The sequence below is a fragment of the Camelus dromedarius genome, chromosome 33 (genome assembly GCF_036321535.1).
Source record: "Camelus dromedarius isolate mCamDro1 chromosome 33, mCamDro1.pat, whole genome shotgun sequence".
In the NCBI taxonomy this organism is placed as follows: domain Eukaryota; kingdom Metazoa; phylum Chordata; class Mammalia; order Artiodactyla; family Camelidae; genus Camelus; species Camelus dromedarius.
Genome location: NC_087468.1, coordinates 13,925,367 through 14,069,545, shown reverse-complemented (window position 1 = coordinate 14,069,545; position 144,179 = coordinate 13,925,367). Strand labels below are relative to the sequence as shown.

At 42.5% G+C, this 144,179-nt stretch overlaps 3 protein-coding genes and 2 non-coding genes across 5 annotated transcripts in view; 3 read left to right on the top strand and 2 right to left on the bottom strand.

Moving 5' to 3' along the window:
• FOXI3 (forkhead box I3) overlaps positions 1 to 1,420 on the bottom strand; it is a 3,704-nt gene extending 2,284 nt beyond the window's left edge. Inside the window, exon 1 of the mRNA XM_010997878.3 lies at positions 787 to 1,420. Within this exon, the coding sequence (XP_010996180.3) occupies positions 787 to 1,420 (634 nt within the window). The remainder of the gene's footprint in view (positions 1 to 786) is intronic.
• A 44,193-nt stretch (positions 1,421 to 45,613) lies between these two features.
• SPMIP9 (sperm microtubule inner protein 9) lies at positions 45,614 to 48,866 on the top strand. The gene is given in 3 exon segments (XM_010997863.1): positions 45,614 to 45,643; positions 46,375 to 46,467; positions 48,444 to 48,866. Coding segments are annotated over 3 exon segments (546 nt in total).
• Positions 48,867 to 66,506: 17,640 nt separating this feature from the next.
• EIF2AK3 (eukaryotic translation initiation factor 2 alpha kinase 3) lies at positions 66,507 to 127,892 on the bottom strand. The gene is made up of 17 exons (XM_010997866.3): positions 127,399 to 127,892; positions 113,972 to 114,101; positions 97,906 to 98,100; positions 96,299 to 96,432; positions 94,426 to 94,660; positions 93,473 to 93,635; positions 92,365 to 92,505; positions 91,499 to 91,621; positions 89,424 to 89,644; positions 88,943 to 89,055; positions 85,358 to 85,480; positions 82,191 to 82,340; positions 80,061 to 80,841; positions 77,393 to 77,560; positions 74,428 to 74,529; positions 69,250 to 69,312; positions 66,507 to 67,726 (listed from the first exon to the last, which is right to left on the bottom strand). Exons 1-17 carry the CDS (start codon positions 127,701 to 127,703, stop codon positions 67,526 to 67,528), a joined length of 3,348 nt encoding a protein of 1,115 aa, XP_010996168.3. The 5' UTR covers positions 127,704 to 127,892; the 3' UTR covers positions 66,507 to 67,525.
• Positions 97,662 to 97,733, top strand: TRNAT-GGU (transfer RNA threonine (anticodon GGU)). The gene has a single exon. It is a non-coding gene; the product is annotated as a tRNA-Thr (tRNA).
• Positions 102,008 to 102,082, top strand: TRNAD-AUC (transfer RNA aspartic acid (anticodon AUC)). The gene has a single exon. It is a non-coding gene; the product is annotated as a tRNA-Asp (tRNA).
• Positions 127,893 to 144,179: the final 16,287 nt, after the last annotated feature.

Genomic DNA, 144,179 nt, shown 5'->3' with positions numbered 1-144,179 from the left:
CTCCAAGTACAAATACTTCAGAGTATTTCCACAATTTACACAAAATCCTGGATCTCTGTAGTTTGCGACTGCAACATTTCTCTTCTCTTTTTCCTATCACGACTCTGCCAGCATTTCCCCTGTCCTGGGACCCTTCTGAAACTCTTAAGTAGGATTCTGTTTCTCTCGTTTTTGAGCTTTTCTCCACCTCACTCCTCGAGAAGAACGGAAACCACTAACGCTCCACTCCAACCCAGCCCTCCTCACCCCTGGGCTTAGATCCGAACGATGCAAATTTAGGCTTTTCATTTTCACATTTCTAAATAGTTATGGTTCCCAAACCGCGCGGTCTGCAGGACCCCGCTCAAGCTCTCCCATCCCTCGGCCCCTGCCTCAAGATGCCTGTGTCACCATCCTCTATAATCACCCCTCTCAAAGCAGGCACAGTGGGTCTCCCGCGACCCCGAGGCAGGAGGAAGAGCATCTGTGGCAGCCTGCACAGCCGGCTGCTCCAGCCCTAGGCCTCTCACCACCCCTCTCCTGAAATGTGATGGGATTCTCAGCTCATCGGAATCTCTTCATAGCCTTCCCTCATCTAAGTGCTCATCCGTGTTTTTAGTCCTAATCTCCCTCCCTGTACCTGGACCCTCCCTTCCAGCGGCCTGGTGAACACCATCCAGGGGCGGCGCCCAGTTTGAGGATTCAGGCTTTTCCCTTTTTCTCTAACTGGTCGTCCTCTCCGAGTGTGGGGGGTGGGGGTGCACGTGGGTATAAGGGACCGGCCAGGAAGCACCTGTCCGTCCTCACCTGGGTCGTCCTCGTCGCGGGGCACCTTCTTGAAGCAGTCGTTGAGCGACAGGTTGTGGCGGATGGAGTTCTGCCAGCCCGCCTTGCTGCGCTGGTAGAAGGGGAAGCTGTCGGCCACGAACTGGTAGATGTGGCTGAGCGTGAGCTTGCGCTCGGGCGCGCTCTGGATGGCCATGGCGATGAGCGCCGAGTACGAGTAGGGCGGTCGCACCATCTTCATCAGGTCCTCGCGGCTGGCCATGGACAGCCAGCCCAGCTCCCCCGGCGCCGCGGGCCCGGCGGGCGAGGCGGGCGCGGCGGGCGCGGGCTGCGCGAAGGGCCGCTGCGCGCAGCCGAAGGTGCTGGCCGCGGTCGGCGGCTGCAGGAAGGGCCCGGGCGCGCCCCCGGGGGGCGGCGGAGGCGGCGGCGGCGGGGGGGCCCCCAGGTACGCGGCGGCGGCGGCCGGGGGACCGCCCACGGCCGGCCCGTTGAGCCACAGGTAGGGGTTGGCGGCGGCGGCCGGCGGCGCGGGGTAGTCGGCCAGCCCGTAGGGCGCCCTGGCCGGCGGAGGGGCGCCCGGGGCGGCGGCGGCGGCGGCCGGGGGCAGGCCGGGCTGCGAGTACACGCCGAAGTTGTCGCCGCAGTAGAGAGCCATGTCGGCGGCCGTCGGCGGGTGCGGCGCGGCGGCGGCGGCGAGCGGCGAGCGGGGCTGGTCTCGCCGCTCGGGCGAGAGCATCCCTTTGGGGGCCAACCCTGCGGCCCCGCCTCGGCCCTCGAGCGGCGATCGGCGTCCCGGGCGGGGAGGGGGGTCGGGTGCGCGCGGAGCGCCGGCGAGCCGGCTTCTTATAACCGTCGGCGGCGCGGCTCCTCCCGGGCCGGTCCCGGGGCTGGGCGGCGGCCCGCGGGCCCCGGCTCTCCACGCCCCCGCCACGCCCCACCTGCCCGCGCGTCCTGGCCCAGCGCGCGGAAACCTCGCGCCGCCCGCCGCGCCCGCCGCGCCCCGCCCCGCGCCTGCAGCCCCTCCTCGCCTGCCCGGGGGAGCCGGGGCGGACGGGGGAGGCTGGCGCCTCCAGGTTTCGGGCGAACGGCTCCCCATTCCTAACCACCGTGTTCTCAGCACAATCATGAAATAAAATAACGAATATCGGAACAAAGAGCAGATCACCAAAGGCGGGCCACTGTTTTATGAAAAGTCCGTAAGTTAACTTTGGGTGGCCTAGCCCCCTGTGGTATTTAGACTTCGAGCCTCTACACCTGTGCGGATCGAGTTGCAGGATTCACGTCCGGTCTCGACTGATGCGCTCGCAGTCAGAAATAATAGACGCGATTTACAAATCTTTGGGGGTAAACGGTAGACGATATTAAGGTGCATCCTTGGTGTGTCCCCTTCTCCTAGGGGATTCTTTGAAGGAAGGGACTGAAATCGGTTTTTAATTTATCTAACCACGTCTCTAAACATAACTATACGTTCGTTCACATTCGAGCAGTATTCGTTCATTTCAGGTTCGGTTTGCGCAGTCTTTTGGTGTGATTTGTTTTCTTCTAAATCAGAAGGGCGAACGTTTTCAAAAACATTTAAATAAGTGGGTTCGGAATTAGCATTTTAAAACCAACTGTAATTTAAACTCTGCTAGAAGCGCTCATTTACAAAAACGGTCTCAACGAATTCTGGCATACGACTTGCCCTCCACTCTTGTAAGTTTCCAAATGCGGCTTCTGCCTGGAAAAACAAAACCAGCAAAATGTTGCGGCGACCCCACATGCCACGCAATAATTATTTATTGGCTCCGAACAACAGTAAGAAAAGTGTCTCTTTTACAATTCAAAACGACTCCTAAGTATGCTCTTAATAAGTGACAGGTCTGAGATTCTCGTTTAAGGAAGAGGGGAGGGGAAAAGATCTTTTTCCCGACTGCTTGCCAATTGCAGACTGACGGTCCAGAACATCTAATAATTTGGAAATCTCCCTCTCCCCCACCACGTCACGTTTATCTTCATGATGAAGTTAGTTATACACTTTCAGGAAAATGATCGTCTTCTGTTATCCCACTTCTTAAAAAATGAAATTCAGAGATACTTAACTAGCAAATTTTGGTACCTAGAAGGCAAACCGCATTTCAGATATAGTATTTTTCTCGTCTTTTCTGGAACCAGAAAGGAATTCTTGGCACACGATTTCTTTCCTGCAGATGATACAGAATGGGGTAATGTTTGCCTTCCTCGGATTTTGAGTTGTTTCCTATTTTAGATGAGCAGAGTGATTTTGTTTTCCTTCTCGAATAGCCCAAACGAAGTTGTTTTGTTTCTCTTGGGATGTTAATAAGGATGACAGCTATAAGCCAGGAAATTGGAAATCAATATTTAATAAATTATAATGCCCAAATTGAGTATTTTTTCCTTAAATTTAAATTCTAAACTAGAAAGAGAAAGTCCAAAAGAAAAACTGGGAAAATTAGGAAAAAATTGGAACCATCTTCCCCTTCGTAATTGATGTCCTTAAGACTATAATACAATGCCATCCCTGATTTTTTAGCAAATTTCTTACCCATACATACTTTGTGGTTTTGCGGATTTCTTTTTTAGTTTAATTCTTAACCCTGTAACTCCAAATTATTTTGAGTGAGTGGCCGTGATTTCAGACTATTGTTTCTGGCTTTGATTAAACGTTCTGCCAAATAGAGGGTTTTTTTTTTTTCCGTAACTATACATTATTTTTTGTGGACTTTAATTTTATTTAAAAATGATGGAGCCACCTAGCGGCTCTTTGCCCCTGTTACAGCACATCTCCAGGTAGGGATCCATGAGGTGGACACCCCCTCTAGGGGTTTGGAAGTTACACTTTTCTACCTATTTTTTAATCACATCTTAATTAGATAAACTTAAAACTATCATTGGTCATAGCCTGGGGTTTTTAACATCAAAATTCAGTAATATCTGAAGTCCCTTTTTAAAAACATTAAATTTTAAAAAGCAATTGGTACACTTAAAAAAAATAAACAGAACAAAAACTGTGCTTAAAATTCAAATTCCTCATAACAACAGTTTGTCAAATTGCATTTTCACAAAAGAATATACTCGAGACAATTGACTAATGTATCTATGCCTCGCGTAAAATAAGGTAGACTGTTAACATGTTTTCATCACTGGAAAATAAAACATTTGGGGAAATTATTCAATCTAAAGAAAATGTCTTATTTTCCACTGACATGTGATAACATTCTTACTGATTCTTTGAGCCACAATGATTTATAATGGAATGTGGTCATTTTTAACAAATACTATAACAGAATGTAAAGCTTACACTCATTAATTCATAGCATCATAGACACACTGGCACGTTAGTGTTTGCTAGTATTTTTGCACAGTTACAGAGGAAGGAAAAGGTCATATAAATTGGAAAGAGCCTCAGTGCTCTTAACTCCTAATGGTTGCAACTTAGAACAACACTGAGCGAGGCACAGTCAGTCCTTCCCATCTCGGAATCCTGGTTTACTTTGTAGCATCCATGAAAAAGGCCACAGGCAGAAATCATGAACTCTATCCATGTCCCCCTCCTGGCTTTCTACTGTGCACTATCATTATTATACCTTTCTTGACTCTGCTCGTAAATCAGAGACTCTTTGAAGACGAATCCTTATATGTAATTCAGTTTTTGAAACACCTTGCCCACCAGAAGATGAGCAAATATCAATTTCTGAAAAATTCGTATCTGCCGAGTTAATGAATGACTACTTACAAATGCCATGTTGGGATATAAATAAACCCATTCCGGGATGAATTAAACGTACACACGTACACACACACACACACACAAACCTAACGCCCAAAATGGGACCTTGGGACCAGAGAAAAATTTCTATAGCAAAAAAGAATAGGAGCATTACTCAGATGTGGAGGGAAAAAAAAAACCAACTTTACTAGAGTAATGGGAAGGACATTTTAGAAAATGTTGGCTTTTTTGTTTTCAGTAAGATGTATGGCAGCCTGGCCTGAAACAAGAAGTCAGAGTACCACAAAAAGGAGACAAACTCAGGTGCAAGAGGAGATGAAAAAGGAACCAGAGGAGGTGTGGGGGGGAAAAATGCCGGATACCTCGACTTATCTTTGGAGAATACAGTTTTTGGACTAATGAGGTGAGAAGGCCAAAATAAGGAAGATTAATTAGTGCGTTTGTTATTTTGGTGAAAAGAGGGTGGATTATTGAAGGGAAGATGTGGAGACCACAGGGGCTGGGCCTGCTGCCTCACTCCTGACTTTTGCCAGCTTCCAACCGCTGAATTGGTTCTCGTTCGAGAGGTGGCGGGGTCATCAGCGAGAGGCAAACTGAAGAGCCTCTGTCCCCTCCCAGTCTGTACGTCAAAAGCTGCGACTTGCAGACTGAAGCAGAACTCAGAGGCACCCTGCGCCAGGACCTCGTGCATCCTAAGCCCGCACTCTCCACTGAGCTGCCCCCTGCCCTCGTCCGGCCTTCATGTTGACATTGGCCACACTACCCCCATCAGTGCCCCCCCCCCCGCCCCCCGCCCCAGCCGCCTGGGAATCAGAGAAGACTGGAAAGAGTTGCAAATACAGAGTGAAGGGCAAAAATCAAGTCCTGGAAGGCTCAGAAACAGGAGTGTGGCCCAGGGACACCCAGCCACAGGCCAGAGGACTCTTAAGGCTCACGGCCCTCTTCCCACTGCAAACATTAGGCACAGAACAGGTAGCAGAAAGGATGGATCCTGAGGATTCTTGCAGACTGAGGCATCTGAGGATATCACAAAAGTTCCATGTACTCAATCCAGAAAAATAAGAAAAATGATTAGCCCAAACCATGGTGCTCCAGCAATTCCTTTGAACAACTTATTAACATGTCCCGCCCCTGTTTGAACGGGAAGCCTCTTCTGGTTGCCGCCCTGTCCCCGCCCGAGGCCTCTGGAATGCTTCCTGGCCTCTGGCTCTAGCTGACTAGCCCCATTCTTGGCCTTCCTCAGCTAACTTCTCAGACCCTTCCTCTCCGGACCCTCATTTCCAAGAACCAACTTCTCTCCAGTTCAGCCACCCACTGTACTGGGTGTTTTAAGAGGATGGAAATGCTATCTCTTGTTGCTCTTTTTTTTTTTTTCTTTTAACACCTGCAGTTAAGGAATGTGTGCTAAGTGCCTGGCACTGTGCTAGGCTGCGTACAGGCATCACCTCGCTTACTTCTCTCGGCAGTTCTGTGAGATAAGAACTGCTAGCAACCGAAAGAGAGGTTAAGTAATTTAACCGCGGTCTCCCAACTTCTAAGTGTGCAGCCAGGATCCAAATCCAGGCAGCCCAGCTGTGAAGCCCGTTCTGGGAACCCTCTGCTCTCATTGCCTCCTCCCAGTGTTTCCCCAGCGCCCAGGCCAGTGCCCGACGGCAGCGCATGCGCAACGATCTTTTGTTGCTTGAATAAAAAAAAAAAAGTTAAAAAGCATTAAGTCATGTAAAGCAGAAATTGAAAGTCTCACCCCTACAACCCCCTACCCCGTCTCTTCATGGTCCCTCTCACCAATGGTAACCACTTGTTATCAGTTTCTTATGCTTCCCTCCAGAATTTTTTTTTTTAATTCAAATGTAGTTGATTTACAATGTTAGTTTCAGGTGTACCGCAAAGCGATTCAGTTATATATATATACTCAGTTTCTTTTCCATTACAGCTCCCTACAAGAAATTGAATTAAGTTCCCTGTGCTATAGACTCGCTCCTTGTTGTTTATCTATTTATATATAGTAATGTGAATCCAGAAAATGTTTTCAGGCACTTACCTGCACAGCTATATGCATTTAAAAGTGGAATCCACATTACCTGCCCCCACCAAAAAAAAAAAAAAAAAAAAAAAGTGGAATCTATGCTGTTCACATGGCTCTGCACCTTCTACTTTCATTCATATGTTTTAGGAATTTTCCAAAGCAGTGCATGTGTCCATATGTCCACCTCATTTTGTCCTCCTGGTGGTCCCCTTCATGGGGTGGTCAGGGCTGGCCCCAACTTTATGGCTGGGTGCAGGTGGCTTACAGCCAGTGTCTGTTCTAATTTTTTGGTGTCCCTCCGTACCCATGAGGCAATATTTTGAATTTAACCTATTTTAGTTCGATCTTTAGATTATTTCCTTTAAAAGAAATGGCTTAATGTGCTGATGATAGTAAACGCCTAGCTGGGACTTGCTGGGTCAAAGAGAACGCACCCTTTAATGTTTGATTCTGACCAACTGCTCTGCCGGAAGGTGCCCCAGTGTCTACCACCTACCACCCTGGATGCCTTTGCTAACACTGGATTTGTTCAAGTCTTTCTATTTTGTCAATCTTAAAAGCACAAGAGGATGTCTCAAAAGTGTTTCCATTTGTTTTCCTTGATGAAGGACTATCTAGTCATATGTCATTTTAAAATCTTTTTCGGGAACTAACTGTTCTGACCTTTTGCCCATTTTTCTATCTGTGTATCTTTAAAAAAAAATTTATGTGAGCAACTTGTGATTAAAGATATTAACTTTTTTTTCTCCTAGGTATTGCAAGTCATGATTTCTTTGTTAAAACTGTCTCTTCTCTTGGCATCTCTGACAACACACTGTCCTGGCTCTCTTCCTTTCTCTTCTGCATCTTCTGAAAGGACATCTGTTTCTCATCTCATCCACTGAATATCATTTTCCCCCCTCAGGTTCCTAACCTCAGCCCTCTTCCTCTCCCCTACACGGTCTTCATGGGCTGCCCCATCTACTCCGTGGCTTTCATCATTGTAGTGGACACGGTTTGTTACAGTTGTTACTGCCTGTTTAACAACTCCACAGAGAAACACTCTGCCATTATTTCCAAAGCGTGAGGTTTACGTGGGTTTGGCCATTGGGCAGGGACAGGCTGGAGACTCAGACCTGACCCTTGCCAGTGTTACTTTCTCCTACAACAATGATTTGTTTGAAGTGGGTGAGCGATTTAAGGTAGATCACTTAAGATCTTCTTCAGGACTTCTGCTGGGATTACCAGAAAAAGTTCTTTTCTTCACAGGGCTTGGTTTCTACACAGAGTTTGTGGTCCTGAAATGGCCATCATTAGGACCACCAGAGAGGATGCAGGTGACACCACATAAAGCTGAGTGACAGAAATGAAGACACATCCTGGATCCAAGATTTGAATCCCTTTATGCAGGATCCTCCTTCATCCTCTTGAACTTCCTGTTTTCATTAGCTGACAAATATCCTTTTTCAAGTAATAAGTTAGCCTATGGTGTTAAAGGCTGCATTGTGTCCCCTATAAATTACAATGTTGACTTCCTAACTCCTCATACCTCAGAACGTGACTATGTGGAGATAAAGTCATGAAAGAGGTAATTAAGGTCTTAGGGTGGACCCTAATCCAAAATGGCTGAGGTCTTTATCAGAAGAGGAGATTAAGACACAGACACAGACCCGCAGAGGGAAGACCCTGTGAAGACACGGGGAGAAGATGGCCGTCAACAAGCCCAGGAGAGAAGCCCTTGAGGAGACCAACCCGGCTGAGACCTTGATCTTGGACTTCTCCCCTCCAGAACTATGAGGAAGTAAGTTTCTGTTGGTGTTTTGTTTTGGCTACCCGGCCTGAATGAAGGGAGTCCATTCTCTTGTTAGCCAGCCATGGTTCTAGCACTCTCCATGCTTTTCCCAGTGCATTGCTCCCAAGCCTTGTCACGGTTTGCCATGAATTAGATACAACCATGGTCTTAATTCAGCCTGTTATCTGACGAACGCGCAAAGATTAGCTGATTTTACAATCTTGTGGCTTCCTCGGTTTATTTGACTCCATTATACATCAAATCTTTGTTTAAGCATCAGATATATTTTACAGACTTACTGTACCTCTTTCTTAACCAACCTCCAGCTGAACCCAGATTCATTCTTCTAACCCCAGTTCCTACAGCCTTTCTATCCTAGGCCCCTTTGCTTAGTGTCTACTTTCTGAGGTAGGTCACTGCCTTTTGTATAATAGACCCTCTATAGATGGTTTTTGAAGATGATGATGGTGGTGACAATGTTCATGACAGCCAGGCTGCTTCTTGACTGTAGATCCACCCAGCCAGGGCTGCAACTGGAGAAGCTGGATTGACCTTGTTCTTCAACCCGTGCTTCCCAGTCCTTGGCAGAATCATCTAGGGAGCCTGTTAAAGTACTGATTCCTTGGCTCCACCCTATGGAGTCTAAATCTCTAAGGTGGGATGCCTGCAGGCTCTATACTTCTTAACCTTCACCCATGATGATGCTGACACTTGATTTTGGGAGCATAATCACTTTTTCAGAACCTTAAAGAGGAGGAACAATGTTCCTTTATAGATACACATAAAGCGATGGTTCTCAAGTTGGGGAGATCAGAGAGGTGCGTCTGAATCCATCAGAGTTTCTTTCGAATTGTAGGAGCCCTGCCCTTATCTCAGGAGAGGACGTGGAGAGCCGTGATCAGCAGGCACGTGCCTGTAGCATCCCTCAGAAGTGGTGGGGCAGAGGCAGAAAGTTGAGATATAAGATGTGGAAATAATCAGGAGTGCTTTATATGAATGGGTTAATATATACAGAGAGAGAGAGAAGGAAAAAAGATGGTTTGTGGGAGAAAGAAAATCTTATCCCAAATAGAGAGTTGGGAGGTGAAAATGGGGTGAACTTGAATGCAGAGGGCACAGGTCATTGTGGGATGCTGGTTGGACCTGCCCTTCTGAAGCAGAGCATCCTGCCAACCTCTGGCAAAGTATTTCTGGCAGTAGAGCAACACATTTCAGCTCTCTGGTCTCTGTAGTGAAAGACCTGGGCTCTGGTCTCAGCTTTGCTGCTTATTAAGCGTAGGGAGTGGTGGCACCAGCTCAGGAACTGCCCGAGTCTCTGAACCTTGATGGTCTCGTGTACAAAGTGTTGGTGGCAGTACCTAAAACTGTTTCAGGGATTAAATATGATCATATGTGTGAAGCACTAAGCCGTCAATAAATGATAGTTTTATCATGGCCTGTTTTTTATTTCCTGAATTGATAAGCCCGGGAGTGAAGTGTACTGCCTTTGATCATGGACAAGGCACAGATCAGAAACACAAGGTAAAGATAACTTTACTTTGAATATTCCCTGCTGGAAAGATTAAAATATGAGGTTCCCCTTACAGAGCATAATTTGGACCAATCTTATTAGGAGAGATTATCCAGCTAATTGGTTGCAAATGCAACCTAGAACACATGGGACTTCTTAATTTGGCAAAAAACTAACAGGGTGACAAAGACATGCCAGACCCTGGACAAAGCACAGGAAATAAAAGGTTTTTGCCTTCAAGGTGCGTCCAGCTCAGGAAGGACAAAAAATGGAAGTAATTAGGCTGGAAGTTGGTTCTGTGGGAATAGTAATAATACTTTCTTTAAGGTATTAATAATATATTAATACATAATTAATAAATAATACACAAATATATTAATAATAAGAAGAATATTAATTTCTGAGAGCTCCATATGTTTTGGGGAGATTAAACCCTTTGTCTGCAACAGGAGTTACAATGTTTCCCCCCAGTGTTCTCTTTTGACTTTGTTTCCATGGGGTTAGCAGACCTAGTTACTGCCTCAGTTGTTTGCCCTTACGCAGTGCACAACCTGCCCAACTGTTCAATGCTGTCTCATCTGGTTTTCATAAACAACCCTAGGAAGAAGGTACTATTATCCCCATTTTACATCACCTCCCCAAAGCCACACAGTGAATCAGTGGCAAATTTGGAGCCCAGGATTAATCTCTGTGCTGAACTGCACCTGCCACACAGGGTTATAGTCAGTCTTAAGCAGGACAGCCTTATACAGTAGTCAACACAGTGCCTGATAGGTAGTAAATACTGAATAAAATGTATGTGATGTTAGCTTTTCATCAGTCATATGTGGAAAACATCATTTGTGGCCAATATCTTTTTCCAGGTTTGTCATTTGGCATTTGATTTGGCTTGTGGTGTTTGCTAACCTGTCATATTTTTACATAATTGGGTTTCTGTATCTTTTCCATTATGACTTTGGTGATGACTTCTGCTTTGGTTGGCATTATAAAGACAGAATAGTTGAGTAAGATGACCACTCCTGTGTTAATTAGGGGACAGGCTAATTTAGAGAAACCCCAAAATGCAAGACTACAGTGGACTTTCCTCTCATGGACCAGTCCTGATGTGGGATGTGGTTCTGCACCACAGGATTCCCAGTGACCCAGGGACTTTCCCTGTTAAAAGAGAACATAGGAAGGGGAAGGGAAAACATGCAATCTCCTTTAAAGGAAGCAACACTTATTTCTACTTAAATCCCATTGGGACTTAGTCAGGTGGACATCCCATGGCTGCAAAGGAAGCTGGGAAATGTGGTCTCAAGCTGGGTGGCCTGTGCTTTGCCAAAACAAGGGGTCCAGCGGCAGGGGCGTGGTTCCTGTGCTAAAGGAAAAAAGGAAAGGGTACCAGGGTATAGTTGGCACCTCCACCCCTCCCCAAATCCCACATCCTCCTATGTGAAATCCACCCTCATCCTGAACTTACTTCTGGACACTTTTTCCTCTGCTGCAAAAATTTCATTTCTTGTGGATGCAGTTTTTTTCCCCCAGTTCTTTTGTTGGGGATAATTATAAGAGGTAACTCAGAGTTAGGAAAAGAAATGAGAAATAATACTCCTTGCCTCCTGAGGGTCTTGGCAAATTCCCCTTCCTGGGCCTGGACCACCTTCCAGTCTTGCAGCCAGTTAATTGCTACCTGTTGTTCAGATGCGAAGCTCCAAGCTCCATCCTCAGAGAAACAGCCGTAGTTCCTTCACTCCTCTCCCTCCCAAAGCAGACGAGGGCTCCTGTATACTCGTCCCATTTTACTTTTGTTCATAACTAGGTAGGTGTCTGTACTAGACACTTGGTGACGAGGATGTATCTGTGTGGCTCTGTGGTGGCTGTCCCTGCTGTGCTGCGCTCTGCACTTCCAGGGCCAGGAGCTTTGTGTGTTTTGCTCACCTCCAGGGATGGAGCCTTGTGCTGTGATCAGTTTTGACTTTTGACAGGTGCCTCCTTCGTTCTGGAATCCAGGATGAAGCAGCGGCTCTATCTGGGACGTGCTGGGACACCTGCTGGTCTGGGAGAGCCCGCGGAGAGGTGGGAAGTGGCCTGGGGACACGGACACTGGTGGCAGCCATATTCGGGAAGCTTGCACGGCATGAACACTGCTGCTTGTGGCTCTCTTTTGCTTTTTTTAAATTTCTCGTTTGACCTCACGTGCCAGTTCATGGGGAAATGACAGCTGCCCAGAGGTACGGAGTGGAGAAGCCTCCCGGGGAATCAGAGGCTGTGTGGCTACACTCTGGCGACTTCTTGACCCTTTCACTCTCATCTCTCACTGCCACCAAGGAGGGTGCGGAGCCCATGGCAGCCGCTCTGGGACATGCCTCCCAGCTGGACGGAGCTGGAGCTGCATTCACCCAGCGATCTATTATTGACCAACGAGGAATTTTCACAATTGTTCAACTGGGAACATGAAAGCACTTTATAATAGACCATCCTCCTGCCCACGGTTCAGTCTCCTATTAGGTGATCTCAGCCTCAAGGGGGTGAGAGAAAAAGGCAGCACCATGAGTCAGCAACTCCTCCAGCCCTCAGTCTGTTCCGTCACACCCGCTGCCGCGATGGCTTCTGCAAAAACTATTAGAACAGGAAAATGTGATTCTGACTTTCCCACATGAACACATCTGCTAGGTCTTTAAAAAATATTTTTGAAGGGAAGGTAATTCGGTTTATTTATTTTTATTCGTTTATTTATTTTTAATGGAGGTACTGGGGATTGAACCCAGGACCTCGTGCATGCTAAGCACGCACTCTACCACTGATCTATACCTTTCCCCCAGTCCATTTTTATTGTTGACATTATTTACGGAGAACACTTGGAGGAAAGACATTTGAAAATAAGACTTTAGCATTTCTGATAGCCGATGACGCTTTGGCACTGTTTGTTGAGTAATCTTTGGCAGAACATTTGAATTGCAGCCGCTTCAAAATAGGCCGTGTCCCTCCTACCAAGCATGTGAAAACGCATCTCGGTGTCACTGTGTTTCAGATCTCATCTGGCAGAAGAGTTAGATCTGAAAAGAGACATAATTTCAAGTTGAAAGAAAGTGTGGCGGCAAAGGCTGGGAGGACCAGGGCCGGAAGCACCAGCCTCAGATGATGACAGCAGAAAGCCGTCTCTCCATTGGCACCGCTCTGCATTTCCAAGAGAAACTGAAATCGGGGCTTGGCTGGATGCATGCCTGCTGGCTTGAAGGAAGGGTGGAGACAAAGCTTCACAAAGCAAAGAGGCACCGGGCGCCAGCCCAACATCTTTGTCAGGTGCTCTTCTTTTCTTGTTCCCCAAATGGTGAGGGATTAAGATGAGGGGGTCAGAGTGGCAATTTTTGTATGATTCTTCCTAAGCCAGAAGAGACACTTTTCTTCGAGAGCTGTGGAAAGGAATGCAGGCCGCTAAGTGTGCTGGGAAAGTTGTCTTGAAACACCTGGAGTGTGTGTCTAATCCATCCTTGAAAACAGCTGACTGCTGCCTCCCCCAGGCCGGCTCCCCTCCCGGACCCAACCCCTTCCCTTTCACACGGCTCTTCCGCCGGCCTCCAAAGCCTTGTCCTTTTAATTCTCGGAAGAAAAGGGGTCTCTTGCCACAGCTACAAGTGGGCTGCATCACCTCGATTCTGGAGAACAGAGAAGCCCTGCCACCCCCCTTCTCTTGAGGTTCCAGTCAAGAGAGAGACTGATTTCCAGAATGATCTGTGTCTATAACCTCTCAAACTGACGGGGTCTGCAATTGCGACTGCTTATGCAAATGTGGGCCTCCGGCCCCCCTTGGGGGACCGTGTCCTGTGAGTGATGTTACTCCCAGCACCTCTCAGCTGAGCTCAGAGGAAGGCCCTAGAGAAATACAGAACATGGAAGCCGGCTCCTCCTCCAACGGCCACCTTTACTGGTCAGCTTACTCCCTCAGAAGTCCTGCGAGCCAGAACAGAGATCGCTCTATGACACAGAGCATCATTTAAATTTTTCAAAATGGATGGTATTTTATAATACCTGTACAAGGAGCATAACCTTTAAAAATTGTGAATCACTATATTGTACACTTGAAGCTTTTATAATACTGCATCAACTATACTTCAATTAAATTTTTTTTAAAAGGATTCTGTTTCTCTGAAAGCTAAGGGGTGTTTATTTTCCATCTCCATCTTGTCCTTGAATCAGCCTCTAACTGATGATGCACTGAAGATTGCAGTTTGCTTTTATTCAGCTGTTTTCACCTACAAAATAAGCATCATGCTTATCAAATGATAGCCCCATCGGTGGCAGAGCGTGGACTTTCTGGAGGAAATAGGCGTGTTCAGATGTGTGAGAAAATTGCATATTGTCCACCATTTCTCCACTCTTGACTCTCACATATAAGTGCTACATCTTTTTGCCATAAAGATTTTACATAAAATGAGGAGTATTGAAACCTTTTTCCTGCTCAGGTCATCCTGGGGTTTCAATTCTAAAATATATTTCTAAGTGAGTGCTTTCAACAAGATGACCAAGCAGTACTCAGGGACTCAGTTCTTTATAATATATTCCAGTGCAAAAATAAGATTAATCCCAGATAATGAATTTTAAAATGCATAGGAAGAAACTCCGTAAGTCTGAATAATGCAGCACTTTGTCATGGTTTAGATCTGGAGCCCTGAAATCCTAGGAGCTGGATGCTTTTGGGTTGCAGAATTCAACTCTAACTTTTTAAAAACATTTATTTTCCTTATTCTTTTATTTATTTTTAATGGCGGTACAGGGGGTTGAGCCCAGGGTCTCGTGTATGCTGATCATGTGCTCCATCACTGAGCTATTTCCCTCCCCCAAACCTAATTATCAGTTGAGTTGGAGGAGCGACTACTTTAATCTCCTTTGTAGAAAAAGAGAAAATATCATTGCTAGAAAAAAATAACATGTAGAAACTATGAAAATGCAATCCCCTGGTTCTCTCTTACCAAGCGGATACATTGAGAGTATTTCTCAAGTGAGCCAGTATCTGCAGACTCCAGAGAAATTACAGATAATAAGTTGCTTATTATTCAACCAAAGCCTAGGCACTAGCTTTAACTTGGTCCTGCAGCCTCTGTCTGGGCAGATTTAACTGCACAGAAGGAGACAGGGGGAGAAAGAAAGCTGGCTTTCTTTATTAAGGGCAAGAACATTTCTTTAGACACTGAAGGAACAACCAACTTCGTGATACACTGACACTAAATCACAAAAAGAAAAAAAAAGCAAACTGAGAAAATTAAGATTGTTTGACTGGCTAAGATGTGATGTCCTCTAAAAGGCCTCCTCCGCAGGAAAAAGCAAAACATTTTTTTAAATAACGCAGAAACAGTTGTAGGATCTGTTATCCTTCCGTAGAAATGTTACTCTCTTAAAAATGCTGATGGGAAAAAAAATGCTGATGAGAAGTCCCTTATTGTGACAAGGCATCCTCCAACATTTTTTGCCCTAGGCTCTGAGAATTATACGTGGCCAATATTTGAGCTGAGGATCTTCATGGGCTGTGTTCCTAGACTGGGAGCAGACTGGGGCTTGATGTAGGGTATGTCTTGTATTCTGAGAATGCATTGCTAACAAAAATAATCACAAAAAGTTAATCAAGCTAACAGTCCTAAAGGCAAATTCGAAACATGGAAAAACAAAATTGGCAATTCTAGTCTATCTCAGGAATGAGCCATATAGAACACTAAAACATACTTTATTTGTTTCTTTTTTTTTCTTCCTTCCCCTGTGGGGGTTTGTGGGAAAGGCGCCACGGAGTCCCCTGCAATGGTAGTAATGTGTGCCCATCAGAGGTCAAAACTACTGCCGTGAGGTGTTGGCTAAAACACAGCCTGACCATTCTGGCAGCAGCCCAGGCAGGGCACTTGCCCAACTGAAGTGGGAGAAATTTAATTCCAGAACACGTAGACGCACGATCTCCATGCAGATGGTTACAGGGACTCTGGAAATGAGGTGGGGAGGAAAAAAAGCTCTTTGGAAAACCCTGAGTCCACTGATAAACATAATCCTAACATCAGCAACAGCATCCATCACTATCGCTGCCACAAACATTTATGCAGATTTTTACAGAAGAAAAATTTTGCTGTTCCATGTGAATCCAAATAACCATAATGAAGTGATTGGCCTAAGGGATGGGAACCAGGGACCTGCAGAGCTGGGCCTCAGAATGAGGCTCCCGGGACAGCTGCCCAGGGAGGCTGGATTTTAGATGCTGTGTTTGCATCTTTTTTTTTTTTTTTTTTTCTTGCTCCTGCTGCTTTCCCTCCCCTTTTTCCTCCCTCTCTCAGACTCTTTCTCTTTCTTTCCTCTTATCTCTCTTTTGCTTTCTTTCTAATTTTTCAAGTATAACTGAAACACAAGGAACTGCACATATTTCAAGTTCCAATTTGGTAAGTTTTGCCTTATGTATGCACTGGGGGAACTGTCACCGCAATCAAGATGGCGAACTTACCCATCGCCTGGAAAGCATCCTCCCGCTTCTCGGCAGCCCGCGACTCCAGCCCCTCCTGCCAGCACCTTCCCAGGCTCCCACCGATCTGCTTCCGTCACTACGGAGTAGCGTGCATTTTCTAGAACTTTATATGATTCGAATCGTATTGTAGGAACTCTTCTTAACTCTGGGTTCGTTCACTCAGCGGAATTATTTTGGGTTCCATCCACGCCGTTGCGTGTTTCAGCAGCTCCACAGCTCCGTCCCTTTGGCGGTGGTACCGCTGAGCACGTCCCATCGTACAGATGCGCCTCAGTTTGCTTGCCCCGCTCACCTGATGGTGGACATCAGTGTCTGTTTCAGTTTGGGGCTATCACAAATAAAGCTGCTGCGAGCGTTCACGTACACATCTTCCTCTGGATGTAGGCTTTTCTTTCTCTTGAGTAAACAGCTAGGAATGGAATGTCAGGTACATGCCTAAGTTTAAGAAACTGACCGCCTCTTTTGCAGAGTGATGGACCGTTTACGTTCCCGGCAGCATGTCTGACGGTTCCAGTTCCTCCACGCCCTCACCAACACTTGATGTGCACAATCTTGTTCATTTTAACTTCCAGTAGGTGTGTAGTGGTATCTCATTGTGGTTTTGATTTGCATTTCTCTGATGACTAATGATGCAGACTCCTCTCTCTTTTGTTAATCGCTTTTTTTTTTTTCAGTGCACACACAAACTTATATCTCAAAACGTTTACGTAATTGGATTTCATGTGTGTATATTCCTTGTGGTCTTTTTCAACTTGAGGATCTGCTGGATGATAGAGCAACACGTTTTTCCTTTTCCTCACCAGCGCATCAGATGGTGGTACCAGGAGGAATATTTCATAGAAAATGGGCGTATATCAGCAATCCTAGGTTTCAGATGTTTGAACCATACTATGCAAAAGAAGTTTGGCCTTTTTATTTCAGTATCCACAAATCTAAAAAGGCAAGAACTTTCAATTCACTCCCATGAACATTTCTGAACCCCTATCTGAGCAAGATGATTTGGAGGGCACTTATGGAAATGAAAGCATGAATAAAGCATAACAATATCCTCTCTGAATATATTACCTGGTGAAGGTTTCTGCATATTTGTTGTCGCTGTTTTAAAGCCTAAAGAGACACATTTGCCTGTTTTCTGTGAAATTGTGGTGTGGGGTTGGGAGCTTGGAGCCAGGACCGAGCCCTTTACTACCTCAGCCTGCAGGCTTGGAAGGATCATCAGCGAGTTTAGGGCTGATGGGATCTCGGTCTGTGACTCTCCAACCTGGGGCAGGTCCCCAGTGGCCACACCAATCATCAGTCCCTAACAAGCAGGGCAACAGCAAGTCACATATGCATGTGCGTGAGTGAGTGCACATGTGTGTGCGCGTGCGTATGTGAGAGAGAGAGAGAGATACAGAGAGAGAGAGAGCTGGATGTTAAGCAACACACAAAAAAATTCTCTGAGCAATATATGGGATAAAATAAATAGTTAATCCCAATACAAAGCAGAAAGAAGTAAGTCCTCCATCACAGGGAACTATGTTCAATATCTTATAATAACCTATATTGAAAAAGAATATGAAAAGGAGTATATATTTGTGTAACTGAAACATTATGCTGTACACCAGAAATTAAAACAACAAAAACGTAATTGAAGTAAACTGACTATACTTCAATTGAAAAAAAAAAAAAAAAAAGTCCTCCGGAGAAGTGCTAATCAAAGCAATGGGTCCACAAACTGACTGCTCCGCAGTGAGACAGCGAGCTTGTGCTGGAATGTAAGTCAACACACTCCTGTTTCGGTCGGCAAAGTCTTGCTATTCAAATAGATTTATAATATATTTCATTTTTATACATGTGTATATACATTTTTTTTTAAACTAAAGGGAGTGCTTAGTTGCCTGGTTGATTTGCGTTCTGGTTTAAGCTCTTCAGCCGCCTCCTTGCAGACTAGCAAGAACAGGTCATTGACTGCACTGGTTGGCAGATGTCATTTTAGGTGGCTTTGCTCTGGAGAGGGACAGGCAGCTTCCGGTATGAGCACAGGAAGGGAGAGTGATTCATTCTGAAAAGTGTGCCTTCACTCTCTGGCATTTATGACATTTCTCATTTGACCTCAGGGCAAGCCACCGCATTTCAGGGAATCGCAAAGATCTAAGCCCTTTAAAATTATACGTTCACTTTAAAATCAATATAAGCAAAATTAACTCTGCGCTGCATGTTGTGAACAATAGGGAATTAATTCTTTGACCAATGAAATAAGTATATAATGAACATAAGAGTGTTTTTTACTTATCAGCCTTTGAGGACTAAATGACATTCTAACCAGCACGATTTATTTCAATAGGACATTTTATCAACGTCATTTTCGTATCAACATGGGCACTGTACTCACCAAGCCCCGGAGTGTCATCTTTTATTGTATAACACGAAGGAACAATGTTTCCACCAACTCGGCAAGACAGCTGTGGCAGGAAAAGTAACGTCCCCCTGAAGATGACCTCCGATTGTTGGAAATTCTGGTTGTGTTTCCTCACTCGGTAATATGAACTTGGCAGAGGTCATGAGGATCTTGAGATGGGCGATTATCCTGGATTATCTGGGTGGGCTCACTGTTGTCACAAGGGTCCTTGTCAAAGGGAGGCAGGAGGATCAGGGTCAGAGACATGACAACAGAAGCAGAAGTTGGAGAGATGTGCTTTGAAGAATGGAGGAAGGAGCTGTGAGCCATGGAATTCAGATGACTTCAATTATGGAAGGAGCTAGAAAATGCCAAGTAATGGATGAGTTTCTTCCCCCCGAAGCTTCCAAAAGGAATGTATTCCTGTCTACACCTTGATTTTAGGACTTCGGACCCCCAGAACTGTAAGATCATAAACTTGTGTTTATTTAGGACACTAAGTTTGTGGAAATTTTTAGAGCAGCAATGAGAAACCAATAGCAGAGGGAAGCAGGGCTGTGCCCTGTTCCAAGTGCCTCCTACATAGTCACACAGCTGACACTCACAGCCACAACGGGAGTGGCTTCTATTATTAACTGCATTTTACAGATGAGGAAACTGAGGCAGAAGGAGTTAAGGACCACGATTCCATGGCTTGTAAGGTCAAGGTCAGTATTTGCAGCAAGTCCCTCTGGCTTCAGAATGTGTGCACTAAACCACCTCACTCTCTTGCTTCCCTGATAAAGTGAGTCTTCAGGGATCAGCAAGAGGAAGAGCGACAAGCCACGTGTCACTCCTAAAGGTCATTTTACTCTATAGCTTTTCCATCACCTTCTACACCATACTGTAGAATCAAGACAAAAATGAGAAGTCCTCTCTCCATGTCTTTCTGCTCTCTGCCCCAGGAGCCAGCTTAGCCAGGTCAGAGTGGCCAAGTGTAAAAAAAAAACAGCACGTGGGGACTGATTACACGTGAGATGGGTTATGAGCTATTATTCAGCAAAAGATGCCGACAGTTTAATCCGCAATAAGAGATCCTTTATGTGTGAAAATTAGCTTTTAACTATTCTTTAAAATCTTGTTTCAAAGCTTGCTTAGTGAGCAATGATCACATTTTACTATTAGAACAAAATACCCAGACATGTCACTTAGAATGTCGATGACCATTTTAATATGAAAACACTTATGCACAGAGAGAAAGGTTGGAAAACGAAGTTCAAAGAATGTCTGAGAAACTAGAATAAAAATGCAAAGAAATGAAAAATAGGAGAGGAGAAGAAAGAACATCAAGCCAGAATGTCCAGCATCCAATAATATGAATTCAAAATATTGTCAAGAAAATGGGTGAAAAAGAATATGAAAATGAATATATGTGTGTTCATGTATGACTGAAGCATTGTGCTGCACACCAGAAATTGACACAACTTTGTAAACTGACTATACTTCAAATAAAAAAAAAGAAAGTTGAACAACAACAACAACAACAAAAAAAAAAAGGAAGGAAAGTATAAAGAAAGAATACAAGAACATTTCCCAGTTTTGAAGCTTTATGTATCTCAATTAAAAGGGTCCATGGAGAGACCAGGGCATTGAATGATAAATGACCCACCAAGACACACACCATCATGAAATTTCAGCATTGGGAATGGAGAGAATGTTCTGAAAGATTTTAATAGAATAAAAGTCAAAAATCACACACAAAGGATTGCACTGGGCTGCAATAGTAACTCGATAATGGGAGGAACATAGAAGTGTCTTCAAACTTTGGAGAGATAGCCAAAAAGGGGAAGCAACCCAAGGGTCCATCAACCGATGGGTAGATCAATAAAAGTGATACAGCAATACGAAATATTCGGCAATAAAAAGGGATGAGATACTGACACGTGCTACAACGTGGTTGAGCCTTGAAAACGTGATGCTAAGAAGCCAGTTACAAAAGCCCACATATTGTAGGATTCCATTCATATGAAGGGAGGTGACTGCTATTGGGGGCTGCGAAGTGTGCCCCTTTGACTGTCTGGGGTGATGCAGCCCATGATGCTGGCTAAGCCTGCATCATTCAGCAAATATTTATCAAGCTGCTTCTGTGGTCCAGGTTCATGGAACAAGACAGAAGAGGTCCCTTCACTCTGGCTGGTTGGGGGCGGGGGTGAGGAGGGAGGTGACGTAAGGGTGACTCTGGATAGAGTGGGCCAGGGGAGGCCTCTAAAGGATGACCCCAGGATAGCCAGGCAATGAGTTGGAGGAAAGATATTTTCAGCCATGCTGCATTGGAGGCTGATGTAATGAAGCCCACTTCACAGAGGAGGAATCCAGCTCCCAGACGTTGAGGTCCTACGGTCTTCAGATGTCAAAGAAGACATGCACCCTCACCCTACCCGCTCCACCCTGGCCATCCTCGCTCACCACCCAACTGTGTCAGCTGGACGTGATAGAGTGGAAGACGGTGCAATCAGATGGGGGGAGACTGGGATTCAGCTTGAATGTTACAGGATGAGAACGAGGTGGCGGGGCCCAGGGATACAGGGGGAGGCATCTCCTTCCTTCTCTGCTGCTCTCCAGCCATTTTCTCTAAGCACTGCGTTTGGTTGGGGATGTGACCTCTTCAAAGGATGGATGCTTATTCTGGTGCCAAGAGAAGGCGTGAAGAAAACATGTGCCCTGAATTTGGAGCATTTGAGAAGGGCGTGAGAATCCCCCAGCCAAGCGTGCCAGCTGGGGACGCTCGGATCTCCTTACCTGGCCTTCAAAGGCCAACCACAGGTGGTGGGAAGGCATCTTTTCAGGTGGCCGGGAAGTGAGGAGGGACGGAAAACATACAGCTCTCCTTGCGCGGGAAGTAACAGAGAGGATTGGTCTCATGTTGTGCCTGCAAACATTAATGCACATTCATAAAACGCTGGCCTTTCGCAAAGCACGAGGCCCTCAGTCTGTCATCAGTCGGGCGGGGAAACGGGGACCCCCCTGAGTCATCCTTCTTCTTCAGGACGCTTCGCCAACCGGGCCTCTGAGAACCATAAATAAAGACCACTGCGGATGGCTTTTCTGTCTGACCCTTTAACCCGAAATAAAAATAAAGCTTGGAGAATGTCACTCTGACTCAAGTTCTCTTTACGGGCCCCTCCTTCCCTTACCTGTTGACAGGTGCCTGCCAGCCCTCACAGTTACCTTTGATTTAGCTGTAATGGCATCTCCACACTTAGCCAAGGTCTGCCCTGTAATCCTCTCCGGAGCTTAAGTCAATTTATATGGTAACCTGAGAGCCATTCCTTGCTTCCAGATGATGTCACTGTCTGTTAACACATTACCAAGGTGACCACGAAACTCATGCTTCGGGGAACAGCGCAGGAAATCACTCTCCAAGCCAGAAACAGATACTCAACGAATTTGCAAAATAAAAAGGAAACCTTATTCCAACACACCTTTCTGTAACTCCTAAAGTATTGCAATACTTGGTTTTAGAGGTTCAAGAATAGTTTTTCTGAATCAAAAATCTGTGCTTGCGAAGTCTAAGTTATTACGAAGATAAGGGTGGCCAATTTGAAATTGGAGCAGAAAATTATGGACAGAAATGACCCAAACCTCCAACTTGATTTTTATTTTTTTAACTGAAGTATAGTTGATTTACAATGTTGTGTTAGTTTCCAACTGTATTTCTCTCCACTCAAGGCCTAAAATGAGTTTGCATTAATAAAAGTTACCCCCAGCATTTGTTTGCCTGAGTCCAGTAATGGGGAAAAGAAGATTCTGAATTTATTTTTCCTTATTTTATTTGGGGTTCTGGAGTGAACAGTGTAACAATTTCATTGTGTTAAATAGTGCCTGCTAAATATAGCAAAATTTGGCTCATTTTGTTATAGGACAGATGGACCATATTGATTAAACCATGAACAGGAGATTTGTGTGTGTGTGTGTGTGTGTGTGTGTGTGTTCACATTTTGCTTTGTTTTAAATGTGGGCAATGATTAAAATAGAGAACCTCTGGCTTGACATTTTATGAATACACCGAATTCCAAAATATCAGCATTCTCCTTTCCTACGGTGTATTTCCTATTACTGCTGTAATAAATGACCACAAATTTATTGACTTAAGGCAACACAAATTTATTCTTTTACAATGCTGGATGTCAGAATTGGCATCTTAACAATACTGAGTCTTCCGATCATGAATACAGTGTTTATCTCCATTTGTTTAGGTCGTCTTTTCTTTCTTTCATTGGTGTTCTGTAGATTTTAGCATACAGACATTGCATATATTTTGTAAAATTTATACCTGAGTACTTGATGTTGTCTGATGTTATTGTAAATGGTACTTTTAAAAATTTCCATTTCAAGTGGTTTCTATAACAAGTTTTAGTTGTTCAATTAATGATTTTGAGTTACTAATATATAAAAATATAATTGGCTTTTATATGTTGACCTTATATACTGTAATCTTGCTACACTTATTTGTTTTAAGAGTTCTTTTGTACATTCTTATTAATTTTCTACATAGGCAATTATATTGACTGCAAAAGGTGACAGTTTCATTTCTTTTCCAATATGTATGCATTCATTTTTTTTTCTTGACTTATTGCATTAGCTAGGACTCCAATATGATATTGAATAGAAGTGGCAAGAGAGCACATCCCTGTCTTGTTTCCAGTCTTACGGAAAGGCATGTAACGTAGTCTTGTACCACTGAAGAGGGTGTAGCTATAGGTTTTCTGGTTGAGGAAGGTCCTCTATAATTGCATTTTACTGAGAGCTTTTGCCATAAATAAATGTTAAATTTTGTAAACGCTTCTCTTGCATTTATTGAAATGATGTAACTTTTCTTCTTTAGTCTGTTGATTTGGTGACCTACATTAACTGATTTTCAAATGTTAATTTTTTTATTCCCAGGTTAAACTCCATCTAGTCCTGAAGTATTATCTTTTTTTTTTTTTTTTGATTCAATTATCTAAAATTTTGGTAAGAATTTTTGTGTCTATGTTCATGGAGGATATTAGTGTGTTTTCTTTTAAGGTCTTTATCTGGCTTTGATATAAAAATAATGTCACCTTGCAGAATAAATATGTTCTGAATAAAAGAGGTGTTTCCTCCTCTTCCATTTTCCAGAAGAATTTGTGTAGAAATGATAATTTCTCCCTAAGTGTTTGGTAGAATTCACCAGTGAAGCCATCTGGGCATGGGGTTTTCTTTGAGGGAAATTTTTGATTATAAATCCAGTTTGTTTAATAAATATAAAGCTATTCAGATTATTATTTTTTCTTAAGTGGGTTATAGTGTTTGTATCTTTTAAGAAATTTGTTTCATCTAAGTTATTAAATTTACTGACATAAAGTTGTGTGTATTTTCTTACTATCCTTACAATATTTCTAGGATCTGTAGTGATGGTCCCTCTCTCTCATTCCTGATATTTGTAATTTTTATCTCTCTCTCTTTTTTCCCCTTATGAGTCTGGCTAGATATTTACCAGTTTTATTAATCTCCAAGAACCATTTTTGGTCTCATTGGTTTTCCCTTTTTTTTTTTTCCTGTTTATTTTTGCTTTGAATTTTATTTTTTCCCTTTTTTCTGGTTCCTTTCACTTTAATTCGATCTTTTTTTCCTACTTTCTTAAGGTAGAAGCTGAAAGCATTGATTTTGATACATTGCTTGATGGAATATAGGATGCTCAGTTAAATTTTAATTTTAGATAACAAGTAATTTAAAATTTTATTTTAAGTATTTCATGGGCCATGTTTATACTAAATAAAATGGGGTGGTTTATCTTAAATTCAAATTCATCTAGGCACCCTGCATTTTTATTTCCTAAGCCTGGCAACCCTGATTTAAGCCCTTTCTTCATTTCTGTTACAGGTACTTAGTGTTTATAAATCTCTCTCCAAGCTTTATCTGCATTACCCAAATTTTGACATTATATTTTTGTTTTCTTTTAGCTTAAAAATACTTTCTAATTTCCCTTGTTGATATCTTCTTGAGTTATTTGGAATTGTGTTATGTAGCTTTTCAAATACTTGGAGATTTCCCAGTGATAGTTGATTTGATTTCTGATTTAATTCCATTGTGGTCTAAGAGCACACTTGGTATGATTTAAATCCTTTAAAATTTCTAGAGACTTGTTTTATGGCCCAGAACATAGTCTACCTTGGTAAATGTTCTATGTGAATTTGAAAAGAATGTATATTTTGCTGTTGTTGGATGGAATGTTCTATAAACGTCAAGTAGATCAAGTTGGTGGATCGTATGGATCCAATCTTTTATGGTCTTATTGATTTTCAGTCTACTTGTTCTATCAAACATTGATAAGTGAGTGTTGAAATCTCCAACTTTACCTGTAGATTCATCTATTTTTCCTGTATTTCTCTTGGTTTTTGCTTTGGTTTTGAAGCCCTGATACTAGATGCAAAAACATTTAGGATTGTTCTGTCCTCTTGGTGAGCTGATATTTCATTGTTATGAAATGACCCTCTTTATCTCTGGAATCTAAAATCTTCTTTATCTGATATTAATACCAACCTTTTCATTTCCGTGTTAGCACGGCATATATTTTCCCAACTTCTAATGTATTATATCTTTGTATTTAAAGTGGGTTTCTTGTAGGGAACATATAGTTGCTTTTTATTCAATCTGATACTTTCCAACTTTTCATTGTGATGTTTAGATGTTTATCCTGGATTTACACGTCAGACAGTTAAAGTAGCTCTTTTGCCTGAAAGATGGGATACCAAGGTATGTATATTGAACAGAAGGGCTAGTCATGAGTGCCATAAAAAAAAAAAAAAAGTTCTCAAGATCTGCATTTCATTCTTGGTATATTTATTTATTTGTATTTCTTCTCAAACTTGAATGAATGAAAAAGCACCAGGGTTTTTTGTTTGTTTGTTTGTTTGTTTGTTTTACATTATAATCAGTTTACAAAGCACCAGGTTTTAAAATTCAGATTCTTGGCTCCACCCTCAAGAGTCTAATGTCTGTGTCTGGGTCTGGTCCTGGAGCGTGTAATTCATGGCACACACCCCTCCCTCCACCATCACCATGGTCATACCACTGATGCAGGAGATGCTCAGATCACAGCTGGAGGAACGCTGTGGAAAGCAGCCAGGTCCACTGACTGTACTATCATCTATTGTCATTTTCTTGAGGTTACTGAAAATACAGAACAGATATACTGGAGTTCACCTGTCCAGATCCAGCTGTGTGATACCATGCACCAACTAACATTCAACTCAAGCCAATTTCCATTGCCATAGGTTGAACCTGTTCCAAAGGCAAATTTCTTCGTCAGGGCTAGGTCTCCATCCTTCAGCAGAATCTATGTCATCACAAAATGCAAGAAAAAAGGACAGCTACTGAACAAAATCTGAATCTGATGAAGACAAAAGGTTTTGATGATTCATTTAATTGTAGTAATAAAAGCTTATATAATCACAGGGAAGTACCCTGTATTCACCAATCAGCTATTTTGAGAAGATTTTCCTTTGTTTTTTTTTTTAGTTAGAATTTTTTTTGCTCATGCTTCTTCCTTGTCCTGGAATGTCCCTTTTCTCCTCTCTCTTACCATGACTCATCTGAATTCTACCCATTCTTTGAGATCCAGCCAAAATAGCTCCTTTTCCACAATTCCACCTCCCAGACTTACCATAAAGATAGGGTTGATTCCGCCAATTGGTCATTTACTAAATCGATTTTCAGCCAGTTGGACTGCTGGGCCCTTGACATTATAACAAATCTAGAATCTTAGAAACTAGATTTCAAATGAGGAGGAGAAATTTTTAAAATTTCTCCACTATTGGTTCCCTGGATGCTGGGGTGGGTGGAAAATCCCACCAGCCAGGGCAGGTACTGAGAAGTAACAACAGGTATGAGGAAAGAATATCATCAAATGCGGAGCACGAAAGATTTTTTTTTTTTAATTTCCTTGTGTAAGTAAACATATATGTAAATAAATTCAATAAGCTTTATTTAACATTCCAACAGCAAGGAGTCATTCAGCATCTCCCATACGTGGAGTTCTCAAATACAGTCTCATCCGGTTTGGGACAGGAGCCAGGTACATAAACAGACAATGCAGCCAAAATCTGGGGCAATCGGAGAAGGCTTCTGGGGAAGGTGGCATTTGAGCTGGGTACCACTCAAGAAGGAAGGATGGGCATTTGAGAAAGAATGAACAGGATGGAGGTTAAAAGAAAAGAAGTATGACAGCTGGTGAGGGGAAAGAATCATTTGGGAATGGGTGGAAATGGGAATGGCTAGATTGGGACCAGACCAAGAAGAGCCTTAGATGTCCAAAACTGATGATTCATAAAAAGCCAGGATGTTTCTGGTTGACAGAGGAACCTCTTCAACTCATTCAGGGTCTAAAGCAAGCCATACAGAAATAGAGACAATATCTTGCGTTGGATAGTGATTAAGTCAGCATTTGACTTTTTTTTTTTTTTTTTTTAATGCCTGTTGAGGTTTCTAGGCCATTTCACCAAGGAGAGGCAGTGATCCGTGCACAAACCAAGCAGTGCAAGAAGATAGATCACCGAGAGAAGGGGTTCTGTTTACCCACAAACACCTTGACAACTTGCAGTGATGGAAGAGGAGACACAGGAGAAATGTCAGGTAGAAGAGGCAACAGTCAAATTGGCAATGCTTCTCATAACTCTCTCTCGATGTGATGTGTTCTTTTCCTCGCCACGTTTCTGCCCCCTTGTGACTGCTCAATTTTCTACATGAATGACACTAATGCAAAGATCTTTTCAAAGGATTACTTTGAGCAGATGTTTATGCCCCAGCAAATCAAATCCAGGCAGTTTCAAATCCAGGGACAAACCCAAGACGAGAAATGGGATACCGGACTTTCCAGGCTGTATCACTAAAGTATGTATCTCTCTGTAGCGTCTCCCCAGGTATCATTCAAATGAGGCCCAAGCCCTTTTTGGTCCTCATGTAATTCAATGTATCTCACAATAGTATAGACACTCCACGTTCAACAATAAAAAAGGACTTCTCATGGTGGTTTTCTCAATCTATCCTTGATACTAGGGTACTCCTCTTGGAAATAAAAAATGAGAAAGACTATGAAACTGAACAGAACAAAGCTTGCGTATTTTCAACATTGATTCAGATCATCGATGAAAAGGTTTTTTTTTAACGTTTACAAAGTATTATCAACAAATGCATCTATATTGTAGAAAACTTAGAAAATACTCAAACATGAAAAGAAAAGAAATGCCATACAGTTTCACAAATCTAAGAATTATTAATAACATTTTGGTGATTTCCTTTTTAACGTTCGTTTTACACACAGGATTTTGTGTTTTGTTTTGTTTGATTTGTTTTTTTTAATGAAGTATAGTTGATTTACAATGTCATGTTAGTTTCAGGTGTACGACATAGTGATTCAGTTATATATATATATATATATATATATATATATATATATATATATATATATATATATATATATATTCTTTTTCAGATTCTATTCCATTATAGGTTATTACAAGATATTGACTATAGTTCCCTGTGCTGTACAGTAGGACCTGTTGTTTATCTATTTTACATCGAGTAGCGTGTATCTGTTAATCCTAAACTCCTAATTTATCCTTCCCCCACCCTTTCCCCTTTGGTAACCGTAAGTTTGCTTTCTATGTCCATCTACACATAGTTTTGAAGTCTTCCTTAAATAAGAAGAAAATAAGTTTCCATTAAAATGTCAGAGGAGCAGGAGGAATCTCTAGAATTACTTTTCAAGTGAGGTTCACCCTCTTAGCCTGAAGTCATCCGGCTTCTGGATGTGCCAATAGAAATACCTGGTTATCCAGAAGACTTAAAATGAAAACGAATTTGGGCCTTTATTTCCTTAGCCAGCAGCCAGCCCCTCTTCTGCAACCTGCATGGTGCTCGGCACAGGGTAACTGAAAAACCAGCCAGTCCTCCAGGTGGCTGGGGGGAAAGGCGAGATGTGCGAAGCCAAGCTTATAAACTCTAGAACCCAGGTGTGTTCATTAGTCAAAGCTGCCAGCTGACAGAGGACTTGAGTGACGGCGGGGACAGTGACCAAGTCTGGAAGATAAATGGAAACCCTGGAGAGAAAAGAAATAGTTTTCTCTATTGAAAAAACAAAATGGTATGTGGTAAATGCTCAAACATATAACAGGATTATAGGCTATCAGGACAGGACCAAACTGCCTCCTCGGGTAAACTTCCTCCAGTTTCTGGGAAAAGCGAGTGGCAGAGGGAAGCCATAGAGGGAGCAAATTTCCTTCAGAGGAAGCCTGCTGCCTCCCAAACGGGGAACAGTGTGGAGACAAGGGAGCCAGACCTGTCGTCAGCTCCCTGGGACACGAATAACATCACCCTCATTTACTGATGGCAGCTGAAGCCCAGAGAGGTCCAAGGACCTTTGCAAGTCCTCACAGCCCAGGAAATGTTAAATCTGGCATCCAAACGATCCTTTCCACTCGAAATAAGAAATGCCTCATCTCTTTGGGCAAGGGCATTGCCCTTTGGGGGGCCGGAGCACGGGGGATCACACTCGCAGGTTCCCAGGAAACCCTATCTACAAGTCAGAAAGCAGTATCTCCACGTCTTATTCTGCAATGAGTAACTCATCACTTGAATCAGTGTCACTTTCAAATCATCACAGCAAATATTTCATTCCGCAGTCGCTCAGCGTAAGAACTAGAAGCCTTGAGTTCTGGAGAGCCAGTGTTTTTTTTTTGTCCCAGGCTACTGCTTCCAGGAGGGTACTTGTGACACCTCTGCTCTTTTTCTAGGATTTCTGATGTTTAAAATTAGGATGCAGGTACTTTCGACAACCAAGTTAAGAAGGGTGGGGTAAGGATTCCTGGTGACTCTGATTCCCCAGTGGACTTATCTCTGCTCAGTCTAATCACTTTGAAATTAATGGGGTCTCAGGGACTTGCAGTTGGGGGGTGACCCAAAGATGCACAAAGATAGCATTTGAAATTTTACTGTGTTGTCAATGGTATGAAGCTGTAAGAGGGAAACAAAAGAAAAGAGGGAAGCTTTAAGGCTAGAAAAAGTCATTGGAAATCTCCTTTAAACCCCCAAGCCAGATAAAAGCCCTCTTTTTGCACATGAGTGTCTGTAGGTCCCTCAATTTATGGTAATCTTCATGGGGTATGGGACAGAAGGTCGTGGTAATTGAGGGGTTAAATAAAATGCTGTGACTTTTCCTTAAATGATGATGGTGGTGTTCAGTAGTACAGAGATGGTGCTCTTAGATTCTGGCAACAAAAAATGAAAACTTTCTCCATAAAAAATGTCAGAGAAGCCTCCATGAAACTCACAGCATGCTTCAGAACTCACCGATTTGCTGATCTTTCAGAAAGCGGTAACTTCATTTTTGAGCTTCTGAAAGTTTTGGGAAAGGCAGCTGAAGAATGCCAGCATGGGTTGATTAAAGAATACGGAGGGTAGATTTTCACTAGAGAGGAAGTGAGATGAGCTGTCTGGGGAAAAGCAAACACTTCACACTTCAAGGTGGACTGAAATTTCTCTCTTGCCCTGCCCCTCTTCTCCCATGACCCCTAAGATCCGCGATGCGCCTTAGCTGAAGTACAGATCAAAGGGAGACGGTGACTCTTGACGCAGACTGAAACCATCCAGTTGCCTCATTATCCCTTGATGCAAAAGGCCGGGTCTTGCTTTGCTTGTCCGTCAGTGAAGGCAGGTGGTCGTTTGGTACCGGAGGCTTTTATTTTCCAGGACAGGTTTATGTTTCCTAACAGAGCAAATGTGGGCCAAGGGTAGAAAGTCTTGGATTTAATTATCCACTTTGGAATGATTCTCCCGGACAAAAAAAAAGATGTTTAGGCATATACAGAATGTAAGCTCTACACTTTCAGTTTAGAATCTGATTCTAGCCATGCCTGAGCTTTGGTTTAAAAAAAAAAAGTTCTAAATGAAATTGCCAAATTCCTTCCTATCTCAAAAAATAAACAGATTTTGTGGCAGTGTTAAAGCCAGCAACCTAAAAAATTCTGTTAGTCTCTCTAGAGGATAACTTTTGTCAGCTTCCAGTTTTAGGGACGTGAGGAGATTCAGTAAAGGCAGCTCTGTTGAAGGATCAAATGAACATTCCCATCTTCAAAGAGGGATATTCTGTAAACATGGATCTGAGTCCAACTGAGGCTAAGAGGCAAAGCAGCAGCTGAAAACAGGGCCTTTTAAGTCAAACACATCGTGGGTCACTTCCTAGCTGTGTGATCTTGGGCGAGGCCTTTAGAGTCTCTGGTTCTCAGTTTCCTCATCTGTGAAATTGGCATTCTGATACATTACAGGATTGCTGTGAGGACTGTGGTGACACCCCTGGAGCAGGAAGCCCACGGTCACTTTTTGAGTGATCTTGGGTCACAGTGATGACAATGGCATAATGTCGGAGTTACACCACCCTACACCGTGTTACAGTCCATCCATTAGCACCCTAATTATAAGTGCGAGCCTAGTAAATTTGGGGGACCACCAGACTTGTGCTCTCAAATCAACTTTGACCCACCTGTTAGATATCATGCTGTAACTGACATGTGTATGAAGCATTTTTAAATCCAAGATCCCCTGCAAACGGTAACCAGGAGAGGTGACTGTATTGTCAACAGTCTGTATTTCTTTTAAATGAACAAGTGGGCTACTTCTATGGCAAGGGTGTAACCTGTCCCTCAACTGCTCCTTCAAATGGACCTGGGTCTATATCTCCAGGACTACAGAAACCCTGGGCATATTTTGCAAGAAATCTGCAAATCAATTCAAAGGCAACATCAGGTTGAAAAGGAAGGATTGGCACATGAATTACAGTTTAGCCCAATGATGTAGCTAAAATTTTCTTTAATCAGTGCGTTGTGAGCTTGGGGGCTTGCTATGGTAACATTTGTTTGAAACGCAGAATATAACAAAGAGAAAATTGCTCTGATGATAAATGAAGGTGATGGTTGACAGCTGAGAGAAGATACCGTGATGTGTGTGTGCAGAGGGAGAGACAGGAGAGAGAGTTATAAAATGCAAGTCAGAGAAAGAACATTTGCTTCACAAAGGATTTCCCCATTTGTAAATCCTGAGAGCAACTTCTTAAACTTCTTATCTTTGGGGTCACTGAATGGGCTTCAGGGACAATGAGAACTCCTTAAAAAAAGCAGGCATAATTTTTTTTTTCATGTAAAATCCACATTTCTGGAGAAAGTGTGCATGACTTTCATCAGATTTTTTTTTTTTAAGTGTAGCGGCACTACCTACTGCAGTAATTGTTGCTTTAAATATTAAACTTTTAAAACCATTGCAGATGGGTTTTGTGTTACCTATTAGTGGGAAATGTAGTTAAAATTGACTGTTAATCATCCTTGTACTAGAGTTCATGAGCAGCGCCCTCATCTTAAATCCTAATTTTAAAAGCAGTGAATTTTCAGATCATAACAGTTGTTTTCATGTTGTTGCAGCAAAGTGTGTTACAGCTCAGTGTGACAGCAACCTGGATCCGGGCGAAAGACCAAGCAGCACTCGGAGGGTTGGAGAACTCAGGTTTATTACACCCGCGGGCCCAGAGGAGTTAACACTCCAAGCTCTGGGCCCCGTCTGTAGGTTTACACAGGCTTTTATAGGCTACCAGTCAAGACTTTGCAACATTTTGCAACATCATATGCAAATAAGGTATAACAAAAGTGACTAATTAGGAACAAGCTTTGTAGAAATGGACCAATCAGGAGTGAGCTCAGGGAACCAAAATAATCTTAGGGGTAAGTTCTGCTTTCCTAGAAGTAAGCCATGTCAGAGTTTTAAAAAGTGAGATAATGCCACTGGGCCAGGGAACCGAATGGTGCTGGCAGGAGGGTAGTGGCTCTGCCTGGGGCGGTCCTGCCATCCTTTTCATGGGGCTTCCCACCTCAATATCAAATTTTGACCCACCCATTGGATATTGTAAGTAGGAAAAAAGAAAAAGAAAAAGAACACAGTAGAGGTTTGGATTGTGGTTGATGTGTAAGGTGATCCTTGTAGAGCAAACGCACGTTCCTCAGGTCCCACAGCAGCACGGCCACCAAGACCTAGAGCGCCAGGCTTACATCCTGCTGTTACTGCTGTGTGATTCTGGACAAGGACTTGGCCTTCATCGGATAATAATAGCTGGCTTTCATGTGAGAACAGGGGGAGGATTAAATGGACAGTGCGTGGGGATTCTTAACCCAGTTTCTGGCTCAAAGTGCTCCTAAGATGTCTGCTGTGGTCCCTGTGAAGCTGGAGACAGAAGATCCATGTGCAGGAGAGAAAGCCAGGCATCTTCCCCTTAATATCGCCTGTGAGTTTCAGGGTCTATTGAGCTGGGCATCATCTGTTGTTTTAGGCCTAAAAAATAAGATTCACTAAATGGTGTGTAAAATATAAACGTTCTTGCTGGAATGGGCACCGCCATCAGCAGTCTTGGAAATGTGCTTCACGGTAGGCTTTCTTAGCTGCAGGGCAGAGCAGTGCCCTGGGTCAGCCCAGAGCTGGGCCAGGTATCAGCTGGCAGAGCCCAGTAACTGAATTGAATTCAATAGCGGTGTTGGGGGCGAGGGGCTAACTCAGTGGTAGAGTGCATGCTTAGCATGCACAAGGTCCTGGGTTCAATTCCCAGTGCCTCCACTGAAAAAAAAAAAAATGAATAAATCTAACTAGCCCCCTCCAAAAAAATAATTTCAAAAAAATGGTGTTGGAGGCCATGAAGCAGGGTGGCAGAGTCAACCCGGCTTTGACACTCAGTTCCACAGTTCATTCGTTTTGCAGCTTAGGGCAAGTTCCCCTCTCCGCCTCACTACAAAAATTAAAAGGATTTTTTAAAGGCCAAGTGTTTTTAGAAAGCAAAATTAATGTAGTGCAAATAAGAACATCTAATTCTCTGGGTCTTAATGTCCTCATCTGTAGAATGGGCTGGATGATGGGAGGTCCCGCCTACTGCTGTCATGACGACAGAAGGAAGTGAGCCTTGCAGAGTGTTCTGCAAAGTGTCTGGCCCCTCGTGTTAAATGCTACATGTTAAGCAGCATGAGTTAAGAAGTGCTTACTGCGCACTTCACCCTGTGCTGAGTTTTTAAAATCTGAATTCACTCTTATAAAATACCTATGCTGTAGGTACTAGCAATATCCCTCTTTTACAAATGGGGAATTTGGGCACAGAAATCCTGAGAAAGTTGCCCACGTTTAGGCAGCTGGAGGACAGAGGCAGATCCATCTCCAAGCATCCCAGCATCCCCATTGTACCCACTGCACTCACACGTCAGGTCCTCGCTGGCTCAAAAGCGTCCCAGGTGCCCACTGCCTACGGTGGGGCTCCCAAGTCGCCCTGCACTTAAGGTGGTGGGGAGGGGAGGGAGCAAATCCCTTGGCCCAGGAACCTGTCCCTAGATTTCTCAGAACTCACACAACGCACAAAATGGACACAAAATAGGGATATCTAAGGTTTGTCTAGCATCTTCTATGTGTGGGCACACAGAAATGTGTACACAAGATATCTGTGCTAAAAAAAAATCTTTGTGCACATCTGTCATGGTTCACAAGCACAACAACAGATTAGTCAGTGTCTGGCATCTAGTTATTGGGGGGTTTTTGCATCATTCTGTGGACTGTGATATAGGAATGCAAGGGGCTCTGAACGCGGCAGAGGAAGGCTGATACCAACACAGAAGGGCTTCCAGGACGCAGCCTGCCTGGAGGATCCTGGAGAGGGGTGATGCTTTCCGCAGCTGCGGTGGTGGGAGGGCCAGAGCCCTTTGAGAAGAAGGATGCCCTGCCGCCCTCAGGTAAGAGCCTCACGTCAAGGTCCTGAGGCACTGTTGGGAGGAATTTTGGAGGAGTTGCCTCAGAATTGCAGGGAGGACGCCCCCCACCTCTTCTGCAGGCAGCTGGACCCTGCTTTGCCTCTCTGGCCCAATCAGTGCCCTCTGAGTTAGCACCAGGGGGCCTGGCCTTCGTGACACCACCCGCCCAACAGTCCCATCTTTCCGGTTATTAGCGGCAGTGTCGGTGTAAAGGCCTTACCTAGAGACAGAGCCTTTCACCTGGCCGCACGGGTGGGCCTTGTCATTCCAACGAGATCCATGCTGGCAGAACAACCAGGGCAGAAAGAGAAGGCGATTTTAGCTGTTCGCATGTCCTGGTCCTGAAAACTGAAAGAACACATGCACTTCTGCAGAATCGGATGTCTGCCCACCCATTGATCTATTGAGTTATGTCCCAGAGTTTTTTTTGTTCTGGAAATGACCTTGACATTGAAGGAGTCACAAGTAGCCAAGGAAATTGCAAGGCAAAAGAAAAGATATCTTTGCAGAAAGCCCTGAAGCTTTTACCATCTTTTTCAAATATTGATTGTATCGAAGTGTGTGTGATGTCATGGATGTCGCTCCTTTTGTCCTCAAAAAGGAAATGGCCTTAAAGGATCTGGAGACGTGGCCACATCACGTATCTGATATTGCTGGAATATGCTCAGAGGAGCCCACTTTAATCAGGCTTCATCTATATTTTTTTAATTTTTAATTTTATTTTTTGTTGAGGGGGAAGGTAATTAGTTTTATTTATTTGTTTATTTTTAGAGGAGGTACCGGGGATTGAACCCAGGACCTCATACATGCTAAGCATGCTCTCTACCACGTGAGCTATACCCTCCCCGCAAACTTCATATATTTTCAATTATTTTTCTATGACAGGGCAATGGAATAGAAGTAGGGTCATTTGACTGCAAAAATGCTTCACACAGAGGTGTCAGTCATAACAGGATCCTCAAGGACTTGCCAATTGGGCAAAATATCACCATGGTCTTCCTCGTTGTCCCCAAACTTCAGAGCTTGTTTAACATGCTGGTTTCATACCCGACTCCAGCCTCCCCATCAGATTCTGATTTGGAAGACAGGGAGTGGGGTCTCGAGACTCTATCCTTAGCAACCGCTCCTGGAGGTCCAAGGACCACACTTTCCAAGACCTGCCAACTTATCTTGAAAGTGTTGGTGATCAAAACCGTCAGTCTCTTCCCCAGGCTCTCGCTGCTGCCAGGTTTGTGTTATGAGGTATGAGAGGCTGACCTCGAGGTGACTGGCCAATCTGTCAGCGCGGTTCCTCGGGAAGATGCGCTTCTCGGCACTTCATTCCGACGTGATGGCACGAAGTGAGATCCTCTCACAGATTACACCGCCGGTGCCAGGTCAGGCAGGGAGGGGATGAGGGGTGTGACTTACTGATCACCTTGCCCTTTCAACATCTAATGGCCCGACCCACCACTGACCCCAGACTCATGGCCCGAAAAGCATTTGAAAGAATTTAGGAAAGTTGACAGAGGTACAAGGAGACAAAATGAGTGCTCCTAATATGTTGAAGTAACTGTTGGGCGAAGTAAGACTGTTTAGGGATAATATTCTTCTAATTCTCTGGGGCACAGAATCTTCACCATTACCCTCTTCATCATCATCATCCTTGGTCACGATAATCAGTGGTTACTAAGCACTCAAGGGTGCATCTTAGATTTATTATGGGAAAGAGACCCCGAGTGTCTCTTTCCATTTCATTTCCAGGCTTTTGGGCAAAAGGATTTTAACCAGCTGTCTCCAAGGGAATCAAGATTATTCTTTAGTATCTTCGCAGAAATGGTTTCTTCTTCTCATGGACATAAGCATCCTTCCATTTTAGTTCATCTGAAGGTCTAGGGGGGAGGGTATAGCTCAGGTGGTGGAGTGCATGCTTAGCACGCGCGAAGCCCTGGGTTCCATCCCCAGTACCTCCTCTAAAAATAAATAAATAAACTAAATACATTCCCCCCTGAAAAAAAATTTAGCATGCTTCTTAAAAAAAAACAAAAAACTTTTGTTTGGTTTGATTTGGAGGTCTTTTTGGGGGGAGGGAGGTAATTAGGTCTATTCATTTTTTTAACGGAGATACTGGGGATTGAGCCCAGGATCTTTTGCATGCTAAGCCCGCAATCTACTACTGAGCTGTACCTTCCCTCCAGTCATATTTCCTTTAAAGACGTACTAATATTTCAGTGTGGACTTTTCCACATTTATGTAATGAATTCCTGCAGATGCAGATTTAGGTTTTTTGCTATTTCAAGCAATCCTTTAATGAACGATGCCATGCCTGTCTTTGCACACGTGAGTGATCACTGGTATAAGACCTGGCTAGGTCAAGGGATCCCGCCATTTCAGCTTTTGGCAGGTTTGCCTTCGAAAAAGTTATGGCAGTTTATGTTCATGACAATAATGTATGAAGTGCCTTCCTCATGCCAATATGGAAACTATATTTAATTTTTTGGGGGGGCAGTCTGAAAATGTCATGTGTATTTGCATTCCTTTGATTTGCAATGATATGTTTATTAGTCATTTGTATTTTTATTCTGAGAAATGCCCAATCCTTTGCCAAACAAAAGAAAAACTTTTTTTTTTTAAATTAAAAAAAAATTGGGGGGAGGGAGGTAATTAGGTTTATTTATTTATTTATGGAGGTACTGGGAATTGAACCCAGGACCTCATGCATGCTAAGCATGTACCCTACCACTAAGCTATACCCTTCCCCCAAGATTAATGCTTTAATATTACACAGGTTAATTTTTTAACATTTAATTTTCAGAAAAGAAAGCTTCATTACTGGGGAAAATGTATGACATGAGGGCACTGAATACCTCATTCTTCACTTATATCCCATAATCTCAGCCTTATTCTGATAGACTAGAGAGAAGCTGATTACCTGGATGAGTTTTTAAAAATGTTCTTGAGCCTGAAATAACAATGAAATAACAATGAAATAAACAAATGAAGAACTGCAGTCTGAGTTCTCTCTGCCAGTCACCATGCTAGATATGGCCGCATGTTCTATGGTTGAATCTTCTTAAAAATTCTTTGATGTTCATGTGATTCTCAAATAAATAAACCTAATTATCCCTGCTTCCCAAAAAACTGCAAAAAACCAACCAACCAAAAAAAAAAAAAAAAAACCAAAAAGGTCATAAGATTCTCACCCTCACTTTAACAGAGAACTCTTAGGGAAACAGAAAGAGAAGTAGAGTAATCCTTTGTGATGCCCCAGCCCTGGCTCAGACCAACAGAAATCCCGCTTCTGACTGGGAGAGGCAGGTTGGGAAACAGCTCGGATACTGAAACACCGAGATTTCCAAGGAGATGTCAGTGATGTCCATCAAAAGACCAGCAGGAACCCGCCTGGGATTGAACAAGTTGGGTTTATGTCCAGTTGCAAAGAGGGAGAAGACACACAAGGGGGAGCTGTTAGAATGGGGTGTCAGAAGGTATTTATCATAGGATTTGTTTAGGCTGGTGTTAGGTGATTTGAAGGAGGGTTCAAGAAAGAGGGGCTTTGCTCTGGATTGGACGCTGTCAGGACACAGGTGTGACTCTATATGATTGGGTATCTCGAGACTTCTTGTCTATCAGGCAGGAGGAAGAAGTTGACAATAAAGAAGCAAGAATCACTTATTAGCCAGGACAGGGAGGTGTTTGGTCATTTTATGTTTTGGACAGTGTTCTTCCTTTGTCTGTATTCAAACATAATCCCAGAGTGATCTTGTGTCTGTCCTGATCCATCGTGGTCACAGTGGCCTTGTTGGGTGTGTGTGTTGTATGAAATCGTTCACGTTTAATGGGAGAACAGCACAGCCTTGCTGTGGGTACCAGTCTCCAGAACAGGAGCTGCTTTTCACCTTCTTAGGCAATTTCAGGACATTGAAATGAAGATCATCTCCCAAACTGCAGCATTTATAGGTTTCCCTCTTTAGAACCCCATCCTCTTTGTCTCCAGGTGCCCAGTGACCATATGGCCCCATGACTGAGAACGTGGACTCTGATCCCAGGCAGCTGCGACTGGCATCCTGCCTCTGTCACTTATTATCTACGTGGGACCCAAAGCAAGTCCCTTCCATCGGTGACTGTTGAGTGGCATGCTACATGCCTGGTTCATCGAGCAGGTACTGGATGTACTGAGTGTCAGGCATTGGGCTGAGCAGGACCCGCACAGCATATCACTCCATTCTCCTGCAAGCCGGGCATCTTTAACCCTCATTTCACCGCTTGAAAATATAGGGAACTCATCCAAGGATGCAAGGTGTGTAAGCAGTAGAGCTGGGTTCAAATGCAAAATCATCTCAACCTCAAACTCTTTCCACTTTGCACTTGGCCTTCACTCTGAAAGTCCACCCTCCTTAGCCCGCAGTTGGAGGCCTCCAGTGTCCAGCCCCAGCCTCCCCTTCCAGCCTGACCTTGAAAAATCCTCCAAACAACCAAAGAGCCTTACTCAGGATCTAGCATTTACAGGTCTAGTCTCGGAGGCTCAGAGGAAATTCAGAGGCAAAAGGCAGTTCACATCTTTTGAGGAAGTAAAAAATGCATAACTAATGGAAAAGTTTTCAATTAAGTGACAGATACCTGCTGGAGTGTCATAAGTGTTCAGAGAAACGTGATGTGGGCAAAGCAGGAGCAGGCAGGAGACGGTTCCCATCAGAGGTCAGGGGTGGCTGAACCTTCAGAGAGGGGACAGAAGGAGGCTCTTCATTTAAGACTTGGGTTCCTGCCATGTCTCCAGTCCCTGCTCCAAACCAGATGGCCCTGCCTCTCTGTCCCTTGCCTGTGCTGGCTCTTTCTCTCTTTAGGTACTTTCTCCTTCCTCCCCCTCATCAGGTTGCTTACTAAGTGTTAGATGGCAGGCATCTTGTGCTTTTCATCTTGTATCATCACTGCAATGACACCTCCTTCCTACTCCTACACACACACACACACACACACAGCACCTAGCACACGCCTCGCTCACCTAAGGCAGTTAGTTGTGTGTGTGTGTGTTGAACAAATGAAGCAAAAGGCCTTCTTATCCCAGTATAACAACCTCACGGGCTCTTTCGATGTCATTTTTCATGTCCCGTGCACATCCACCGCTCTTTACGAATCCCAGGCTGGCCTACTGGCCGTCTGCCTTTGCACAAAGTCCCTGGAAGGCTCTGGACCTCGGCTCCTGCTCCTGCAAAGAGCTGGGGGTAGCCCAGCCCGGATTTCCTTCTGGGGGGAGCGGAGGAATCGGAAGAATTCTAAGAATGCTAGCAATCACCGGTGAGGCTTGCTCAAAGGTAGATTCCTCGGGTTGGCTCCGTCTCCCAGAGAAGGCGGCAGCAGAGTTTTTTTTTTTTTAATTGAAGTCTACTTGATATACAGTGTCGTGCTAGTTGCTGGTGTACAGCATAGTGATTCAAGAAATCTGGCTTTAATACGCATCCCAGGGGACTCTGAAGCAGCGCTCAGGGAGCTGCGCTGGGTGACCCCGCTGGCTCCTAGGGCCCCGGAGTGGAAGAGGCGGGCAGCCCCTGTGTTTGGGGCTGGCGAAGGCATCCTTGGCGGGGGACGGCCTCTCTGAAGCACAAACACGTGTTAATTTTCAGAGCTGTCCACCTGAAAGCTAACGACCCGGCTGTGAGCCCACAGGGAACGAGGCGGTGGGACCCTCAGCATCCCGGCACCGCCCCCCTCCTCCCGGGGACAGGGTGCTTCCGCGGGGCCCGACCCTGCTGAGCTCGGCCGATCCGTTTTTGTTTGTTTGTTTGTTCTCCGGGTGGAGGGGCTTCTGTTTCTGCTGAGGGCCTTCCCAGCTCAGCCTCCCGCTCTGGGAACGGCGGCGTTTGCTAAGCTCTCCGAGGCTCCGGGCTCCCGGAGGGGGGATCGGTGTCCCCAGGGCTCTGCGAGGAGAGGCCTTTGTAGTGTCGACTTGCTGTTTGCGCTTCAGGCTCCGAGGGGAGGTTTGCTCCTAATTAAAGGCGTAAATGCTTTAATCCCCCGGCCTGAGGGCTTCCCATAGCGCATTAGCCGAATTAGGAAGGAAATGGATTGTAATCCCTTTAATATAAGCCTGGAGGAACTCGAGGGCTTCTGGTTTGGGAGAAGAATTTCCTCCAGTGATTTAGCAATGGCAACATGCAGTATTTGCATAGACAGAAACCTGGGGCCCCGCTTTCCCTTCAGGGAAAGCCGAGCGGAGTCTGTGTCAGATGAATGAAAGTTGCAATAATTAAGCTCCTACGGCATACCAGACCAGACGCCAGGGTATAATATACATTTTTCTCCTTTAGTTTTTCTATCTCACCTGTGAAATGTATTTTATCAATAAGGAAATGAAGATACAGAGGTGAACATCCTCACTGGATGGAGGAAGGAGAGGATTTTGTTGAGAGCCTTTGGTGTGCCCTGTGCTTTGTATACACTTTATTGAATCCCATCAGCACAATCTTTTTGTGTGTGCTTTAAAAATAACATTTACTTCTTAGGAGTTTGAGATTAACAGACACACACTACTACGTATAAAAGTGATAAACCACAAGGACCTACTGTAGAGCACAGGGAACTGTATTCAGTATCTTGTAATAACCTATAATGGAAAAGAATCTGAAAAAGAATGTATATACACATGTATGTGTATCATTGAATCACTTTGCTATACACCTGAAACTAACACAACATTGTAAATCAACTATACTTCAATTTAAAAAAAATAACGTTTACTTCACCTTAATTATGCTTTTAGAAGTACACTCATATTGGTTTCCATTATGGGGTTTAGTTTATCTTAACCCACCCAATTTGAACCCAACCCTTGTATGTGATTTCAGCTTTAAAAAAAAAAAAAGCAGGATTTGCTTTCTGGTTTATTTTTCATCCCTGACAAATGTTGAAAAGATCCTCCTTCATGTGCTGCTGAAGGAGGCTGCAAGAACCATGAAAAATTTAGCTGTGTTTTGTCCTTCACAAAAATAACATGTAAAAACTTAAAAATTGGCACAATGTGAGATTCTGTGGTGACTCAGCTTTACAAAACTTTGTCTCTGTTGAAATTGGGTTGGAGGAAGTCTGCCCAGCACAACACAGCATTTCAATTCTTAGTGAAGAGATGGGGACACTGAGGCTCCAGGAGTGAGCCTGCCCACACTGGCTGCTGCGTACCTGTGACCGTGGGTGGCCCCCCTGAGATCCTGGCACTGCAGGCTCTTGCATTAATGTTGCTGCACTAACTCTGAAGCCAAGACGATCTGCAGAAAGAAACCTGACCACAGCAAGAATGGCAAACACAAGGACCAAAAGGAAGACCGAGTGCATGGACCCCTGTCGCTTTTCCACTTGTTGAGGGAGGCAGTAGGGTGCTCTTCAGGCCAGTGTCACATCCCAGGGCTGTGTGGCCCCTAAATATAGTAAATTAATAACACATCTGAGCTTCAAATACCACCAATCTCACCAGCAATTTCAGAGCATGTCTCACACGTCCTGAACTTTCTTCCCTGAGCTGTAGATCACTGTACTCACTGGATGGCCCACGGGCAGCACGGCTGCCATATGATGGTGGTGCTCACCAAATCGGCTCCTCCTCCAGCCTTGCCCACCTCATCAAAGGACCATTAACCCCCAAAGACTCCTTCCAAAACTCTGCAAATCATCTTTGATACCTCTGTCTTGCCCCTGTGTGTCACTCCCTAATGATTAAGTGCTAAAGAGTTTATTCCCAAATTGCCTCTTGAATCTACCCCTCTCCTCTGTATCTACCACCATCTCCTCCAAGCTGTCCCAGCCACCGTCATCATCCAGTGGACTGCGAACTCGTCTCCCCAAAAGCAACTTGGTAATATTTTCCTGAAAAATATAACCTTGAGGCACAGAAATCACTTGCTGTGCTCCAACAGTCCTCTCTACTCCTATCTCTCCTCTTCTCTGCTAGTTCTATTAAATTCACAATCACGTCTTAAATCTGTGCACTTCACTGACAGTGCGCTGAGGGATAAAACGGTAAGACCTAGTTCTTTACCTCAAGGACCCCACAGTTTGTTAGGAAAAATAACTACTTTAGATCTTGAGCCTTTAATCTGTTGGGGCTGCTCCAGCTGTAAGGAATATATTGGCTCACATGAACTGCAAAGTCTTGGTGTAGTTCCAGCTTCAGGCATGGTTGTATCCAGGGGCTCAGTGCCCTCATGATGCAGTCACTCTCTGTCTCCATCTCTTGGATCTTCTTTGCTCTGCTGATTTTATTCTTAGCTAGGGTCTCTCCACATGGTGGCAAAGTTGGCCCAGGCATCTCCAGGGCCATGTAGTTCTCAGGGCCCACCATATCAGAAAGAGAGCCTCTTTCCCAAGAGCTGGGGACGATGCTCATCAGCCCACCTTGGGTCTTGAGCCTGTCCCTGAATCAATCATGGTGACCTAGAGGATGGAATATTCTGGGGACAACATGCCTATTTAGAGCTAGGGTCAGAACCAGCCAAACTACTTGATTCTTAAAAAGGGAGAAAAACAGCTCTCTACAGGGAGAGAAAGAAAGGAAAGTCAGAGATACACAACACACTCCCTCTCTTGGCTTCGTGCCCTAACCCATTCCTTTCCTTGGCCCTTCTTGTTCCAAAGTATTCCTGTCTTATAGGCTTGTACTGCTGACCCCTGTGCTGGGAACCCCTTTTCTCCAGATCTTCATGTGGCTGGTTCTTTTTACACTTTAGATCTCTTCTCTAATGTCTCCCTCTCAGAGAGGCCTTCTTAGACCCACTCAGTCATTCGCCCACAATCATCTTGCTTGTTTGCTGGATCTAATGGGGGATGAATCGCTTATTACTTTGTTTCCTCTGTGTTTTGTTCTCACCAGACTGTAAGCAGGCATTTCCATCTATTTTGTTCACTGTTGAATCTGAAAGATTCAGAACAGTGCCCAGCATGAAATAAATGTGCAATAGATATTGGTTGGATAAATGAAAGGAGTCTCTGATGGCACCCAGTGAGAAATCAAGGAAGGCTTCATGAAAGAGGTCACCCTCAAAGAGAGTGGAATTTATTTTTATTGTGGTAAATGTATTAATATTTATGCAAATGGTAAATATATGCAAAATTTCTCATTTTAACCATCCTCAGCATGCACTTTGATGACATTACGTATATTTACAATGTTGTGCAGTCATCACCACTGTTCATTTCCAGAACTCTTTTATCTTCCCAAACTGAAACTCTACAGCCATTGCACCCAGCCCCTTGGCAACCACCGTTTCTACTTCCTGTGTCTGTGAATTTGATGACTCAGGTACCTCAGATAAGTGGAATCATACAATATTTGTCTTTTATGGCCTAGCTTATTTCACTTAATGATATTTTCAAGGTTCATCTATGTCATAACATGTGCCAGAATTCCTCTCTTTTTGAAGGCTGAATAATATTTCATTGTATGCATATATCACAGTTTATCCACTCATCTGCTGATGAGCATCTGGGTAGCTTCCACCTTTTGGCTGTTGTGAATAATGCTGCTAGAAACATGAGTATACAAGTCTTTGTTCGAGTCCCTGCTTTCAGTTCTTTGGGGTAAATACTCAGAGGTGGAATTGCAGGATCATGCAGCAAATTTATATTTAATCTTTGTGGAACCATCAGACTCTTTTCCACAGCGGTGGCGCCATTTTACATTCCCACCAGCAATGCAGAGGCATTCCGGTTTCTCCACGTCCTTTTCAACACGTGCTATTTTTCGTTTTTGGATTATAGCCATCTCAATGGATGTGAAAGAGGGTGGAATTTTGACAGACAGAGGAGTGCTAAGCCAGCCTTTCAGGCAACGGAGGCCTGGAGGGGCTATGGTATGAGCTGGACTTGGTCACACACAGTCTGATGTCATAATCCCCATGGGGTCCTGTTTACCTCCCTTTTCTGGAAATACACCAATTCCACAGAGCACTGGAAAGCCCTGTCTCCCGGGTACCTTCATGTTGGGTCAGGTGTGCTGGGACACCAGCTGCTCCCTGTGACAGAGGGTGAGCCAGGGACAGGGGGATGGACAGCAGGAGGTTGACCAGTCTCCCCATCACAATGACTGGGGACTGTGACCAAAACAGCCTGCATCATGTAGGTCAGGGTTCATCTCAGAGACAGGTGCAGCTGTGGGACATGGCAGCAGGACTCTCCAGGCAGCAGGGGCACTTGGAGCTGGAAGGGCACAGGAGCACCGTTGTCCCCTTGGTAGAAGGAAGGGTAGGTGCTGTTTGCACTGAAGCTGGTCCGCAGCCCAGGAGACCAGCTGTCTAGGCACAGACGGGAGGGGACACAAGGACCATTTGAAGTCTGGCAACCACCCTGCTGGTCCCTAGCCCCTGAATGGAGTGGGACCTGGGGCGGGGTTCCATGGGGATGAAACGGAGTACCAATCAAGAAGCCAGGGAGCCATGCACACGAGGTAGGGTGGGCTTAGCGAGCTCCCCAGAGCCCTGGAAGCAAGCCCTCCCCACTAAGACTCCTGGGCTGGGGGACGGTGAGAGGCCGGGCTGGACCTACGGACTGCTCTTGTTAACTGAGCATGCAGAGCCTCACAACTTTCTTCGCCCCGGGTCCCCCCGGTCTCCGCTAGAAACACGGTTTGTGTGTCTGCATTAGGGCGCCTTGCCTCTTAGTCCTGGGCCTGAACCTCGCTTCCTCGGGGCAGTTCGGAACCCTGGCTCACGGGGTCCTGGGGGTGGAGTCAGCTCATCCCGGCTCTGGGAGCCCATTCCGTGCGCATCTTTACAACGCGGCGTCAGGACATTTTATGGATAGTTCTAAATGGGCCAGAGGGGGAGCATTTACACCATAGAAGTTGGCAAATGCTATAAACCGGTTTATTTGCCCCACAGAGGTGATTGTTAAATGGTTCCCAGCACACCGCTTGCCCTGCGCATGCCTCAGGCCCCGGCAGGCAGCAGGGGGACCTGGGTTGGTGGAGACGGGTCCTGGGACAAAGGGCTGGAGCAGGTCTCAGAAGGAACTGGAGCTGCTGAGAGCATCAGATTTACTATGCAGCAGGGCGGGGCTAGGAGGGCTGGGGCAGTCATGCTTCGTGGGCGCAGCCTTGGGGACAGTCGCTGCTTTCCCTGTGTGTGGCAGAGGTGGGTCTAACCAACCTGTCTGTGTCTAAGTCGTCTGCTATGGCAGGTGCGGTGTACCCAGACAGGTAAGTGTCGTAGGCTTCCGTCCCCTGACCATCTCAAGGCTGGGTGAACAGCCCCAGGGGAGGGCCAGGCTCCCTGGGGCTCCCTCTGGCCGTCATCCTGGAATAGTGGTTGTTTTTATTGTTTTTTGTTTTTGTTTTGTGTTTTTTTTTTTGAAACAGGCAGAGGAAAGCTAAGGATTAACAATTTTCTAGGGGTTTGTTTTCGCAGCGTGCACTTATTAGGCACTTTTGGTGTGTCAGGCAGTGCGCTGGGCTTTGAGGCTGCAGAGATGCCTAAGATTAGCCTAATCGAGTGGCCTTCATTAAACCAAGGACAGCACTCTGGGATAAGTGCTGTAGTGAAGGGTGTGAAATGAAAGCAGACGAGAAAGCGTTTAATCGTTGGGAGGGGGAGAATTAAAGGGGGGGAGAGATGTTTGGGGAGGGCTCTTGGAGGATGTGTAGGAGTTTGCCAAGCGGTGATGAGGACAAGTAGGGTTTCCAGCAGGAGGTCAGAGTATGCGCCAGGCACCTGTGGAGAGAGGAGCAGCGAGGCTGGAGTACTGGGCGTGGAGGGGGCCGGGGAGACTGAGATGATGAAGGCCAGTGGAAGCCTGATCACCATGGGCTCCGAATGCCAGGCCCAAAGTTGGCCTGTGTCCTGCCGACAATGAGAAGCCACTGGAGGCCTGAAGTGGAAGGCTGACTGGCGGGGGAGGGGGGACTTCTTGTTCTGTGTTCCCTTTTGTCCTGTAGGCCCCTGTGGACTTAGACATATACCAAAGCTCCTACATGATCGACTACAAACCCTATGGGAAGCACAAGTACTCCAGGGTCACACCGGAAGAGGTGAGAAGTCACTCAGTGCATTCCGCTGTCCACTGAAACCATCTTTATTCCGTTTTTACTACGAGTGTGAACATCAAGGGCACTTATTTAGAACAATATCCGATGCTGGGAGATCTAAAGAGATCTTTTCGGTGTACATGTATTGTTTTAAAATGGACATCCAGTAAAAGTCGTGCATACAGAAGAGTATAACTAACATACATTTACAGCTTAAATAACATGGATAAAGCTGATACTCATGTCCCTATTATCAGCCAGCTTAAAAGACAGCACATTAAGAGTAGCCTGGGGGGGAGGGTGCAGCTCAGTGGTAAAGTGCATGCCTAGCGTGCATGAGGTCCTGGGTTCAATCCCCAGTACCTCCATTAAAAAAAAAAAAAATAAATAAACCTAATTACCTCCCCTCCTCTGCCAAAAAAAAAAAAAAGAAAAAAAGGAAAAAAGAGTACCCTGGAGCCCCAGGTGCCCCTCCCTCCTTACTCAACCCCACCCCCAGAGGTAACTAAACATTCTTCTGAGTTTTGGGTTAATCACTCCCTTGTGTGTATTTTTTTAAATAGTTTTATCTTATATGTATGTATCTTTTTAAATACATTATTTAGGTTTGCCGTTTTTGAACATTATTATTGGATTATATTATTTGTCCTCTTCCATGACTTCTATTTTTTTGCAGAACATTATGGCATATTATTCATTTTCTGCTGTATAATACTACATTGCATAAATGTGCCACAGCACATTTGTCTTTTCTCCTGTCAGCGGACATTTGGGTTATTTACTTTTTTTGTTACTCCCCCCACCCACAAATGCTGAATAAAGACGAGGCACAGCGAGGAGCTCACCCGTCGTAGGTGACATCTCCATTTTCCAGAGCGGTTGCATCAGCTTATTTCCTCATCAGCACAATCTCACAGCTCTCCAATCTTGCCGTTACTTGATATTGTCAGACTTTCAAATTTTTGCCAATTTGGTGGGTTTGAAATCATCTTTTCTTGGGGGTAGGTACAGCTCAGTGGTGGAGCATGAGCTTAGCAAGCACAAGGTCCTGGGTTCAATCCCCATTACCTCTGTTTTAAAAAAAAAAAAAAGATGGAGAGGGTATACAGTGGTAGAGAGCATGCTTAGCATGCATGAGGTCCTGGGTTCAATAAATGTATATAAATAAGCCTAATTCTTACCCCCAAAAAATCTAGAGGAAAAAAAAAAGAAATAATCCTTTCTTGATATCGTAATTTTTATTTCACTGATTATTAATGAGATTCAGCATATTTTCATGGAGGTTTATTATTTGCAAAGTGTCTGTTGATGTCTTTAGCCCATTTTTTTTCAATTGGGTTGCTTGTCTTTTTTCTTATTAATTTGTAGGCGTTCTTTACATAGTCTGGACATCTTTCATTTGTCAGTTACATAATTGGCAAAGCTCCAGTCTGTGGTTTGTCTTTTCATTCTCTTTCACCGAATGGAAATTCTTATTTTAATACGGCCAGATGTATCAGTCTTTTTCTTTACCATTTGCTCTTTTTGGGTCTTGTTTAAGAAATCTTTTCCTAGCTTGAGGTAGCCCTGCTAAAATTAATAAGAAGATCTATACAAACAGAGGTGGAACAGTTTCTGAGATACACTAATTAGGTGAAGCAAACTGCAGGGTGGCATTACAGAATGTATCATTTGTGTATCACATGGGATCTATACATCTATGTTTATATGTACAGAAAATACTTCTAGAAAGATACAAAACAGACTGATGATAGTGGTTTCCTCTGGAGATGGGAACCGAGAGAGGGAGAGGATAGGAAACTGACCTTTTGCTCTGCACCCTTTTGTATGATTTCAGTGTCTCCCTCTGTCGTATATATTAACAGAACTAAATTTTCTTTCTGAAAAGGAGAAAAGTGTGCTCTGTCTTGAATACCTCCAAGGAAGAAGATGGCATTCCACCTCTCAGCCCTTTCTTCATGTGTGATTTGTTTCCGCAGCAAGAAAAGCTGGCCATCCAGCTCCGGGAGAAGGAGTTTTATAGGCCCACCCCCAGCCCCAACCCCAAGCTAGAAGACGGATACCCTGCCTTCAAAAGACCCTACATGACCGCCAGAGACCTGGGGCGACCCGGCTTCTTCCCGCCACAGGACCACGTGGCCACGGGGGAGGACAAATGCAGGTTCCTCAGCGCCTGTCCTTCCGTGTCCCCAGCTTCCCATGCTCTGTACCTGGCCCACAGGGATCCCAGCCAGCCTCACCAGGATGCCGATTTCCCGTGCCTTCTGGAGCCTGAGCGCCAGCCCGCTGCGGAGATGGGCAAAGGCTACATCCTGCTGCCCGGCTGCACCTGCCCTTATCACTGTACGGTCGAGGTCCCCGTCTTGAACCGATGGGGACCCATGATGCCATTTTACCGGTAGGAAGGCAGACACACCTGCCAAGGGCGCTGTGGAAAGTCCTTCCTCTCCCGAGGAAACCCCTGCTCTGCCCTTGGAGTGCAGAGAGGAGAACTGAAAATTAAACCCTGGGAAGATGTTCCAGCAGCACCGGGGCTGTGCTCGCTTTGCCTGGCTCCCTGGCCTGCCCCGGGCACAGTATCCCCACCAGAGAAAGAGCAAGGGAGGGGCAGAGGGGGAGGAGGAAAATGGGGTATGTGTGCAGGGCTCGATGTGTGTGAGGTCTCATTCTGAGTCAGAGTCCCGCTGGAAAGAGTCTTACTGTTTCAGGCATTTACTTTACAATATGGGACAAATCATCTTTCCCAGTCATCTGAATGTTGGGTGTGATTGCAGAACTTGAAATCCTGTTGGGTAACTTTTTACCTCAATACTTTTATTGTAATTTATTCACCACTCCCACCCTTGTACCAATCAACAGTGACCATTTAGAGGGCATCAGTTCACACTTTTCTTCTTGCGCAGTGGATCTTTGTAAACAGACAGTGGATGAGTCAGGTGGGAAACGGGCTAAGCTGCTATAACTAAGAGGACCAGAGCACAAAGGCTTGAATGACATCCTAGTTTCTCTCTCATCTAACAGTTCAGAGGGAGGCAGACAAGAAGGGAGAAGGATATTCTTTGCAGTGGCTTCTACCTGTGAGTCTAAGGTGTCTGTTATGGACTAAATTGTGTCCTCCACCCTCCAAATTCATGTGTTGAAACCCTAACCCCTCAGTGTGACTGTGTTTGGAGTTGAGGCCTTTAAGGTCGTAATTAAGGTTAAATGAGGTGATAAGGGTGGGGCCCTCATCTGATAGGATTGGTAGCCTTTTAAAAAGAGGAAGAGAAAGAGCTTTCTACACACACACACACACACACACACACACACACACACCAAGGAAAGGCTGTGTAAGGACATGGCAAAAAGCTGGCCTGCAAGCCATGAAAAGAGGCCTCTCTAGAAACCAAACCCTGCCAGACCTTAATCTTGGACTTTCCAGCCTCCAAACTGTAAGAAAATAAATGTCTGTTCTTTAAGCCCAGCCTGTGGCATTTTGTCACAGCAGCTGAACAGACTAACCCATGGACAACCTCAGTTATTGACATTTTTCAGTTAGCAGAAAGCCAGGACCGACCAGGGGAATCCAGGTGATGTCCCTTTGAGGGGCACAATTGAGACATGCTCTTCTTCACGTCCAGTCTCATCCTCTTGGCCAGAGCTTAGCCACGTGGTCCCACTAAACTGCCAAGAAGGCTGGGAAATACCACCTTTATTCTTGGTGGCTGTGTGCCCAGCTACAAGTGAGCAGTTGGTAACGTAGAAGGAAAGGATGGGTTTGAGTGGGTGATTATTCATTTTTGCTGCAATATGTGAGACGACATCCCCTTTATAGGATCACAATATACACCAGTGTTTCCATAGGGAATCTTGCTAAAATGTGGATTCTGGCTCACTAGATCTGGGGTGGGGGCAAGCTTCTGCATTTCCAAGATGCTCCCAGAGGATGCTTGTGCTGCTGGACAAGAGACCACACTTGATAATGAGGTTATTGCATACTATTCTGCATCTTCTTTTTCACAGGTTATTACTTATCATTCTAATTATTTTAATGGCAGTCTGATACTCCACTGAATGAATAAACTTTGATTTATTAAAATATTTTCCAATTGGTGGAGAGCCATGCTTTTCCATTTCCTCCCTACAAATAATGCAGCAATAACTATTCATGAATGCGGATCCTTACAAATGATGCTTTGATTTCTGTAATGAGGTTGCTGGATCAAACAGTATGGGTACGTAGTGTAATATTTATTAATATAAATAATTGCATAACCAGAACAGCCCCCTTCCTACCAGGAATGGGTCAGAGTGCCTCTTTTCCCATCTCCTCACCAGCACATGAATATTATGAATCTTTAAAATGTTTGTCAATTTGAGAAGATGGAAAATGGTATCTCATCATGGTTTTAATTGGGCTACTAGCGAGATGTAGGATCTTTTTTTTTTTATTAAAAAATTTTTTTTGCATCTTCATTTTTTAATTTTTTAAAACATTTTTATTGATTTATAATAATTTTACATGTAGATCTTTTTAAATAGCATTAGCCAGTAGATTTCTGAGTTGCATCTTTCTCCCTTGAGTTTATCTTTTTTTCTCATCAATTTATAGGAGCTTTTCGAACACTGGCCGTGATAACCCTTTATCTTGGACATGCACCAAATGTGTCCTCTTTAGTTTTAAATAAAAAGGTTTAACTATGTAATTGAACATATTTTGTTCTAATACACAATTACTAATATCTGCAGTAGAAGATGTTACGAAGTGAAAGGTGCGAAGAAGAAAAGGAGCCGCCTATAATGTCACTGCTCAGTCAGTGACAACTTCTGATGACATTTTGATACCGAAGGTGGCAGGGTAATACTTAAATTCCTGGGCTGTGGAGCCAGACAAAACTGGGGTTCCACCATGCCTGAGTTTACTGCTTATTAGCGGAGGGTTATTCTAGAAAGTTATTTTATCTCTCTGAACAGCAGTTTCCTCATCTGTAAGAGGCATTAATAGTGTTCGTATCTTTTGATTAACACTGTTTCTATAATGTCGGAGGCATAGTCAGTGCTCAGTGAAAACTATTATATGCCTATTTACAAATCTCACCCTGATTTCATAATTTTACATTCTGCTTGATCTTAGTTGCATTAACTCTAAACATTGCTACTCAGCCTTAAAACTTTATATATATTATTGCTTGAACATACCATAACTACTGTTGTTAAACATCCAAGTTTCCAATGATGTATTTTCTCTTAGAAATATGGCTACAGAATAAATTTTTTTCTCTAATTAGGTAGGAAAGGAGAGACAAAGTTACTGCATCGAAGTGTATGACTATGTTCTTGATGTGAATTTCTAAACAGGTGAATTTTTAATATAAAGGAACCATTACTAATTTTGGTGGGTGTAATAATGGCATTTTGAGTATGTTAAAGATACTTCATTTTGAATATTTACAGGAAAGAGGATATCTGAAATTTACTTCAAAATGCTCTAGCGAAACAAACAATATGAGTAGGATGGGGGAACAGGTAAAACAACATTAGTGACAAAATGAACGTTGAGCTGGGTGATGGGTGTGTGGAAGCTCATGATCCTGCTCTCTCTACTTCTGTGTATTTTCACAATTTTCCATAATAAAACACTAGAACAGAAAGGAAGGGAGGGAAGTTGGAGGAAAAGGAAGAAAAGAAAGAGGGAAAAAAGAAAGATGTACCCCTGTTGAATACCTCTCACCATTTATAAGTGTGTCTAGTTCATAATATCCTCGTCATCCTTGCTACTCTCATTAAGAAATAAAAAGAAAGAATGGAAAAAAGAATGAAAGAAAGAATAAAAGAGAGACCAAAAAAAAAAAAAAAAAAAGAAAAAGGAAAGAAGGAAGGAAAGAAAAGAAGGGAGGGAGGAAGAAGAAAGAGAGAGATTGAAAGAAGGAAACAAAAAATCCATTATTTTGATAGCATAATCTTTTTGATCCATGGTAAGGTTGAGTAATTTTGCAAATGATCTTTATCTCTTTTTATAATTGGAGTATAGTTGATTTACACTATTATATTAGTTTCAGGTGTACAATATAATGATTCAATATTTTTATAGATTGTACTCCATTTAAAGTTATTATACAATATTGGTGATATTCCCTGTACTATACATTACATCCTTGTAGCTTATTTATTTTATATATAGTATTTTGCACCTCTTAATCTCCTACTTCATTCTTGCTCACCCCCTTTCCTCGCCCCACTGGTGACCACGAATGTGTTCTCTATGTGCGGTGTGATGGAATATTACTCAGCCATGAAAAAGAACGAAACTTTTCCATTTGCAACGACATGGATGGTCCTGTCGGGTATTATGTTTAGTGAAGTAAATCAGACAGAGAAAGATAAATGCCATATTTTATCACTTATATGTGGAATTTAAAAAACAAACAAATTAATATAACAAAACAGAAACAGACTTACAGAGCTTTATCTCTTGATCAGTTGTAAAATGTTTCCTTACCTGGGCGGTGTCTTCTCCCTTACCTGTTACAATCTTTAGTGAATCTGTTTTATCCATTGTGCCTTCTAGGGTGTCCGTAAAAGAAAGTACCTATGAATGAAAATTCATGACTTCTCAGTACTGCTTAATAAACATTGTTTTTCAATGTTGAGTCGTGTGGATCAGCTGACGGTTTTAACACAGAGTTATTTCCACAAAATGATTTAATTGAGGTGGAAACACTGGTGACAATAGGCACCTTCTCTATCAGTCACTGATCACATGCCAGGCTCTGCGCTACTCACGTCACAGACATTATTTCATTCTCACATACAGATGAAGAGACAGAGGTTCAGGGAGGTTAAGTACCCGGGGGCCTGCCTTCCAGGCCTTTCTGTAGCTGCTCTCCAGGCTCCTGGCTCCAGCAATGTCAGGCTCCGGGCAAGGTTGTCTGTCCACCTTCGGCCTGGGAATCGGGCCGTGTCAGGTGAAGTTACCTGGGCAGACATTCCTGAGGGTGGTGCCCACCACTTGGCCTACTGAATTCCACTCTCTACCAATCAGAGTCATCGTTGGGAAGACAGCAGGTTGGGGGAACTCCAGGTTGGGGTTTGGGTCACCCCTCACCCCGCGCCTTCCCAGTCCCAACTGCAGCCTGGTCTGTTTAATCAATAGATCCAGGAGAAGCCTGTTACAGTCAGCAGACATTTCAATAATCCCAGCAGAAGACTCTTAGCTCCTCGCCTAGTTATTTCTGGAGCAGAACATGGCTGGATGCCAGTTGCCAATCCATCTGTAATTTTTTAAATTATTTTGGGGGGGAAGGAAAAAATTGGGTTTATTTATTTTAATAGAGGTACTGGGGATTGAACCCAGGACCTTGGGCATGCTAAGGACGCACTCTACCGCTTAGCTGTACCCTACCCACCCCAACCTGCATCTGTCTTCATTTCTCCTCCTTTTTAGCATGAGGTCCTTCAGCATCGAGGGAGAGCGCAGAACCCAGAGCAGGTCTTGTGGAGGGGGACCCACGTGTCACCAGGAAGCGCCAGCTTCATGTCAGGCCAGGCACATGCCTTGTCTTACTTATGAAATACCCATCATAACCATTGAGGTGATACAGCTGTCCCCCCGCTTTATAACCCAGGAAACTAAGGGATGAGGTGATTTGGTCAAATGTCACAGGATTTGAAGCTTGGCACCTTTCTGCCATGAAACCTCACTTCCATGAAAACCTTCAGTTTTCTCATCTATAAAATAAGAACTAACTAACTAACTAACTAAATAAATAAATAAATAAAATGAGAACAATCATACCCATCTTACAAGGTACAAATAAGAATGTACATATTTAAAAAAATTTTTTGTAAAGATTAATAAAGTGTCTTGCTACACTTGCTTGGAGATTTGCCCCAGCCCAGCACTGTGTCCCCTGCCCCCACTATGATGTCAAGCTGATGGGATGTTTTTGTCATTCTTTGGCTTGGGGAGGGGCCCTGATGATGAGGTGGCAGAAACAGGACTGGGAGGCTCCAGAGATAACTGATGCGAACAGCCCTCACATGTGTATATTTCTCAGCGTTTACAAAACACAGTGTCAGATGCTATCTCCCTGGGTTCTCAGTTCATCCCTGTGACCGAGGGATTCTTACCCCCATTTCACAGAGGGATAAGTGACTAAGGCTGGGTGAGGATGGAAGCCCCAGGCTTGTGCTGCAGTGGTGCGTGCCCCGCATCTGAGCGCCTTGGGAAACCGCTGATTCCTCAGCCCCACCAGGTCTGGATGGAGAGTCGCTTGGTCTGGAGCAAACTCCAAGTGCTTGCATTTTTATCCAGGTCACCTGGGGGCTGCGTCACTGGTGCTCTGCAAAGCAGAAGATGCAGAATTCCTGGAAGTCTCCTCAGGAGGCAGACAGGAGTAAATCTCTGCTGGACATAAGTTAATGGAGTGGGGGCAGAGGGGTTGGCGTGGGGTGGGGGGGGCACGGGAAGATCAGAGCATATGCATATTTAAATATCTCAAGGATGTTTTGGTCAAACAAAAAGCCAGAATGTATGCATTCATTTCCAAACATTAAAACAGATATATATTTCGCTTCTGTGAAGTACTTAGAGGAGTCAAAGCCACAGAGACAGAAAGCAGAATGGTGGTTGCCCCGGGCTGGGAGGAGGGCAAAATGAGGATGAAAAAGTTCTGGAGATGGATGGTGGTGACGGTTGGGCAAAAATGTGAATATACTCAATGTTACTGAACCGTACACTTAAAAATGGTTGAAATGGTAAATTTTATATTATGTGTATATTTTAGCACAAAAAAAATGTATACATGAAGGAAAACGTCTCTAAATGTAACATAAAATCTAGAAACTATAATTTAAAAAATTGGCGCATTGCCTATATAGTAATTAAACTTTCTGCATAGGAAAACAATACCATTAATAAAAGGCAAAGACAAAATTGGGAAAATATTTGTAACACAAATGGCAAAAGCATTGGAGTCCCTTACACACCAAGCAGAAAAAGACCAACAATGCAGGAGAAACATTATTTTTGAATTCAACCATTTCGTTTCTTTTTCTTATTATTTTTTTTTTTTGTTGAAATGTAGTCAGTTTAGTTAGTTTCAGGTGTACAGCAAAGCAATTCATTTATACATATACATACATACGTACATACATATATTTTCAGTTTCTTTTCCATTACAGCTCATTATAAGAAATTGAATACAGTTCCCTGTGCTATACAGTAGGTCCTTGTTGTTTATCTATTTTATATGCAGTAATGTGTATCTGTGAATTCAGCCATTTCATCATTTAGCAGATATTTAATGGTATATGCCAGGCAGAATTCTAAGTGCTGGGAATAGAGGAAAAAACATCATCATCATCATCATCATCATCATCATCATCATCATAAGACAAGAAAATTCCATACCAGTTGGGAAAAATGACAATAAACTAAACAAGGGAAGTGTATAATATGTTAGAAAGTGCTAAGTGACACGGAGAAAAGCTGAAGCAAGCACAGATAAGAGAGCCATGACCTGGGCACAGGTTAAACAGATCAGAGCAGAGCTCACTGTGAGGATGACTTCTGAGCCAAGTCCTGAAGGGGAGAGAGACCTTCTCATGGGATGCGTGGGGCCCAGTGACCAGGCAAAGCCCCTAAGGGATGGGGCCTGGAGGCCAGTCAGGGCCGCAGAACGAGGTCAGAGAAGTCACAGCAGTCGTGCAGGACTGTCCATGGACCGCTGAGCCCTTGTAAAGGCCCTGAGTCTTATTCCAAACAAGATGGGGGCCACTGGATATTAACGAGCAAAGGGATAACATAGCCTGATTTCTGTTTGAAAAGACTGACGTTGGCCACTGGGTTGAAAAAAGACTGGAAGGGCAAAGACGGAAGCAAAGAAGTGGATTAGGATAATCCAGGCGAGAGCTGGTGGCGCCCTGGACCAGAGCTGGTGGCGCCCTGGACATGGGTGGCCGCCGTGCAGGCGGAGCTAGTGAGCGTGGGTGGAGCTGGGGTGCGTGACGGTGCAGCCAAGGGGATTCCAACAGATTGGACTGGGGGGAGGGGGACAGGAGAGAAAGAGAGGCCCCAGTGGTGACTCTGGTGTTCGGGTTGTGCAGACTGGAAAGATGAGCCGCTGTTCCCTGAGAGGGAGAGGCGGACAGTCAGGACGGTTTCGAGGGAAACTCAGTTTGGCTTTGGAAACATTAGGTGTGAAAGGCCTGGAGGACTTTTGAGCGCAGATTTGAGGAGGCCCTTGGCTACCCTGAGGGGAAGTCAGGGCCAGCCGGAGACAGAAACTTGGCAGTTAACAGCCTACGGATGGTACTGAAAACCAGGGCACGAGACCCCGATGCCCAGGCCTGGAAGTGGTCCAAGCACTGAGGTTTAGGGCAGGTCAAGGTTGAGAGGTCTTGGAGATGAGGAGGGGCTGAGAGTTGGAAGGAAAACCAGGGGAGTGGGTGTTCTGGAAACCACAAGAAAAGAGGTGTCAGGGAGACGGGAGCGCTCAGCAGACCAGCTGGGTTGGAGGTGGCTGCCAGGCCAGGAAGCATGAGGCCCGAGAACTGACCTCTGGGAGCAGCAACAAGGCTACTGATGACCTGGGAAGGAGCCCGGGAGTGAATGGGGCAGAAGAGGGTGGGCGAGAGAGAGAATGAGGTGGAAGAAATGTGGGGGGGGGGGGCGGGGGGGGAGGAAAATGGGCAAAGACTGGAGAGTCACAGAAAAAGAAATACACATGGATTTAAACAATGGAAAGATGCTGAACTGCATAATCAAATAAACAACAAAGAGAATTCTCTTCAGATCAGGAGAGATTAAAAAATTGATACAATACCATGGAAACCCAGGGGAGCCAACTCACGTAGCCACTGCACTGCATGTAGGACTCTCCATCCATGCAGCCTTTTCTGGTCAGCTAACTCAGACTTCAGCTCAGTAATCCTACCCCTAGGAATTTGTCCCAATGACAGTGTCACACGGACATTCCATGACTATGTAATGGGCATAATCGCCTCATTATTGTTTATAATAGCAAAGCCCCGGGAGAAATTCAATCATCCACCAACCGGCCATCAGTGGAACACAAGCAGCTGTGGACTCGTAGGCAGGAAACCAAGCGTATATCATCTCCTGTCACGAGTGACCAAAGCAGATACCTACAGACGTGTCTGTGCATCTGGGCGATTTCTAGGAGCACACCCAAGAAACTGAAAACAAGGATGCTCCTGGGGTCCAAAGGTGGGAGACGCCTTTTACTTCTTATCCTTTTGCGTTGTTCAAAATTTTAACCCCGCACATGTACAGCCTTAAGAATTAAATATAAAATAAACATGTATTCAGTGGGGTCCCATCAGATCTATTCGGAGGGGACTTTCAGGTTGTCTAGCCCAGTGGTTCCCACCCCCGTGGCTGGGCTGCATCAGGATTACGTAGGGGCTTATTAAGATGCAGACGGGTGTGCGGAGTCAGCATCTGGTTCCCCGGGCAGGGGCTCAGGCTACACTGCTCAGGCCATTCGGAAACCCAGGCAGGAGAATGCGGTGCGCACTGGGCCAGTCACGGTGCACAGTTCCCTGGAGAAATGGGGGCCTTACCAGTGTCAAGCAGTGTCCTGGGGGCTGTTTCCCCCAAAGTGAACAGCTAGGTGAGACGGCAGGATGGTCTCAGGGAGCTTCCGCGTGGGTAAGAAGAGAGGCCTAATGAAATGACAATCGCTGACACTAACTGTTTTACAGAAATAACTTACGCTCTTAACAACCCTACAGCGACAGGCACTATTATCACCCCCATTTTTATAGATGGGAAAACAGAGGCGTGAAAAGTCACATAGCTAGAGAGGGGCTGAGTTAGGATTGAGCCCCAGCAGTCTAACTCTTAAGATTATAAACACAATGGAATGAAAAAGATGTGGACTCACCAGCATGGGAGGAAGGGGTGGGAGTGCACCTCTGGGTGTGGTGGTCAGAGTGGACCCCTCTCACACCCGAAAACCAGGAGATGCTCACAGCAAGCTCAAGGCAGCTGATGGAGAAGACAGGGGGGTGCGCTCCAGGAACAGGTTCAGTATTTTCTTAAAAAGCCTTCCCACCATTGATTCTAATGTGCAGCCAAGGTGGAGGACCACTGGTAGGTGATTTCTCTCCCATGGGACACTCCAGAGCTGTTGTGGGTACCACTCAGCAGTCCAGCCTCTCTAGCCATCCCACCCACAAGGTCCAGCTGGCTCACAATTTGTCCAAACTGCAGGACGGAGGAGGGGAAGATGCACACATCACTTTCGATTACAGCCCATTGGCTGGGATTTAGACAGAGGGCGATGCTTTATGCAACAGAAGCTGGGAAATGTTTTCTTTTTTTTTTTTTTTATGGCTTTTTATATATTAATCTGAGGATGCCCAGGACCTGTCAAGGATGGTAATTAAGCAGGGAATAAACAGCACAGCCGTATTTGTGCTGTAGAACATTCTCTGTCATGTCACCATGAGTTGGTTCAAGATTAGAGGTGGGAGACCAGCCTGGGGGTCCAGTGAGAGGTGATGGAGATCAGTGAATGCAACCTACTTAAACAGAAGTTTCAAGAGATGCCTCACGTGGTTGATTTACTTTAAGCTTTTAATTCACCTAGAGTTCGGACTGTCTGATTGTATACTGCTTCCAGGCCAGTCCTCCCTAAGCCTATGCTTGTCCAGATTTTGGAGAATCTGGAGGACGAGGTATAACCCCCTCCAGCGCAGCCCTTCCCCTGAAGAGCTGATCAGGAGATGTTAGTGGAATTAACCATGGCCCAATTGCTTTTGATCTTGTTGGTGGCCGCCCAGAATTCCAGTCTGCTCTCTGAGCAGTCAGACCAGGGTCCAGCTACAGGTGGAGTGTTGAAACAAATCTAAAACCTCCTCCACTCTATCTCAAACATTAACGTGCATATGAATCACTTGGGGTGGGTGATAGAATGTGGATTCTGCTCCAGCTGGTCTGGGTGGCTGAACCTGAGATTCTGCATTTCTGCCGATATTCCTGGTCTAGCAGCTCTACTCTGAGTGGCAAGGCCTGTGGTTCTCAGCCTTGATTGCACCTGGGAGCTTTAAAAAAAATCCTAATACCTGGGCCTCGCAAACAGGATGTGGGTTTATAAGGCTGGCGTGTGGCCTGGATACCGGCATTTTAAAGGTCCCAGTTGTCTAATCTGCTGCCGAGATGGAGAAGCAGGAGCTTTAAAAATCACCCAGGGAAAGAATATATATATATATGTGTGTGTATGTATAACTGAGTCCCTTGCTATACACTTGAAACTGACACAGCATTGTAGATTATGCTTCAATCAAAAATAAATAAAGAAGTAAAAATATCACCCAGGGAGCTTTGATTCTTTAAATCTTGGAAAAGGCCCCAAAGAGATGTGCATTTTAGCCAGCACCCCCTAGAGATTCTACTGCAGGTGAAGAGTGCTCAGGCTGGAACCCTACTCCCTCTCTCCTTCCTGGGATGCCCAAGGGCAGTGACGATCAGAACCAGATACAGCAGGACTGGCCCGCCAGGCTCATTCAGTGGCGGTATTACAGCAGGTAAGTCACTTTAAAAAACAAAACAAAACAAACCCCCCACAAAACCCCTTTATTTGCCTTTCCCACTAAGGTTAATGTATGTGTGGTTATTTCTGTTGAATGGATTCCACAGGGTGAATTGTTGCATCAAGAGGAATCTACTTTGCCAATTTCTACAGACACTTGACTGAAAATTCATCGAAATGCATTCCAGGTTGTATTCCTAACCGTGTGGAGAATTCTTCTGATCACACTTGCGCCCACACAGGTAAATCTTTAAAATTCTCGCCGTCAAAGTGTGGGGAAAATGGGACCCGGTCGCAGCTTTCATTTGCATTTCCCTGATGAGCAGCGATGTTGAGTTCTTTTCATTCATAGATGTAGCTGAAAAGATTTACAATTCTCTTGGCTTGCCTGATTATACCTATTGAGGGGTAAACCCTAGACTTCGTAAGGCTGTTTCCTCCTCTATAAAATGGAGGCGATATTATCTCCCAAGGTTGTGAAGATTAGATGAGATTTCATGGATATACCATGCCTAGAAAAGGACGTGGTGTACGACAGGAGTTCCAGAAATGTTTGCCTTTGAAACTTGCGAAGGAGCCCATTGTCCTGCGGCCCAGATGGACTGAGCCCTGGGCGGGTCCATTCAGCCCGAGGGAGAGAGGGCAGTGGGTGGTAATTCACGATGCGCGGTGGAGCGGCTCCTCCCGCGCAGCATCGGCGCCGTATCACTGCCCCACCGCGGAGATGCTCGCTGCCCAGCCCGCCCTCCGCCTGCATCCGCCCCACGGAAGGACCGGCCACTGGACCGACTCGGTGACACCCAGTCAAACCCCAAGGCCCGCGGAGCCCCGGCCTTCCCTCGGTGTCTTGTCGCCCCCGCGTGGCCAGTTGGCGCTCTTCTTCCTCCCCGACCCGCCTCTGCACCAACTCTCCTGGCGCCGCTCCCGGCTGCGCCCGAGCCAGACATCCGGCCCCGGGCCAGAGAGAGATTCGGTGCCTCATCCCCGGATCTTTGATCTCCAAACCCTCTGGCCACTCTGCGCCCCGGCTCCCCGCGAAGTCAAACCTGGGAAGACTCGCAGGCTGCCCTGCTGACCCGCCCCTTAGGGTCAAAGTTCTGAAAGAAATGGGGAATTCTCAGCGCCACCCCCCACCTGCCCGGCCCCACGGGGGCAGCCCCACAGCCCTCAGCTAACAAAGGACGTTTCTTGATTACGTTAACCATACTTTGGTACTAGACGATTTATCAACAGTCGGCCTCTGGTCCTTGTCATATGTATATTCAATGTCTGAATTTTCGCAGAAACATTATAAAGTTTTATAAGCGACATATTTTACTATGTGACCTTTCCTTCTCCCTTCACTTCTTGTTTCCTTCCTTTCTACTCTTTGAGGACCCGCTAGTAACAGCCAAGCGTTCTTTCTATACCTTTCCCCCATCGCATAATTGTAAATTTGCATATATGCACATATTTGTATGAGTCATTAACCCAAATTATGACACTTAAAACTCACAGTAACTCTGTGACAAATTATGCCCATTTTAGAGCTGAGGAAAACTGAGGTTATGGTTTCATGTTAAGCCTCTGTTTATTGAGTGCTTACTACTTGTGGAATTCTATGCTGAAGTTATGTATCTTATCCTTTAATCTTCACAATGTGTCGCTTGCTGTTGAGGAAACAGATTAGAGAGCTCAAGGAAAATTATAAACAAGTAAATAGTAATACAGCTGATTGTGATCCCTAATGTCTTGTCACCTGTCACTCCTCAAAAATGCCCTCTGGACTGAAGGGAATTCAGAGACGTTAAGAAGGTGGTGGGGCCATAAGTATTACAAACTTCCTGTCATATTGCTGTAGTTATTTTACTAACCATGCTGCTTCCTCACAGGTAAAACAGCAGTGAAAGTATCCAAGGTGCAGAGGTCCAGGTCGAATTAAATGAGACCACGTTACATCCTTCTTAACTGTAGAGCCGGATACAAAGACGAGATCAATTAAAATATTGTAAATATAGTTTATTGGTTTCCTTTTTCTTGTTTTATGAATTTAGTATTATTAATCCTGAAAGTGGTGCATCTGTTGGAAGAGGTCAAACAAGAGTGAGGTGCAGATTGGAGCTAATAATCTCTTCCCCCAAATCCACGCCCCTAAGGTAACTGGTGTGGATACCTCTGAACTTTATGCCCATGAAAATATTATAACAGATAGAGCAGCCGTTCCATTTGGTTGCAGTCATATTATTCTCACACCTCTGCAGCTAGCAGGTTTGTCACTTATCTGCTTGAGACATTTAATAATTCCATCTATGCTGAGGACTCATTTGCATAGTATTCAGAATATATCTTCCTTTACTCAGCCATTGCCCTGATACTTCTTCAAAAGATCCAACTGGAAAGAGAACACCCTTTCCCCTTCAGTATTTCTCAGTATCAAACCCTCTCAGCTGCCTCTGGGCAGGTTTGTGAACCTTTCTGGAAAGTGCAAATCTGACCCCCCATCACCCACCCCGCTCCTCCTGGAGGCCCCTAAGCTCAGGGCCAGCAAGCTCTGTGTTGTCCCTGCTCCTCTTCCTGCCCCGATTCTTGAGCTGGAGGACGATCCCAGAGTTGCCACCATGGTTTCTGGCGTGTTCTCTGGGGGCGCTCTAAAAACTCATGTCTTCAGGAGGCAGCAGAGAAGGGACCCCAACACTGCAGCAGCCCCTGAAGAAAGTCCTTCAAAACTCAGCACGAAAAAGCAATGGCAGAGGAGCCTCCCCCGGGCTCCTGGGGGCCAGCACATCTTTAGTCGCTGGACCAGGATGTCTTTTGGCTCCCAGTGACCCGGCTCAGGCCCTCTGACCCCCGCTGGATGAAAGCCTCTGTCTCCACCACCTCTCCCCTCAGTCAGCCTCCTCTTCATTTGCCATAGGGACCTGAAGTCCCATCCTGTCCTTCCTTGGCTCAGAAACTTTCAATGGCTTCCCATTTTCTCCAGAGAAAGCCCTATATATATATATATTTCTTTTTAACCATAGAGACCTGGGAAATTAATCATTTTCAAAAGGCAACATCTGTCCCACACCTTCCTTCTTCTAGATTCTATGGAAGGTTCTGCACCCAAAATCCAGGAGCTATCATCTTCTTCTTTGTCTATAGTCACTTAATTCCAGCATCCTGGCCTTTCTGCTCTCATTCTCATTCTTCCCCTTCCCCCCCAGGCCTTTCACTGGGGCGGTTCCCCCTGCCTTTCCCCATCTTTTCTTAGTGCACCGGCCCAGGCAGGGGAGTCAGAGACAGAAGCGATTCTGCTGTTCCAAAGAATGGCGCTGAGCCAGGGATGTGGGATGCTGAGGCTGTTGGCAGTAGCCGGGCACATGTTGCCCTAGGTTTATGGCTTTAAGTCATTGTCCACTTGAGGAATTTAAAAGTTGCTCATGACAAAAGCATTGCGGGACAAAAGCATTTTGGGAATTTTTCCATATCTGGTTTGTTTATGTCAGTCACACATGGACTCACTTGTTACGTGGTTCCCTTGATGTCTGGAGGAGGGGCGTACCTTTACAGGTGCAAGAGTGTTTTCTATCTCAGCCCTCAGCTACAGCGCTCCCTCAACTTACGATGCGGTTACATCCCTAGAAACACGTAAGTGGAAAATGCACTTAATACACCAAATCTACCGAGCATCATAGCTCAGCCTTGCCTACCTTAAACTTGCTCAGAACACTTACACTAGCCTACAGTTGGGCAAAATCACCTAACATAAAGACTGTTTTAAAATAAACTGTTGAATAGTTCATGTAATTTATTGAATACTGTCCTGAAAGTGAAAAACAGGATCTGCCCGAGCACAGAACTGTTTTAAGTTTATCATTATTTTACCCCTCGTGACTGCGTGGCTGACTTCTGCTGGCCAGCATCACTAGAGCGTATGTACCGCATTTCGCTAGCCCGGGAAAAGATCAAAATTCAGAATTCGATCTACAATTTCTACCGAATACGTGTCACTTTCGCATCACCATAAAGTGGACGAACCGTAGTGGAGCTTCTGTATTTACTTCTTGAGGAAAAATGTGAAAGTGCGCCCCCTGGCGGCAGCTGCGGTAGTTGCGGGGATAGAATCTGGAGAGGGACGTCTCCTTAAACAGTGCCTCTAAGTCTAGTTCTGGGAAGAGCAAACGTCCCCGGAGGGGGCCAGAAAACGCCCAGAGCTCCTGCTTAGCCCTTGACTTCTCCAGGAGTAAGACTGAGTCACTCCGCGGCTGGTGGTTGGACTGGAAGCTTGTCTGTCTCCACTTCCTCGGAGGAAAAAAAAAAAAAAATATATATATATATATATATATATATATATATATATATATATATATATATATATGTAATATATATGTAATATATATATTACATATATATATATATATGTAATAGCTTTTGATGTAAATACACCCAGAGAAAAATCTCAGTAACAATCTGGAAAACAAAACAAAACAAAACTGCTCCAAACATCCTAAATGTCTGCTTTGCTGTTCTGCCAGGAGGCACAGAGCAGGGTAGGCAGCTCGTTTTCAGAATTTCTCAGGGTCTTCCCGACCTCCGGACCAGCTCTCACTTCCCCGCCGTTGCTTTCCTGAAAGGGGGAACCTGAAACCTGGAAGATGTGGTGTGCTTTCCCGCGGCACAGCGTCTATAGGCTTGCGTGCCCCTCCCCCGGTCCCACCCCGTCGGAGTCCCTCCTGGCGGCGGGGGATGTAATGCCTTCCGGTGAAAGATGGCAGGGGAGGTGGACCGAAGGGTCAGGCATTAGGCAGAGCCGTGTGGTGCTGAGTGTCCCAGCCCATTTCTCCTCTCATTTCAGTTAAACCCTAAGGTCGCATTCCTTTAGGAAACTTTCAGGATTTGAGACTCTTCTCTGTTTTTAGCATCAGGACTGTTCAATCATCTTTTCTCCTTCACTTTGCTAAGTATTTCTGGCAGTGACCTGCGCATTTCTTTTCCAGCTCGCTGGGCTCTTTCCTGAGCGCTGCAGTCAGTTACACGTTCGTTATGTTCTCCAAACTCAGTTCAACAAATGTGTACCAGGCTTTACACTAGACGTTGGTGGGATTACAAGAAGGTGCGCCCCTACCTTCTGGGACCTTAGCTGTTAAGGGAGGTTGATTTGCACCAGAGTTACTGGCTCCTCTGCAGTCTGACAACGTCAGTGTTATTAAGAACAAAGTGCTAAAGGAAGAGGCAAATACTGAGGATGGGGGCTCAAAAGATGTCAGAAAAGCAACAGCTTGAAGGGGGAGGTAGGGTTTGGAGTCAGGAGAAAGTGCCCTCTGGGTGAGATCACAGGTAACTCCTTTCTGGCTAAGACTGAGGAGTTGCTACCTCCTGCTGGCCCTGCCCCTAAACGTCCCAGGGCTGCTTTCCTATTGGTGGCCAGCAAAGGCACAGGTACAATTAAAACCTGCTTATTATTATGTAAGGTACTTGCAAATCCTTAGACAGCTTGGTACAAGGGAATAGATAAAACCCCGACTAGGAATTGGAATTCCTGAGAATTGGTCCCGGTTCTGCTGATTGGCTTTGTGATCTCTGACAAATCACAGCACCTTTCTGGACTTGAGTTTCACCATAAGAAGAAAGGCAATAGTAACATCTGTCACGGCGTTATTATAATTATAATATTATAATGGCCAGCTCTCAGGGTGGCAGTGAGGGTCACATGGTCTGCAGCTAGGAGTGGGTGCGCGGACTGGGAAGAAATCAACAGTCTCCCTCGCTGGGGTGAAGAGGAAAGAGTGACTGAAACAGATGGACCAAAAGATGAAGAAGAAAGAGAGATGGGCTAGCCAGGGGCCAAGCAGAACCGGGAAGAAAAAGTTCAAGCCACATTGTGTTGGGGAAGGGTATAGCTCAGTGGTAGAGTGTGTGCTTAGCATGCACGAGGTCCTGGGTTCAATTCCCCAGTACCTCCATTAAATGAATAAATAAATAAAAATACACCTAATTGCCTCCCCCCACCAAAAAAATCATTAAAAAAAAAGCCACATTGTGAAGTGAGAGTCTGGACAGAGCACACAAGTGTCTGTGGCATGTGAGTCCAGCTTACAAATCAAACTTTGTGCAGTGGATGCTATGTGTCTGTAAGATGGAAATGCACTGGATAAGACTTGGGTCTACCAGGCAGCCCCACATCCCACATGCCTCCACGTGATACACGGTACACACACTGTGACACCAACACACAACTGGCATCGCCAGAGCCCTTGCTCAGCGAGGTCTCCCTTCCCGGACAGGGGGAGGGACTCCTGATGGTCCCAGTCCCTGGCACAGAGTAGGAACCAAGCAAATGTCTCGGGATGATGAGTCCAGTGAATTCTGAAAAGGACTTGGAATTGTCAAGTCTTTGGGAACTGACACCTGTTTGGAATAGGTAAGGAAAAAGTTTTCTTGAGAGTTAGGGTTACGATTCTTCATAGACCTAGGATCTTGTTTTATAAGTGAGAAGAACTACCATTTGGGGGCTGGTCCCCCCCCCAAATAAGAATCCACCATAAATCATTTTTTAAAGTTTTATTAAATCATTTAGACTTGAAAGAAGTCACAATAGTTAACACACTTCAGTGCGTTCTGTACACCACCAACCCAAATGGATTGAGTTCAGAATTTTTATAAATAAAAAATAAACATATTTACAGTGAAAAATAAAAACACGTTAGCAAGTTAGATGATTAAACTGTTCTCTATAATCAGTTTTGGGAAAGGACCAACCTACAGTATTACATTGAAGACAGTTAAGATTTCATTAGGTTTAGAAAGTCCAGAATGGAAGATGTTAGTTGTAGTATATGATTCATTTCTCACTACAGCTTTGTTCCTCCCCAATTCCTCCCCAGACCAGAGCGTTTGACCAATTTACACAAAAAGCTTCATTTTCCCTTTGTTGGAGGTAAAAGTACAAAAGCTCTTAAGCTCTTCCTAGAACCATCTAAGGAATAAAGCTATGGAATGCTACAAATGTCACTAGTAAACTAGCTATGGCCTAGCTATGTCCAGTTTGTGCTATTCTGTCCTCCAAAATATTGTAGATTCCTAATTTACCCACCAGGGACAAAAATGGAGTCAGCTTTTTTGGAAATCAGTTACAAAATCACCACCATTATCTCTAGAAAGTGTGTTTCTAGAACAACATAGTTATCACGTGTAGGGCCTTTCATTTTTCTGTCCTATAAAAATATTTCCATTTTATAATTCTCTATACATCTTAGGGCATTGCTCCCACTTCCCCAGGCAAAACCTGAGGGCTGTGTGCTTGGCTAGTCAGTTTCAAGAGACCAACGAAGAAAAAGGACCACATGTGATGTCGTGACAGCCCTCCCTTGAGTAGAGCAAAAATCGAGTTGGCTCCAATTAGGTTAGAGCTCCAAAATCCAGTTTAAACGTTTAACTTAGAAAAAGCAGCCCAAAGCGAAATTGAGCAAGGAACAAAATTTGCAGATTCACAATTTTGGAAAGCGACATTCCTTCGAAGCGGGCGATTCCGTGTCACCTGCTGGGGGTATGAGCACAATTTAAGGCTAATTGCTTGGCAAAGGGTTGTGGGAGCTGCTGGAGTGTCTTGAATGTTTCGTTCCTGATGAGCTCAGGGAGCGAGACCTCTGTCTGAGCACCGTCTTTCCTGGAAACTCCAAGTCCTCAAATATAGCGTTTTCAATGATGTTGGCAGCTTCAGGCCGTTCCGTGGGGCATGGGGAGAGCATGTCTTGTACCATCGCGTACTGAAATATAAAAATTGTTCTGCGATGAAAGGGCCAGGTTTAGACCACTAAACGCTCACCTAAGTCAGGAATCAGCAAAATTGTTCTGTGAATATTGCCAGCCAGTTTCTGACACAGCCCCTCAGCTCTGCGATTTCAGTACCAAAGCAGCCACAGGCCATATAGAAACAGGTGGGCGTGGCTGTGTTCCCATAAAACTTTATTACCAAAGACAGGCAGCAGGCTGATTTGGTCTGTGGGTGATGGCTTGGCCAACTCCTGCTCTAAATAAACATGGACCACTTTGGGGTAACTGGTTGTTTTTTTAACATATAATAAAGGGTCTTAAATCACACCATTGAAACATAGACATAACTTGACTTTTAAAATAAATTCATCTGGCTGGGAGGGTGGATAGCTCAGTGGTAGAGCATGTGCTTAGCATGCATGAGGTCCTGGGTTCAATCCCCAGGACCTCCATTAAAATTTAAAAAAAAAAAAAAAAGCAAAAACAAACTTAAAAAGATGCTCTTTGGTTAAAACTCAATAAGAAATTTTTAAAAATAAGATAAATTCATCTTATAACCATATGTGAATGTACAATTACCTCCATAAAGATTTCAATTAAAAAAAATCATGCCAAAGATTAGTACCTAATCCCCTTTTCTTGATTTTTTTGAACCCCTTTAATACAACATAGATTTTTATGAACCCCCCCCCCCCGGGGATTGATTCATCAACTTTATAAAATATATAACAAAATATTTTTTGTAAAATATATTTCATCTTAGATTAATATATCTCCATATTATTATAAAGTTCATTTTTAATGCAACCCTTCATTGTACTTATAATATTGAAAGATAAATTAGACTTTTTCCAATTTGAGAATCAGCCACACAGTCTAATTTATTTCAACTTAATTTGCTAAGAAAATTCAAGATGTATCAATGCATAACTTTTAAAATGATATGTCTTTGGACATATTATGAAATAAAAAAGAAACAAAAGCTGCGAGTAGTAACTTCAGAAGTTCATTACACGCAGTTTTCACCATGAAGACCAGCTTCATTTCCCCTTCCCGCTCTTCTGAGCCGTTTACCGTGTCACTCTGAGTGGTGTGACTTCAACACACAGAATCAGCGGAAATTAGTGACATTTTTCTTTTAAAGAAGCCAGTTTTTAAGATCACTCCCAAATTCACTAAGATAAAGAAATTAATGGCGTGATCATAATGGCAACTCGATTCCTGTGAGGGCGCCTTAGGAGTTCAGCCTTGCGGAAGAGCAAGGATGTTAGGATTCACATAAAATTCCCAGGTGGGATGTCATACAGTCTGGAGCACAGAACACGCGGCCCAGGACGGGGCTGAGCTCCAGTCGTAGGCTTTAACAAGTTGTGTGTTCTTGGGATCAGGTCCCTTTCCTCTCTAGGCCTTTGGTTTCCTCATCTGTAAAATGGGGAAACTGGTGAGCTGACTGCTAAGGACCCTTCACGTTCTAAGGAAGATTCTAAAGAAAATAAAAGATGAGAATTATACAAACCTCACGAGGATATTTCTGAGTAAATAGTGGTGGAAATTTGAGATCTCTGACATCAGTTAAGATCTGAAAAGAAAGAAGAGTGTTACTTATCTTTAAATCTATTCTGATACGTGGATCTATTTAAACATAGATTTTTTTTGGTACTCCAACAGAGTAGCTAAGAATTAAAGGTTGAATATTAAGCAGATGAAAAACTTATCAATAGCTTTTCCCGACTCGATAAACTACACAAAAGCGCTTCCTGAGCACAGATATACATGCCACCAAATCACCCAAATTTAGGAAATAATTCAGATATAATTATGTTTGGATTGTACATGATACTGACTCCTGGATTTTAACTGAAAATGGACTGATCTGTAGCAAAAATAGTTTAATCATTCATGAATACACGTTTGTGTTCTTACATGGATAACTTTTTCTTTTTTCTTTTTTTTTTCTTATATGAATTTTATTTATTTTTTTTACATTTTTTACTGATTTATAATCATTTTACAATGTTGTGTCAAATTCCAGTGTTCAGCACAATTTTTCAGTTATTCATGGACATATACACACTCATTGGATAACTTTTTCTATTAGTCGCTAATCTCTTTGTATTTGATATGAAAAAACATAGTCTTTCTTCCTCTTTTTCTTTCTTTTTTGAGTGAAAAAAAACCCAAGTCAACCATGCTAAATTTGGAATTAAAAAAAAAATTTTTTTTAAATGGAGGTATTTGGAATTGAACCCCGGACCTCGTGCATGCTAAGCACACACTCTACCACTGAGCTATACACTCCCCTAAATTTGGAATTTTAAACAAAACATTTGAAAGTTCTTTGGGAAATTTTCACACAAATAATTACCCTCTTTATGTTCCAGCATCCTTACCTATAAAAAACAAGGATGACAGGGCCACCTTATATGATTGTTCTGAGGCTTAAGTGAGGTAATTCAGGCGAACTTAGCACAGTGCCTGATACTCCTTTTGCAATGATGACAAAAACCAGTTTTGAGAAATGAAATAAGGCAAATATGTCTTCATATTTCTTGAGAAATAAGTGGGAATGTACTTAAAACAAAAAATATGAAGTGGGTTGGCATTTGTTACTTCCCATTAAAAAAAATTAGAAACTTCGTTAGAAGAATCTACGCTGAAGGCCCTTGAAGGAAGGGTTCCATCTGCTAATGGGAAGGTCGTATCAAAGTCAGTGCAGCTAAATGCTTGACTCTGAACTCACAGAATTAATCTCTAATCACATAACACTCTTAAATCAAAGTTTTTGTTTTAAAACATAGAATTTAAAGGAGACCTGGGCCATAATTCAATGGGGAAATAGTCTTTTCAACAGAAAGCCATAGACTGGAATAAATTGGTCACAATACACATACCTGGCCAAGGTCAAGGTTATCAAGAGAAATGCAGACTTCAACCACAGTCTGCTTCCAATAGACCCCTATTAGAATGGCTGAAAATGTGAAGACTGAAAGTTCAGTGTTGGCCAGGATGTGGAGGACCTAGCACCCTCCTACACCGCTGGTAAGAGTATAGAATAAAACTTTCTTATAAAGTTAAGCCACTTACCACACCGCTTATCAATCCTGCCTAGTAAGTACCCGAGACTAATGAAAACACATGCCTACAAAGAGACTCGTTCACAAATGTTCACAGCAACTTTACTCATAAATGTTTCCCAGTAGGTAAATGGACACACGATCTGTGGTCTACATACACTGGAACATTATTTAATACAAAGGAAGGAAGCACTGACACACTGAGTAATGAATGAATCTCAAACACTTTATAGTGAGTCAAAGAAGGCAGACACAAAAGAGTATATACATGGATGACTCCATTTATATGAAACTTTAGATCAGACAGAAAGCAGATCAGTAATTGCCTGGGATGGGTTGGGGGCTGGAAGGACAGGGGTTGACTGGGAAGGAAATAAGGAAACCTTTCAGGGTGATAGAAATGTTCTATATTTTGAACGTACTGGTGGTTACATGGATGGATAAATTTGTCGAAACTTATAAAAATGCAAAAAGTGGGTCCATTGTATTGTACATAAATTATACATCAATAAAATACATTAAAAAAAAAAAGACCTTGGCCAAATCATTGAATACCTTCATTTTACCTGTTTTACCTTCATTAACAGAATCTCAGAGAGGTTCTGGCTAAATGTGGCAGATTTTCTACTACATTTCCAGCAAACATTTTCACTGAAAGCTGCAAAGGGATATGCAATCTATGCGAAGTCTATCAGGATGAGTGCAGTGGAAGGAAGGATCAAATTTTTGAAAGAAGGAAAGCAGATGGGAGCACAGCAAGTGTGCTGGCAGAACGTTGGAAGGGAAGCCAGGGCGCCCGCAGGGCTGATGCCGGCGGGGCGGGAACTGATGAGCTGAGCGCTGAGCGGAACCTGCAGGGGGTGGGGGTGGGGGTGAGGCGCAAGGCTGACGGCAGGAAAGGGCTCTGTATGCAGTGACACATCCCCTCTAACAGAGGAGGCTTGTTCTCGGGAGAAACTGAACCAAGGAATTCCAGACTTAGAGTTGAGGAGAGGGGACAGGAGGTGCTGGGGGTGGGCGGGGAAAGCAGAAGGAGGAAGTGAAGACCTGCATGCTAAACAGCAAGACACTCTCCACATCCCACCCCTACCCTCTCTCAGTCAGGAGGATGAAGACTTCCTTTCTGGAGCAAATGAGGAAAGGCCGACATGTGGGAGTTCTCCCCGCATGGACCAAGGAAAGAACTCGATTGTAACCTTTACAGTGAAGCGCACTCCGAGTCGCCATTTTCGAGCCCATTCTTAGATATGAATGGACAGCTAAGGATCATCAACATGAGAAACACACACATATACATCATTTAAAAAACTCTGAGATGTTGGGAGGGAGGGAAGTAAGTGTGACTATAAAGGAGTAGCAAGAGGAAGTTTTTTTTTGTGGTGATGGAACAGTTCTCTTCCTAGATTGCAGCGGTGGATACACGAACCTCTATGTGAGATAAAATAATATGGAGCTACATACACACATTGTGCGAATGTCAGATTTTTGTTGTGCTATAATTACATAAGATGTAACCATTAGAAGAAAGTCAGAGCACATTATTTGGTCTAGCATGGAACAAGATTTGCGTAGTTTCATAATCAAAAAATTTTTATATAACTACAAGTTTTAGCAAATTTGTTCATTGAAATACACATACATAGAAGTCACCATTTTAACCATTTTAAAGTGTATGTATGACACAGGGTTTTTTTCCTTAATTAAAATTCTTAAAAAATTTTATATTTTTTAAATTATTTTTTTATTTTTTTTGGGGGGTGATAGTAATTAGGTTTATTTATTTTTAGAGATACGTGGGATTGAACCCAGGACCTCATGCATGCTAAGCATGTGCTCTACCACTTGAGCTATACCCTCCCTTCAGGGTTTTTTTTATTCTATTTACAACGCTGTACAACCATCACCACTGTCTAACTCCAGAACATTTTCCTCACCCAAAGAGCAATTTCATACTCATTAAGCAGTCACCCGCTACTTCCTTCCACCCCATCACCTGGCAACTACTAACCTACCTTGTCTCTATGGATTTGCCTATTCTGGACACTTCACGGAAATGGAATCATCCAGTATGTGGCCGTTTATGTCCACTTCTTTCACTTAGTGTGATGTCTTCAAGGCTCACCTGTGCTGTAGCATGTATCAGTACTTCAGTCCCTTTTCGTGGCTGAATAATATTCCACTGTGTGGTTATACCACATTCGTCTTGCCATTCACCAACTAATTGAATCTGGGTTGTTTCTACTTTCTGGCTACTTTCTGGCTATCATGAAGATGCTACTATGAACATTTGTGTACAGGTTTTTGTGTGGACCTATGTTTTCATCTCTCTTGGGTATATACCTGGGAGCAGAACTGCTGGGTCATATGGTAATTCCATGTTTAACTTTTGGGGAACCGTCAAACTGTTCCACAATGGCTGCACCATTTTACTTTCTACCAGCAACGTATGAAGGCTCTAATATCTCTGCATCCTCGCCAACACTTATTTCGTTTGGTTTTGTCTTATTATAGCCATCCTGGATGGTGTGGAGTGGTACCTCACTGTGATTTTGATTTGCATTTCCCTGATGAATAATGATGTCATGCCTATTGGCCATTTGTAATCTTCTTTGGAGAAATATCTGTTCAAGTCCCATGCCCATTTTAAAATTAGCTTGTTTGCCTTTTTGTTGTCGAAGTTCTTTCTATAGTCTGGATACTAGAACCTCGTCAGATACACGATTCACAAACATTTGCTCTCACCCTGTGAGTTGTTCTTTCACTGCCTTGACAGAGTCCTTTGATGTGCTTATAACTACAACAATTCTGATGCCATAAGACTCCAGATCCTTTACGCATGTCGCACCGGTTTTATTTTCCTTTCTGGAAGCTTTTAGGGCATTTATCTCTGGTGTTTTGAAATTTAGCCATGTTGATTTTTAAATTATCTTTTTCCCCCCCATTTATTGTATAGAACACTTGATAGGTCCTTTTGATTCTATGTGAGAACTATATCTCTCGTACCATGGCCAGGAGTCAGCAAATAAGGTCTAAAACTGATAAATTAAGAAATGATGATATGGACATAAACTTTGGAAATACAGATGTAAGTACCAGGGCGATAGCTGGAAAAGTTGAGGGGGACCACTTATGACGGGTGGGGAACAATGTGACAGAGGCCTACTTTTAAAAGACATTCAGTACTATCGTCCTTAAAGGCCATGGTCATGATTTATTTGGGGGTAGGGGGGTGGACCTAATTCTGTCTAGTTTGCCAGCTTTTAAGTGTATGAGTATGTGGCCACTTGTCCTTTGGAAAATTCTCCTCTGATCAACCACCACCATTACCAGCACTCCCTTATCTTATGGTTCCTCAAGCTTCGCACTTATTATAAATTTGTGTGCAAAATATTGCTGAGTTATGATGAATTGAAGCAAAACAAGGAACAAACAATTCAACAATTTTTGAAGACTGAGCTTTTAAATGGAAGCAAATAGTTTACAAATCCTTGTTTCACTCACATGACTTCTTCTACTTGTAGTCTGCTGGTATCCAGAATAACTAATTCCCCTTTTAAAACTCTCTTGTAAATTTAAGAGCATTTTCTTTTTCTACCTTTTTTAGGGAGGGGAGAACTTACCCTGACCCTCTCCATCTGCGTGGCGAACGGGTAGAGCAATTCAAACAGAATGAGGCCCAAAGAAAAGATGTCCACTTTATGAGAGTAGTTGTTTCCATGAATCTGAAACCCCATATAAAGAAGAAATATTAGGACAAAATTATTGGAGGCAGGACAGTGGATTGAAATGGCATTAGTGAATCCCAAAGCTGACCCAGTCACTTCTTGGTTTAAATGCAGTTGCATATGTAAAAATGTTAGCCAAGAGTTAATAACCTCTCTGTCCTCTTTTTTTCAACTCACAGCAGCAAAGAGTAATTAAGCTACTCAGCATTACAGAAGGAAACCCAGGCATTGCTCCGAGATAGGCATCAGTAATACAGGCCCAGGGGAAACCTGGAGCCTTGTAACGCTAAAAAAAAGTCTGTGGGAGCCAGGAAAAGCTGCTCCATTACCCCCAGGTGAAGTTTTTTCAAAGCGAGCGCTATCTGAAGCAAATCTCTCATTTCTAATCATCTTAGTCCTCACCTATTTTTATGAGAAAATCTTCATTACTCCAAACCACTAATCAACTGTGGTGAGGCCTCATTACGGCACCTAATTATGGACTTCTCTGCATTCTTGGTTGTTATTTTTTTCATGTGTGGAGTTCTTATTCTTCGCAGTGAGATGATAAAGTCCTGGAGGGCAGGGAACTGCTCTTTTTGTATTCCTACCATCCAGCACTGGGCTCAGTGTGGAGCAGGCCCTCAATAAATACTTATTTGTTAAAATGAACCAATGAATTACAACCGAACTAGTCTATTAAACAAAGCCTCATTCAAATGAAAAGTGACCTCCTGCGACTCAGAAGAACCCTTTTATTTGGGAAAATGCTCCAGGCACATAACAACATTTGGCAAAGGCCAAAGCAGGGCGTCACTTTGGAGAATACTCATGGCGGCATCTCCTGGGGGAATCACAAGGTATCTGTCGGGGATGACACACTGTTCACAACCTCCTCTCTAAACTGGACTTGAGACCTGTTTCCTTGACTCCTTCTGGGAGCCAGCCTGCCTCGCTGATCACAGAATGTCACGTGGAAAGTTCCAGTGATTTTCCTCCCTTCCCTTCCCTCTTACTGGGGCTTGGGACGTATTCAAAGAAAATGTGTTCAAAACAGAGCTTACAGGGTTACAGTGAAAAGGACACCTCAAACGCTATCTGGAAAACATCAATACACCTTTTTTTTAACCTCTTTTTTTTTTCAATTGAAATATAGTCAGTTACAATGTGTCAATTTCTGGTGTACAAATGAGGCAAGAATACACAACAGAGAAGACAGTCTCTTCAGCAAGTGGTGCTGGGAAAACTGGAGAACCACAAGGAAATCAATGAAGTTAGAACACTCCCTCAGACCATATATAAAAATTAACTCAAAATGGCTTAAAGACTTAAATGTAAGACAAGACACTATAAACCTCCTAGAAGAAAACATAGGCAAAACATTCTCTGACATAAATCTTAGCAATGTTTTCCTAGGGCAGTCTTCCTGGGCAATAGAAATAAAAGCCAAAATAATACACCTTTATGAAAAGCAACCTGGCAGTCAATATTTACTACCCCTTGAGGGTCCTATTTAATTTCGTCCACCCTAGGGTCGGTGGAAATGTGGACAGAGATTTGTACACAGGGATGGTTATCGCAATGAAATTCCTAACAGCAAAATTTAGGGGTCACTTAAACATCCAAAACAAACGTTTCCCTTCTTAAACTCACTTGTAATAGGTAACACATCCACATGATTCAAAAAGAAGTAGATGGTCAAGTTTCCCTCCCACCCATTCCTCATCTGACCCGCCCCCCAAGTCACATCCCCTCTGCCTCCTGCCCTCACAACCATTCCTTTCCTGCACATCCTTCCAGAGTTCTTTATATAAACACAAGCAAATACATATTTATCATTCCCTCCTTTACACATTTCTGTCCCTTGCTTTTTTCACTTAAGAGACTCCTTTTAAACTCTTATCGACCTAAAAATGCCTAATTTCTTTTACCAAATATACTTCAACCAAAATAACACACTGCAAGGGATTAAATGCAAAAGCAAATATGAAATCTAGCTTTTAAGTCAGATAGTAAAGAAATTTACAAAAATGTAAATAAGTGTCATTTTACTCACTAGTTTCTTTTGGGGGGGAGTTTATTTTTCAAAAAACAAGTATCTTGAAGATGTGATCGATTTAACAATGTTATTTTTCATTGGATTAGTGACATTTTTATAAATGTCTCAGTTTTGATCTCTAATATGGCAAATACTGATAGACAAAATCCCAGAGGAAAAATGCTTCAGCTCTCAATCATGTGGAGCACCATGTTTACAAGTATAAACAGGCACTGACCTAGAAGTTTGAGAACCACTGATCTAAGCACATATAAGCTTGTGAATGTCGTTAGCCTCGTGGTGGCCGGGTAAGCTGCCCTGAAGCTCCCAGCATCCAGCGCTCCCACAGCTCTGCCAGGCTCTGTTCTGCTTATGTGCTTTCCCTCTGGAGATTACGCAACCCTATGTCTCAGCCTATCCACCTCTATTTCCCACCATGTACATTCTGCAAGCTGCCTGTGGGTTACTGGAGAGGGCAGCTCCATCCACCAACTCCATCCGGCTCTGAAAACAGTTCCTACGATGTTCACACAGGGTGCAGTACAGTTCAGTTTGGGAGGAGAGCATTCAAAGCCTCTTTCAAAATTTCTGGTTGCTGCCAGGCTCTGGGTCGGAGGGGGAGCACATTTTAAGCATCGTTAGCATTTCTCTTAACCCGCCCCGAGTCCAGGTTGTGGGAACTGCACCCTTGCTCCTGCCAGTCTTCATCATTTTCAGATTTTATTTTATTGGGGTGTTTAAATAAGAGCATGGATGGAGATTCACGGGGCACATCTACCTCGCTGTCATCCTAACCCCAAATCTGTTTTTTTCCTTCAGAAGTAAAACAAACAAAAAACTCACCTGCTCTGGGCTCATATACAGCTTGGTCCCCACTTGTCCGGTGTGTCTGGCGTACCCTGGCATTGGGGTCAGAACCATCTGGTCCTCCTCATCCTGGTCCATCGCAGTCACTAAGCCAAAATCTCCAACCTTGACCACGTCGTCCATTGTAAAGAATATGTTGGAAGGCTGGAAAAAATAAAACAAGAGAAAAGCACGGTGGGTGTGTCTGGAGAAGGAGACAAAGTGAAGGGGATTATTTAAATAACCACAGAAAATAAACACAAGACATGAGACCTTCTCAAGCATGTTCCTCTTTACTGTGGGATGATATGAAAATAAAAAACAAACCTTGGATGTTAGACAAGTACTGTGAGTAAAGAAGAGGCAGGGTAGCCAAGAGAGCTAGCATTTACTGAACATCTATTTAAATAAATCCTTAGAGAGTCACATTGGCTAGGTCTAGGGTACTTAATCCTTAATCTCATAATTTTAGATACTCTCCCTTGGCAAGCTTCGCTACTTTTATGACCTAAGCCATGATTATAATGGTAATAGTATTAATAATAGCAAAGGCATATAGAGCACTTGCAATGGGCCAGAAGCTGTTCTAAGCTGTTTATTACTATTAACTCATGTTAATACTCTTCTACTTATTTATTACCATTATTATTTTATCACGTGCAGTTTCTTTTCTTTTTTTTTTAAGTTTTTTTTGGGGGGAGGTGGGGCAGAGTATAATTAGGTTTGTTTGCTTATTTATTTATTTATTTTTAGGAGGAACTGGGGATTGAATCCAGGACCTCGTGTACGCTAAGCATGCGCTCTACCACTTGAGCTACATGTTCCCACCACTTACAACCCTTTTAGTCCTATTAGTCCCTCATTTCACAGATGAGTAAACTGAGGCCTAGAGAAGCCAAGTAAATTGCCCAAGGTTCCCCAGCTAGTAAGTGGTGGAGCAGGGACTCAAACCCAGGCAGTCTGGCTCAGTGAGGAAAGGACTTCGCTTCACTGCCCTGTGTCCGGTGCTCAGTCCAGTTCTTGCCCTACGGCAGCGGATCACGGCTGTTTGATGAGTGAATGAAACAGACTGATCTCCGGGTCTGTGTCTGAGAGGGGAGAGCGGGCCACCCAGGAGAATAAGAGCTCTTAACCGCAACCTCATGCAGCCTCTCCTAATACTCACAGGCTCCTACACACTCTACAATGCCCGTCCCAGGTTCTAAGCTCTCATTTGCAACTGTTTATAGGACACGTCTAACCACAGGCTCCTCAAACTTAAAATCCCCTACATGAAATATACCATCTTTCCCTCAGAACCTATGCTAACCCCAGCTAACACGACCTCTGTTCATGGCACTTGAAATAAGGGAAAAGGAAGCCATTTAGCTCATAAAGTTGAATTTCACTAGGCTTCAAATACTGCCAGACAAAAACCATTTTATTCACATCCAAAATACCGTCATACAATTTCTCCTGGCTAACCATTTGCTACTTCTCACCCTCCAGCTTCTCACCTCCTTGCCCAAAGCCTAAACAGTTCAAGAATAAAGGGCAAAAAGCATGGAGATTTTGCCCCAGCTCGGAGCTGGCTAGTGAAGGAATGCATGTCTCTCCTTCCACTTAGGTCCCTGTTACTAAGCTACTCGGGGGCTTAATAAGGGGAACATGTGTCAGGGTTACTGAAAGCCAGAGGAAAGACAGAGTATCTGTTCCTGGTGGATTTTACATAAAGATTATTTTCATCAGGAGATTGGGAATACTTTTTACTGTAAAATGGACATAAACATATTATAGAGGAGAATTCACAATTTGCCTGAAGCTTTTAAAACACAAGAGAATTCTTATCTTTGTCGCAGACCCCTGTGGGCTACTTTCCCAGACCTCTGCGGCCGACGTCACTTTATGATATCATTTTATGTGGAATCTTAAAAAATGATACAAATGAACTCATTCACAAAACAGAAACAGATTCATAGACATCGGAAACAAATCTATAGTTACCAAAAGGGAAAGGGGAGGGATAAATTAGGAGTTTGGGATTAACAAACACACACTACTATATATAATATAGATAAACAATAAGGACCTACTGTATAGCACAGGGAGCTATATTCAATATCTTAAAATAACCTATAATGGAAAAGAATCTCAAAAAGAATATGTATGTATGTATATATATATATATGAACATATTTATACAACTGAATCACTTTGCTGTACACCTGAAATTAACACAGCATTGTAAATCAACTGCACTTCAGTTAAAACCATAAGGGGGGAGGGCACAGCTCAAGTGGTAGAGCGCCTGCTTAGCATGCACGAGGTCCTGGGTTCAATCCCCAGTACCTCCTCCAAATATAAATAAATAAATAAACCTAATTACCTCCACCTCATAAAACAAACTCAAAAGCAAAAACAAAACAAAACCAACCCCATAAATAAATGACTTGATGACTAACAAGAAAGGGGGTGGAGAGTTTAGCTCAGTGGTAGAGCGCATGCTTAGCATGTGTGAGGTCCTGGGTTCCATCCCAAGTACCTCTATTAAAATTAATTAAGTAAGTAAACAAATAAACAAGCAAACAAACCTAATTACCTCCCCACCCCAAATTTTTTTTTAAAAAGCTAAAAAAAAAAAAAAAAAAAGGCTGAAACCTCTGGGTGATGTTTTGCAAATACAGACCTTGAGGTCCCTGTGCATGAGCCCTTTGCTGTGCAGAAACTCCACCGCCTCGGCGATCTGCAGGAAGATGTGCAGACACGCGCTCCTCTCTCTCTCCTCTATGGTGCAGCGGCTGTTCAGCCAGTCTTTGAGGTTTTCCTTTCTGCACAGCTGCATCTGGATGTAAAGATACACCTTCGGTGAACTGGGCTGCGGTTTTTCCGCAGGGTTTGTAGTGAGATCTAAACTTAAAGTGGTTGGTCTCGGAGGAGAAATAGAAAAGGTAGGTTCTGAAGAAGGCCTGCTGCTGGAATGCTGGACGGCAGTTAGTTTATTAGCATAATGGTTGCCCAGAGGCGGTCGGTTCGTTCTGGGCTCTTCTTTGCTGGACGCGTTATCACAGCCGGAATCTTCAAATACTATAGAAGAGGATGTTCGCTCCCTTGACCTTATGTTGGGAGAAGCTTCAGAAGGACAAAGTTCAAAGGAGTGCCCCTCATCATTGCCATCCATAGTACCATCTTCCACATCGCAGTCTGTAAGGCAACTGTCCGGGAGGTTGTTCACAGCATCCACCGACTCACTCGTGTCTCTGTGGTCCATTCCGGAAAATTCCAGTGGAGAGGACTGGCTCTCAGACGAACTTGTCCGGCCACAGGAGATCCCTACTGAAAAAGATCTGCCGCTTCGTGGCGAAGGAGCTATGATTTCGATACGCTCCTTCGTAGAGAAAGGATCCATTCTGCGTATTTTAACGGAAGGGGCATCCACCGGACTGGGAGAGCTGAGCGGCCAGTCTGTGCTAAAAAAGCGGGAGAGATTCAAAGGGGTGAGTGTGAATATGGGTTGATGAAACTATGTGAATGCCATCCTTTATTTTCAAAGCTTCAACTATAATAAAGCCGGCTACCAAATGACAGCACAGGGATTTAATGAAAACAGGCTACAGGAGACAAAGAATGTCACCTTTTGTCCATTCCTTAATTGGAAAGCTTGATTTTATATTTGAAACAGTTTTCTGGGACTGTCATGCCAGGAGCAGCCAATGCCTTTGTGCAAAACACAAAGTACGAAGGAAGACCAAGGACAGGACCCTTTGGTTGTGGTGATGCGGAACCCCCCATCCAAATGGGGCAGCGGCTCACTGGGCCTTGAGACACAGGACCACTTCACTTGGTCCTTCTGCGGTCTGGCTGTTGGCTGTGGGTGTAACAGCGGCTGCTGTGACCAGGTACCCGGTGCGGATCCAGGGCTGTGTTTGGTACTGCTAGGCAGGAACCGCCCTCTAGCTGTTTGGTGAATAGTCTATTTGTAGCCTGCTTCTTCTTTGTTCTCAGTTAGTAGTTTTTCTTATTTCTTTTTTTTTCCAGTTTTTTCTTTTTTCTTTTTATTCATTTAGGAGTTTTTAAAAGGGCCTTCCTTCCAACAGCACGGCATACTTAGCATGGGAATTACCTTCAGGTTGTCTAAGTGTATATATTTTCAGCTGCAAACAGTTTAAAACTACTTTAAAAAGAAGTAAATTGATAACTATTAAGAAACTAAATAAAAAATTTAAATAAAAAATGGAGACAAAAGCAGACAATATCTCTTATTGAGAAAGGCTACTGTAAATCCCTCAGTGAATTTAAAATCATAGCATCCTATCTACCAATAATTTTAGAAATTCATGTTCTGGACAAAAAAGAAGAAAAATTCTTGTTCTAAAAAACTAAATCTGGGTGGGAGTATAGCTCAGGGGTAGAGCATGTGCCTGGTATGCATGCGGTCCTGGGCTCGATCCCCAGGGCCTCCGTCAAGGGAGGGAAAAAAAAAAAGAGAAAAAGGAAAAAAAACTCATTAAAAAGAAAAAGATACCATAAAAAACTAAATTAACTTTTCACTTAACAAGTGAATAGAGAATGTTCCAAAACATGACAGAAACAGTAATCTGCTGTTAATTTTCCTTTAAAAAAAAATCATCTCTGGGGGTAGGGTGCCTGCTTAGCGTGCATGAGGTCCTGGGTTCAATCCCCCGTACCTCCAATAAATAAATAAACCTACCCCTGCCAAAATCATCTCTAAAGTTACAGAAAAGATACTTTGCTCATGTAAACCAAAAACTAGCCTGGAAGACACACTCATTTTAAAGTCTGTGTCTAACCAAGTTACCTTTCATCTTTCAGCCAGATTTCGTCCATTTTTTCTTGCCACTTCTCTGGTGGTGCTTCCAACCAAGCATTGAAATACCTGACAATTCCTGGGTGCTCAAGCTTGGCCAAAGCTTTCACTTCTCGCATTACCTTCTCCCGAGCCAGTTCTCTGAAATTGGAGAGACAAGGAAGACACTGAAGGTGGCTGTGATCTGAAGGAGCAATCATATCCAGGAGTGACAAGTAATCAGATAAAATCCTCTCTTGATTCTAAAACCAGAAACATGAAAATTCATCACACTGTACATCTGAAATATGTGTTGAGATCACCGTGCAGGAGGTACACCACAATAAAGTTGTTTTTTTTTTTAAAAAAAAAGGAAACAGAGGGTTCAGCCTAGCGGCATAATTCTAAAAAGCCATGTAGTAAGTCGTGTATTAAAAAAATACATTTTAGGGTTTTTTTTTTCTTCTATAAATAAGTGCTACGAATTCATCTATTGCTTCATTCAGATAAAGATTTCTTTGTTGACAAACAAACAAACAAGAATGACTACAGACCCTTAGAGATAAATGCTTAATGTGTGTTAATCGCCTGGGGGATGAACAGGTGTACGTGAAGTATTTGGGAAAGAGGGCTCAGCGCGGCAGCTCGGGAGGATGGGGAAGGACCACCCCGACAAGGTATACACAGCGGTCCAAAAGGCTTGTACGAGCACCTTGTCTGTTTAAAGCCTCAACTACTGAATCTCATGGGCAATGATGTTTAACTAGAAAAGCATCTGGATTTCGTCTGCTTTGGCAACTTTTCTGATGGATCTAAGCTCAGTCTAGGGATCCCACCATCACCTGAAACAACATAAACAAATATAAGTTATCTCCTCTTCCCTCCCCGAGAAATGGTCCGCTACTCCGCTTTTCTCTCTGTGCCTTTTCCTGTTAACGTTCCCACTCTGAGCATCCTGGCGTGTTTCCAAATCCTACACTTTCAGTGACGCAATCCTAAGTGCTCCTCCTTCTTAATTCTTTACACTCATTCCTTTCTCATCTGTCTCCTCTTCTGTGCTATTGTTCCGTATCTTACGACCGAATCTCTGCAAACCAACCCAAACCAAACAAAAAAACTCCTAATGAACTCTGACCATTTCTTCCTAACAGCCATCTAGGCACCACCTCCACTATGATCACATCATTCTTCTGCTCATAGGCACAACTGTCTACGGAATAAAATCTAAACTCCTCTGCTGGGCATTTACGGTGCTGCCACCCATTCTTCTCCACCTTTCTTCCACGCTCCCCTTCATTCTTACCCTTGCTCCACTGCTGCCAGAACACTCACTAATCTCTACAACCCCTCTGGGTGTTTGCCTGGAGCCTTTGCTCAGGCCACATTGTATGGTTGGCCATCCCTCTTCTGCATGTGTGTCCACTGAGGGACTGACTACCCTTGAACAGGGCACGGACACCACCACCTCCATAAAGCTTGCCTTCCTTGACTGCCTTCCAGCTGCATCGGACTTTCCCCGTGAGAAGCTATTTACTGATAAGCTAAGCCGTGGGTCACAATCGTCCTTGCATTGCAGTTAACTGAGTATATACACAAAAGCCCCAAGGAGTCATATAGGTTCCTGCGGGCAGAAGCCTTTGTTAATTTTATATTCTACGTGGTGCTTTATTCATCTGAGTATTTAAACTGCTCATAAATTATATACCAGGGATGGGGGGAGGTATATAGCTTAGTGGTAGAATGTAGGCTTAGCATGCACCAGGTCCTGGGTTCAATTCCCAGTACCTCTACTAACTAACTAACTATTTTTAAAATTATATACCAAAGAAAAGAATTCGTCCCAAAATACTCAACCTGTCCCATTCCTGTGTCCCCATCTGTTGGGCAGCACATTTAACTACTAGTTAGGAAGACAGCCCAGCAATTAAGTACATATTTAATCAAGAGTCCCCAGGAGGCTCCCACAATAGACGGAAAAGAAAGTATCACTGATAGTCCATCATCTTAAGCATCACACTGTTCTGAGTCAAAAATTCCACTCCCAGAAATTGATCCTAAGGAAAGAGATGTGATCAAAATTTTATATAAAAGATGGAACATTGCCAAGTTATTTATTTATTTTTTTTTATGTTGGAAAAAACAGCAGTAGATAGACATGGAATGGAGGTGGGGGGGTGACTTTTTTTTTTAAAGCCAAGTTATTCTTAATCGCAACAAATTAGAACCCTGAATACTTAAGAATTAGAAATGATTAGGGGGTGGGAAGGGATAAATTGGGAATCTGAAATCTGCACCTCTTGGGGAGTGATGGAGATGGTAGCCATCTGGATTGTGGTGGTGGTTTCATTGGTGAATACAACTATCAAAATTCTTCAAATTGTACATCTGAAATATGTGTAGTTTAGTGAACAGAAATCACACCATAATAAAGGTGTTAAAAAAAAAAGAAATGATTAAACAAGATATGGCACATGTATCAATTGAACTATTATCCAGCCATAAAATACTTTTAATATATTTTGGCATTTCAATAAAATACTCTTAATAGCAAGGAAAATACTGAGAATACAACAAAGGAAGCAATAGATAAAACTGTATTGTATTGATAACTGCTACCAACTAGGTAAATTTATGACCAGAAAAAAAATCAAAAGAAAATACCCTAAAATGTTACAAGTGTTTATTACTGGGTAGAGAAGACATGGATGGATTTTGTTTTAATATTATTCTTTATCTTCCAAAATGAATATGGATTTTTTTTTTTTTTTTTTGGTGGTAGGGGGAGGTAATTAGGTGTATTTATGTATTCTTAGAGGCAGGATGGGGGACGGAACCCAGGACCTCCTGCATGCTAAGCATGCGCTCTACCACTTGAGGTATACCCTCCCCCAGTGGTGCTATGTATTAAAGTCTACAGTTATTCAAATTCACTGTAAGAAAGTCCTGAGTTAAGAATCAAAAACAAGTGTGGATTTTTTCTTAAGTAGATACAAAGTGGTCAAAGCAGATCACCTTTTTTAAAGACAGCTGGTCACCTGGTAGCATTAGACCATATGGTTCAGAAGGTCAGAAGCTATGTTTCCAGTAGTCCCTCTGGAGTATAGTGAGATGGACACATTGCCTAGGAGATTAGATAACATGGTCCCAACTCCAAGTTCACTAACAGTACCACCCATTACCTGTTGGGGAGACGGATTCTCTTGATAGCATAATTGCAGTCATCTACTTTGTTTCTAGCTTCGAAGACAACTCCAAACCCCCCGCGACCCATGCACTGAACCGGTTCAAAATCTGTTAGATATCTGGAAAGAAAAAAAAAAAAAAGGAAGGTTAAAAAAGTTTGCAAATAGTTTAAAATTTTGTAGTTAGGTAATCATCATTCAATCTTATGATATGTGAAAATGTATAAACTAAGTCTTATAGAACTTATTTTAATAAAGTGTAGTTTAAATTCAAATAGCATTCTTTGTAATTTTTTCCCTAGGAAAATTCTAAGAAGCAAAAAAGCTTCTGCTTCATGGGGAATCACTCGTTAATCACTTATTCTAACAGCAGCTTTAGGACTGTTCTGACCTGATACTTTTCATAGTTCATCAGAACAGTCTGTCCTTAACTCTCCAACCTTTTCCCGCCTGTGGCAATGAGAATATGTATTTTAATCTTATGTCCGTGCCTGTATATTCTATGGAAAAAAATTAATCAGCCCTATTCTATTTAAGTACTTTTTGGCCAGCAATTGCTCTAGGAAGCAAAGCTATCTGAAACTTGCTCAGTATGCTCATCCGGCGATATCTGGATAGAAGCTAACTTGCCATCTTTCACTTACAGGTGTACCTCCGCTCTGTAGCCTGCTTCCCCCTTTAGTGCCTCACCTCGCTGACCTGCTGTTTATGCCAGCCAGCTTGCGCCAGGCTCTCTCACAACCCCAGGGCTTTTGCGTCTGCGATTTGCTCTACTGGGATGGCCTATTTCTTTGTACTTAATAGAATTCTAGTCTTATTTTTTTTTTTTACCACTTATTTACTTATTTTTTATTAAAGTATAGTTGATTTATAATGTGCTAGTTTCTCGTGTATAGCTTAGTGATTCAGTCATATATATATATGCATTTACCCTTTTTCTTATTCTTTTTCATTATAGGCTATTACAAGATATTGAATATAGATCCCTGTGCTATACTTCTCCCATTTATTTTTTTGGGGGGGTAGATAATTAAGTTTATTTATTCATTCATTACTATTTTTTATTTAATGGAGGTACTGGGGATCAAACCCATGACCTCGTGCATGCTGACCATGCGCTCTACCACTGAGCTACACCCTTCTGCCCTTATACTTCTCCCATCTTAATGTTCTTATAGTACTTTGCACATTGTACCTTGAATATTTAAAATTAGTCTCAATATTTGCAGTTTGTTTATATGCAGTTTTCTTTCTCCATTGCCACTGAATTGTAGGGGCCTTGAATGCAGGAAAGCATTCTTTTTATTCTTTGGATTTCCAGAGACTGGGCTTACCTGGCAAATAGAATGTCTAACAAAACGGGAGTGAATAAATGAATGAATGAATAAATGCAGGCTGTGGAAATTATTTCTTCTGGCCATGTGGGGGAGAGCTGCATTAGATCATCTTTGGTGTCCCTTATAAGGCTAAGTTTATTACTTTATGACTTGCACACGCATACGAATTTAGTAGTTGGCTCAGCTGGTTAGAGCATGGTGTTGAGGAGAGACAACAGATGCCAACCCTCCATGGGCCAATTACCTTCACAGAGAATGCACAGTAATAACCTGTGTCCCTAAAAATAGCCAGTCAAGGTACTTCACTACAAACCCATCTCCCCAGCTGCACAAGCTCATGAAGTTTACGTCCTACTCATGGAGGGCCAACTGAATTATCTTCCTATATTAAAGAAAACACCCATATGAAAATGGAAACATCTTGTATATGATTACAGACTCTGTAATAAGTATCATCTCGCCGAAGGTCCCAGCTTAGGACGTGAACTCATGACTGCATCCAGAGCCCATGCTCTTATTAAGGCCTAGAACTGAGAAGGCACTCAGTAGCTATGAGGTGTTACTACGGAGCTCCTGCATTTTAAAAGCAATCAGCAGTTCTCTTCATATTGAATACCATTAAAGGGAAATTAAGTCTAATTCAATATTAAAGTACATTATTTGAATTTGCTTAACAACAGCCTTCCAAACACACATTTACACACTATACCCTACTCATCCCCCATCTCTCCTTGCCTCTTACTTATTCATGATTTATGGTTCAATTAAAACGTGACCTCATGTGTGACACCCTCCTGAATCATCACTGCCAGCGTTAGTCACTTAGCTCACGGCTTTTTTCTTATGTGTTTATGTTTTCTCTAGGATCAACTCCCCCCATAGACTTCAAGCTCTCCCAGGAGATAGGCCCAGTCTTTTTATTCCTCCCAAAGCCTAAGATACTGTCCTGCACACAGATGTTCAGAGCAGATGTTGGATGAAGGATGAAAGGCCTGGGAGTGAACTGCCAGAGGAGTCGGGGGCCCCGTCCTCTCCCTCCCTCACTGCCAGCCGCCCATGCCGGCCACTGACCTGTCAATCAGCATCTTTATTAGCCAGGCTATTAAAGCCCTTACGACTTGTTACCTGCCTAGTACACTTTGCTAAAACATTGATTATATCAAGCCTTAATTTTAGTAGCAGTAGGTTCTGTAGCTTCTCCTTGTCCCCAGACCACTGATGTGCTAAGTATGATGTCAAAACAAGGGGGGGAAGTAGCAATAATCCATGTCATAAGAAAACTGGACCACGGCACCATTTCTTGTGCCACGAAGCATCAAACTCCGAGCACCTGACAGATTGCTAACAGATCCTCTACTTTAATTTTACTTTCAAATCATTTGAATTGGCTGCTTTTTAAGTAACCTACCTCCCTCTTCTGCTTTTAAAAATGATCTGTTCTATAGGTGTATTTCTCCCCATTTTTCTCCTTCTTACTCTACACAGAAAAAAAATGAACTACATAATTGAGGATTAAGTAACACATGGAGATTTACATCACATTCTAATAACGTATTAATTATTATTTGGTGCTAGTAATGTCAAGCCCAGTACTTGGTAGACCCTCAGTAAGAAAGTTATCCGAATAAGACCTCAGTCTGGTGACTATAGTCCTTTTTTCCTTTCAGTTTTATTGAGATATGACTGACATACATGGTGGCTGTAATTCTAAACTTCTGTAACACTCTATTTCCAGCCCTCTTTAAATGCCACTTCGAGTAAGTTTAAGTAATGTAAGGGATAAGCCTATGTTTTATTTACCTAGATATTCAAATATTAAAAAAAAAAGTTAACCAAGATCTTACTTTAGAGGCTTTTTTTAATTGAAATATCGTTGGCGTATAATACTACATTCGTTTCACATGCCCTCCATAATGGCTTGACATTTGTATGCACTATGAAATGATCACCACCGTAAGTCTAGTAACCATCTGTCCCCACACACAGTTATCAGTATTACTGACCGTGTTCCTTACGCTGTGTATTACATCCCCGTGACTTTTCTACCATATAACCAGAGGTTTACAGAAGACGTTAAGTAACAACTATTCTGTTCTTTATCTATTTCGCCCACCCACTCCCACCCCTTCTTCCTCCTAGCAACCATCCATTTCTTCTCTATATCGATGGCGTTTTCTTCTTCGATCTAAGCAGTTAACCACCAGAAGCCACAATGCACACGTGTATTCTATGATAAGACTCTTACCGTGATACATATCCAGAATTTTTTATGTCACTCCAGCTACTGTCATTAGCTTCTCCACTTACAGAATCATATTTATTTTCAGTTTGACACTGAGTTTCAGACTCCTTCCTTTGCTGATAAGGTGGGAGGAAAAAAAATCACTATCAGTACGAAGCCAAATTGAAGTTAGCTGACAATCTTAGGCTATAAAATAACACTGAAAAATGAATAACATTGAGGAAAACAAACTCGTCATAAGAACACAGAAAACACAGCATCTCCCTTGTCAAAGGGAGATGGAAGGATAAGGGTGGAAACCAGGCTGCAGCGGGTTGAGGAGTGAAGGGGACAAGGACATGGAGACAAGAGTAAGGGCAAAAATGATTTTAGGGTAAAACATAAGTATTATGTACTCCCTGCCCCACTCCCCACCCCACACATACTATAAGCTTTCTCTAGTCCCGACACTTCGAAATCAATTCGATTCTAAAAAATGTCTTACTCTGTGAGGGTGAGGATGGAAAAGTCGGCGCACAATGAAAGTTGTTGCTACAATACAAAACAGGATAGTTCCAACGATTTCCTTCCACCAGTGTAAGAGGAGGACAGGGTCCTTCCTGCGGACATTCTTGCTGTAATTTGGATTGTCCAGAAACCTGACCGTGATCTGCGTGCTCCGTTTGCTCCTTTCCCTCTTGTAGTAGGGCAGGTAATATCCATTATCTTCAGAAACAAATATGAAAAGTGTTTTTCTCTTTAAATATAGATCCACCTTTCATTGCTAAAAATTATCTAATTTCCTTTGACTTATAATAACAATTCCTTTTTCTAAATTCTTTAGCACATTTCATTGACCCTGCTTTTCCTTCTTTCTATACAAATAGGTTTTCCTTTATTCCATAAGCATCTTACCTTTGCTTTCTATTGAATACTAAGACTAGAAAAAACCTTAAAGGCTACTCCATTCCTTACCTCATTAATAACTCAACACTTTACATGCAAGGAAGAATCAGACAGGACTCGAACCTCCTTGAAGGATTTTAAACCTTATTTTCATTTAGCATCAATAAAATACCAACTTTTACCATTACTCATTCTTCACCAGCTGAAAGGAAAACAGCTCCACTGTGCTCTTTTGTTCATTTTAGGCTGCCAAACTGAGCTTGTCCTAGAGAGCAGCCTGTCTTTTTATCTTCTATAAAATCTATTTTGTGCCACGCGGGCAGATTACACAATTCTCTTACTTTATATTTTGGTCAGTATCAGCTAGACTGTGGTCTGTCGTTCAGCAGAGCCCCTGGGTTTTGTTGCTGTTGTTGTTAATCTATTTATTTGTTTATTTATTTATTGAACTATAGTCAGTTTACAATGTTGTGTTAATTTCCGATGTACATACATGAACATACATATATTCGTTTTCATATTCTTTTTCATTACAGATTACTACAAGATATTGAATATCGTTCTCTGTGCTATATGTTAATCAATTTACTTTTTTGGAATTAGCTTTATTATTATTATTATTTTATTTTAGGGTTTTTTTTTCTTTTCCCTGGTGGGGAGAGGTAATTTTTAAGTTTATTTATTTATTTATTTACTTATTTATTTATTCATTAATTCTTACAGAAGGTACTGGGGATTGAACCCAAGACCTCATGCATGCTAAGCATGTGCTCTGTCACTTGAGCTGTACCTTTGCCTCCTATGTTAATTTATATGCTACAATAATTTTGCAGTTTGAGCATCTAGGGTAACCAAAAAGGAGTCTATATTTTTGCCTACTGCAGACTTGAGGACTTTTTAAATATCCAACCATTCAAAAGACTTTCATATCTGAAAATATCCTAACTTGAAATACTTATTTCATGCCGAATTTCACCTATTCTTGACTTTTGTACTGATTTTTCTTGCTGGAGGACAAAATTAAAATAACCTCATTTTATAGCATTTTCACATAGCTCTGTGGGAAACACCTATTTCCTTCATTATACGGGCTGATACTATACAGATTTTATTGTATAGGCTGACAATTAAATGAGAGCTAATAACAAGGACTAATGCTTATTGAACACTTACTATTTGCTAGGCCTGGTGCTAATTAAGGCAGTACGTACACGATCTCATTTCGACCTTATAAACGACCCAATCAACAGATGTTAGGGTGACTATATCCTTGTTTTACAGGTGAAGGAACAGAGACACAGGGAAGGTAGGTGTGCCCAGCCCAGCATGTGGCAAAACTAGAATCTGAACCCTGGCAATCTGACTTTGGAGCTTGTACCCTTGGCCACCACTCATGTTTGCCTCCCAAGATATTTTATTTTCTACCCTCCAATTGACTACCTTTCATTTGAATCCTATGAATTAATTTCAAATTAAGAAATTAAAAGAAATAGAGGCGGGGGGAATAGCTCAGTGGTAGAGTGTGTGCTTAGCATGCAGGAGGTTCTGGGTTCAATCCCCAAGTATCTCCATTAAACAAACAAACAAACCTAATTACCTCCCCATTCCCAAAACAAAACAAAACAAAAATGGAAAACAAAATAGCATTTCCAATGCCAGCATAATCACACTCACCATACGGATACTGTAAGATTGAAAGGGCACCATTGCTGTACTCTTCATGAGAAAACTTATCGTTACTTAGACATTTGTCGAATTCATCAGACCCTACCAAGACAGGAGTTCTGGAAGGAGAATCTACAAAAAAATGGAAAAATCTTAACTGTTATGACTTTAATGAAAATTCGTGTGCTTCATTCATTCAAAAAAAAAAATATTCAACCGTGGTTCAGCTCAAAAATGTTAAGTCAAACAAATGGCCCAAGGTTCTTTCCCTTGAAAAGCACAGTCTTGTAGAGAAGATGAGTCATGTAAACAAGCAATTAAAATATGATGTGAGGGGATAAGGTAATAGCTTAGTGGCAGAGCACGTGCTTAGCAGGCATGAGGTCCTGGGTTGAACCCCCAGTACCTCCATTAAAAAAAAAAAAGTGATATATGTGATCAAAAACATATCTGCAAGGTATAGAAAGATAACTGAAGGAAGCGGGTGGCCCAGTATTCGAATTCAACTCATTTGAATGTCTCAAAGATTACAATGTGATAACCAGATAAATTTTCATAAATATTCTTCATATAAATAAACTAAGAGCTAAATGATACGAAAGCATAATCAGAGAATGGTTAAAGAGTTTTTCTGAGCTGCCTAGAGAAGTATTTTATTAACACTGATTTCTACAGAAGCAGCTGTTGCTTCAATGAAATCATGTTCTAAATAACCATTAAAATTCGGTAAAGTCCAAAATACCTTCCCAGTTTATCAGAAGGTATAGAGTAGGTCATAGTTGTGATCTCTGTGATGTTCAAAACTCGGGCAAAGATGGTCACGATTAGATCTCTGATGCCTGAATAACATTTATAAAAGTTCACAATTCACTTACGAATTAAGGGTTTCCATTTGATTGTTGGCAAAGGAATAATGGCATTTTCACCATTGACAGATTCCAAGGCCTTGGGACTCGTAGGAAATTTTTCTGAAATTCTGACTGATGACTGCAGATACAGCTGGCCTCTGTACATTCCTGAATCAACCAAAGCATTGGCAGTTACATTTAGAATCAAGCACCAACAATTTTACCAAAAAGGTTCACTTCCGATTGGATAAAATTAGATTCATTCCAGTTATCTATTCGTGTGCCACACAGCGCTTTTCAAAGAATCGTGCCTGAAGCTCTCAAATTTGACCCAAAGGTTATTCAAACAAAAATAGGGAAGGAAAAGTTACACACAAGTTGCAATGTTTCTCATTGAATAATTTTCGATAATTACCAGATAACTCTTCCAGCAGAAAAATTCAAAGAAATCAATGTACTTTTATGAAACTAATAGCTTAAATGACCTAACCTTCTCCTTAAGAAAACCTATCCAGAGATATTAAATACCACCATAGCACATGATGTATGACCTGTTATTATTCTTTCAAATTCTTGCACTTCGTTGAGATTGAGGGGTAGGTACCACCTTGAAAGAATTTAAAGAATTTAATGAGTATTTGACCACAAAACTAGTTCAAAATAATCAGATTCAAGGGTTTTCAAAATTTATTATATGAAAGGCTTTCAACTGCCCAGCAGCATAACAGCATTTTATCTTTGTTTTTCAGATAGATTGTACAGATGCACAGAAAAAAAAATCATCTTTAAGGAGGAGTAAATTGGTAAATATACAAATATGAATGCAAATGCAAATGTAGAACATTTTAGACTTTGAGGAAATATAAGTGATGTGAAATCATGCTATATAATGTCAACATTTCTAAGCCTTTTAAATATAAGGTTTCAGAGAAAAACAGTATGCTATAGTAATTAAGTTTCAGAATTGGATAAATGAAAGAAAAAGGCAGGAGTGGAAATCAAAGTTATCAATCTTAAGGCCAGAGAATGTACTTAGGAATTAAAGCTGCTACAGGCACACCTGAGGAAGGAACAATCCAGGGATAAAACCTAGACACCAGGACGAACCATCACTCGGTAACAGACGCCCACTCACCCAGGTAGACGCTGCTCTCCGTGGCTCCTCGCGCAGCTTCCACAATGTCTTCTTCATCTTCTAAAACTCCATCATTAGGGGCGTAACTCGTATCATCGAAAAGACTGATGGGAACGACTTTGCCATCCTTCACCAACCAGGCAGAGGCAATGGGCGTACAAAACTAAACAAAAATGGAGAAGGACTTTTATATAACTTCAAGCACATTTATGTATATTCCAACTCCTGAAATATCATTTAAAACCACAGATTTCAAATTTTTACTTTTCCAGCTTTACTGAAGTATAATTGACAAATGAAAAACATGTATATATTTATGGCGTATAGTGTGATATTTTGATACATGTTGCATTGAAAAATAATTAGCAGAGTCAGGTTAGTTGACATATCCATCCCCTCACAGTTACTGTGTGTGCGTGTGTTTTAAGAACATTTAAGATCTAGTCTCTTCACTTCTTTTTAACATTCTGAGGAACCTCCACGCTGTTTTCCATAATAGCCATACCAATTTACATTCTCACCAACAGTGTACAAAGGTACCCTTGTAATTGAAATTGCAGTCCCAAGACAAGGGACCTCTAGAAACATGAATAAGCCAGGAAGGATTCTCCCCTCCAGCCTCCCAAGAGGGTGTAGCCCTGCCAACACCCTGACTTAGGACTTCTGGTTTCCAGAACTGTGAAAGAATAAACTTCTGTTGTCCTAAGCCAAAAAAACCCCCCAAAACAAAAAACAGAGATACGCTGTTACACACTGTTCACCAGCATCCTCACCAATCGTTTATCTTTCTTGTAACAGCCATTCTAATAGATGTAAAATCACAAATTGCTTAAAGCACAGAGGATATATTGAAAATCCGAAATGGCAGTCACTTCCCTCTACTCAACATGTCTGGTCAAACTGAGAAAGTGAAAAAAAAAACATAGTTATAAATTCTCAGTGGTTTTAGGTACCTGGTATTCCCATTCGAGATGTCCTCCCTTCTTACTAAACGCCATAACTTTCCAGTCGGCAACGGAGACCTTTATCACTGTGTCCATCATGACAGCTTCCTGTTCGTCCACATCTGAAATAATTTTAGACTCTTCTTTGTTTCCATGGGGTTTTAAAGTGCTTTCAATAAATCCGGCTCTAGTTTCCATGTCTGGAATATACCGAAGTTCAAAGTGGCCAACACTGAAATTCCACCTTAAATTTACAAAGGCGTGTTTTAGAAATTTACACTTAAATAAAGGCACCAAATAATAAAGAACTCTTCTAGAGCGAGGAAGCAAACAGTAAAATTTGGTGATGAGAAAAGGAGCAACTCAACACAATCTTCTGGAAAAGCGTGCTCTGCTGATTTACGCCACAAGAGGGCGTGACTTTGACCCTTTAGAAATGGGCTCTGAGAGATGGGAACTGACAACGGCTGCCGGGCAGAGCATCTCTCAAAAATCAACAGATGTTCACATGTCCAAATCAGGGCGATTATCTCAAAACCCATCAAAATCACCTTAAAATGAGGCAGCTTGCAGTGTGCCTTACTTCTTAAAGTCTGGGCATATTTTTCAAGTGCAGAGAAACTAATACATCCCAATAAACCAATGTAAAAGGCGAGATGGATGCATCAGTTTTAGATTTTTATGCAAATGCAGCCTCGAAAGGCAATGTCACCCAGGATACGAAGCCTGAAGGTCTTACCACCTCAGCTGCAATCACAGATCTCTAGACTGAGATCGGGTTAGTCATTCAACCTTGTCTGAGTTTCACTGTCCATATATCCATAAAGTGGTAGCAATATTGTTTCCCCTATAATTAACATACAGAAAAATCACCTAACTATTGGCAGTATAGTGGTCTTGACTCTGAGATATAAAATGGCCCTAGAAGTCTCAACATCTGCTAAAAAATAGATACTTAAGGAACATGGATCTTAGACCCCAGGCTCTCCCCGTTCTGATAACTCAAGTTCTGTCGAGTTGAACACCTGCTCCTGAGGTAGCTGAGCAGCCAGCAAGCACCCATACACTTAAGGAAATAAAACCCCACCAGGATAAAGGAGGTCAGGTTGTCAGCAGATGCAAAGCCCCACTCACAGTCCAGTGAACGGAGAAAGAACTCATTCTTAATCGAATTTGAGAAAACAGTTTTCAGGAAAGGAAACTGAATTACACTGCATCAGATTAGACAAAACCTGAGAAAGCCTGGTTCACTTTCAAAGATGAAGATGGTATCTAAAATTATTTTTACTGCGCAGCAATTTAAAATTTAAATATTATGTTAAAAAAAATCAAGCATGTCATTTACGACCAATCTGTCTAATCCAATCATATTATTTTAAAGGTAAAAATTTACATTATTTGAAAAAGGAAACAAGAAAGAAGTGGCCCAAATAAATTATACTTTAAAACTTGAAGACAAGGGATTAAAATATTATTTTAAAATTGAGATCTGACTGTCCGACAACCTGTGAAATGATCTACTAGAGAGAACTGCAGAGTCAAACAGGCCCAAGTGAAACAAAGCACATTAGCTTTGTTCTGCATTCAAAGAACTTTGATCAGTGAGGTTGTTATAAAAAATATCAGTAACCTAAGACTAAGCCAATATCCACTCATTGTACGGGGCTCCTCCCGGTTACCGTATGCTGAAGCACATGGTGAGTAGTTTAGTTCAGGATCTGTTAATAATCATGAGGCCATTTTAAATTTAGGGGCTACGTTTCTCTCAAAAGAGGAGGATGCTTTTAGGGAAACAAGATCAGAAAATCTCCACAAAGAAAAAGCCGGTGAATTCCGGTCTTGCACTTCTAAACATCGATAGCAGCGCTATCTGAATACCCACTTCTCATTGCCACTGCGAGGTCCGACCGCTCTCACGGTTTTCTGGGTGCGCTGCAGAAGCAGGATGCCCTCTTCTGGTTCCACTTCATCACTGTCCCACTGGCGACAGCCCAGAGCTGAACAGATGTACCTCACCTGAAAAGGCAGATACAAAATTAGGAATGAGAAAAAGTTACAGGAGATCAGAGACAGTGAAAAAAAAACAAGCTCTATAATTTATAAAAAGTGAAAGGAAATTGGGGAGATGTGTAAAAAGTACCCAAGTATTAAGAAGCATCCGCTGGATTACCACCAACTCCTGAAATGAAACCTTTAGAACCAAAAAAAGGACTGCTGAATATTTTTTTCAGGGAATGATTTTAAGAATTTGGACTGTTTTAGCCTTACTTTGAGCATTTCTATGGAAAAAAATGGATAGCTAGTTGTGATGTCTTAGTCATTGTATCATTAATAAAGTTCTGGGCAAATTGAAAAAAAAAAACCAACCTCAGTATTGCCCTATAACAGAAATAGTCTTTAAAAATTTGAACCTTTTTTAATAGCTGTAGTATTTTAAAGTGCCTCCTTCAGGTCTTCATCCAAGGAAAAAGGAAGACTCTTTTATGATGAGAAGATGGAGAAGGCAGAAAAGCATGTACAAGAACAGGGAGGGCCTATGGACCTGACACTGAGACAAGGAGTCACTGAAGTCTGAAAAACTCAAGACCAAAGATCTCTATTCTGCCTTGTTTCACTCTCAAACCTATAGATAAATATTCAAGTACCAGGCATTAAGGGGTTAAAAAAAGATTTTTTTTTTTTTTACCTTTCTAAAAAGCATGTCTTTAATTAGTTATTCCCAATAATGGATTAATATTACAAGACCCAATCTTAGAAGCAGAGTGTGCTTATCTCCTAAGCGCTAACACTGGAGAAAGTCTAGGTCATTAACAGCATGACTTGATCGTCACACAGATCTAAGTCAAATCTGGCCTTGGAAGTTTCTGAGCCTTTAAAGAGTCTCAGTTTTCTCATCTGTAAAATGAGTACAAACTTTCCTCTTGGATCCCCCTGTTATAGGGTCAAACTGGATAAATAAGTAGTAGCAATTATTCTTAACGTCAGGATTATCATTCACCTTTGGAAGGTTCCTCATCTATCCAAGTGGAAATTTTAAAATCTAAAAAATACTGTGATGATTTCAAAATGATGCATGTGAAATGCACCTGACACATGGCAGACCACAGTTATTAATTCTCTTCCTCCTGCTAGTCCTGGCTGTGCTGTTTATTCTGTTATCTTGGGTAAATTCAGTTTCTGTTAATAATATTTCCCCCCTTGCCACTTGACGATTCTTCAATTAAAACAAATGATATCCTGGGGGTAGGGGTACAGCTCAGTGGTAGAGCATGTGCTTGGTGTGCACAAGGTTCTGGGTTCAATCCCCAGTGCCCCCATTAAGGGAAAAAAAATGAAATAAAATTAAAAAACAAAACCCAAAAAATAAACGATATCTTCAGGGGAAAATTATAACAAACCTCAACCAGTAATAGCACAGTTTAAGAAATTATTTCTTCTATGTCTATTTATTCTGGGTTCTCCCTAAATAAATCGAACGTTTTTACTCACCTTCCCACTATATGCACCGAGTCCATACGTAGTGAGGGACTTTCCTCCAACCAAGACGACATCATCTCCAAACTTATAAGACGATTCAAGAAGTGATTCAACTGTAAACGGAACTGTTTCCATGCTCTCGCGGTCTCGGTCCCACTGGAAGAGGTCTCCATCCAGGGAGGGGATGATCATCTTATTCCCAAATACCTAAAACACAAGCTAACTTTTAAACGCATCTTAACTTGTAAGAGCAGTTTAAGGCGGAGCTGCAGTCTTGAGCTCGCTGCACTCCGGCCTCCTTCTGAGCAGCATGCGGACTGGCACAGCTCATCAACCAAAACCAACTTAAAAGAACTGCCAACCTCCCCTGGGACCTACAGGTAATACTCCAGGATGGCTTTTTCTCAAACTCTGTTTGCCACGAGCCAAGAGTGTTTCACAACAATAAATGAATTATCACAGACATAGAAAACAGACTTACAGTTACCAAAGGGGAAAGGGGGTGGGGGAGAGATAAATTAGGAGTTTGGGATTAACAGATACAAACTACTATATATAAAATAGACAAATAACAAGGTCTTACTATATATCACAGGGAACCACCTTCATTATCTTGTAGTAAATCATAATGGAAAAGAATATGAAAAAGAATATGTATATATATATATATAATACATGTAACTGAATCACTTTGCTGTACACCTGAAACTAACACAACATTGTAAGTTAACTAGACTTCAATAAAAAAAATTTTTTTAAACAATTAGTGAGTTACCAAAAGAGAGTTTTGTGATCAAGTGAGTTCAAGAAACAGTTACCATAGGACTTCCTACAGCAATTACAAAGCTAATGTAGAAGATGACTGCCTAGCAAAGGGATGGCTTATGCAGTACTTTCCAGGCCTTTTTAAAAAACTATTACTATTTTTTTTCCAGGCCTGTTTTATCCAGGCCAATGACTGTCCTAGGTTCAGATCCAAGGAACGCAGGTTGATTTAAGCAGCATCCGTCTCCAGCTTTCTTTTATTCACTTTCTCAAGTCGGCTACGAGCTAGAAGCCTGGGAGCCAAGCTTCCTGATTTCATGCTCTTAGTCGTCCTTCTTTGAACGATGTTCACTGAGGGCTTACTATGTGCCGGGCACTATTCTGTGGCTTAGGATAGGCCAGTAAGCAAAACAAATTAAAACAAACATACTGCCACTGTGGAGCTCAAACTCCGGTGTCAGGAAACAAAGAATATACTGAATCATCACAGAGAATGTTAGGGGATAAATGCGATGAAGAAAAAGTAGAACAGGGCAGAGTGGGGGATGGACGTGTGGTATATTTATACAATATACCTATGAGATCACTTATGTGTGGAATCTAAGGAAAAAGACACAAATGAACTTATTGACAAAACAGAAACAGACTCACAGACACAGAAAACAAACTTATGGTTACCAGTGGGGATAGAGGGTAGAAAGGGATAAATTGAGAGATCAAGATTTGCAGATACTAACTACTATATATAAAATAATCAACAAGTTTATAGCACTGGGAACTATATTCAGTATCTTGTAATAACCTATAATGAAAAAGAATATGAAAATGAATATACGTATGTATCTGTAGGGCTGAAACTATGCTGTACACCAGAAATTGACACAACATTATAAACTGACTATACTTCAATTTTAAAAAAAAGAAAAAAATATATACAATTTGACTTACTTCAGCTAATGACAACTATTTTCCTGATCATCAAGGCTGAAAACTTCAGGAAAAGGGACTATGAACGAAGTATGAGCTTAAAACACTCTGAACAAATGTCCAACTTAACTTTTTTTAAACAAAATTTCTCTGTGTACTTCTTTGTTCCTTAAGCAGCAAGAATCCTTTCTTTAAAGGGACACTTTCAGGGATATTTTAAAGGGATCCTTCACAGGCACTAAGAGCTCTGAGTTGATCCCCAGCTCATATATCTGCCCCTCCCCCTCCCCCGCCCCCAGCTTTGCCCCACACCCCTGGGCTTCTGGAGGACAGGGGACAGGCTGAAAACCACGAATCTAAGCCCTTTCTTTCCTGCATTTCATAGTTGAAATCTTTATGTCTCCTAACCGAACTATTACAATAGCCTCTTTACCTAACTGGGAATTTCCTCAATCTAACCTTGGCGAATCTTCTAGATTAATCTCTGAGTCAGAGTTAAGCTTGTTATGACACTATTCAAAAATCTTCAACAGCTCCCATTATCTTCTTACTAAAGACCCCAAATCCTAAGTCTTGACGTTCAAAGTCCTCTAAACATGACCTCAAACAAGCTCCTCCTCCCTGTCTTTCACTTTCCCCCACGTGGGTGGACATCAGGCCTCATTACCAAAGCAGGATCTTTAATGTTACTGTTATTGCTCAGTTATGTCATTGTCAACGTCATTTCTTCCCCCTGGAACCCTCTCCGGTACCAACATTGCCCACGGCAATCTGATTTGACCTTCAAGCTAGTATCACTACTGTTTTTGCTTTGAAATCGAAGAAAAGTTTAGCAGTCTAAGTTTGCTGACAAAAATCTTCTCATCCCTAAATACTGTACTTTTTGCTGTACCTATAAACTGAGACACCATTACATTCTCAAAAATTGTTTATTGTAGCTCTAAGAAATATTTACCAGGTATGCTCATGTATACATATTTATGTTGATACGGTGGCTGTAAAAGTAATGCACTCAAACCTAGTGCCCGGGTTTTGTGATCTAAGTCCATTCCCCACCAAAAGAACACAGGCTCCGGGGAGAAACGGTGACGCCAGGGTGGGGCCAGGGCAGGTACAAGATGAGCCTTTAACATTTTATTATTCTAGAAAGTAAAGATGTGCGCCAAAAATGGTGGAAACATGTCACTGACCACATCCGGAATTTAAACACCTGGATAGTTAGGTAATGAATCATAAAGCATTGAAAAAATAAGGAATTTATGACTCGATAGTGATAACAGATAAAATAAACAACAGATGGGGGAGCAGGGAGAGTTTTACTGCAATAAAATACCAAGTGTCTGCTGGTAACCATGAAGGGAGGGCTGGAGTTGGCAAAATTAGCATCCTGCAGTCATCCCGCAGTAGAGACTATATCAGGCAAAAATCAGCCATGGTGTTCAATCCAGGTGAACATTTTCATGGGGAGCAGCATATTTGCATCATCTTAAAGTATCTTCCCACAGACTGCTTATTTTTTGGAAAAAAGCAGTTTGCAGGAAATTAAAAAAAAAAAAAAAGCCAGAGAAACAGTCATTATATAGTGGAGAAATCAGACACGACCTCGACTGAACGATCAAATGAGTGACAGACATGATATCCCACGGAAGGACGTAAAACCACCCACGTGGCTTTCTGAGCCAAGCACGCACAGCCTGAATCTAATCACCAGGAAACATCAAATAAGCACAAAATGAGGAAGGTTCTAATTTTTTTTAAAACAAAAGGTCAGAAAGACTATATTCTTCAAAAATGCCAATGTCATAAAAGATAAAGTCTGTGCGGGAAAAAAATCCAGATTAAAAGAGGCTGATGTGACAAGTAACCGTCCTACGTGACCCTAGATTAGACACTGTACTGGGAGTGGAAGACACTACAGGAGATGGATAAAACTGGAATATGGACAATAAGTGTCAATAGAAATTTCTGAAATTGATAACTGTACTGTGATCAGTAAGAAAATATCTCTATAAGGAATACACACTGAAGAATTTAGGAGTAAAGAGCTAGATGGGATATTTAACTTATTTTTAGATGTTTCAAGGAAAAAAAAAGTGCGTATGGGGGTTTGGGGGGTAAGAGAGACACACACACCTCAAATGGCCAAGCAAACAGGTTTTGAGCAGGTGAATCTGGGTATATGAGGGTTGGTATTCTTCTTTTTTTTTTTGGTACTACTTTTCATACCAAAAAGTGTGCAACTTTTTGTAGTTTAAAATCACTTCCAAATAAGAGGTTAAAAGGAAAAGAAAGATACCCCAGAGCCTTGCAGGAGTGCTGTGATTAAACTCAGAAGGCTGCTCCATTAAGGTGAAGGCTCAGCATAAGTCTGGATATTTAAAGATCTTCAACCATTACTCCTGATTGAAAAAACATCTGAGGGGGCGAGGGTATAGCTCAGTGGCAGAGTGCGTGCTTATCATGCGTGAGGTCCTGGGTTCAATCCCCAGTCCCGCCATCAAATAAATAAATAAACCTAATTACCTCCTCCTCCACCCCCCCAAAAGAAATCAACACAAAATCATAAGCCAACTATACTTCAATTAAAAAAAAGAACACTCATGAAAAAACATTTGATTTTTAATAAACTCTCTAATGGCATCGGTATGTATACATACGTGTACCATCCCATATTATCTTAGAGTTTTAACATTATTATTTTATTCTTTGCTTTCTTATACTTCTTGGTAACAATAGAGAAAAGATTTTATTTTCAAAAATTAAAACTTTTCGTTTTATCTTTTGTAGAATGCCTGACCTGAAGCTGTCATTAAGAACAGATTTGGGTCATAGTAGACATACCCTAGGATAATAGTATTGCAGTGTTTAGCCAATACGATCTCCCATTTTCAGTTACATATCAGTTAGAAAATCAAGTATTTACTGCCCTCTATCTTCCATCTTATGTCAGGTATTCTCTATTCTCTTTACTTAGAACAATAAATTCAACTTATGATAAAATTAAAAATAGGCATCTCAGTCATCTGTCATATCAACAGTGGTACTAGCTGAGTACAAACGGGGAAAGCAGGTGTGCGTCACTACAAAAAGAGGAAGAGGGGTTAGCGGGTCTGCAGTAAACAGATAACATTTATTTTTACTGATTTCCTCTCCCACTAAACAACTTATTTTCCCCTAAAGAAGCAGCAGGTCCTTAGGGAACACACTGGCACCTAAGGATAACCAACCCCCTTGCCAAAAAAAAAAATCTGTCAGACTAATAGGAACTAAAACTCATCTTTGCTTCCAAATGTAAAAGGAAACAAACTTATCTGCAATTAAAAATATGGTTTAAACAACCAAGAGGATTTCATATGACTGACCATCCTGAGAAAACTCGCCTTGTTTTAAGCCTTCAACAGCATTACTCAATGAGAAAAAGTGCAAAACCCAAAACAACAAAAAAGCATAATGATTCAATACTCGATCATCATGTCATATTTCTGGATTATGATTTTAAAGTTCACTTTTTAGATGCTCTTCGCTAATTGGCTGCTTATGAGTCATACCCGGGGCTGCTGACCTCTGCACCAATCCCTGCAAAGCTTTCCAGGCTGCATATGTGGGAGCAGATGGGGCTTTTTCCTTGAGAGCCACAAGCAGCGATATAGGCATGCGGTTCAGGTAGAGGGATGACATCATCCCTCACAAGAGCATTACCTCACCCTCCCAGCACAGGAATGAGTCACCCGGACGGTCAGCTGCAAGTCTCTTAGTATAAAAAAATGTGGGTTATGGCGATGCACTTCCACATTCCACTGATAGGTCTCTGCAAGTAGCGATTTGTTCTGGTTCGCTGCTCTGCAGCTCAGACTAATTAGGTGATTTGTTTCCCCCTTTAGTCATTTTTAAAAATGTAAATTCTTGTTATTTGGATTTCTTTCCCTCTATTTGTTTTTTCCTGTTAATAATTTTAAAACAAAAGGTTTGTCAAGTCAGCCAGCAAACTCAGTACCAAAGATCCAATCAAGGTCTTTATCTGTGCCATCACAAAGCAGTTTAGTAAAGTAATTCAGTTGCTGCTTCTGAACAAAATCTAAAAGGCATAATGAATACTGGTGGCACATATGATCAAGGACGGCAACACAACACTGTTAACTGACTATACTTCAATTTAAAAAATTTTTTTAAATAAAATAAAAAATAACTCTAACACAGACACACAAAGGCCTGCCATTTGAAATCAGAACAGAATAAGAATTCCATTTTCAAGTGGTAGAAGGAACTTCACCTGAGAAAACAAAGGAAGTTTCACTACTAATATGAATATAATCAGCAACAAACAAGAAGTCTTCTTTAAAAAAACTTATGATTACTAGAGGGTAAAGAGGATAGGGAGGGAGAAATTGGGAGTTCAGGATTTGTAGATACACACTGCTATATATAAAATAGATAAAACAACAAGGACCTATTGTATAGCACAGGGAACTATATTCAATGCCTTGTAATGGTCTAGAATAAAAAAAAGAAGACAAAAAGGAATATATATGTGTATAAATGAATCACTATGCTGTACACCAGAAATTAACACATTGTACATCGACTACACTTCAATAAAGAGTCGCCTTATATGAAAAAAATGTATTTCATTTGGTTCTTCCTTCTTCTATGCAACCACCCCACAGCCCCCCAACATCCCACCATCAACATACACACTTTGGGGGGTATAGTCAACTTTATTTTAACTTAACATGAAAATTTTGCAACATATAAAATGTAAAGATACTAACAAGATAACCCCCATGTATCTGTCACCCGGTTTCAACAATTATCAACACTTTGCCCCTCTCTGCTCATCCACTATGTATATTTGTTAACGAGAGTATATTACAGTCAATCACAGGCATCATGTCATTTCACCAATAATGTACTTCAGAACTCATTGCTGAGAAGTAACCACCATGCCAATGTTACAGCTAACAGAATTAAGAGTAATTCCTTAAAATCACCTACTATTCAGATTTCCCTCATTGTTGCAAAGGTATACTGTATAATCAGTTTGCTCCAACAGGGAATTTAAACTCCACATATTACAGATGTAGTCAGTAGAGCACAGGAGAGATTGGTTTAAGTACGATTTTAGTAGGAAATCTGCTTTCTTTCAGATTTCCCCAAATGCTAGTTGGTGTGAATCCTTACATATTTTATAAATATAAATACATCCACAGTTAGAGATAATTGGCTTATAATCCAAATGCCTCACTGAGACAACCCTTTGATTTATCAGTCTCCTTGAAAGTCTCAGCAAAAGAAAATGTCAAAATATACCCTTTCCATTTTGACTATGGAGGAATCTCTCCCACTTAAAATCCTTCAATGGTTTCCCATGGCTCTGGATGAAATCTAAAACACTTCACATGTGTTGCTGGACCTGGAAGAGCCTGCCCCTGGCTTCCTCCAATGGCGCATCTCTCCTGCTCGCCCCCAGTTCCCATACTGCTGGCCACCCTCCCCTTCCATTGCTCTGAGCACACCATGATGATTCCCACTGCAAGGCTGTTTCCTCTCCCAGAGCAGTCCTTCGTGGCCTCTCTACCCATCTCCTGCAGCTCCTTCTCCTCATAGGATCTCAGTTGTCAACATCATTTCTTCTGAGAAGCCTTCTCTGACCCCCAAGCATGGTAGGTTGGGTATTCTTGCTAAGTCTCTCTTAGTCCCACCCTTCCCTGTGGCAGTTAGCACAGCTCAATTATGACATATACAGTATAGTCATTTCAGATTTGTCTCCCCAGATGGCTCCACGTAGTGTCACGTAAGTTCCGTGACAGCAAGCGTCTCATTTGTCCCAGGCATTGCTGAACCCCAGCGCACAACCCTGCAAGACTCCTGCCCTCTTAAAGAGCAGTTCAGTCTTGGATGTGTTAAATTCTGGTACCTCTGACTCTCTCACTAGGGAAAAGTTTAAGAAGTAATTAAGTGTGCTGAGCACCATGCTAAGTCTGCTATATTTACGAAGTCTTTGAGTAATTAGTCCTGATAAGGCCCATTAAGAATTATAATTATTAGAACAGAAAATGCAAACACAGTGGTAAGTATTGAAGCATTTCAAAAGGCATGAAATATTGGAAAGAGGGCAAGACATATGTACAAAGATCTAAGGTTGCGTCTCCGCTTTACTCCATCAGACACACCTCTGAACCATTCTGAGCCCCAATTTTCTCATCTGAGAAAGGGGGGTTAGTAAAAATATTTATTTTATAAGGCTGTGTTAAGGAATAAAGAAGAATAGGTTTGATATCACTTTGTAAACTATAAAGTGCTAATCAAGCAAGTTATTATGTAGATGTAAAGATTGACGGCTGCTATTTTGAGCCTCAGGTAATTTGTGGGTGTGCATATATATGCGTAAAGCTGTTAAAGAAAAAAGTGAAAAACAAAAATATAAACTCTTTATCTGACCACCTATAAACTCACCATGAGCCTGCTTGGATTCTCTATAAGGAAACTCCAGAAATGACTATGGTTCATTAACAAATTACAAATATTTCAATAAAGATTTTAGAATTCAAATAGTCCCTCCAAAAGTAAATTCAAGGAGAGAGTAGAAAGCTTAATTATGCCATGTCAATTACAGCTGACCCTTGACACGGGTTTGAACTGCAAGGGTCCACTAATACGTGGATTTTTGTCACTAAATACATACTATAGTACAACAGGATCCACAGTTGAATTCAAGGATGCAGAACCGTGGATATGGGAGGCCCAATGAGAAGTTATATGGGGTTGTTTCCACACATGGAGGGTTGGAACCCCTAACCCCCACATTTTCCAAGAGTCAACTGTATTTCTTTCCCAATCCTGGATTCACAACACTCATTTAAAAACAAAACCTCAAAACTATATACAGATGAATTCAATGCAAGAATTAAATATATCAAACAGCAACCAGTCTTTGACTTACCAGAAATCTCTATCAGCCCTAACAACCTCCTTTGGATATAGAAGTTCTGAAGGCTCGTAAAGTACTTTGTTGACCACAAAGACAAACGATATTAAAGAGAAGTTAACAGGCCTATTTTTATATATTTTAATTCTTCAACAGTGTTATACTACATATGGAACACAAAATGGTAACTCTTAATAAAGTAAAATGAACAACTGACTAGACTGCTAGTTGCCAAAATTGACTATTTGTGACTTTAAAAGAAGAAGAAGAAAAAAAGATGTTCCAACATCATTGTGTTGAGGAAGTGCTTTTTAAAAAATTTCCCTGAATTGCAATGAAAACTAAAATCATCATGATGAGGAGAGTAAAGGAAGCTTATTTGCTGAAAGTAAAGTGTTTTTGGGAATCACACATCAAAGACCGAGGAGGGGAGCATTATGGTTAACAACTAGTTAGGTGATCACGGTTAATAACTAGTTAGGTGATCTGACATGAGGGATTATGAGATCTTTTAGTAGATCCGAGTATTAGTCAGAGGAGGCACCCTATGTGACACGCTTAAAAGTAAATATAGGGTTTTTTTTTTGAAAAGAAAAAGAAAATGCAGACAAAAAACCAAATCCTGAAGTGACTTGGTATTTATGATCATCAAAGATGGTGAATTAATGCTCAAGAGCAGTGAGATGCCAAGTAGATAATAATTATTTCATTCTTTCTTTCCTCAACCTACAAAACAGAATGCCTCAAGTAAAACTACCAGATTAAATTTTTAAGTATACTTTTTGCATTCATGGTGAAAAATACAGATTTTACTAACTCACTCTACTTTCACTTAGATTAATATACATTCATAAGGTAGATAAATAATGTGCATGAAACAGAGTCAAATCAATTTCTCACTTGGCAACATGAGTGCTGGAATAAATGGATTTAGTTTGCAGCATTGTTTTCAGCCATGCGGAGGGATTAATAAAACAAAATTAAGTCAATGCACTGTTTCTCTTCTATAATTAAAAGAAAAGCAATTAACCTAAGCAATTATGTAAATACAGGCTTGCTACATGACTGACAGTGACTTTTCCAAGTAAACCACCATCTTACATTGTGCTCATCCAAGGCTAAAATTGAGCTTGTTTATGAACAAATGAAAAACTGCAAAATGACCAGACCTCTTTCAGTATAAACTAGAGAATCTTTCAAAGAGATTATAGATCCTCTTTTAACAAAGCAATACTTAAAACAGTCTACTAATGGACCCTTTGTGAACAAATCAAGTAACCATTAAAAGTGTATTCTTTTCAAAGGACCCCCCCCCCCCAACCTATGACGGCCCTTCTTAGTGAACGCAGTCTGATGTTCGGGTGGGGAGGAGGCTGGAAAGCTCTAGCACCATAGTTGTCTGTTTCTGCACCTGTCTGAAACAGAAAGGCCTGTGTGTCCCTTGGGGAGAAACATGCCTAAAATAAAATAACACAAAACCCCAAACTCTAACTATAGACTTATAACAGAGTTGTTTGTTCTTTTTAAGAGGAAAAAAAAGGACATTTTAACAGAAAACTGAAACAAAAAACAAATATGGTATCTCTAAGTAAAGAAAAGACAAAAGTATTGTCTAAGGACAGACAAGTTATACATATACAATTATAATATGCATTCTAAACATAGATAAGGAAGGTCTCTGTATTTATGCCCAGAGAAGTAGATAGTTCAAGGCCATTTCATCTACTTAGATTTGATGAACTGTGATCCACATGCCACCCAGAGAGCCCAAAGAAAAGCAAAATTACAAAACAAAATTTTAAGATAGCCAGTGAGGAACCACAGCCAAATCTACTTAGTGCTTTTTCAAGGTTGAATCTGCATGTAAATTACCAGAGGAAAGCAAATCAGATTTCACCTCAGATGGTCCTTCTGAAAATTAAAAACAAAATTCTTAGCTACCGTCAAAAGTATTAGGCTTAAAACCTGGGGCACATCTGTTAAAGCTAACAGTAAATCTTAGGTTCATCATTCATTGTAACGCGCACAGACGCGCCTGGATGCTCAAGCGCATGCGCGCAGCTTTGGTTTGGTTTATATCAGTATTCTTTTGAGGAAGTTTATAAATAACTAGTCAAGAGGAAAGAGGGCACAGAATCAAATCTGTGTCCCAAGGCATCACTTCCTGCAGCACACAATTCATTCTAAATATAATGCGAAACACTTGTTTTTAATGGAACTGTCAATCTCCCTTACCCTCTGGGAACTTCTTTTTGCCCTGACATAATCAAAACATGTCTAAAGCAACATAATAAACTATTTTATATGCCTTTTGGACCAGAAAAGGTTAAGGACATCATCAGAGCAGGCTGAGAATTAATGAGATTTGCACCTAGTGGTAATGAATTTGCGCTATTTTTAAAAAAGAATCCTTAAATGTAGTAAAAAGGGAAGTCAAAACATTCCTGTGCACCAGAAATTGACACAACATTGTAAACTGACTATACTTCAATAAAAATATATTTTAAAAAATAGATTACAAAAACAAGTTTCTGCTGCATAGCACAGGGAACTATGTTCACTATCTTGTAATAACCTTTAATGAAAAACAATATGAAAATGAATATATGTATATATATGTATACATATGTACACATATATGGCTGGGACGTTATGTTGCACACTAGAAACTGACACATTGTAACTGACTATACTTCAACAACAATAACAAAAAAATCCCTCTGGATAATTTCCTTGGGTGTTTCATGCATTTGATGGTACCTGAGTCCTGAAGTTAGGACAATCTTTAGAAATTTAGTCCAATCCCATAACTTTATACAGGGAAAGAAATGAAAGCTCTACTGAATTAAATAATTTAGCCAGGTCACATGGCCAGTGAACGGCAGGATCATGACTAGAAGCCCCTGATTCCTAGTCCCTCCTCCACAGCTCCACACAGCCTAAAAAGTTCCTCTGCTGCTTTTACTTTATTGTTCTGGCAAAAGTACACGTGATCCAATTCCTCTATCACTAGTAACTTAAAATTTATTATACAGTCTATCAAATCCTTTATCCTTTGCTTTTCCTCATCAGATTAATAAATCACTTTAATAATTACTGCACAGAGAATACATCTTCTCTGACCTTCTGGGTTTAATTGGTTTCATTTTCGTACCACTCTTGATGAAAACTTGGAGAAGGTGACATTCTAACAGGAGAGTCTCCAGATGGAGTCATGAACCTACTTATTGTCACCTGGGTGGCTCCCACTCTATCTCCCTACCATTCCTTCCGCCAGTTACACCCAGGCCTCTTCCCTCCACCTCCTTTACTATCAAACACTGAGCTTCCGATAGAGAAAATTAACTACTTCTCACCAAAAATTAGGGAGCTTCATAAAATATTATGTCAGATATATTTAGAAAGGTACCATTAGTCTACACATCCAATTCAGGGCATTTCAAATAGCAGTCTTTGTTCCTCTTTTTGTCCAGCTTCTGAACATAACTTCTAGATGCTGAGCGACACACATCTTGCTGAATACCAGGTGACTCAAGCTCGCAATACAGTCCTGTCTCCTTGTTAATATGTTTATAATCTTACAAATATTCTTATAGTATTTCTATAATATCCTAGATTAGCAGTTCTCAGAGTGTGGTCTGTGGCCTCTGTTTGAGATGCAGAGGGTCAAACAGTTTTCATAATAAAGTGCTATTTGCCTTTCCTGTGGTGATATTTGCATTGATGGTGTAAAAGCAATGGTGACTAAATCTGCTGGTGCCTTGGCAGGAATCAAGCACCGGAATAGCAGTCTTTGTCCCTGCACTGGCGTGCACTGGCATGCTCTGGCAGCAAAAAAAGAAAGAAAGAAAGAAAGAAGAAGAAGAAGAAGAAAAGTTTCACTCAAGAAATGTTTGGATGAAACAATAAAAATTAATTTAATTTAATAGTGAGCTGAGTGAATATCCTTTTACTAGTCCACACAACTAACTAGGAGGAATGCATCAAGCTCTTCTGTCACACCCTGAAGCATGTTTTGAGGAAAACCACTTGTAGGGGGAGGGAGAGGATAGCTCAGTGGTAGAGTGCATGCCCAGCATGCACAAGGTCCTGGGTTCAATTCCCAGTACCGCCATTAAATAAGTAAATAAACCAAATCACCTTCCCTCGCCAAAAAAAAAAAAAATTAAAAAAAAAAAAGGAAAAGCACTTGTGGGACTGAGTTCTGAGTGGACAAGCTAGTGGCACTGATCGTGAAGCTCTGTTTTTATTTGAAAAAAAAAATTGAGAGAACTAAGGTTGCGAGACTTGGGTATTTCGCAAACATTTTCTCAAAAATAAACCAAGTGAACTTCTCACTTTAAGGAGAATAACTGACCATGTTAGTGATAAAATCAAGGTTTTGAGCGAAAATTAGAATTTTGGAAAAGCAATATCTACCAATGTGAGCCTAACAGCTTCCCCGGACTCAAAAGACTTTCCTGATGAGATCAGAGGTGATAGTAAAAAATTTGAGTTTAAAAAATACTGTATGAGGAAATATGTCAACATTTGGAAGATCTGTTTAACTCAGTGAATTAATATTTTCCAAGTAATGGTAGATAATCACGCATGAGTAAAAGGCAAGATAGACCAATGGGGGTTAATGTAACAGTACAACTGTTCATTGGTAACGTTCCAGATGCCCAAGAGCAACTAACCTTTAAGAAACTTCCATTTGTTTTGGTGTCTTATCAAAAAAGAATGACCACAGTCATCTGAGAAGGCCACTAAAATACTCCCTTTTTCCAACCACATATGGATTTTCTTCTTCATACAGCTCAACCCAAACAGCAGTGCAATGTATTGAATGCAGAAGCATATAGGAAAACTTAACTGACTTCTATTAAACTTGAAATTAAAGAGATTTGCAAAAATATAAAACAAGGCCACTTTTCTCATTAAATTTTTTTGGGAGAAATACAGTGATTCTTTATAATAATGTTATTTATGCTACATGCAATGCAATGGGGTTCAGTTTTTTCAATGATTTAGTAAGTGTTTTTAAAATTTCTGTTTCAATTTTTAATATGGCTGAAGATATAACCCATGGAGGTGGGGGAAAAGCTCTTCGGATGCTTTTAAGAATGTAAAGCGTCCTGAGACCATAAAGTTTGAGACCCGCTGCACTGGATGAACAGCCTGAGTTGTAAAGGGGAAGTGGTTACACACAAGATGGGGAAAGGGCTCTGGGGTGGGAGGAACGGAATACGGTCAGCCAAGGCCGGGTTCAATCCCAGCTCTATGCATCTAGTCAGTCTGTGACTTCAAGTTCCCTGAGCTTCAGTTTCCTTTTCTATGAAATGACACCAGCAGAGCAACCTCAGGAGGACAGCTGTGAGGATTACACTGTGTGTCAAGTACATGGCGTGTACATTACAGCTCAGGGAACAACATTATCATAGCATATCTACACGGTAAACATACAGTCTCGAGAAATGGTCCCAAGAACTTGGGGCAATAGTAAAATCTAGTAAAAATTTTTGCATGTGTGTAAAGTAGAAAATTAAAATCTAGGTAATGCAAAGAGGTCTAGGCCCTCTTTCCCTGCAATGGAAGGTGGTCAGTGAGCTCTTCATTTATCATGTAAAGGTGACACAAACTTTTAAAGTATGCTTGCGATTCAACGTTTCAAAGCACTCCACCCAAAGGATCTACGGTTGGGGGTGAGTGGGAAAAAGGACACTTAAAATAAGAAAGTTCTAATAAACTACAGAAAATGGTAAGGACTGGGGACGATGAGAAAACTGAACTGTAGTTTTAAAATCAGCAAATATAACTGCTATTCATAAAAAAATCTTCGAGTTTGACTAGCTGCTTATAGTTTAAACATACTCAGTGGCACGCGGGTGATTACAACTATTTGTCACACCATGCAACTTATCTTTTTGTGAGTGTGCATGTGTTAGTCTGTAAGAACACACATGCTTTGCACCACTACAACACACTGTAATATTACCTCAAATGTAACCGCTTACAATCTTCGGATTTTGCTCATCACCTTTTCTGTCTAGTTTAAAAATAAAGCAAAACGTGCGTTCCCAAGCACACTCCCAGCAGAACACAAACACGTGACTATTCAGTTTGAGTCGTAATTCACTTGACTGTTACGCCCGAAATTTTTTTTACATTACATTTTCTGTGCAAATTCTTTTACATTCAAGCGTTTTATGTAATTTACGGTCAAGTTGCTATTTGTATTAATAATTCACAATTCAAGAGAAGTTCACTCTTTTCAACAGGTGTTGTCGCTATACTGTCCGATAAGCAGTAGGCATTCTGGAAGCCTAGTCAAGGCTTAGCATACAGCGAGGGGGGAGGGTGGGCAGTGCCATCCCCCACGTTCCTGCCTGGGTGCTCCAGAAAGAATCCAGGCCGGGTTTACTAGAGAGCAGATGGGTCTGGTAGCAGTCTTCCCATCAGATAATTCCATCACCACCAATCAGATCTTTCTCAAGCCCCTCGTGTTAGGTTTTGTCTTTTCCAAACTTGATACGAACTCAGAAGCTTTTTGAAAGGGAAAGATTGACGAGGATGGGGGAAAGGCATACCCTAGGGAGGGCCCTTTGGGAAGAATTTGGCAAGGCTGAAGGCTGAGGGTATTCTGGAGAACAGGTGGTTCTTCCAGGTCAGCCGTTACAACTCAAAAGAGGGACTTACTTTAAACGATTTAAACAAGAGAGTGAACCTCCAGAAAAGGATAACGATTTAATCTACCAGAGTCAAGACCAAAGGGGAGGAAATAAACTTCTCTTCTTTAATCACCGTCCCTCAACCCTCCTCCCCATCAAGGCAATGCCCTTATTTTCCTGATGGGGACAGTAAAGCTCTGAGGGGCTAATTCACCTGCCCAAGTTTTGGAAGCATGTGCCAGAAGAGTAATGGAATCAAGGTCTCCTCCAATCTCTCTCTTTTTTTTTTTTTTTGCAAATAATCTAATTTGTCTAAAATTACACGCCAAGAGAATTTCAGATGAATTATGTTTACAATTAGGATGTAGAATTGAGGGAAAACATAGGGAATAATTTCTATTAAAACACAGTTACTTATATTTGTTTTATTATTTCTAGGAATCTTGTGGTGATAATGATGATAATAATAATAATAATTAATAATAGGAAAGAAATGATGATCATTTTACAGCTCAGAGAATGAACTACTTTGATATAGCAGATAATATCCTCAGTTACTTATTTATATGATTAACTCATTTCGTGCCCAAAACAGTCCTAAGAAGTAGATGACATCACCCACCTCGTTTTACAGGAGGGGAGCTGAGGAATAGAAAAGCCAAGTACATGTCCCTCGTCAGGGACAGACAGGCCCCACACCTAGGCGATGAGACTTGAGCCCCCTGCTCTATAAGCAAATCCCTACCATTAACAGCAGTCACTGCTCATTTTAACTGAGTTTTCCGGTCAACACGCAATAGAAGATTCTTACCTCTGGTTTGCTAAGGCTGGATGACACCAAGGAACCGGATCCCACGTCCAAATCCCACTGCTTTTTACCACGATTCTCAGGATCCAAGGCAGCGATTCGGCCATCTAAAGTGCTGATAATCACTAATGATCTGCAGATTTCAAAATTAATAGGACGGAGTTAAAAAGATGACTAAGACATATGCTCAAAAGAAAAGCAGCCTCTCCCCGGGCCTCTATCTCTAAGTGAGAAGGCGGGGAGCCCACCTCCTCAGGACACTTGCGGTTTCTCCATCACTATCTGTCTTGAGCCCTGCGAGACAAGTGCACTCTGCTTTTTATCTGTTTATGTCACGTACGAAAAGCCCCCCAAATAGAATATGTATGTGTGTGTGTAACTGAATCACTTTGCTATACACCTGAAACTAACACAACATTATAAACCAACCAGACATCAATAAATTTTTTTTTTCTGTAAATCTTAACTGCTCTATAAAGTAAAATGTACTAGGGGAAAAAAAAAAAAAAAAAAGAAGCCCCAGATTCTCAGGTCACCTCTCATTCCCACACTCTAAACCCCACATGGAACTCTGCGTTTCCTGCTCTGTCCTCCACTCTTGTTTCCCCGACTCCTGACACCTCCCCCCTGAAACAGTCTCCCCTGAAAGGTCACTTACCTTCCTGCTCTAATAGAAACCTGGCTCTCCCTGAGGACACTGCTTCAGAAGCCATGAGAATTCTTTTCTCATGACCCTCACTGGGCCCAGGGATGGTGTCAGTGTACTTCTTGTACGTCGCTACCATTTCCAGACTACGCTCTAATCTCTCCTCTCTAGGAATCCCCAGGACCCCTTCATCCACTAGCCCTCCTAATAAATGTCTACCCACCCTTGGGTCGCTAGCCTCATTCTCTGAGGATTTTGGTTCCTGGTTGGCTATCACTATAACATAATCTTTGGGTTTTCATTATCTGTTACCTATCACAACTTCCCTGTCCCACTGACATTTCAAGCACCCCATCCCCAGCCACCAACCCCCCTTTCCCAGCTCACTTCCTCTACTTCCCCAACTCCAACAATCCTCTGGCCCCACCAGAACCTATCAGTCTTTGATCTGACTGTTACCCTGAACTTCACCATCATTAGGCCTTCCCTTCTTTCTTATCCAGTTTAAATTTCATCGTCCTTCATTTTAAGCACTTTCTTGCCCACACCCTCAAATCCCCTACTCTCTCTCTCTCTCACACACAAGCTCGACTAGCAGAACTCCAACCAGGTTAAATTCAACTTTCTGCCCTTTCTCATTCTTGCCTCTGTGCAGTTGAAGAAAATCATGGCCATGCTACCTGGTCTCCCTTTCATCATGACCATCAACATCAAAAGGGCCATGAATGATGCTCAAGGATCATAACATGCGTCCCCAGTCTATCCACTCTCCCTCTGTCCTAGGTCAACTATTTCACTTTGCCTTTTCCCTCAAACTTCCAATACCATCTCTTCCAAGCTTGTGCATCCCAGGGACTGTGCTACCTAAATATGTGTTTACTGAGGAAAATGGAAATAATCAAAAGAGATCCCACCATTGCATCTCTCCATTTATCAGCACTTGGGCCCATGAATCTGCCTCCCCTCTTCTTGCTGCAGGTAAATTGTCCACGTCCCCCTCCACTGAGACAGAAGGGAAGGGGGCAGGACACAACCATTAAAAGAATGACATAGCCATTGAGGATCTGCCATAAACTGGTTAGAACCAAGTAGCTCCAAGATGGCAAAAGATTCAACTTCCAGTACACCGTAAGCCTCCACGTAAGCTCATTGTAATACATCAGCATGCTAAATGACAGGCTCACTCAATATGAAATTAGCCAGCCAATAAAAACTAACCACCCCCACTTTCAGTGGAGTAAGGTGTGAAAGTAAGAGTGAGGTAGGGATGCAGAGAAAAACAAGTCAAAGAGAAAGAAGATGTTGCGGGAGAGTGGGTTCCTGTCTCGTGCAGGAAAGAATTCAGGAGCGAGCCATAGTAAAGTGAAAGCAAGTTTATTTAGAGAGAACACATTCCATGGACAGAATGTAGCCCATCTCAAAAGGGAGGGCAGCCCCAGGGCATGGGGATGTCTTGGAAAGTGAGAGTGGCCCGAGGTGTGGGGGTGGTTAGTTTATATAGGCTGGGTAATTTCATAGGCTAACAGGTGGGGATTTATTCCAATGGTTTTCAGGGAGGGAGTGGGGATTTTCAGGAATTGGACCCCACCCACTTTTTGGCCTTTTATAGTCAGCCTGGGAACTGTCATGGCACCTGTGTGTGTGCCATTTAGCATGTTGACGTATTACAATGAGCCTGTAATGAGGCTCAAGGTCTACTGGAAGTCGAATCTTCTGCCATCTTGGGGCTACTTGTTTCTAACCAGTTTATGTCAGATCCTCAACAGCTATGTCTTTCTTTTAATGGTTGTGCCCTTCCTTCCCTCTTCCCTTGTCTCACCACTACCAACACTTCCACTTAGGCAATAGATCTCTCCCCATACATACATGAGGACTCACTCCTCAAAAATCTCTCCTCTTGCTCTCCCATCAATTATTCCCTCTCTACCACAGCACTCCCCTCAGTCTTCAAACCTGCCATTATTTCCCTCAACTTAAAAAATGAACCAGATCAAACAGTCTGAACCACTCTCCCAGCTCCAGCTTCCAATCCATTTCCACTCCTCCTGCCCTCTGCCATCCACTCTGTGCACAGTTTCCAGGGCACCATCCACTCCTGATTCTTTTTCTCTTAGTTCTGTGCTTCTCTTTCTCAGTTTCATCTTCTGGTCCTGCCTCATCTCTCCAATGTCTTAAAATATTCTCTGCCTACGTGTACTTTTCTTTGGTGGTTTTAGCCAGTCTCATAGATTAAAATGTCATCTATCAACTGGCCAATTCTGAATTTACATCCCTGAACTCTGAACGTAACTGCCTACCAGATTTAGATCGTCTGTTAGACAGGCTTCTCAAAGTCCACAGATCCAAAATCAACGCCCCTAGACTGACACTCCCAATTCCTCAAACACATCATGCATGATTTTCCCTCAGGGCCTTTGCAACCACTGTTCTTTCGCATCCTGGAACATATGCCCCCACATACATAACAGGCTCTCAATCAATATTTGTGTAATGAAGCAATGTATTGAACACTGGTTCTAGGAATTTGTTAGGTATATCTGTCTGCTTCTCAAAGACCATGCAGATTCCAAGCAAGTGTAGTTATGTTCCTGGTTAGGATTATAAAATACAACCTTTATCTATTTGACTTCATATACAATGTATACAAATTCAAAGTAAAGCTACAAGTTGACCAAGACAAACCAGTTCAAGTAAAACTCACTGAAAACCTTTCAAAGAATTTAATTGTTTAGCAAATGAATACATTTATCAAGAGAATGAAAGGGTTACTTTAGTTCTTCAACTATATACTAATCCCTCACTTTGAAGTTTTCACATGGTAACTCTTAGTCTAATTTGTGAAAAGAGTTTCCCACACTACAAACTAGTCATTTTAGACAACAAACCAAAAGAAAGGGAACAACTCGACTCCCCTCCCCACACAATTATCCTGCATTCTACAGAGATCTACTGGGAGCTGGAGGAAGAGAAGGATAATGCAAGCTAAAAATTATATTATAATGAAGGGTATAAAAAATTCATACCTTAGATGTGCCAATTTACAAGTAAAAGCAACAGAATCTAATTCAGTTAGAGATAAAGAGCTCAGAGCCAAGTTCACTCTTTCCTAGTCCCACTGCAGAAACACCTCATTTTTCTGTTCAATAATAATGAACCATAAATAGTGGAATGAAAAACACTCTAATTGAGACAAAACTTAGTATAAACAAAGTGCTAACCCAGGAAAAATTCAGGTGACTACTGGAACACTTCAGATACTATTTTTTTTAGAAATTCAGAACCAACATTTTTCATTTGTCATGCTCAGTTTTCTACTTATAGCTTCACAAAGCTATCTTTTTTTTTTTTTTTTTGGAATATGTAGTTATTTGCGCTAGAGGTATATTCAGGAAAGAATGATAAAATTCTAGCTCTGAAAACAAGGAAAAATCTAACAATAAGATACACATACGTCTTATGTGTATATAAGAGAACATTTTACTAAGTAATTTGGAGTTTAATATCCAACTATCCTTTCAGTGTTCTGTGGGGGTGCATTTAACTGAGTCAAATATTCTGCTTATTAAGATAAACAAGATCTTTTCAGATGATGAACTACTATATTGAGAAAGCACGTGTGAATTTGAGCAATAATTAAAAGAAATACAAACATGCAGGCAGGAACAATTCAGTACCTCACTCTATTAGCTACTGTTGCTATTTAGTGGAATCTGGTTCTTGGAGGAGTGTATCCTTAATTATTTTAACCCTTCTTAAGGGGAATAACAGAAAAATCACCTAACAAACTCTGTCAGGTGTCAAAAAGAAAATTCTTCATCCTCGTCTGCCACAAGCTGGTAATACTCACCCTGGGCTCCTTCCCAAGCACGTCTCTGGAAGGGACTTTCCCTTCTGCTGTGGCTGCAACTGAACAGCGCCAGCAGGTATGTTATGACTTAAACTGTTACACCTTATCACATTCTTGGAGAGATGCTATCGACATACTGTTGGTTCAGAGAAGCATCAAGGAGACAGATACCGCTGAAAAACTAAGTCCCCGGGCTGAATGTAAAGCACAACCAGAGGTCACAGTAAGATATGGTATTTAGAGCAAACATCAATTTGAGATGGATAATGAGCCCTCCTGCCCCCCCCCCAAAATAGGGAGAATATAAGCCCATTCATCTCCCCACGATCCACTTGCCCTATTTTGAGATTTCTATGAACAAGATGAAAAACTCAACTTATTTAAAAATCAAAGAAACTGCAGAGGCAGCATTTCCAGGGGAGAGACTTGGAGCTTTGAAGTCAGACCTGTGGGCACATCCCCAGGGCTTCATTCAACTTGCTTTTTCATGGGTGAAACACGACTATTTCACCCAGCTCAGCAGGACTCAAATCTGGCCATCAAAATAATCTGGAGCACTTGTTAAAAACCAGTAAAGGTTCACAGGTCCCATCTCCAGAAGAGGGTTGTGAGATTGTAGCTTAAAAAAAAAAAATCCATTACATGAATGCAGAAGTCCTATTGATCAACTCTGCTCAGCTCTTGAAACTTCTCACTTATATGTTGCCTCAGTTTACAAAGGCATTTTGGGATGATTCAACAGCAAGCACTGTTCTCTCACCCATAACTAGATTCTTTGATGCTCATCTCAAAAAAGGTTTGCAATGACCTCTGCCTAATGGCCAGGCCCTCTCCCCTCATCAGGTTCGTGCCGGCGGCAGCAGCAGGAATGGTGGACCGCGCCCCCATCCTCACCCATCATTCTGACAGCTCTCCATCTCTAACAAGAAGACCAAGGAGTTCTGGCTTTACCCACAGCCCCCCACTTACTCTATCTGTAATAAAACAGCTCCCTCACCTACATGCATTTCATCTCTCTTGCAACCCTAATTCTGCATTTTTCAGCAGTGCATACTCATCACCTCAAAGCCTTCAGGAAAATTCCCTTCTCTCCCCTGGCTTTCTGCATCCACTGTCACTTAACATCCAAATCACAAATCAAAGCTACTTCCTCCCTCAGACTCTACATTAGACAACAGTCATGCCTTTTTTTTTTTTTTTTAATGAAATTACTGGAGCTTGGACCGAGGACCTCATGCGTGCTAAGCATGTGCTCTACCACTGAGCTCTACCCTCCCCACCAGTCAGGGGCTCTTGATTCTATTTCTGAAGCTCCCTTTAAATCTTTTCCTTTTTTTAGTACCACTGCCTTTGTCCTACAACAGACTCACATTTCTCATCAGAAAACCTGAAGATTCCTGTCTCTGATCTCCACCACCGCTGCTCTTCTGACAGTTTTGTTTCTACAACAGAGTTCTGATGACCTTCCGAAGGTCCCTGTGCCCAGTGAATAAAAGCCACATCGCCTGGTATGGTACATAATCTAACACGATTTGGCATAACCTAGGCTCCCACTCTTTGGAACAAAGTTGCCTTGTTAATTTGTCTTTTGTCTCCTGTCTTAAATGATTTCATGTGCCCCGAAAACATCCCTTATCATGAATTCTCCCATCCTCAGTGGAACTATTTAAGTACCAATGAAAAGAGTCAAGACTTCTGGGAAGAAATAGCTAAAATTATTAGTTAAGTTTGGTAAAATTCTAGCTTAAAGCTGAGAAACTTGACTTTTTCATTAACCTTCTCCTCATGGAATGTCCCGTTTCCATTAGGTTATTTGAAAGAGATGGACAATCTCAGGGATCTCCCGTATGCAGGCGCACAGGGGTCCAGGAGCCCTGGCTTGGCGACCACCACTCTGAGTCCTTGTTCACATCAGCCCGGCTGCCGAGACCGTCCTTAACATCTCACGTTCAAGGACTCACTCCCTTGACGTCTCCACTCTTTCCACTCACTCCCTCTTATTTACCATCCATTCTAGTTCAGCTAATTCTTTAATACCTGTTCTTTCCCTCTCAAACCTGGGACTCAGGGACAGCCCAGGAGTCATTTATCTACCCTCAGCACCTAGTAGGGCAGAGCCCCTCATAAGATGCAATAAATATCTGCTGAACGGAAAAATCTTGCTAGAACAGATACTAACATTCACATAAAACCAAAACAGAAAAGGAGCTGAGAAAGGTGTGAAGAAAGGCGACTCGCCTAAGGTCATGCACCAAATGAGAGGTTTTGGACAGAAATTTGAAGCTGAAATTTCAGGTTTTTAACTTTAATTCTATTACTCCATTAACCACAAGTTTGCATAAGTGGCAACTACTATATTATTATCATGTGCAGCTTTTATCCCTTCTAGAAATCTCATCAAGATGCCACGTGCCCTGTTATTGCTCTGATTATGCCCTCAACTAAGGCCACAAAGAATACCCAATTTTTAAACATTTTGTTTGCTCTGACTTATGTCAGAATACCTGCCTATTTACAGTAAAGTTTATCAGAGTCTGATAAGTAAATGCTGAATTCCTTCATACGGTAACTTTGAAGGGGCCTTACTGCCTTGATAAATTTCCCATGTGGACCAGAGCAGGTGACAGTAGAACACTGTATCGATTGAAGAGTTTCCACACTAACAACTGTTTATTTTTAAATTGTACATTTCCTTTCTTAGGGAAAATAATTTTCACAAAGTTAAAATTGTGATTTGGTTAAATTTGCTTTTTTGATGTAACCAAGAATCCTCTATCTAAATACACATTCTCACTCAGGGATGCATATATCTGTGTGGTTTTTTTAAAAATTTTTAATTAAAAAAAATTTTTTTTATGGAGGTACTGGGGATTGAACCCAGAACCTCGCACACACTAAGCATATGCTCTGCCACTGAGCTACATATACCCCCACCCTCGGGAAGCATATATTCTTGTTGAAAAACAAACTTACTAATGGGACTTCTTAGTCCTCACCTACTAAGTAAATTTTCAAATCAAACTTCCTTTATTTAAACATATCACAAGACTAACCATGCCCCAAGTCAAAACAAATATAAAGTCAAAAAATTACTAACTGTACTTTATAACTTTGACATGTCAGCTAGACCTTAAAGAAATACAATCTAAGTTTTCAATGTTATAGACCACATGAGAGTGACAGACATCCTCTCCTATTAGATTAAAACATTTTTCAAAGCATTTTTTCTACTTTATTCTAGGAAACATTTTAAATAAAGTGGTTACTGACAAATAGAACAGGGTGAAAAAAAATTAAAAATTAGTCTCCCCCCTCATATTTAGTTCTGAAACCTACCAGGTCTTCTCTCTGTATTTTAAAATGTTTTGTAATAAAAATGTTTCTCTCTTACAAAAAAAGGAAAAAAGCAGATGGAATTCCCAGGCAGTATTTAGGGAATGAGGAGCCTCGGGAGCTCCAGGTCATAGCAGCTGATAAAGAGAGGTCGCCCTCTGTGCCCAGTGTGAATACAGAACAGTTTCCTCAGTCCTGTCACATATCCTATCTAGAGTCCAGGAGTCAATTAAGCTAAAGAGACAATTGTAGACAGGAAGGCTAGTCCATTACTTGCTGGAAGTATGTTTATTTTGGCTTAAAACATGCCTTGAAATTTAAGCATAAATTCTTCTTTAAATGTGACTTCTAACAGCTCATACAACTTAGTAACAAAACAAACAAACAAACAAACAACCCATTCTAAAAGTGGGCAGAAGACCTAAACAAGCAATTCTCCAATGAAGATATATAAATGGCCAATAGGGACATGAACAAATGCCCAATATCACTGATTATCAGAGAAATGCAAATCAAAACAACAGTGAGGTATCACCTCACACCAGTCAGAATGGCCATCATTCAAAAGTCCACAAACAATAAATGCTGGAGAGGGTGTGGAGAAAAGGGAACCCTCCCACACTGCTGGTGGAAATGTAGTTTGGTGCAGCCATTACAGAAAACAGTAAGGAGAGTCCACAAAAGATTAAAAATAGACTTACCCTATGATCCAGCAGTTTCAATCCTGGGCATATATCCAGAGGAAACTCTAATTCGAAAATATACATGCACCCCAATGTTCATAGCAGCACTATATACAACAGCCAAGATGTGGAAGCAACCTAAATGTCCATCAACAGATGACAGGATAAAGAAGTGCTGGTATATTTATACAATGGAATATTACTCAGAGATAAAAAAGGATAAAATAATGCCATTTGCAGCAACATGGATGGACCTGGAGATCGTCATTCTAAGTGAAGTCAGCCAGAAAGAGAAACAAAAATACCATATGAGATCACTTACATGTAGAATAAAAAAAAAAAGACACATATGAACTTATTAACAAAACAGAAATAGACTCACAGACCTAGAAAACAAACTTATAGTTACCAGGAGGGAAAGGTGGTGGGAAGGGATAAACTGGGAGTTTGAGATTTGCAAATACTAACCACTATATATAAAATAGATAAACAACAAGTTTCTACTGTAAACTCAATAACTTGTAGTAACCTATAATGAAAAAGAATATGAAAAGGAATATATGTGTGTATATGTATGAATGAAACATCATTCTGTAAACCAGAAATTGACACAACATTGTACACTGATTATACTTCAATTAAAAAAAGACTGTCATATTGGGGAGGGAATAGCTCAAGTGGTAAAGTGTGTGCTTAGCATGCAAGAGGTCCTGGGTTCAATTCCCAGGACCTCCTCCAAGAATAAATAAACCTAATTACCTCCCCCTCCCCCTCCCAAAAAGACTATCATAAATGTGATTTTTAGTCAACTTTATAAGTCTAGGGTCAGAAAAGTGAGCAGATGACTGAGTTCCCTTTCAATGCTGTATCCTGAGATTCTATTATTCAATGGTCATTTTAGTTAAAAAAAAATAAAAGCTTGATTATAAATCTAAAAATCTGAGGGACATCAGATTTCTGTACCACTGATTCAGATCAGATCAGTTTCTAAAAGGACAGAAAGGAGAAAGAGTTAAAGAGGAATATAGTCATCTTACACTTGTAAAGTATTTTTGTGTTACCTCATAAAATCCACATATTTTGGTTTACAGATGCACAGATTGAAGAAGCAGCATAGATTAATGTCAAATTTAGTAATACTTTTGTTAGAGGGGAATTTGAGGCAGAAGAAAAGGAACAGATACTTTACAGGATAGTGACACAGTTAAAACTAGGCCTTCACAGCTTCTGAGGTTGTCAGGTGTCCAGATGAAAATGTCCATCCCGTCATAAGAAGCCCAAGTGACACTCTGCAATTGGCTATTTGTGCTGGAGTCGGAAATGTGGTAACTCGTAACTTACGCCAACATGCATAAAACCTAACGGTGAGCTGAGATTTCAACTTCCTTCCCAACTTTCTGCAATGACCATCTCATTTAAATTCCAACTAAATGTAACGTTTAACAGAAGAAGCGCTGACAAGACTGCTACCAGAAAAACAGGTTACTTTTTAGAGAAAAAAAATAATTTATTCACTCATTCACATGCTTGAGATGCAGAGTAAGCATTTAGACTGAAACCAATGAAAATTCCATCAAGAGAGGGTATAAAAGTGAACCAGAGAGTCTCTTATCACTTCCTGGGCATCAAAAGATAACACGCAAAAAACAAAGATCTTAATTCCCCATCTCCCTCTTTTAAAAACAGTTTTGCAAGGACAGTAGTTCTTCACAGCTGTTTGTAATAAATGCTTGGTTAATCCAAATTTGTCCCCTTAATCCTTCTTTAGATAAACAGAGTATTGGTCTATTATTATAGAACTGATATTCTCTTTTTTCTTTTTTTAACTTTTTTCTAAAGAGCACTGAGAAAATAAGTTTTATAAACTTTGCATACTTATCCTGTGTTGATTCTATCAATTTACTTACTCAAGGCTTCTCAAACTTTCCACACCATCCTAAGCTAGCAGGCAGACCCCTCAACCCTGGCCTCTCTCTTCCTAGCCAGGTCTGTTTGCCAGAAATCATTTACTCCCCGCCAGGCTAAATTCCTCTATTTTCACTCTTCTTTTTTCTGAGGAAGACGTGGTCCCCCTTCTTGCCAACTACCTTCACCTCCTCTTTTATTTCTTCCTTTTCAACCTGTCGGTACAGGCTTCCTGCCTCTGCATGTACAAATAAGATGAGAGGTCCCCTCAGCTTTCACAGTGCGGCGGGGAGGAAGTGGGGCCGAAAAGAATGAATCTTAAACCTCTGGCCATCTGAGTAGCATCTGGTGCTTTACTGAAATCCTTTAAAGTGTCCTCATTTGCCAAACCCCTCATCTTCTCAGTCCTCACCCTACGCCTCCAACCTAGCCAGCTCTATTTCTGTCTCCTTTGCTGGCTCATCTTGTCTGAAATACAAGGCATTTCCTGAGGATTTTATCACGAGCCTCTTCTCACAGTTTCAACCGCTTACCCTGACATCTCTCCCACGGCAGTCACTCATTTCCACCTTCCGAGTCTCTTCCTCTGGATGTCCTGCCTGCACCTCCAAGTCACCAGGTCCAACACGAAACCTCTTACCTTTTCCTCCCTGCTCCCCCTAATCTCCCAATTTTCCCACTTCGTCTCTCACCTTCCAGCCACCCAGGCTCAGTCTTTGGACAGCAGTTCCCAGGGCGGAGGAATCCATTCTTTGGCCGGGAACCGAGATTCTGCCTCCAACTTCTCAAATCTACCGCCTCCGTTCTAGCTCCACCCGACAGTCCGCCTCTCATCTGCGCTGCTCTCACGCATTCCTTTTGGTAGCCTCACTTCAAGTTTTCAGTACACACAGTATGGCCGGAGAACTATTCCTTAAGCACGAACTTGAACCCGGCCTGGCATTCGAGATATTGTACACAACGCTCCTCAAACTGTAATGTGTGTGAATCACATGCTGATCTTGTTAAACCGCAGATACTCATTCAGCGGGTCTGGGTGGCGCCGATCCCGGATTTCTAACATGTTCCCAGGTGATGACGATGTTACTAGCCTAAGGCTGTGTATATACACAATAGGGCCCCAACCTATTTTTCTGTCTTCTCTTCATCTTCTGCGCCTCCCTGCCCGGCACACCTGGATGTACGTCTGTATCTCTCATACACACAGGTCACACACACACACACACACACACACACGATGTACACAACAGAATGATGTTCCCTACACATTCCTTCCAGCTTCTGTCCTCTTGCTGTTTCCTCAAGGCCAGCATCTGCCCATCACAATTCTACCCACTTCTCAGGAAACAACTCATTTTGCCAGGATCTTTTCTTATCTTCTCTCCTATCCCATCCCCCGACTACCACCCACTGAAGACCACAAAAGCCTTGGGACACTGAGGGCGCTTAATCTGCATGGCTTCCGCCCTGCAGTATCATGGGGGGGGGTCCTCATTTAACCCTCACTGCTGGACTGCAGGACCCTAGAGGGCAGGGACTACCTAACATCTGGAACCCCGGAACCCCAGGGCATCGCAGGGGCCTTTTAAGTGCCAATGAACACCTCCTGCAGTGGACTTGTATTCACAGAAAAAAAGGAAACATCTTACTGTACTTCATGTAACGCTGAGCAAGTGCATCAGAAGTTTAAGGTAACCAAAAAGACTCTTCCTCAATAGCTAGCTCATTAGCAAAACCTATGAGAATTCTGTCAAAAGTTTGCTACTTAAAAAAAAATCTATATGTAAACATTCATGTGGTGCGTCCAGAATTTTAGTACTTATCCTTTTTCTGGTAGTGTCCAGGCACACCAGATCAAGGTTCTGATACTCCACTGAAAAATTAAATCTAATTTGTCATAATCTAGTATTTACTGCATGGTAAACTTAACAATACTTTCTAATCCAGATTCTAACCCTCCTTGGTTTAATTTACCTAATGCTCCTTTTATCATTCCATTTGTTAAATGGGACCTCACTTTCTCCCCAGGTGTGCTAGGAATAGTTGTCTGCAAAATATTTTACCATTAAAATGCCTTATATTTGTATCCAGACTTTGAAAGGTGCTTTAAAACATGTCTCTTGAGGAAAGGAGGGAATGGCTCAGTAGTAGCATCCATGAAGTTCTGTGTTCAAGCCCTAGTACCTCCCCATTAAATAAATAGATGAATAAATCGAATTACCCCAAAAAATTAATTTAAAAATTAAAACATGTATCTTGAAGTAACCTCTTCAAGGAGGCTAGGCAACTCAATCAAGACAGCCCTATGTTAAATGTTTATGTGGTGAACCCTCCAAATATCAAAGAACTGCCAAAAAGAATATACCCATAGCTCTTAAATGTTAGTGTGTTTAAGAATGTCTGGATTTGAATGTCCAGATTCCATGTTCTTACCCTGAGAAAGTCTAATTAAGCAAATCTGGAGTGGGACCTAGGGTCCCCAGCATTCCCAGGCGGTTCTGATGCAGGTGTTCCGCAGATCTCAATTAGAGAAATACTGACCTCAACCCTGGACCGTGGGCACTACTGAGTTGTGTTTAAAGGAAAATGTTGAAATCTCTTTGTAAAGTCCTTTCCCAAAACAGCTGTCACATCAAGCAAAGACAGGAAAATTCAAGAAAGAAAAGGGGGGGGGGAGTGGGGGATGTAAGTTCCTTGGGGGTATGAATAAAGCACGTAAGCAATGAACAAGAGAAAGCGACGTTTCCTGCCATTCTCGGAGCAACCCCAGGCACCTTCAAGAATGCTGCTCGCGCCTGCGAGTGAGGATCGGGCGCCGGGGAGCGGAGCGATGCCCGTCCCTGGTCCAGGGGATGGAAAGGCGGCCCTGCGCTCGCCCCTAAGTCAACAGCCTTCCTCCGTCAGCGAGAGGGCGCAGCCGAGGGGGTACTGCGGCCCCCGGTCCTCCGCAGTGCACGCGCATAAACAGGTCGCCTCCCCGGGTCTGCGGTCCCGGAGCTCAGACCCAGCCCCTCACCTGCCGCACGGCCGAAGCTCGGCCTCGTCCTCGGGTTCGGGCTCCCGCTCCTCCTGCTCGCCCGCGGCTGCCGGCAGCGCCTCGGCATCCTCCACTGTCACCTCAGCTGCAGTCACAGCCCCCGCCGCGGGCACCCGCGCGGCCGCGGTGGGAGCGGCCGCCGCCCCCAGGCCGAACGCCGCCTCCGCGGTGGGTGCGGGGATGTCGGAGGCGAGCCGCGCAGCCACGGTCCCAGCCGCGATCCCCAGCAGCAGCGGCAGTAGCAGCGCCCGCGCGAGCGACCCCGGGCGGGTGGCGCGCTCCATCAGCGGCCCGCCCTGCGCGCGGGCATGGAGGTGCAGCCGCCGGTGCCCGCCTCTCCCGCCGCTCCGAGCCCCCGACCAGGGCGAGGACGTGCAAGGGACCCCGCCGCCGCCCCGACTGTCTGAACGGGCAGCCGCTTTCCCCTGGCCACGTCTTAGCCCGGCCTCCGCCACCACCACCTGAGTGACAGCCTCCCTCGGACATCGCCCATTGAGCAAGTTTTCCGTGTATCTGCTCTCGGATTGGCTGCGGCCACCGCCACTCTGGACACCCAGGCTAATCCTGTTGGAGAGGGTGGGCTTTCCCCGGTTGTCAACATCACGCCTGCCAATCAAATTGTATTACCTCAGCTCGAGGCCCGGCCCTCTTCCGGAAGCGGTTACCAATGAGAAGCGCCCCTCCCCTCAGGCTTCTTACCTGACTGGTGAGCGCCGCAGTTCCTAGAGTACTTTTCCCCGGAGCAGATTGGCCAGCGTGTTGTTTGGCCTCGCCCCTCAAAGCGAGGCTCTACAGGAGGCTTGAAGATCATTGGTGGAGGCGGATGCCCCTCAAAAATCTGAGCTAACTTCCTCTTGATTGGTTGGAAGCGGCACTTACTACGTGGCGGATTCTGACTGTGGAGAGAAAGGTCCCAACGGAAAGGGGAGAGTGGGAGGTGAGTCCCTGGTGGCCGGGAGGCGGCCGGCCTTCATGGAGTTACCGCTGTGGTTCTTCTAAAGCCTGGTCTGTTTGGAAAGGCAAAAGAAGAGCAGGAAAAATGAATGACCGCCCAAGACGTGTCGTTCCTAGAAGGGGAAGGGGGACGATGCTGCCTGTGTTCGCGACGGTGCTGGGAATCACAGCTTGTTGGAGATGCTGGTGACCTACAGTGATCCAGTCTACGCGACACGCCCCCTTCCTCGTTATAAACTATAAGGAGCTCAGGTCCAGTGCGCTTACGTACTTTGTCTAAAGTCACAGAGCTGCTTACTTAACAGAACCATGACTTGAATCCAAGCCTTCTGACCCTGGTCTGCCATACTTTGTTGCTCACTATAGGGCTAAGAAAGAGAGAAAACTGCAAAAGCCCAAACTGGAGAAGAGCTGAGTGTTCAGCTAAGGCACTGGAACTTTTCATGCAGCAGTTAAGGACACCCTGAAAATTTTTGAGCAAATGAGTGAAGTGGTAAGAGTTTTGGTTTAGGAAGATGGATTCCTCGGAAGTGTTTTCCAAAAGAAGAGCATCAGAGATGATGAGACTAGCTGGGAGGCTCTGGCCCCATCAAAATTCTGAAGATTTATTTTTAAAGGTACTGACATACAAACATTTTTGTTTTTTCTGTCCAAAAGCAAAACAAGCAAAAACCGCGACTTCCCCCTCCACCTCCCACCACATTTCGTTGTTCTTCAGTAGGGCAAAACTCCAAATTCTTTGTCTTCGGTTCCTCTTCTCTCCTTGTCAGACAGACAACGGTCGGGCTTTTGTGCCCATAACTCCACCAGAACTGCTTTTGCTGAGGCTGCCGTTGCTAAATTCAAAAGATAATTTTCCGTCTTCATTTTACCAGCTCTATTTAACCCAGTATATCAGTCTTTCTTGTATAAAACACTTTTCACTCACTGGTTTTCATGCTTCTACCTGGGCCAAATTATAACCCTCATTACCGCCTCATTTTAACTTAATCTCCTCTTTAAATGGCTTCTCTCCAAATAAGTTTACGTTCTGAGGTACTCGGGATGGGGCGGGGGGTAAGGACTTCAACATACGAATTTGAGGGGGAACACAGCTCAGCCTGTAACACCCAGATACTCATGAGACCTGTTCCTTCACTTCCTTCAAGGCTCTATTACCTTCCCAGTGAAGCCTCTCCTGGCCACGCTTTTTAAAATTGAAACCTCCCTCACCTCAATTCCTGAACTCCTCCCCTGCTTTATTTCTCTCCTTGAATCTTAAATACTATAATTTACATATTTTTTTATTGTCTGTCTCCCTCCACTCCTATATAAATTCCGTGAGCATTTACTCATTGATATATTCACAGAGCCTAAAATGGTGCAAGGTGTTTAGTTAAGTGTTGAATAAATATTTGTTGAATGAATGAATGAATACCTGAGGACAGAAGGAAAAGGGATAAAGGGGGAAGGAAGAGACTGTAATTGCTGTAGCTAGAAAGGGATGATTAAGGAAGCAAGACCCCAGAGGACCTGGAGAAAAGAAGGACTGCTGTGCCTTCCATGTTGAAAGCAGAGATTAGAAAGTACCCCTAGAGAATAAATTATTTTGAAATGAAGAGAAAATAGATGAGAGAGCTCAAACGAGTTGATCATTATCTACAAACCGGGAGGGAAGATCTGCCTAAGGGAGAGATTATAGGAAATAATATGAGGAAGGAGTCAGGAAATTAATGTGAGACGAAAAATGATTGTTGACTGCTTGTACTGGTCCATTTGAAATTAGCTAACGTACATATTTTAAAGACCTAGTCTTTATAGTTTTGTAACTTTTTCAAAAAATAATCATGGCATGAACAATTATATGAGCTAAGGAATTAGGAATCTGCTTGCCACCTGTAAATGACAAAGAAGTTTTGTTCATTCATTTATTCATTGGCCATTCTGGGAGTACCACGTGACCACGTGCATGTAATGGGAATAAAGATTGAACAAAACACATGGTTCCTGCCCTTCAGAAGCTTAATATCTATCTTAATAGTTAGGGAGACAGACACTACTTTGGTAATATGTCTATATTATTAAAACCAAGATAAGTGCTATGGTGTAAAAGGCACAGACAAAAGAGCACAGTGGTGGAAAATGTCAGGAGAGTCATTTTATACTCAGGAAAAAAAAAACATGCAAATATTTCCATTTTGGAAAAAGAAGAGTCCTGAGTCATGGTCAGCTGCCTGGGACAAAATAACTGGGAGGGAAAAGAGAATCTGCCATTCTTAGAACAGCAATGGAGAGTCACAATGACTGCATGGGAGCTCTGGAACGTGTGAGCACCTCAAGGAAGGGGAAGAAAATTTGGGACCAGGCGTAATAGCTGATTAGTGAGTCTGAGCCAGGAAAAGAAGCTGGTGCTTTGGAACCTGAGCCAGGACTGCCCAGAACAATTCTGATTTTAAACCTGTGCCTGGTCCAGATCAGGAGAACAGGTCACAGATTTAGCATCATTAGGGTCAGTCCCTTAACAAAGGAAGTCTGTATCTGCTGAGATTGTATTTGGTTGTAATTAACAGAACATCCTGCCAGATAATGGCTGAACCGAGGAAGGGATTTATTTTTCTTACTGACACCACAACTCCACAATTGTTTTATTTAGTCTTAGGCTCCTTCCATTTTTCGTCCTTCGTGTACGACTTTTGTTCCTGGTGCTTGTCATCTCATGATGTCAGGATGGTAACCCCAGCATCATTTCTTTATTATAGGCAGGGAAAAGGGGAACCACAGAAGACATTTACTGCCTGAATTTGCCCTCTAGCAGAGAACTTTCCTGAGAACCCCAAGTAGAGGACTTCCACTTATATTTCACAGGTCAAGATCATGTCAAATAGTCACCCCAGGCTGCAAGGACAACGTACTGCCGCTGGGAATAAAACTGGGGTCGTGCTATTGAGGATGAAGGCAGGAATTTGTAATCTGCCTGATCGAAGTGTAGGGCATGTACAATAAGCTGTTCTACTGAAAGTGCACGCTTGGATAAGTTTCAACAGGTTCATACACCACAGTCGAGATAACAGAGTATTTTCATCATCCTCCAGTGCTTCCTCACATTCCTCTGAAGTTGAGCCCTCCTTTCACCTTCCATCCCACCAGGTAATCACTGATCTGTTTTCAGTCACAGTGGATTTTCTAGAATTTTTAATTAGCTTAATCATACAACATATACTCTCTTTTTTAAGTATATATATATATATATTATTGAAGTATAGTAAGTTTACAATGTTGTGTTAATTTCTGGTGTACAGCACAATGCTTCAGTCATATATGATCATACATAGATTCGTTTTCACATTCTTTTTCACCATAAGTTACTACAAGATACTGAATATAGTTCCCCGTGTTGTACAATATAAACTTGTTGTTTATTTTATATATAGTAGTTAATATCTGCAAATTTCGAACTCCCAATTTATCCCTTCCCACTTCCTTCCCCCACTGGTAACCATAAGTTTGTTTTCTATGTCTGGGAGTCTGTTTCTGTTTTGTAAATAAGTTCATTTGTGCCTAGTTTATACCAGAGGTCCTTCCCGTTGAAATGTCCTGAGTGTCCATCTCTACTCCCACCAACCCCCAATTCAAGGGCCGTAAATTTCTCCTTTATGGTGTACTAGAAAATTCTTCCTAGCCATTGCAAGTTCATCTCAGCTGCTCGCAGCTCTACTGTGGATGATGGCTACTTCATCGTAGTCACTGCCTGGAGCTCCTGGGCACAGCCCCTGGATAGGAGGCTGCTCTCCACCTCCAGGCTCCCGCTGAGAATTTACTCTCTGAATCCACCTCATAAGACCACATGTGCTGATCTAACTTTACCAAAAGGTTGGGGTAATTAAGGAGGAAAAAGTGGTGATCATTTTGTAATGAACAGAATGATCAAATCACTGTTAATGCACTGTTGTAGGTCAATGATACTACAATAAAAATAAAAAGTTAAATAATTAAAATAAAAAAATTTAAACCAACTATTTTTAGACTTGAATAAATAGTAAAAAGTCATGTTTTGGGTCATGAAATCACACAGTTTTAGACATACTTAAAGTCATAAATCAGAAGCTTCCTAAGTGTACCAGGTGTTGAATGAGTGACATGAAATTTAGAGAGGCAGGTATAGCTCAGTGGTAGAGCGCGTGCTTAGCCTGCAGGAAGTCGTGGGTTCAATCCCAGCTACCTCTATTAACAAATAAATAAAATGTATTATTGAAAAAAAAAGATTTCAGACCACTTCTTTGATGTACTGATTAGCTTATAGATTTCCGGGTATTTAATAAATTTGTCAGAAATTTTTTAAAAAGAGGAAAGAACCCCCAAAGTTCAACCCATCATAAGGTCTCTCACATGCATTCCTCTGTTCATAACCTTGCTCTCCCCTCATTTTCCTCTATCTCGGGGATGCCTTACTTTTGCTAATTTTTCCTTTCCTGCCCACAGGAATTGGTCTTAGCCCCAGATTCGCTGTCTTTCCCCTTGCGTTGGTCAGCTATTGTCATAATAATCTGCACAACTAATCACCCTAAAACTCAGCGGCTTTCAATAGTCATATATTCTTCCCTATGCATCTGGATATCAGCTGGGGCTTGGCTCCAACCCGAGGTGGCTCCAGTCTAGTCCACTGGCAGAGTGAGCTACTTGGGGCGTGTTCTTTTCATGGCAATAACGAAAATGCAAGAGGGAAATCCACCCACCACATGCATATTTCAGGTCTCTGCTTTTATATGTCTGCTAATATCCCTGTAGCCAAAATGTGATGCCCAGCCACGTCCAGAGTGAAAGGGCCGGGGAGCACACGTCATGCACTAAAAGGCCATGCGTAGAGTGGGAAGGTGACATAAGGGAGAGGACCTGTGACCATTCATTCAGTCTACCACACCCATCATGAGTATTTGTCCCCTTATCCTAGTGACTGAGTCCAGACCGATGCCTGGAGGCTTCACCAGGACGGTCACTGATAATTATGACTCTTGAATTTGCACAGTCCAGTCCAGTCCTGGCCAGATCTGCATGATCCATTCTGGTCCTCTTGGAGATCTCTCCAAAAGTGGGATTTGCAGGCATGTGTGCATGAGTGCCGAATCAAATCCCTGCATATATACCCACATGTGCAAGTATACATGTGTTTGTGTGCGTGTGCACGTCCAGTGACGTACTCCTTTCATCCAATAATAAGTTTAGTCTCAGATATTTGCTACTTAATTCTTCAGTATAAAAAGGATTTTCCTGACTGCTTTGTAAATTGTAAAGAATCCTATTTCATGATAGTATCAGGACTTTATATTATGCTGAGAAATATCAGTGCCTTTTCTTCAACCTTACCTCTTCTTCATCATCAAACCTCTGTGGGCTAGCCAAGGATAAAAAAGCTGCCAGGAGCTGCATCTCTGTACCTCCCAGTGTCACACTCCCTTAAATGCACAGAAAACCTTGCACTGGAAAATTCTCACTCAGGGGCTCCATGGCTTTCATTTTCTGTCTGGGGTAAAAGGAAGGAGTGATTTTATTCTTCCAGTTACATGCAATTCTTCTAATTTAGGAGGAAATAGAGGCACTGATTAGCACTAATTTTGGAACATCCAGTGACTTGCTGTGTGCTCTGGGGCAATCTGCTTCTAAGTCTCACGGCCTCTTCTGTGGTCCCTTGGGCCAGGAGCCCTCAGCGGTCGCTTGCACCGGGGTCTCCCTTTGGTCATTTCAGTTCCATTTTTATATAAAGTTATGCCTCTTTTTTCTGTAGAGAATATTTACACAATTCTGCAATTAAAAAAAAACTAAATATGTAGCAGTAAGTAAACACGAATACAAAGGCTCGCTTTACATCACTAACCATAGATGAAATTATTTCTCACATGGGGGCCACCAGCATATGCTTAAAGGTCAGCAAGTATAAAATTTTATATATATATATATATGATTGTATACATATATATAAATTTTGTGTTTTATTTGCATGATTTTTGTATATGCATATTATATACGTATAGCATATATAAATGTGCACAAAATATAAGCTTGTATATATATGAATATGTATATGGATGTATAAGGTAACTGAAATAAGCCAGTCACAAAAGGTCACATATTATATTATTTCATTGATATGAAATTTCCCAGATAGGAAAATCCATAGAGGCAGAAAGTAGTTTAGTGGTTGCCAGGGGCAGGAGACAGAAGAAAGTGGAGAATGTTTGCTAATGTGTACAGAAGTTCTTTTTAGGGCGATGAAAATGTCCTGAAATTAGATAATGGAGGTGGTTATAGGACTCTAAAACCACTGATTTGTACACTTTAAAGGGGTAAATTTTATGGACTGTGAATTATATCTCAATAAAATTATTATTTAATAAAATGAAAAATTAGTTCTTTGAAATTAAGAATTTAGTGCCTGGGTGTAACAGAAGAACAGAGAATTAGTGAACTCAAAGATTTCTTTTTTGTTTTGTTTTGTTTTGTTTGTAGGAGGTAGGTAATTAGGTTTATGTATTTATTTATGTATTTAATGGAGGTACTGGGGATTGAACCCAGGACCTTGTGCATGCCACGTGTGTACTCTGCCACTGAATTCTACCTTCCCCCCGAACTCAAAGATTTCTCAGGTGAAAAAATATACAAATTGGATCACAAAAAGAAAAAAGAATGGAAAAGAAAAAGAAAACCTATGAGAGCCAGAGAACATTATGAAGAAGCCTATACAGGTGTAATTGGATTCTTCCAGGAGAGAAGCAATAGCAATATTTGAAGAAGTGAGAATTTTTAAAAATTGGTAAAAATAAATAAATAAATCAAGCTACAGATTCAAGGATTTTTATGAACCCCAAGCAGTTTAATCACAAGAGGAAACCACAGGTAGGCCTATCATAGTGAAACTGCTGAAAACCAATTATCAAAGACACCATCTTAAAAGGAACCATAGGAAAAAAATATCTATTGTCTTCAAAGGAGCAATAGTAAGGTTGCAGTTACTTTCCGATTGACAGAGACATGACGTTGTTAAAGAGCTGGAAGAAATATACTGGCAACTTACAATACTCAGTGAAAATGCCTTTTAAAAACGAAAACAATAACAGACATTAAGAAAAAAACCAAAAAAATTGAAAGGACTTGGTTGCCAACAGACTTAGAGTAAAATAAATACCAAAGGGAGCCCTTCAATAGAGAGAAAATGATCCAAGATTGAAAGCTGAAAAGGAAGGGCACAGGAACTAAAGGGTATTGCAAAGGATAAATTTGGTGATAAATATAAATGAAAATTATTCTTTTGTAGAAAAATGCTAATGATTTTTGGAGCTTTAAATATTACATAGTATTTAAATGTATATAATGTTAAAATGCATAACAACAGCACAAAAGGTGGGAGTGGGCAATGCAGTTAAAGGAGTCAGATTTGCATCGTCTGGGAAAATAAAGTACTAATTTATATTGTATCAGGTCAAGGATGTGTGTTATAATCTTAGAGTAATCACTTAAAGAATAATCAAGGTTGTCATTAGGTTAATAAGCTACTAGTAAAGATTAATAAATTACCAACTAACAGAGGGAGGAAATGAAATGATAAAAATATGTGATTTATCCAAAGTGGTCAAGAAAAGAGGGGAAAAGGGTAGTTTCATTGCTCCACTTATTTATCCCTCTTTCCCCACTAACCCCTGGCAACCACTGATCTTTTTCCTGTCTCTATAGTTTTTGCCTTTTTCAGAATGTCAAATACAAGAGTGAAATTACCAGGACAGGGTGTTACCAACTAGGACCATGTTGAAAGTGACAGTGGTCTAATAAAAAAAGGACGATTCTGTCGTTTATCTTTTATTTCGTATACAAACTGTACCTCAGAATAGACAAAGGAAGGCTGATCTTTATAAACGTCTATATCTGTTCCTTCAGAGCCTAAGTGTGACACAGGAAATGACAGCACCCCACTGCGGTCGGAGTAGAGGACAATGCTGGCGACAGTGTCTTGTGATTCACCCAGACGGGACTTGGGTGGTTGGATCGCAGCTCACCTGCCCTCCCCAGCTGCCGCCATTCTCAGGTGCCCCCGTTCTCAGGGGCTCTGAGTCATTATCATGGGACGCTTGCCTTTGCTCCCACCCTGGTCCCCCCCCCCCCCCCAGATCAAACACATTGGCCACAGAGGTGACTGGCCACGGAGCCCGGAGGCGTGTTTGCCTTGAGAACTTGGCACAGTCACTCCAGTGTATCCGTTATTGATTTCCATCCTGTTTGCAGATGCAGCTCGCTGGGCTCCCTGCTGGGGCCCGGTTTCCGACTCCTCTGCTCTGTTGTCCCCTTTTCTTCCCAGCATAGCTCATTCCGGTGACAGCTTTCTTGGTCCAGGTGACATACCTTTGCACAGTCCTCCTAACTTATTTGAATCATGTATCTGATGGCTGCTCTCACCAGGCTCGCCTGGATGCTCTTCATATTGGAATGCAGAACTGTGTCATCCACACACTCCCTGGCCTTCGACCGGTGTGTGTGTGCGCGCGCGCGTGTGCACTTGCACTGCAGGGGGTGGTACTGGAAGACTGACTCTGTGTGGTTGCATGCTTTTATGAATATCAGCTGACCAATTCATTGCCTGTATCCCCCAGGTTTCATGCCTGAATCACTGTCCATTTGATGGACAGTCCTATGCCCAGCCTATGCCCAGTCCAAAGATGAAATGGGGTTCCCAGAAGAGCAGGCTGCACAACCATTTGGGGGACCTGCTAAATATTGCTCTCTCTGTGGGGAGGGTAATAGCTCAGTGGTAGAACACATGCTCAGCAGGCATGAGATCCTGGGTTCAATCGCCAGTACTTCCACTTAAAAAAACTCAACAAAATCTACTGTATAGACAGGGAACTATACTCAATATCCTGTAATAACCTATAATGGAAAAGAATCTGAAAAGGAATATATATGCATACATATGTATAACTGAATCACTTTGCTGTACACCTGAAACTAACACTGTAAATCAACTACACTCCAATAAAAATTTTTAAAAAAATTTAAAACCCAAGTATTTCTTTAAAATTAAGAATCTGTTTAGTGTCTCTTACTTTAAAAAAAAAAAAAACTCTCTCTCTTTCTCTCTCGCTCTCTCTCTCAGAACTCTAGTCTTTGCCACCAGAATTCTCAGTGATGCCCAGCACATGGGCTGCACCCAGGCTCCACTCCTCGCTAGACCCTGCCACCCCAGTGGCCTGGCACATGGGCGATGTGTGCCCACCGCCCGGGGAGGCTGCCCCGTCCTGCATTCATGCTCCTGTCCATCTCCAGGACTAGCAGTTGTGTCCAGAGATTCTACGAGAAACACCCAATGGTTTTCTGCTCAGCTCCGGCATCAGGCCGGATAGAACGGGAAAAGCCAGTGAGCACTGGGCAGTGAGTGTGCCTTTCAGGATGAAGGGCGCTCCAAACTGCTCGCAGTTTTCCCGTTTCTCTCCCTGTTCTACCGCATCCCCCGCACTCTCATGTCTCCTGATTCTGCCGGCTTTCAGGATGAGGCGGAGGGGACAGTAGGGTCTGAGGGCTAGGTGTCTGTGTTTGGGGGACGCGTCCTGGGTCCATACCACAGGCTCGGAGGCCTCAGGCCAAGTGACTGGGAAGCTGCTTAGCTACACGTTTGGGTGGGAAAGTGAGGTGAGAGGGCCCTCTTTCCTCGTCTCGTGCTCTGGACCCTCAGATGATGGTGTGGGGGTTCTTGCCAGACATTATGAGGCAGCCCTCCCTCCCCTACACCGCCATCCCCGTCCCCAGTGCTTTCTCTGGTTCCTGACAGTCCACTCTCCCACAGCAGCCAGGGCGGCCTTTTTCCAGCATGAACTGCATGACATCCTCCCCACTCCTAAGACCCTCCAATGGCTTCTCTTTACTAAGAACAAATCCAAACTCCGCACCGAGGCCTGCAAGACCACACCGGACCCGGCCCTGACCCTCGACACACTCCCCTCCGACCCTCCTCCCCCTCGTCACTCCACACCAGCCACACTGAGCCTGGCTTGGTTTCACCCACACCTTACATTTCTCCCTGCCTCAGGGCCTTGGCACTTGCTCTCTGTCTGCAGTGCTTTCCCCTGGAACTCTGGATAGCAGCTTCTTTCTCTCCATTTGGGGCCCAGCTCAAGTGCCCCCTCCTCAGAGTGGTGTCCTCTGACCTGATTGCATTTCCCCAGGCTTCGCTGACTCAGATTTGCAGGTGGACGCCGTCCCAGGGTGCACAGGGGAGCTTTAGGTCTACCTGCCAGCTAGTCGTGGAGCGCGGGTTGGAAGGCCTCACGACAAGCCAGGCTTAGTGACAACCCAGGAGAAGGTCACTCTGAAATCCTCTCAGACTGAGAGGGAGAGAAAAGTCCTCCCCAGGTGGGGGCCATAACCACTCCATTTTGCCTGGAACTGAGGGCTTTCATGGGATATGGGATTTTCAGACCTAAAACTAGGGAAGTCCTGGGAAAACTGGGACAAGCTGGCCATCCTATGGCCCCAGATGTCTTGCGATGGTGTCATACTTGGTTTGAAATCCAACTGAATCACTTTTGTCTACTTCGTCTTACTCTTTGTAGCTTTGCCCAGGCCATAGTAGTTAGGGTCCAAAGTAGAGCGACTACTTTTTGTGATACTTTGTATGATTTACATAGGAGGATTTGATAGGAAAACACCTTGCAATAAACACACACACACAATCTAAAACCAACTGAGCCACACAGCCTGAACGCTGGCTCTGGTCCCCAGCCCTTGGCTCAGTGTCTCTCATGTAAGGGTGATAAATAATATACTGTTGAAGCAAGTTTAACTGAGTACGGGATTGGATCACATTCAAAACCTCAGGGCCAGAGATTCTTCACAGCAGGAAACAGAGAAAGACTTCAGAACCTATATATAGCTGGTTACCGTCACTTCTGGTGACCAAATTGGTCCTTCAATAGAGAGGATGGTCTGCCCCCTGGTGGTGACTATTAGCGTCGCTCCCTGGTAAACCACAATTTGTGGTTGGTCAATTTGGGGGGAATAGATTTATAGAAGATGAGGCCTGGGAGACACCCTATGCTATGACTATATTTCTAGCCACTAAAATAGAGAAACTTGACAAAGAATATTTTTAAATGATTTGTGAATTCTTTTATAGGAGAAATCACATAATGGGATAAGGGGAAATAAAAAGAAAACTGAAATCTGTGGAATACTTGTGTGAGCTAGATATTCTATGCATATTGCTTCTCCTCACAACAGCTTTCTAATCTGGGTTATATTACATCTATTTTACAGATGATGAAATGGATACTCAGAGAGGTTAAGACATTTCTCTGAGATTAAACAGGAAAATAAAGACTAGGGCACAATTCTTTCTGGCTCCAAAGCGTGAACTCAGGCTGTCACACTGCATTTTGCCAAACACTTAAAAGACCAGTTAAAAAATTAACTTCACTGTCATATAGTTTCCATACAACAGAATTACAGGTTAACATTTTATGTTGAAATAATTACAGACTCACGGGAAGTTGCAAACATTTTACATCTTCCCTAACCACTGTGCAACATCCAAGACAGGAAATTGATGTTGGTACAGTGTCTGCGTCTGCCCTTTTTATCACGTGTGAATTTGTGTAATCACTGCTGCAATCAGGATACAGAACTCTCCCATCACCACAAACACCCCGTAAGGTCATACTGTTTGGTGTGTGTCTCAGCCTATAGGTCATGATGCTTTGGGCAAGAAATGCCTGGGCTGTATACTATTCTTTGTGAGCCCCTGCACACGTCTCCCCTTTCAGAGCCAACGTTGCGGCTGAACTAGCCCTTGGGGTTCGTACTATGATTACAAAACACACCTCATTGACAACCATCAGGGAACTTTGAAAAAACAAGGTTTATTGTTCATAAGTCCTGGACGGTCCACAGCGCACCTGGGGCCACACAGCAAGGTCACGGGTAGAGAGAGAGAGAAAGAGGGCGTGGAGCTGGGGTTCTGCCTTTGTGAGGGTCAAGGATGGGTGCCTAGGGTTTCCTCAGGTTCACTCTTCTGGAAATGAAAGGCGGGAAGGGAAAAGCAGGGTTACTCCCTCGAATGGTCAGTTGTCTAGGACAATCAGGGGGAAGTTTCTAAAGGGGGAACTTCCCCAGTGGGGCAGCCTAGCTCTTTGGTTGTGTAAGAGGAAGGGTGTGTGTTCGAGATGAATGTTTGTAAAGTAAGGACCTCAGCAATCAAAAGCTTAATGTCTTGTAGTAACCTATAATGAAAAAGAATATGAAAATGAATCCATGTATTTATATGTATGACTGAAACATTATGCTGCACACCAGAAATTGACACAACATTGTAAACTTCAATTAAACAACAAACAAACAAAGCTTAATGTCAGACCCTTCTATTACGATCAAAAAAGCTAATAGTCACTTACTTCCACTACATGTACCCACCAATCCTCCTTCCACCCTTCCTAAACCTCGCCAACCAGTAATCTGTTCTCCATCTCTGTCACGTTGCTTGGCAATGTTATTTAATTGGAATCATACACTATGTGACCTTTAGAGATTGACTTTTATCCCTCAGTGTAACCCTCTGAGGTCCATCCACATTGTTGTATCAACACTTATTTCTTTTTTGTTGGTGAGTCAGTTTCCATGGAAAGGATGCGTCACATTTGTCTAACGTTTCACCCATTTTGGTTGTTTCCAGTTGTTAGTATTACAAATAAAGCTCGATGAACATTCACGTATAGGTTTTCGCGTGGACACAGGTTTCTATTTTTCTGGACTAAATGTCCAGGAATGCAACTGCTGGGTCATATTGTAGTGTATGTTTATTTTTTTTTTAACAGAAGTAGTTTGCAAAGCTGCTTTCCAGATGGCATACCACTGTACAGTCCCACCGGCAGTGTGAGTGAGGTCCACTTTCTTCACATCCTTGCCATCATTTGGTATTGTCACCCATTTTTATTTTAGCTGTTTTAATAGGTGTGAAGTGATCAATATGGTCTTGGTGCCTGGAAACTACGTTCGCCTCTTGGTGCGTGTTGAGCCAAAAGACGCAACCAAGCCAAAAAGCAGGAGAAGGAAGGATTTATTACTTGCATCAAGTAGGGAGAACACCAGAGATCTTCCCCAAAGCAGTGTCTCTCCAAAATGCAAAATCGGGGAGGTTTTAAGCTAAGGGTACATGCATATTCATGAAAGGGCTTGAGCAGAGGAAAAGTCAGCATAGAATTGGGGGAAAGGTTGACAGAGCCCAAGCTTTAGTTGACTGAAGTCACGAGGTTCAGAAAAGGTCAGCCCCATCATTCCTTAGGTTCTGACCAGCCTGGGGTCTCAGCACGAGTTATATCCCACATGGATGGGGGCCTGAGTTCCTGCAGAACTCAAAGATACGTGTCAGATTGTGATGCATGTCCCTCAAGGAGGAACTAAGACTGTTACATCCCTGAACTATGGTTTCTTGGCTGCTTTTCCTTTGTTCCTGCATCTTTTTGTTTCCTTAAAATTGTTAATTACTGAGACCCGTCCAAGGGCAAGCACTGTGGCCAGGCTTAGATCACAAAGTGGCTTAGGCCACAATGGCTTCTCTTCTGTCAAGAAAGCCATGCCTAGTTCTTTCTCCAGTGACCCCTTACCCTATCTACTTTCAGTCTTAACTTGCATTTCCCTAAGAGCTAGTGATGTTAAATAATATTTTTGCGTGCTTATTTGCCTTCAGGACATCCTCTTCACTTAAATGACTTTTCATGTCTCTTACCCATTTCCTCCTCGGGCTCTTTTGCTTCTGTTTTTGTTTTACTGTTAAGTTTTAAGCATTCTTTATACATCCTTGTCAAACAATAATAATCAGTGTTGAGGCTGCAAAGAACAAAGAGCTTTCCTGGGGGTCTTAGGAACTACAGTTCAGGAGATGCAGATTCAGGTAGAAGAGAAAGAACGTTCTTTCGAGAAAGAGTCAGTGGCTTATAAAGGCCAAAGCCACCAGATTGTTAAAATTGTCTGACAAGAATAATGATTGCCTCTGAAGCAAAAAGCAAATATTTGTCCTTAAGGGACAGGCTATCACGAGTTACTTAGGGTAACGGTCTGATAAGTTATCTTGAGCTTCTGGAACACTGGGTGCCTGCATTAAAACAGTAAGCGGTCAAAGTTCAGATTCCATCTGGTTGAGACAGGTAAACGCCCCACTTCCTCAGTGGTCCCCCAGCTCCATTTTAGAGAGCTCTCTTAGCAATACCAACTCCATTTTGATTTCCCTTTCACATTCTAGATACATGTCCTGCTTCAGACTTGTGGTTTGCAAATATTTCCTTCCAGTGTGTAGCTTGTCTTTTCATCCTTTTCGTCATTAACAGGGTCCTACACAGAGCGAATGTTTTTAATTTTTATGAAGTACAATTTATCAAGTTTTTTTTCATGGGTCATGCTTTTGGTGTCATGTGTAAGAACTCTTCACCAAGGCCTGGGTCCTGAAATGTCTCTCCTATGTAATTGTGGGACTGTGATACAATAAGAAATATACTTGGTCTTCATCTATGACTCCTCCTGACACAAAGCTCCTGAAACCCTTGTGATTCCCTAAGTGCGAAGGGCTAGAGGAACGTCTTTTGTTATAATATTTGGCTTTTTGTTCCCAGCTCCTGAAATAGTCCTAGAGCACAAAGGTGAAAGAGGGGTCTTGAGTTATTCATTCCAAGCCCCTCCGCACCATAGCCTGAGTTTATATTAATGAGGTGACTTTGGAAAGACCCTAAGGATGGGGGGTGCAGGTTGCCAGGGGAAATAACCATGTGATTACAAAGTTGGAGTTTTCAGCCCCAACCCCACCTCAGGGAAGGGGAGAGGGACTGGTGACTGAGTTTAACTAACAATGGCCAATTATTTAATTAATCGTGCCTAAGTCATGAAACCTCCATAAAAATGCTTAAAATAAGGGGTTTGGAGAGCTCCCAGGCTGGTGAACATGTGGAGCGGCTGGTGTAAGCAGACAGGGTACGGGGTCCCTTGGAGGAAAACCAGAACCAGGCATGGGTTTCTTGACAGAAGAGAAGCCATTTTGGCCGAAGCCACTTTGCCATCCAAGCCTGGCCACAATGCTTGCCCTTGGACAGGTCTCAGTGATTAACAATTTAAGGGAACAAAAGAATGTAGAAACAGAGGGAAAGCAGTCAAGAAACAACATTTTAGGGATGCAACAGAGTCCCAGGTCCTCCTCAAGGAATAGACATCACAACCTGATACTTATGTTTGACTTCTGCAGGAGCTAAGGCCCCCACTTAGGTGGAGGATGGTGACCGCCTGCTGAGACCCCCGGCCAGTCAGAACCTAAGGAATGATGGGGCTGACCTTTTCTGACCCTTTTGACTTCAATCAACTAAAACTTGGACTTTGTCAACCTTTGCCCCAATTCTATGCTGAATTCTTCACCACCCAAACCCCTTCATGAATATGCATGTACCCTTAGCTTGAAATTTCCCCAATTTTGCAGTTCGAGGAGACACTGCTTTGAACAGGATTCCCAGTGTTCTCCTTTCTTGCTGCAAGTAATAGCAAATCATTCCTTTTCCCATCTTTGGCTTGGTTGTGTCTTTTGGCTCGACACCCACCAGGAGGCAAACCGTGTTTTGGGGTAACACTGGGAGAATGGTAACAGGACAAGGAAGCTCCAAGCCCCTTCCCACATACTTTGTCCTACATGTCTCTTCCATCTATCGGTTGCTAAATTGTATTCTCTTATAATAAACTGATAATCTAGTAAGTAAACTGTTTTTATGAGTTCTGGGAGCTGTTTAAGCAAATTATCAAATCCAAGGAGGGGGTTGTGGGAA

Bases quoted from the DNA above. Each gene is read 5' to 3' on its own strand.
- EIF2AK3 (XM_010997866.3), bottom strand. From the start codon at position 127,703: ATGGAGCGCGCCACCCGCCCGGGGTCGCTCGCGCGGGCGCTGCTACTG. The intron at 89,056-89,423 runs GTAAGACATTTT...CCACCTTATCAG, and splicing joins TCCATCCTCACCCTCACAGA to CAAAGGAAGGAGTCTGAAAC. The intron at 67,727-69,249 runs GTTTGTATAATT...TTTATATTTCAG, and splicing joins CTCAGAAATATCCTCGTGAG to TACGCGATGGTACAAGACAT.